The following is a 123,199-nucleotide window of genomic DNA, read 5'->3' on the forward strand; positions in this document are numbered from 1 at the left end:
TATACTTTAGTCGCTATCGACCTCACAGCACAGAGAGATCCTAAATTTCCCCTATAGTCTCTAATGATATTTCCGCCAGACGTCTGGGGAAAAACACAGAAGGAGACACAGCAATCTTTAGCCCTCAAACATGAAATTCAAACCAGTTGCTCATTGAAGTCTTGGGATTCATAAAGTGAAGTTATTTCTGTCATAACTATAACTGTTTTGCTGAAATAAGCCTATTTATCAGCGTTGAAAGTCTGCTTTCACAGAGCAGATTGAGCCTGATTTTTCCACCTTTTGTCTCCATGACAACATCAACTAAAACAGTTTAATTGACAGGTCAAGCTCTTGATACACAGTGTGTTTTCTATGTTCTTTTGCTTTGATTTCTTACCTGTTTCTTTATCAGATTTGTCTTTTTTCCGCTTAGTCAGAGTTTTTGTGATCCTTAACAATGTCTCTTGATAAATCTTTTTCAACTTTTTAATCTTTGTCAACTTCTCAATGTTGTTCAATTTTTCAATGTTGGTCAACTTTTTATTGTTGGTAAATTTTTTAACGTTGGTCAACTTTTTATTGTTGGTCAACTATTTAACGTTAGTCAACTTTTCAATGTTGGTCAACTTTGTTGACTTTTTTATCTTTTTAACCTTTGTCATCGTTTTGTTGTAGTCAACGTTTTGACGTGAGTAGCTTATCAGCGTTTTGAGCTGTAAGGAATTACTTTTTCTAGTTTCTTCATATGAGCATTAAATATTTAAGGTCCATGCACATGCTTTTTTTCCATGCCAAATAATGCTAAAGAATTGGACCTAGATGTCTTAATAGTGTTTGTAACTTTTCATGCCAAAAGACTGTAGATTGTCCACACGAGCCGTCTGAAAATGTGTGTTTTAAGCTCTCGTCCACAACGATATGTTTTATAGTTGTGTCGCAAGCCAAGTTGACCGCCACACCTCTTTGAGGAAGCGCATAGCCGTGACTCTCTGCGGGAATCAAAAGTCATGGTCACTGAATATATTGTACCAGTGAAAAAAGCTATCTCGTCTGGAGTTTAATCTTATTTTTGATCCAGAATCTGACCCTGTTGAATTAGGTATGTTTCAATGGCAATGTCAAATTTCATTCAATTTATTGATTTATATGATATGTATTTAGATTTTTAGTGGCTGCTAACACTAATAGTAATGGTTGCAAATAGCCTATGCAGTCTGAATTACAGACAGATAACATTAACAGAACATTTATAACACGACTATAGCTTGTTTTGGAGCATAGCGCGATAAACTAATATAAACTTATTTTTACACATTTTTTCTCCTATTCCTGCTGCTGCTGTGTCAAAAATAATTTCTCCATAATGGGTTCTTCAGCTGCAGCTTATTTTTTACATATTTGTCTGTAATTATGTGCAAATGTGGGAACTGTGAATGCCTCCTGATGCATGGTCTGACAACTGTTGCTGTCTAGATGTTTAATACTGTTGTGGAAATCTTTTTACAAAGGAGTTAACCAGAGATCATCAGTGTGATAAACCATCTCAAAGTTTACCCACAATACATTTATTAATATGACATGGTATTTTATAATAAAATTCAGATAAACCTTATCACAAGCCTGAACCAGTTGCCAAACCTACTGTCATGTATGGTTGACGATCCAGGACTGGAGCCAGCCAGTATGTCTGAATGTGTGTTTATTACAGAACGTAATTAATATGCAGTATATAAGGCAAGTTATGGACAATTACACATGCATGGATTAATCAGTATTTCAGAATTTCATAAACAATTTTAGAACATTTTACTATTAACAGATTAATCACTGCATAACCTAACTGGGAACACTGGTTTACAAACCTAGCTTTGGTTCTAAATACATATTGACCCAACATATTTTTATTTGCTTTTAGTAATTGGTATAATATATCAAGTGCTAATATATAATAGAAATGTAGTTTTTTTTCGTCATAAATTTGACAGTACTATGTCTGTGTGTGTGTCAAATCGTTGCAGGTATCTAGTCTAGAGAAGTCTTGTCAGCTGCTGCTGGGGACTTCTAGGGCGAAGAGTCCAAGTTGTCATCCCATCTTCCCTGGTCTTGTGGATCAGGGCAGTGTTTTCTGAGGGACAAAGCTCTTATGTTGGAACTAGACCACCTGTGAAATAACTACAGTAAATTACTGTTTTCATTGCAATATCTGAATAAAAGTTAAAATATTATAATACATTTTTCCTCAGAAAAAAAAATTCATTGAAACAGCAATAGTCAAAGCCAACCTTATTGTCTACCAATGCACTACACTGTATTGCTGGCTAAGTTACCTTCACAGTTCGATGTGCAGACCACGGAATGAATCGGTAGGATTCATAGTTATGTTGAAAGCATAGTTTCTGAAGTGGAACAGGTACAGTCATGGGCAGTTGGCTGGGGAGATGTGAGGATTTTTTTGTCTTCTTTGTCTTCTAGTAGATTAATGAAATGTCCAGTATATCCTATGTAGGTCACAACCTTCATAAATGTAAACAATATGTAGAGGTAGTCGAAACAGTTATGGTGTTTGGAGCAAACACTTTTTCAACTTAGCTTTTATAGTGCTGTTTTTTTTAAATCTTGGCATGGCATTAATGACTTCCTTTTGTCTCGCTGCTAAAATTCTGCTCAGGTGGGACAGGGATGTTTACAAGGTCCTTCATAAAACGACCTGTGTCCAGCAGAGCTTTATCATTTCCACGAATGCTTCTAGCATTCACTGTTATGAGTTTTTCCGCACCTAACTACTCCCGCATCCTTTAAGCTACAGAAACCATTCCAATATTAAAATGTTCAGCTTTATAAGGAGAAGTGTTCTATTACTTTTCTCATTCATATGTTTCATATTTTTCAAGTTATTAAGCTTTTTTCAACTTTTTTTCCCCATTGAAATGAATGGAAGAAGGATTTCAAATCCTCTTCAGCTTTGTCTGCTTTCAGCTTTAACTACTTCAACACACTTTAAGCTACAGACACCATTTAAACTACAAAACAATCTTCAACTATTCAACTATTAATGTCTTGTTTAGCATTTTGATATCTTTAACAGGTTTTGAGTTATAGCAGTTTAAGCATAGGGTGGTTTTTTAGGAATTCTCAGCTTTTCCATTGTGTGTGTTGTGTCTAATTGAGTGGGAGATTTCACAGCTAGAGTGTAGAGAGACGCTTTCTTACGCCAGAACTTTTCTCGTCACTACAACCACAGTTTTCACTCCATCAACGTATTTTCTTCACTCGTTTGTAGTCATACTTGTCTTCTTACCAATGATGTGCCTGGCTAAGCCATCAAAACTACACTTTAGTCTGTATCTGCCTCAAAGCACAGAGAGTTCCAGAAATCCTCCCATTCACTCCAATGGAAAATACTCTCTTGCTTCTGGGTAAATCACAGAGGGACAGGCATTTTTAAATCGCGACTGCGGCCACAATTTTCAATCCTCAAGCATAAAACTCAGACCAGTTGCTCATTGAAGCCTTGTAATTCATAAAGTGAAACTATTTTTGTGATAACTTTTATGGTTTTTGTGTAACAAGCCTGTTAAGATGGCGTGGAAATCAGCCTCACTCCAGCTCTTTGTTCTGATCAGTGGAGGTTCCTGCCTGTTCCATGGCAACAGCGCAGCTGCAGCAGATAAGGGATTGAGCACATTAGCACTTTGACTTACAAGTCAAACTCCTAATGCTCACAGCAGCTCTATGCATATTATTGATAAATTCATTGCATTGTTGATTCCCCATAAAAGCAGGTGTAGATTAAGCTTTTTTTAAACTACCTGGTCTTTCTAATAGTTGAGGGGGTGTTTTCAAGGAGTTAATTCAACATTACAGCATTCAACAATGTATGCAAATTTATAGCACAATGCATTGTGGGTGATGCACCATGACAGAAAGTAGTGACCCTTGCAATGTATAATGAACAATTTTTGGATTAGGATTTATGTCTAATTACAATGTTTTTTTTTATTAATTTTACTTTTTTAATTGTTTTTTAATCACAGAATGTTCTTCAGCTTTGTCCTTTTGCTTACACAGTAGAAAAGTCAATAATGCATTTTTTTCTATTATACTATGCACATTTGGCTCAGGTAACACTTTCTAGACTACTGCAACATTCCACAAAATAATGAGTCCCTCTTGACAAGCAAGAAGCAGAGCCAATTAACTGACTGTTCAGTTAATTCTGCATTTATCTACAGGTGAAATTATTCATGTCTTAGTTGCTGAGATTAGACTGTGCAGGCAAAGAGACACACAACACTAGCACCTCTTGGTGAGCTCCCTTAATAGGAAAGAAATCTCACTTGTTTTTCACACACCCAACAAATCACTGCTCATTGATGGTCACTCCCACACACAATCCCCTCACCCACGGTGTACCACACAAAAAAGAACAAGAACAAAAAGAACACATTACAACCATAAATGAACAAGATGCTAAATTATTTCACCAAAGTTATAAAATTTTTTGAATCCAAAATTTAACTATAAGACTTTAACACAAGAAAGGTTGTTTTACCCATAAGCCTTAGCAGCTCAGGGCAGGACTTACTGCTGTGAGCCACTACAATATGTTAAAATTGAAATTGCAATGATTGATGCATGATTTTGTTTTAAAACTCAAAAAAACTCTCATTTGCTTTAGGTTTAGCGTTTTGAAACTGCTGCAACATTCATCCATCCATCCATCCATCCATCCATCCATCCATCCATCCATCCATCCATCCATCCATTTTCATCCGCTTATCCGGGGCTGGGTCGCGGGGGCAGCAGTCTAAGCAGAGAGTTCCAGACTTCCCTCTCCCCAGACACTTCCTCCAGCTCTTCCGGTGGGACCCCAAGATGTTCCCAGGCCAGCCGAGAGACGTAGTCTCTCCAGCGAGTCCTAGGTCTTCCTCGGGGCCTCCAACCGGTGGGACATGCCCGGAACACCTCCCCAGGGAGGCGTCCAGGAGGCATCCAAACTAGATGCCCGAGCCACCTCAGCTGGCTCCTCTCGATGTGGAGGAGCAGCGACTCTACTCCGAGCTCCTCTCGGGTGACAGAGCTCCTCACCTTATCTCTAAGGGAGCGCCCTGCCACCCTGCGGAGGAAGCTCATTTCAGCCGCTTGTATCCGTGACCTTGCCCTTTCGGTCATGACCCAAAGCTCATGACCATAGGTGAGGGTAGGAACGTAGATTGACCGGTAAATTGAGAGCTTTGCCTTTCGGCTCAGCTCCCTCTTCACCACGACGGACCGATACACCGACCGCATTACTGCAGCCGCCGCACCGATCCGTCTGTCAAACTCACGCTCCTTCTTTCCCTCACTCGTGAACAAGACCCCAAGATACTTAAACTCCTCCACTTGAGGCAGGAACTCTTCTCCAACCTGGATAGAGCAAACCACCTTTTTCCGGTCGAGAACCATGGCCTCAGATTTGGAGGAACTGATTCTCATCCCAGCCGCTTCACACTCAGCTGCAAACTGCACCAGCGCACGCTGGAGGTCCTGGCCCGATGAAGCCAACAGGACAACATCATCTGCAAAAAGCAGAGATGCTATCCTGTGGTCCCCAAACCAGACCCCCTCCGGCCCCTGGCTGCGCCTAGAAATTCTGTCCATAAAAATAATGAACAGAACCGGTGACAAAGGGCAGCCCTGACGAAGTCCAACATGCACCGGGGAGGCTGAGAAGTGTGATCCCCCTATAGTTGGAACACACTCTCCTGTCCCCCTTTTTGTAGAGAGGGACAACCACCCCGGTTGTCCAGTCCAGAGGAACTGTCCCCCTCCTCCACGCGATGTTGCAGAGGCGTGTCACCCAAGACAGCCCCACAACATCCAGAGACTTGAGGTGCTCAGGACGGATCTCATCCACCCCAGCTGCTCTGCCACCGAGGAGCTTACTAACTACCTCGGTGACCTCAGCCTGGGTGATGGGCGAGTCCGCCTCTGAGTCCCCTGCCTCTGCTTCCTCAGCAGAAGGCATGTCGAAGGGGTTGAGGAGATCCTCAAAGTACTCCTTCCACCGTCCGATAACATCCCCAGTTGAGGTCAACAGCTCCCCACCTCCACTGAAAACAGAGTTGGTAAAGAACTGCTTCCCCCTCCTGAGGCGCCAGACGGTTTGCCAGAATCTCTTTGAGGCCGAGCGATAGTCCTCCTCCATGGCCTCCCCGAACTCCTCCAAAGCCCGAGTTTTTGCCTCCGCAACGGCACGGGCTGCAGCACGCTTGGCCTGCCGGTACCCATCAGCTGCCTCAGGAGTCCTACAGGTCAACCATACCTGGTAGGACTCCTTCTTCAGCTTGATGGCGTCCCTTACCTCCGGCGTCTACCACCGGGTTCGGGGATTACCACCACGACAGGCACCGGAGACCCTGCGTCCACAGCTCCGAACGGCCGCGTTGACAATGGAGACGGAGAACATGGTCCACTCAGACTCTATGTCTCCCACCTCCCTCGGAATCTAGTCGAAGCTCTCCCGGAGGTGTGAGTTAAAGGTCCGTCTGACAGAGGGTTCAGCCAGGCGTTCCCAACAGACCCTCACAATACGTTTGGGCCTGCCAAGTCGTTCCAGCCTCCTTCTCTGCCAGCGGATTCTACTCACCACCAGGTGGTGATCAGTTGACAGCTCAGCCCCTCTCTTCACCCGAGTGTCTAAAACATATGGCCGAAGGTCAGGTGAAACTACAAAGTCTATCATCGACCTCCGGCCTAGGGTGTCCTGGTGCCATGTGCACCGATGGACACCCTTATGTTCGAACATGGTGTTTGTTATGGCCAAACTGTGCCTAGCACAGAAGTCCAATAACATAACACCATTCGGTTTCAGATCAGGGAGGCCGTTCCTCCCAGTCATGCCTCTCCAAGTATCACTGTCGTTACCTACGTGGGCATTGAAATCTCCCAGAAGAACGATGGGGTCCCCAGTTGGAGCGCTTTCCAACACTCACTCATAAGCACAAATGACGGTGAGTGACCTATCCCCCACCCGTGGGCCCCGGCCACCAGGCGCTCGCATACAAGCCCCAACCCTGGGCCTGGCTCCAGGGTGGGGCCCCGGCTGCGCCATACCGGGCGACGTCTCTGGCCTTGGTGGTTTGTCTTTCATAGGGGGGTTGTGAACCGCTCTTAGTCTGGCCCGTCGCCCAGGACCTGTTTGCCTTGGGAGACCCTACCAGGGGCATTTAGCCCCCGACAACATAGCTCCCGGGGTCATTCGGGCACACAAACTCCTCCACCACGGTAAGGCGGCGGTTCAGGGAGGAGATTGCAACATTCTAGTCTTTGTTTAATAAAATAAACATGTCAAAATGACTAAGAATTTCTTTTATATCTGGAGGAAACTCTTCAGCCAAGTGATCTTGCAGTTGTTGTGTCCTGTAGCTCAATGGTTTAAGTCCTTGACTCTGGACTGGGGGATCTGGGTTTGATTCCTGTCTGAGGCATCTTAATGATATCACATTATTATATAAATATTTGTATTTCCCAAATAAAGTGAGTTATACAGATGGAGCGGTTCATTTTCGCTGATTTCAGTCGACTGTCAGTCACCTTTCTGACGCTGATCACACACTTATCACACCCTCATCAGCCGACTGTCAGCAGCCCCCCTCCTTGGTCTGTCTGGGGAAGGTGTTAAAAATGTTAATGAGGCCACCCCCATTTTAGCACCAAAGACGCAATTACAGGGTAAAACCAAAAGGTGGAGCTTTAGTATCTTACCCGTAGAGTTAGGGTCAAACAGCAAGTATAGGCACAGTTCTGAGAACAGGACATAGATCTGATAATGTCAGTTCTACACTGTTTGCTAGGGCATACAGACAAACAGACAGAAAGACAATAGTCTGACTAAACAGTGAACTAAAAAGTTGAGAAAACTTGAAAAGTTGACTTCATTTCAGAATTGAATGTTGTACTAACTTTTATTTAATCATAGATAAGCACCGGCCGCTCACGCTACCACAGCTGCCAAACTACCTTCTGGAGGTTTATCAGTTACTGACTGTATTAGGTTGAGTTGGACTTCACAAATGAAATTATTAAATTCTCATACTATATATTATTCTTATTCACTTGAATGTAGTGTGTGTCAGTCTGCCTGCTTCAGGAGCTGTTTTAAATTAAAAAAAGAACATTTCAATGTTCTAATCAAGCTTAGATGAACATAACAATAGAGAGCCTCTTTTCAGCCAGAACCACCATCCACAGCACCAGTTAGACTGGTTTCACACCACCCCCTTCTCCCCAAAGCACCAGAGTCCTGCAGTGCTGTTACCTGATGTAACCAGATACATTTGTGAAATACTTCATCCATCCATCACTTATAAGAGCCTAGTGGTTAAAGCACACAACTTCTCACCCACAGTTTTTAATTAAACTGTTTTTGTTAGTTGGTGGTTTAAAATAAGAAACTTTTATATCCTGAAGCCTTAGACTTAACACTTTCTTTTTAACAAGTTTTATTTACAGATTTTATAAACGTCCAGTTCATTTGACCTTTTTCTAAACCAAGTTGTCTGAAAGTTGGGTCACTACATTCTTTTAGAGCAGAAATGTTTCTCAAGGAGCTTCTACGTTATGTCCTTCATGGGGGACATGGTCTTCACACCTTCTCACAGTTCTTTGTTCAACTGATGAGCCAGTTCTTTACAGGTGTGAAGTGAAGCCTATTGTAAATAGAGGATAGTGCCTAACTTTACTCAGACTGAAGGTTCCTGCACTTTTGGTAATGTTTCTGCTTTAAGAAAAGTCTGTAAGTTAACTTGAAAATTATTGAGCAGTCACAATCAGCCGATTGCAGTGACATTTGGCAGTAAAAGGTGACTGAAATGACACGGAACTGAAAGAATATCAGCTGGCATAACTCATAACACATATGTATGCAGATCTCTGTATTTTGTGTCACTTGAATTTGTGTGGTAAACGAAAGACACCAGAGGCAAGTTTACACCAGGAGTCTCTAGCTGGGAGCTTCTGTGCCTTAACCACTAGGCTGTTGGTCCTCTGAGGGAGACCTACTGTATGGACAGTAACTAAATTCCTTCATACAGCATTATGTTAACAGAGCCTTGATTTGAGTGGAACCTTTAAAGTTATGGATCCACGAAGAATTTTCTTGTTAAGCAGTTAACAAATATATCTGGTTTTCATGGCTCAGGTGAAGTTGTGTGGAAGTTGAGTCATGTCAACTCTTTCAGTCTGGTGTGCTTCTTGGGGGAGTGTTCATCACACCTACTCACTTTTGTGTCTTTTGTTCATGTAACGAGCCAGTTCTTTGCAAGTGTGAAGTGAAGCCAAACTGGAGGATGATATGGAACTTCCCTCAGACTGAGGAAGCTTTTGGTCTTTGTCAGTTGTAAGAAAATGCCAGTAAATTTAGAGCTAAACATTACAATACAGTAATACATACAATACAGTATAATTAAAACAAATAAAATATTCATGTGGATGTTGACTGAATGTTTGACTAAAGGGCATTGTATTCATAACAGCTGTAATTTTCTACTTCTTGCTTAGACATAAATAACTTTAAGTTCAGTTGTAAACGCTCATTTCTGTTTTCTCTCTCTCTCTCTCTGTCTCTCTCTCTCTCTCTCTCTCTCATATATATATATATATATATATATATATATATATATATAGTACACAAACCCCATGCACTTCCAATCTGCCTGTGGGCCTGGATTACACATCACTGCTCCACCTGGTGCATGAATGTGCATGAATGTGCAATTGCAGGTAATTTCTTAAAAAAGGTTTAGGGGGCGTTAACAAGGCAGCCACGCATTAAGTATATCACAGTGGGGGGTCATGACTGGTGTAGGGGGGCTTGGTGGAATGATACCTAAGTCATGCTAATGTCATGACAAGATCAGTGTGAAATCCTGCAGCAACGAGGCAACGAAAATTTGCCGCTCCATCTGTATGCTTAATGTATCACTATATTAGTAATCTATATCATGAATGAAGAACTTTTAGAAAGTTTTAGTTTTTCAAGTAGGTTTTATATAGCTCCTCTGAGCAGTGATTTAAGCAGCTAGTTTAGCCCAGTGACAAGAAAGCATAACTCTAATGTAGGAATTCCTAGTTCAAAACCTGACTGGAGCAAGTCTTTAAACAATATTCAGAAGAATGATTTACAGAACTGTTGTCATGTGTGAAACACTTTACAGTTTTCAGTGACTCCACAAGACTGAAACTATAACCAACAGTCCTTAGTTGATTCACTATTTTTGATTGAATTAATTAAATTCGACTCCAGGTTGTTTTCTTTTTTGTGGTAGTTTAAGTAGCGCTGCCACTTTGAAATGCTTTGGAAAATTCAACCAGCTGGACGAATGACCTCAAGCCGAACTTCAGCAACACGATGAACCGTGACCCAGAACCCTGGTCCTGGATCAAGGCGAAACTGCCAACTCATCCAAACCGGTAATGGGAGACACTGTACAGTGGCCTACAGCTCTGAATTAAGGCAAGACAAGCATTTCTAATCTTCTGAGAATTCTTGTGTTTCTCAAAGCGCTAAAATTGAATATTCTAAATTCATAAGTTATCCTTTACTGGTTTTATAAGTTAGAAACAATTACTCTATTCTCTTGATCAAAGCTATCACACACTTATAGATTGACTGCTGTGTTTTGTATGATTGTGTTTCTCATACGAATGCTTCTCAATGTTATTTGCAATTAACATTATCTGTCATATAAGCTTTCAACACACCCAAACACATACACCCTCATTCACCAACATCTGTTCCCTGTTCATGCATTGCTGATCATTTGAGATCATTTGATGCTTATTGTTTGCTCATTTCTTGTTCTTCTATTTTTTTATTTCATTCATTGTTGTTAATCATAATTAGTAACTCATTAAATTGACATCTGGCGTTTGAAAGCGTGATTTCAGCTTTAAAACAAACCTGGTGTCACCATTAAGGTGACATATATCATGTCACCTTACTATTACTGCTGTAAACTTACCTTACTCCATACTGCCTTGTTTAGATCTAATCGGTTGAGTCTGACTCAATCAAAGACATGCACCTTTGATGTCTAAATGATTCAGTTTGTGTTATGTCTGTTTATTTGATTTACTCAGTTTGTGCAGTTGTGCACTTCATAGCTCAAATCAAAATGTGATTCACTGCAGAAGAAACAATAAATCACACATCTGTGTATCTTCTTTAATCCTTTGCTCTGACATTATCTGACAGCCCTTTGATGCTTTAAAGATAAGAGATTAGTATAACAATGTAATACAGTGTCCTGATTTTGTCCACACTGACAGCAGAGTCAGCCATTAATCACCCAGACATGAGAAAGCAAAGAGATAAAGGCAGAAAAAGATGAACAGATGGACCATTCAGGACACTTTTGTGCCCTTTAGCTCTGGGAGATTCTTGCATTGAAGCTTTACTACAGGAGACGGCAGGAAAGGATTTTTATAGTGCATTGCCAATCTAAGGTGAGTCACAAAATTATTATGTGATATTAACAGGAATGCTTTAGATTACTGCTCAAGTGTAAGAATGTTGGGATTTACTGAGCATCTACTTCTAACACCGATTTATCTGCTATATACTGTACATAGGAATGTGATAATACTATATGATAAAAAGGGTAAAAAGCTGAGGTGTTGAAACTTATCTACACATATTTTATAAATACAAGGTTGTTCATTTGTACCAAGACAGGTGTAATATAACAAAAGAAGCTTTTAAGAATATAATTTAGCTTTAAAACGCACCATGCACCTTTGTCTGCGCTGTTATATCCTTCAGTTAAATAAAAAATTCTCATTTGTTTTAGAGAAACATTGAATTGAGAGGAGCTGTTGAATTCTCCACATGGTTCTATTGGTTAATTGGTTTCTATAATAAAGCAAATATAAAATATAAATTACATCTAATTACATCAGTGATGCTCTGGTATGACAAACTTACAGTAAAATGAACATGAAGACACCTGTTGGTAGGTGCATGTCTCACTGTTGTCACGGAACGGCAGATAAAGGACCCACATGCACAGCACAGAGGCAGGATAATGATCAAACACAGGTTTATTGCTATAAGCGGAGTCAGACGGTCCAGGTCATACACAAAAGGCTCAGCAAAAGGTACAAAGGGGGGCAGGCGATCTCGAGTCCAGTACGTAGGCGAGGTTCGATACACGGGAGGTCACGGCAAAAGTACAGGCAGGGATAAAGCAAAACTCACGGTCAGATAGTAGTCCAGGGTCAGGCAGGAAACGACGGTGAAAGCAAACGGGAACAAAACACGAGGAACACGGAACACGAAACTCATGAAACTCGACAATCTGGCAAAGGACTATGGGAACAGGTGGTGGCTAAATACACAGAGTGATTACGTAATTACTGACAGGTGTGGATACTGGGAACAGGTAAGTGACAGCTGACAGAAAACAGGAAGTTTAACAAAATAAAACAGGGCATGGCGTGACAACAGGAAACAACTAGAACAAAAACCCAGATCATGACAGTACCCCCCCCCCTATGGCGCCTTCCACGGCGCCCACGGAAGCCCCCCCCCCCCCCAAACCAGGGCGGGCGGAGGGTGGTCCCAGGAGGGGGGACCGAATCCCTACCCCTCACGGGGAATGAGCAGGGTCTGGTGGAGGGAGGACCGGAGGAGGGCCAAACAAGAGTCCACATAACAAAATCCACGAACGGGGAAGACACGAAGTCCAGGGATTCCCTCACGGGGGGTGAAGGCGTGGCGAGATCCTGCTCAGCCGCCGCTGAGCCCGGGTGGCCCTCTTAGTGCCCTTGAGCTGGGCCGACGTCCCCGGGGACCACCCCGAATGGCAGCGCCATCCACGCAGCAGGAGGCGCCGAGGGCGAGGCCACCCGTCCGGCAGCCGAGACAAGGACGAGGCAGGAACCGGAGACGTCCTCCTTGGACCTCCGCGACGAAAAACAGGAACCAGCGGCGTCTTCCTTGGACCACCGCGACGAAAAACAGGAACCAGCGGCGTCCTCCTTGGACCACCGCGACGAGAAACAGGAACCAGCGGCGTCCTCCTTGGACCACCGCAACGAAAAACAGGAACCAGCGGCGTCCTCCTTGGACCACCGCGACGAGAAACAGGTGCTGATGCGGCCGGAGCCGGGCCGCCAGGCACCGATGCTGATGCGGCCGGAGCCGGGCCGCCAGGGACCGATGCTGATGCGGCCGGAGCCGGGCCGCCAGGGACCGATGCTGATGCGGCCGGAGCCGGGCCGCCAGGAACCGATGCAGGTGCAGGGACTGCGTCGGGCGCGACCCCCTCCTGGAGGTCCGCTGGGACTGCGTCGGGCGCGACCCCCTCCTGGAGGTCCGCCGGGACTGCGACGGGCGGGACCCCCTCCTGGAGGTCCGCCGAGACTGCGACGGGCGCGACCCCCTCCTGGAGGTCCGCCGGGACTGCGAATGGCGCGACCCCCTCCTGGAGGTCCGCCGGGACTGCAGCTGGCGCGACCTCCTCCTGGAGGTGCGCAGGGACTGCAGCTGGCGCGACCTCCTCCTGGAGGTGCGCAGGGACTGCAGCTGGCGCGACCTCCTCCTGGAGGTGCGCAGGGACTGCAGCTGGCGCGACCTCCTCCTGGAGGTCCGCGGGCGCTGCAGCTGGCGCGGCCTCCTCCTGGAGGTCCGCGGGCGCTGCAGCAGGCGCCGCCTCCTCCTGGAGGTCCGCGGGCGCTGCAGCAGGCGCCGCCTCCTCCTGGAGGTCCGCGGGCGCTGCAGCAGGCGCCGCCTCCTCCTGGAGGCCGGCGGGCGCTGCGGCTCCGAGGGTGACAGGGACTGGAACGACCTCTCTCGGGCCGACAGGAACGGGGACTGGAACGACCGCTACTTGGCCGACAGGAACTACGGAACCGACAGGGACAGGAACGACCGCTACTTGGCCGACAGGAACTACGGAACCGACAGGTACAGGAACGACCTCAACATGGCCGACAGGGGCGGGAACGGCCTCAACATGGCCGATAGGGGCGGGAACGGCCTCAACATGGCCGACAGGAACAGGAACGACCTCAACATGGCCGACAGGGACTGGAACGGCCCCAACATGGCCGACAACAACAGGAACGGCCTCAACATGGCCGACAGGAACAGGAACGGCCGCAACATGGCCGACAGGAACAGGAACGGCCGCAACATGGCCGACAGGAACAGGAACGGCCTCAACATGGCCGACAGGAACAGGAACGGCGTCCTTACTAGAGCCGACGGGGACAGGAACGACCCCTAACGGGTCGACAGGAACTGGGACGGCGTCCCCCCCCGGAGCCAGCATGACTGCTTACAGCTGCCGAGCTCGACGGAGGAGACGTCGGGCCTGATTGGGTGGAACTAACAGTCGTCAGACGGACGGTGCCCTCTGACTGGGACAAGGACTGAGCGTGACTGGACTGGACTGGGACGTGACTCGACTGGACTGGAACATGGGCTAGCCTCGACTGGACCTGAGCGTGACCGGACTGAACGGGGCCCTGGACTGGGCTCGACTGGACTGGGATCTGGACTGGGCTCGACTGGACCGGGCTCGACTGGACCGGGCTCGACTGGAGCGGGGCTAGAGCCCGGACTGGGCTCAACTGGGCTGGAACCCGAACTGGGCTCGACTGGACTGGGCTCGACTGGACTGGGCTCGACTGGACTGAGACCTGGACTGGGCTCGACTGGACTGGGCTCGACTGGGCTGAGACCTGGACTGGGCTCGACTGGGCTGAAACCTGGACTGGGCTCGACTGGGCTGAAACCTGGACTGGGCTCGACTGGACTGGGGCTGGAACCTGAGCGTGACAGGGCTGCACTAGAGCATGAGCGTGGCGAGGCTGAACGGCGACTGGAGCCTGAGCGGAGCATGGCTGAACTGGGGACTGGGCAAAACACGACTGAGCTGGAGACTGGGCAAAACACGACTGAGCTGGAGACTGAGCAAAACATGACTGAGCTGGAGACCAGGCAAAACACAACTGAGCTGGAGACTGAACAGCTCGCGTCTTGACCGGAGACTGAGCAGCTCGCGGCTGGGCTGGAGACTGAACAGCGCGCGGCTGGGCTGGAGACTGAACAGCTCGCGGCTGGGCTGGAGACTGAACAGCGCGCGGCTGGGCTGGAGACTGAACAGCTCGCGTCTTGACAGGAGACTGAGCAGCTCGCGGCTGGGCTGGAGACTGAACAGCTCGCGGCTGGGCTGGAGACTGAACAGCGCGCGGCTGGGCTGGAGACGGGGGACCGCATGAGTGCAGGAAGTCCTCCCAGCGGAACAAACATGGAGCTGGGCAGGTTGGTGCAGACACGACGGTGCGACGGGGCTGGGAGGAGGAAACCGGGGCCATCGGCGGTGCGTCCGGGGCTGGCGTGGTGCGGAGCGCGTCGCTTAGCTCTTCGAACCTTGCGCACAACCGCTCATAGAGGCGACGAACACTGGAGTGCTCTAACACGCTGTCCTCGTCCTCCAGAGTCAGTATCACCACCTCCACGGCGCTGCGCTGGTTTTCCGGGTTAACCGCCCGTCGGTAATCCTCCGCGAGGATCTTAAAATAAACTTGTAGTTCGCTAGGTAGCTCGGCGCAGGTAAACTGCATGCTCCCTCGGGTGAATAATACTCATCGTTTAAAAAAAAAGAAGCGAGAAAAACAGTCACTGACCTGACCGGAGGCTGAGTGCTGGTTGGGTCCAAGTCTGGCCAGATTGTTCTGTCACGGAACGGCAGATAAAGGACCCACATGCACAGCACAGAGGCAGGATAATGATCAAACACAGGTTTATTGCTATAAGCGGAGTCAGACAGTCCAGGTCATACACAAAAGGCTCAGCAAAAGGTACAAAGGGGGGCAGGCGATCTCGAGTCCAGTACGTAGGCGAGGTTCGATACACGGGAGGTCACGGCAAAAGTACAGGCAGGGATAAAGCAAAACTCACGGTCAGATAGTAGTCCAGGGTCAGGCAGGAAACGACGGTGAAAGCAAACGGGAACAAAACACGAGGAACACGGAACACGAAACTCATGAAACTCGACAATCTGGCAAAGGACTATGGGAACAGGTGGTGGCTAAATACACAGAGTGATTACGTAATTACTGACAGGTGTGGATACTGGGAACAGGTAAGTGACAGCTGACAGAAAACAGGAAGTTTAACAAAATAAAACAGGACATGGCGTGACAACAGGAAACAACTAGAACAAAAACCCAGATCATGACAGTACCCCCCCCCCCCTATGGCGCCTTCCACGGCGCCCACGGAAGCCCCCCCCCCCCCCAACCAGGGCGGGCGGAGGGTGGTCCCAGGAGGGGGGACCGAATCCCTACCCCTCACGGGGAATGAGCAGGGTGGGTGGAGGGAGGACCGGAGGAGGGCCAAACAAGAGTCCAGTGACAGCTGACAGAGAACAGGAAGTTTAACAAAATAAAACAGGACATGGCGTGACAACAGGAAACAACTAGAACAAAAACCCAGATCATGACAACTGTTCAATTACCAATGGCAGATAATATGAACTTTAAACAACATCACTAACAAAAAATTATTATTGATTCACAGCAGATGAGATAAGTTTACTGCCCAGCTTTACTTTGTTTCAATTTAGATTTCAATTTCGGGACTCCATTGTTTATTTTTTATATTGTTTGTTAATTACAAAAGGAAACACTGTTTTGGCCCGTACAATTTGGCCAACACGGACTCAGCTGATTGGGGAAATGCCAGGAGGGTGAGGAACATCCAGACCCATAAAAAGACCATTGTAGAAGTTTATTGGAAAGGTGATCAAATTGCCTGTAAACTTTGCAACAGAATTTAAAGTAGCTCTCTTTAAAGTTTCTATGTGAGGGCTATATGGCTCGGGAGTAAAGAGTCCGCTCAGTGGGATTTGTTGATTTTAGTGCAGCACCTTCTCTCACCACATGGCAGCAGCTGCATAAGCTCAGTCAGCAGGACAGCACACAGAAATGAATCGTTCATGTCACTACAACAGCCTTTCCTGTGTGCTTTCCTGTTTTATTTTGCCTGTTTCCGGTTCTTTGGTTCCACACATGTGTCATCAGCTGCATTCAATCTGTAATCAGTTTAGTGTTTAGGCTTCAGTGCTCACCTCACTTCCCTGCCAGATTGTTGCGTGTTGTTGTTGAGTTCCGTACCTTGCCGGCAGAAGCCGGTTGGGATGCTAGGGGATGTGTCATCCGGGGTCTCTCCCGGTGCATTAAGGACTGTCTGGCGGCTCGTGACCTACCAAGTGAACTGAATGTGCTAATTGCTTTGGCTATTCAAATCGACTGCAGATTGTGGAACAGTCACCGGAAGCACCTTGAAGAGGACCGAGCAGGGGACTTGCGTTGGCCGCAGCACGGGGACTCCACGGGGGGGGCGAGGCGCAATGGGCAGCGTTGCAGACCTGGAATTGTGTGGAGGATCCAGCGCTTCCGCCTCCCGAGCCACAGGGAGCCTTGTGCCCACCATGGAGCCGAACCATGTTTTCTCATGCCTCCACCTGCTCCTTACCCACTGTCACCTTGTCATCTAGGGCCCACTCTATCCAGCAGGCGATGCTAATTGACTACCACTCGCCACACTACCACTCGCTTCATCGGTGGAGACGGCAGCATTGGATGGTTGTCGACTCTGGAAAGTAACTCACTACACAGAACCCATATCCATGTTTTTTTTCTTACCTTCCTTGTCGTGGAAGCTTGCTACCACACAGTGGTCCTGGGACATACCTGGATGCAATAACACAATCCTTGGTTGGACTGGAAGAGTGGCGATGTAAGCAGATGGAGCCCCGACTGTTCCAGTTCCTGTTTTCTGTCTGAGGCCAATACCAGACCTCAAGCCACCGTGGTGCCGGCGTCTCCTGACCAGGTGAACTCTGATTTAACAGGGGTGCCTGCCTGATCCATGATCTCTGCGCCGTGTTTAGTAAAGACCATGTCACTGCCTCCTCAACGGAACCACGACTGTGCCATAAACTGAAGATCAGGTTTGACCCCTCCGAAGGTAAGACTTTAACAGCTATCCCCGAAGAATTTAATTCAATTAAACTTTATTTATATAGCGCCAAATCACAACAAATTTATCTCAAGGCATTTTACAAAGTTAGGTTTAAGACCTTACACAACTAAACCCAACAGATCCCACATACAGCCAGTCTTTAATTTGACAGCAACAGTGGAGAGGAAATACTCCCTCTCTAACGAGGAAGAAACCTTCAGCAGAACCAGGTTGGATGTGGGAGGCCATCTTCCTTGACCAGTTGGGTGGAGGGGATAGAGAGAGAGAGAAAAGCAACAACAAGCAACAACAGAGCACAGGCAGGATGGTTGGACCAGGGACTGGATACAGGCAGGTTGGTAAGTAAGTAAGTAAGTAAGTTCCCCAGCAGTCCATGTCTATTGCAGAGATGGTTCCTGTGACTAACAACCATTGCCAGTGACTTGAACCATCTACTATATACTGTGGCCCTAAAGTGCAAGTCACAAACAAACAAAAAGATGAAACACAACGCCATTAACAAGAAACTTACCAACATTAACCGAAAACACACCGACATTAACAGAAAACACAACGACATTAACAGAAAACACACCATTCAACATTACAGAAAGGGTAGGGACCAGGTCTTGTTTCTGATTAGGCTAAGTCAGTCAAACTTTCACTTCCTGTTTTTACCTGTGAGCTAAAAACGGGGCTATGCTGCACTAATTAAAAAATTAAGGGCTATTTAAGGAAGGGTTTTATTGTTGACGGGTCTTATAGAAACGTTGCTGCCATTTACAGCTGCTTGGAGACTGAATAACGTGGTTGGTACTTGGATAGAAACCTGAAACAAAACTGTGTTTAAATGTTTGGTGAACTGAATCCGCAAGGATCTCTAATTCACGGATTGTTTGGTAGACAAACTATTTAATGAGGCCAAACTAAGTACTGTACTGTATGGCGCAGCTTATATACTGAGCTGAAACTTGTGCCTTGTTTGGTAGCCAAACAGCTGTCCTAAAAACATCGCTTTTCCCTCATCTTATTAAAGAGTAGACTGTGTATGAGTCTACATACCCACATACCCATATGTGCGTTAACATACCTATCTGGCATTAACTAAAAAAACAATTTAGAAAGGTGTCTATGCCAAACTACCCTGCATTTGGTTGCAGAACACTATTTTACTGGAAACAAGTATATACAGTGGTAGAGGTTCAAAGTGACTAGTGTTTTTACTGCATTACCGACGCGTCGCCACGGCGCAGCGAGTGCATCGCTAACTAAAGATTTTTAATCCTGCAGTCGGCTGAAAAAAATCAGGACGCTAGTCTCGTTTTAACCACCAGGTGGCGCAGCGTTGATTAGAAGCCTCCAAAGCACTACAGCGTAACTGAGGTCCGACTGTTCATTTCTACCTGTAACACACACATATTACACCAGACCTATTTTACTATTAGGTTTTTACTATTAAGTATCTGTTGTGTGCTAAAACATGGGGAGTATGAAGAGCAACAACTTGATGGCTTAGTTATTTTCTGTTCACTGCAAAGTTATAATTGTTCTGTGTGGTTTAAAACAGGCAGCGCCACAGCAGCAACACATTCTTGTTTTCATTCTCCTCAGCTTTTTCGTGTCTTTAAATAGAAGGCGTCTCTTAAAAATATGTACACACCCACTGCTCTAACATCTGATACAACATTTTGGCTTTACATAATTCTGTGATTATGGGTCGCGGTTTAATTAATATAATTTGAATGCGCAAGTAAAGACGTAGAGCGCAGTCCATCTGCGACTACAGCCGTTTAGTTAGGTTTTAAACTTCCACAACTTGTTAATGAATGTTTTCCAATAGTCGTAGATTTTACGCAAATAACCGTAATAATCATAGGAATTTGTTTTACAGCAGTTGTCGATCGTAATTTTGACAGGATGCCAGAAAACAGCAGATCTACAGCGACGCATTACAGCAACATGTTTGTTCCTACGCGTTTACTCTGTGTCTGTAGAACTGCAGTTTGACTTGTTTTGACTGTGCGTGTCATTGTAACTGAGTGGCTGAGATCACTTATTCGACCCGTGTACATTTCAACACTTTCATTTCCCATCCGTCCATCCAGCCACTTTCACCGGCGTTTTTGTTTCTCTTTCAATGAGCGGCAAATGGATTTTAATCAAAGCACCGCCTTACAAACCAATAAACCAGGCAAAAATATTTATTTTTTACAAAAAGACATGGAATTGGAGTCAATGTTTTTATTGTTTAGAGAAAAACAGAAAACACGGAAAAGTCCTTCTCTCTTTACCTCTGCTTATAATTTGGTCGAGACATCAAACACGTGACGTGTGACTGAAACGGGAGAATGGGGCACTAGATGTAGCGAGAATTTGTTTGTCTCACTGTAACTGAATGAGTGGCTGATGTGACTTATTCGGCCCGTGTGCGTTTCAAAACTTTGATTTCCCGTTCGCTCATCCATCCACCTTCACCGGCTTCTCCTTTCTCTTGCTATGGGCGGCAAACAGAAAAACGTAAAACAAAAAACCTCTGCTTTTAATTTTTAATCGAAGCTCATCCGTGGATGGGTCGCTGGGCAGCAGTCTTAGCAGAGAGCTCCAGACTGCTGCTCGAATGAAACACGAGATCGAATGATATGTGATGTGTTTCGTACTCAGATGAGTTGGATCTGAATTCGACCAAGCTTTTGTTTGTCTCATGTTTACTCCCAGTCGCAGAGGCAAAATTCACATCCTTCCCCCTCCTCCATAGAGGCACATAGACATGCTAATGTGTTGCTACCACTCGATCAGCAGGTGAGAAATGCCTCAGGACAAAGCTCCGTAGGAGACTGGGCAGCATAAGGCGGCGTGATCAACTGCAGGTCTAAGACTCATTAATGCAGCAAGTAGTTTGTTCTACATGTTTACTCTGCAAAAATAAACGTATGTATTTATCGTAGCTTTCTGATCTAATTTTTTGGAGCACTTCGACATTCGTTTAAAATATGCAGTGCATTTTAAAATGAAAATACTATTATTATTTATTACCCTTATTGTAAACACAGTATTAATTGCACAATTTGGACTGGCGATGATCTGCGCTTCTTCCGTAATAATCATGGATGATCAAAGAAGAAACTGCAGTTCATAGATGTTATTCAGGGACGGTTTGTAAAGATTCAGTGTGTTTTTCAACTGAACTGTCAGCCAAGGTACGAGCATTATCAAATGAATGCGCCTGTCAGCGGGGAAGACATCAACTCTATTCAGTCGCTCTTCAGTCACTGCTGCTGTCTCCTCTCCAGTTCACACACCTAAAGCGTCTGAACCAATAAATGCGTTTCCAGGTTGACTGGTGATGCCGCACGGGTTGCTCTCAGTTACAGCAGCTGTTTGAAGCAGGGAAAAGCGAGTTAGCTGTCCTTGTCGATGGACAAGGACAGCTAAATCCATCCATCCATCCATCCATCCATTTTCATCCGCTTATCCGGGGCCGGGTCGCGGGGGCAGCAGTCTGAGCAGAGAGTTCCAGACTTCCCTCTCCCCGGACACTTCCTCCAGCTCTTCCGGTGGGACCCCAAGACGTTCCCAGGCCAGCTGAGAGACATAGCCTCTCCAGCGTGTCCTGGGTCTGCCTCGGGGCCTCCTACCTCCTCACCCTATCTCTAAGGGAGCGCCCAGCCACCCTGCGGAGGAAGCTCGTTTCAGCCGCTTGTATCCGTGACCTTGCCCTTTTGGTCATGACCCAAAGCTCATGACCATAGGTGAGGGTAGGAACGTAGATTGACTGGTAAATTGAGAGCTTTGCCTTTTGGCTCAGCTCCCTCTTCACCACGACGGACCGATACACCGACCGCATTACTGCAGGCGCCACACCGATCCCTCTGTCAAACTCACGCTCCTTCCTTCCCTCACTCATGAACAAGACCCCAAGATACTTAAACTCCTCCACTTGGGGCAGGAACTCTTCTCCAACCTGGAGAGAGCAAACCACCTTTTTGCGGTCGAGAACCATGGCCTCAGATTTGGAGGAACTGATTCTCATCCCAGCCGCTTCACACTCAGCTGCAAACCGCACCAGTGCACGCTGGAGGTCCTGGCCGAAAACCACATTGTTCCTCCTGTATCCGAGGTTTGACTATCGGCCGAATTCTCCTCTCCAGTACCCTGGCATAGACTTTCCCAGGGAGGCTGAGAAGTGTGATCCCCCTATAGTTGGAACACACTCTCCTGTCCCCGTTTTTGTGAAGAGGGACAACCACCCCGGTTGTGGTCTGGTCGAAGCTCTCCCGGAGGTGTGAGTTAAAGGTCCGTCTGACAGAGGGTTCAGCCGGGCGTTCCCAACAGACCCTCACAATACGTTTGGGCCTGCCAAGTCGTTCCAGCCTCCTTCCCTGCCAGCGGATCCTACTCATCACCAGGTGGTGATCAGTTGACAGCTCAACCCCTCTCTTCACCCGAGTGTCCAAAACATATGGCCGAAGGTCAGGTGAAACGACTACAAAGTCTATCATCGACCTCCGGCCTAAGGTGTCCTGGTGCCATGTGCACTGATGGATACCCTTATGTTTGAAAATGGTGTTTGTTATGGCCAAACTGTGCCTAGCACAGAAGTCCAATAACATAACACCATTCGGGTTCAGATCAGGGAGGCCGTTCCTCCCAATCACGCCTCTCCAGGTATCACTGTCGTTACCTACGTAGGCATTGAAGTCTCCCAGAAGAACGATGGGGTCCCCAGTTGGAGCACTTTCCAACACTCCCTCCAGGGACCCCAGGAAGGCCGGGTACTCCACACTGCCATTCGGCCCGTAAGCACAAATGACGGTGAGTGACCTATCCCCCACCCGAAGGCGCAGGGAAGCGACCCTCTCGTCCACCGGGGAAAACTCCAACACATGGCGACTAAGCTGGGGAGCTATGAGCAGGCCCACACCAGCCCGCCGCCTCTCACCGCAGGCAACTCCAGAGTAGAAAAGGGTCCAGCCCCTCTCAAGGAGTTGGGTTCCAGAGCCCAGGCTGTGTGTGGAGGTGAGCCCGACTATTTCTAGCCGGTACCGCTCGACCTCCTGCACAAGCTCAGGCTCCTTTCCCCCCAGTGGCGTGACATTCCATGTCCCAATAGCCAGATTGGTTATCCAGGGATTGGGTCGCCTAGGCTCCCGCCTTCGACTGCTGCCCAATCCACTCTGCACCGGCCCCCTACGGTTCCTCCTGCGGATGGTGGGTCCACTTGAGGACGGCCCCACGTCGCTCTTTCGGGCTGTGCCCGGCCGGGCCCCGTGGGAATAGGCCCGGCCACCAGGCGCTCGCATACGAGCCCCAACCCGGGCCTGGCTCCAGGATGGGGCCCCGGCTGCGCCATACCGGGTGACGTCTGTGGCCTTGGTGGTTTGCCTTTCATAGGGGGTAACAATGTTATATCGTCTGTAAACGATCTGAACAGTTTTTATAGTTTTACAAGGCGCAATATGATGCTTACGTTCGATCGTTGCTCGTATTCCATATAAAAGAGAACGAAAACTGAATAGGTATGCTGTTATTATGCTGCTATTTATAATATTGCCGCCCTCTGCGTCTCCCAGGTTTTGTTTTTTTCATTGAAAACGTAGGTGTTACCGGTGGCCGACCTCTGGTCTAGATCATCCTTATTCACTTTTTTAAATTCTAGTAGTGTAACCTTAGTTAGTATTCCTTTTTATTTTCTTTATTTTATGTTTGGGAAACGTGGCATTTCAGCTACTGTGATTTTATTTGTAATTAACATTAGTTCCTACCTGCCCTTGTTGACAGGGGACAGGAAAAGCCCGTACCAACAGCGAGAAATCAGGGTTAGAGCAGCTTGTCTGCCACAAATCAAACGCTGCATGCAGGAGGGAGCACCATTCAGCTTATTTTCAGTTTTAAACTACCATAATTTGCCATAACTTACTTACTTTCATAACTATTCTAAATACTATAACGCGACCAGCGGTTCATGGTCTTGGCTATCCATGCACTAGTAATACAATGTTGTCATCTCGAGATCACATGATGATGATGAGACGCTGTTTTTCCAATTAAAAAACTGCTTACACTCAGCCTCGAACCCCGGACAAAATGTTTTGCAGCCATGCATCTTAACCACTAGGCCACCAAAGACCTGATCATTGGTAGTTCTACAAGAGGCTATATGACATAATAAACTACGATGTTTTAGGACCAAAAATGGTAGTAAATCACCACCTACAGGCCAAAAGGACGTAACACACTCTTCCCGCAGTGCAAACTGGACACTCCGGCAGATTTGAGGCCAAATTACGGTGGGGGTAGACACGTTTAACGGCTGCCTCTGTAGACTGACAAAATAGGAACATGATAGTTCAGAGGTCAGCTCTGTCCTGGGCTGTGCTCTGGATGCAGTACAGGAGGTGGATGACAGAAGGGTCCTGGCAAAGCCGACATCTATCCTGGAACTTGACTTTCACCCACTGCAGGACACACCGTCTGATCTGGGGAGCAGCTTTAGTGACAGACTGATCCACCCTTGCTGTGGGAAGGAGATCTTTGCTCTTTGCTGCAATTAGACTGTTCAATAAGCACCTACCTGTACATCACACACACACTTACTAGAATCAGTTGTAAAACTAGCCATTATAACCAGCTTTCTTTATTATTACTACTAATAAATTTATTATTTTAATTATTTTTTAATTATTTTTTTAATTATTATTTTAATTTATTATTACTACTTAATAAAAGTCATGACATACAACACAACAATTTCCATATTCACACATTATTGATATTGGTAGTGAGAAGTATCAGTAATACTTACAGTTGGGTTTGGAAAGCCTGTTTATCAGCTCAGGTGTTGAGTGTCCCACTACAAGGTTAGTAAAGCTGTAGCTTAACATTGTTCACCCAAAGGGTGAGGCAGACGTTGGTGCATGAACAATGCCACTTGTGGAAGCAAGGATGATGTGAGGAGCTCGGCCACTACACCCATCCAACAAGCAAAGGAAAGAATCCTAGCAGCCAGGGAGCCCACGCACCTTCAGTTCCAAGAGGGCAGGTGTTGCGACCCAAGTTAGTAGGATCTTTTGTTACTCAGTGAGTTGTATGTGTTAGTTTGCATTCATATTTCTGCCCTAGCCTGCATACGCAGTGTCCTTAGTTTGTATTGTCCTTTCTGTATGTTTTGATTATTAAACCATTTATTGTCAGTCCTGTCTGTGGGTCGTTGCATTTGGGTCTTCCCTCCCAGTACGGTTTGTAGGCCTTTGTAGCCTGTTTCCCACTCATAGTGAGTGTGTTTTAGAAAATAGTTCCAGTTCAGTTTGAGCCTCGCGTGTAACAACGTACCCCGGGCGGAAAACCGGACCCCCCACACTCCAACCGCACCACACGCATACAAAATCACACAAACACAGACGCACACACCCACCTACACGTACATCAACACACATACACCATAAACTCTCTCACAACAAACTAGTCAATCATACGTGAACCAATGCACTCTCAGATACATTCTCGCACCGACACCATTCGCTTGATCTCATTCGTGGGGAGGGTAGGTCTCCGGCCTGCCGCCCATTTTGCCCCAGGCAGGGACCGCAGCTCCTCCTGAGCCCCGCCCAACTCCCCCAACCCGGGAGAAGCAGAGGGCAGTGGAAAAGGCACCCCAGAACCCTGCAACCCAGCTTGGACGTGAGTGCTCTGAAGGTGGGTGACACCTCCAGGAGCACGACCGAGGCTGACAGTGCCCCCCCCCAAATGTCTTTTTGCAGTTAAAACTGGGTGGTGATCTCTCCACCAGGGCCAGTGGGCGAGGCCACAACTGGTCCTGGCCCCAGTGAAAGAGCCCACCCCCGGCCCTAAATGTATGTGTATGTGGCTAAGTATGGTAGTAAGTAAGTATACTTTGGGAGATCGCCAATTCTCAGATGGGTCCAGCAGACAGAGCCATCAATGTGAAGGCTATGTCCACTGGCCCCCCCAGAAGGGGCGCCCAGATTCCTGGACGAGTGTGTATGACTAATGCAATTAAAACTGCAGAGCATCCCACTTGGGAGGGACGGAACCACTTCCCGGTAGCCCCGGTCCCTCCATCAGCAGGATGCCCCTTGCATACCTAAGTGGATGAATGTGGAGAAATGTAGTTGGGAAGCAGAGCACCAGGGTCCGCTGAGCCAGATTCTCGACTGGCTCTGCTACCCAACCCACTGCCCCCCACAACCCCCAGCAAGGAAGAGACAGAGACTGCGATTGTGCATTGAGTGCCAACCTCCACCCAAGGCCCAATGAAGGTTGCAGCCCGAGTAGTCCGCAACCCCCCCCCCCAATAGGCCCGAGCAGTTACCAGAGGACATCGGACCGCTAGGGCAGGCAGTGCTCCAGGGGAGAGACACCCCTCCGGGCACAGGCAGGCACCCCCGGAGAGGCTCCCTCGGACACAGGTCACCCAGGTCTCCACCCCCAGGTCCGCCCCCCGCACACCGTCAGGGAGGCCCGCCTTTGCTCCCCGGAGACAGGCACACGCCAACCCTCAGAAAGGCCCTACTCCGGCACAGGACCGCCGGTCTCAGCAGCCACCACACCCCCGCCGCAGGGGACCCATGCGGCCAGGCCAGAGTCCACCAGTCCTGTTGTCCTGGTTCCTTAGGTAGGCAAGCACCCCCAACCACCAGTCACCCCCCCACCACTGTGCCAGACACGACGCAGTACCCGAGCCCCACGCATCCTTACCTGGAAATGGAATCAATCAGGAGTATAGTTTTGGTCATTGATTTGATGAAGCAGACACTGTGTCTAAGGTGGTGTAATCTAACAAGCTGTTCAGGTACTGAGTAATGCTTAATTTCTTTTTTAGTTTTCCAGTTCATAAGGATGATTTTCTTTGCGACACAGAGGGCAGAAAGAAGTGTGTGTGATGAGTTTGTCTCTAGAACAAGCCCACTTAGATCTCCTAGAAGACAAAGTGCAGGGGCCGCTGGGATTGGACAGCTTAAAGGAGTTGACAGGTGTTCAAATACTCTTTGCCAAAATTGCTGCACAGGTGAACATGACCAGAATGCATGTAGAAATCTATCTGCTGTGTTATCTGTACAGTGAGGGCAAATATTTGAGTTTGTGAGACCCATTTGGAACATCCTTTGTCCTGTATAGTGAGTTCTATGAAGAATTTTATATTGTATTAGTTGTAAATTTGTATATTTTGTCATTCTGCATAAATTAGAACATATATTATTCCAGAATGTGTAATTAGTGGTGATGTTGAGATCAGCTTCCCATTTAGAAATCGGAAGGCACACTGTCTGATCTACATTGGAAATTGAGATATAGATTTTGAATACTGTCCTTTTCCCTGATATATCAATAAATCACAATTACTGGTGGTGGTTGCATGTGGATAGGAGTATTCTTACTTTTTGCATTAAGTATTGACTTTAGTTGTTGGTATTTTAAGAAATTGGCACTAGTGATTTTATAGTGGGTCACTAATTCTTCAAAAGAGGTAAACTTGTCTCTTGTGAAAACATGTTTCAGATGTGTTAGATTAGAATAGAATAGAATAGAATAGGCCCCAGTTGTCGTCAGATTGGTAGGAAGTTCTCCCTGCAAATCCTGAACCACCACCCCCACAATGATCCCGAACCAAAACTGGACTTCCGCCATTTCCCCCCTCTCACTAACTGTGAACAGACGAGCACGGCAGCGCCCAAGTCCTCCCATAGAAATAGTTCGATTCTTGGGTGTTTTAACCCAACGCCAAAGTCTATTCACTTTACCAAGGGATCAACAAGTGACGACTTTGTGGGTCACTTTTATTTTTAACAGATCGGTGCCAGAAACACTGCCTCAGGATTTATACGTATGTCCATTTTAAACGAGCGTGCGTACAATGCTGGATTTGTTTCACGGCTACTGTTGGAAAAACAACAGTAGCCCAGGTTGCCCTGCGGTGGACTGGCGACCCGTCCAGGGTGTACCCTGCCTCTCGCCCATAGCCGGCTGGGTTAGGCTCCAGCACCCCCGTGACCCCGCATTAGGGAATAAGCGGTTTAGAAAATGGATGGATGGATGGATGGATGTTGGAAAAACAGGATCTATTCATACAGTTCCTCATTCACTCACTGAAGTAAGTACATGCTTGATACTTATAATGTTTTTAAATGTTAGTTTGTCTGTTGTCTGGCCTTTTCTGTAATTGCATACACCTGGGGGGAACAGCTGATAGCGCCCAGCTTTTGAGCGGCTACAGGCAGGGAGTGTGGGTCTAGCTTGCTGTAGTAAGTACGTGCTTCATACTTAATACTTAATCTGTTTTAAGTATTTTATGCAGAAAATCATAGTATTGAAATTACATGCTTTTCTCTTCCTAATATGATAAGCTATAAAGGTGAACGGGCCATAAATAAAAAGCATAAATTATATAAAAATAAAAATTTCTTAATGAGTATTGCACTCACAAAAAACACATTTTTACTCAAATGGTAAAGGAGTTATTCCACAGGTGGTATACATCCATCATAATGAGAGTTTTAGTGTTTTATCCATCAGGAAACACTGCCTTCATCTACAACCCAGCATAAAGAGATGGCAACTGAGACTCTTCAACCCAGGAATCCCCAGCACCAGCTCACTAGCCTCCGTAGACTAGATACCTGTAAAAACTTCAGATACAGAGACATATTACTGTCAGATTTATCAAGAATGATCAAAAAACATAATTAAAAGCAGTAAAAATACATCAGGTCTATATATAATTTGAACCAATGCTTTTTGTTCCCAGGTAGGTGTAGTAAATTTACAGCTGCCAGATTGAAATGGACAAACTCAAACCATCACTACATTAACGTTTCAACAGATACATCTCAGATTTATTATAAGTGGTGACATAATATTATCAACAAGTAAGAAAGGACAGAGCAGCGGTGAGAAGTCGCCTGGTCTCCTGCAGGAGCGTGAAGCCCGAGAACCCCGAAGTCCATGACAGCAAGTCGTCCATCGGTCCGTGGGGCTCTGCCCCTCTAAGGCTGAGGCACAAACTTATAGACCCTGATCCTACGTCAGCTAGACATCTGGTTTCGTTCTAACTTCTGGCCTGATGCCACTGGCCAAAACTAAGTGTTTACTCAAAAGTAAATGTCTGTCAACAGTCACTGCACCTTTAACATGACCAGAACAGATTTGTTGACTACCTATATAATAATATATATGATACCTGATAATATAAAATATACTACATAGATCATGCAGTGATTGCTCTAAATATTAATGCACATTTTTTAAATTAAATTATGTCAGAGCAGCAGCCCAAGTAAGACAAAAACAGTGAAATGTGTAAATGTAAAATGTATTTATATTATTTCAGCTATGCTCTCAATTTTTATTTATTTGTATAATGTAAGCTAAAGTAGTGTTTTCCATTAGCAAGAGTTTTTCCAGGTAAGTTGTGTTGTGAATATTCAAGCTGCACAGGCCATTTAGCATACGCATTAGCAACCGCTAGTCGATTTGCAAATTACATAAATCGATTAAATTGAACTAAATGCGACATTACCAATGAGACACATATTGCATCAGCCGAAATGTGGTGACTTCAACAGCCTCCTCTTCAGCTTCAAGGTCAGATTCGGGATCCTAGACATATGGTTCTACTACGCTACCAGACCAGCTTGCTATTGTCGTGCAGTCTTGTAGTGGGTCTTCTTCTGTGGAGGATTGCGGTGGATTGCATTCACCTATAGTATCCTAACCGTGCGGTGGCTGGAATCTATGAAGCCAATTAAAAAAAAAAAAAAAAAAAAGGTATGCTCTTCCGCACAGAGGTGTGGCGAGCAGCTTTGCTTGCAACACGCCCAGAAAACACAGCGTTTGCTGATGGGGAGTGAAACCACGTATTGACAGGGGAAGTGTGGACGATCTACGGGGTTTTATGAAGTGATAATTTACAGAGACCTTACTGAGACAAAAAAGTCCAATATTCTTTAGAGTGAAAAGCTGAATGATCAGGGAGCTTTAAGGTTAACTGGTAGCACTGTAGATTTGGTCCAGTTAATAGAGTATTCTGAAAGTCCTGAGAATTCATCTATGAGTCTGATAGTTGTAGGAAGAGACATCTGTGGCTTCAGGAGAAACAGTAACACATCATCAGCATATAAACTTATTTTATGATTTACTGATTTGGTCGATATTCCAGTAATTCCTTCATGCTGTCTTATTGCTGCAGCTAGAGGTTCAATACATATTGCAAATAGTGAAAGTGGGCAGCCCTGTCTTGTCCCTCTATGCAGATTAAACCTTGGTGAGATCTGGTTGTTTGTTCTGACTGCGGCGTTTGCTGAGTTGTATTATATTTGGATCCAGTCTATAAACAATTTCCCAATGCTGAATTTGTGCAGAGTGGCTAAAAGAAACTTCCAATTTACTCTGTCAAAAGCTTTTTCTGCATCTAAGGAGACGACGGCTGACTCTAGTTTATGGGTGGTGACATAATCAATTAAGTTTATTAATCTCTTCATATTGTTTGTTGACTGTCTACCTTTAATGAAGCCTGTTTGAGAGTGAATTATATATGGAGTGATTTTTTCTAATCTTCTAGCAAGTGCTTTACACACTATTTTTAGATCTACATATATTAGTGAAATTGGTCTATAACTTGATGGGAGTGTAGTGTCTTTTCCTGGTTTTTGGAGGAGGCTTATGAAGGCAGAATTCATATTTGTGGGTAATGAATGCTGTTGTTTAAATTCAACTACCATTTTGTAAAAGCTGGGTGGCAGCATGGACCAGAACTCCTTAAAAATTGCAGTTGGTAATCCATCTGGTCCTGGAGCTTTTTTATTGGGCATGTCCTGCAGAGCTTCATGTAGTTCTGCCAAAGATAACAATGAGTCTAGAGTTCAGGATTGTTCTTCCTTTAGCTTTGGCAGTTTTAGTTTATTCAGAAACTCCTCTATGGCTGAGGTGGATGGATCTATTTGGGAAGTATATAACTCTTGGTAAAAGTTTTTAAACGTATAATTTGTTTCATTGGGATCATGAGTAATATTCCCTTTCTTATTAGTTATTGAATGGATAATTTGTTTCTTTTTATTATTTTTAATTGGTTAGCTAAAGATTAACCACATATGTAGCATGGTCAATGTTCTCCCAGCGTAATTGATCTATCTGAAACTGAGTTTTGAAATCAAATATATTATTTAATTTCAGCTTTAGATTCCTTTGGTCTTCTAGGATTCTATCATTGGTTGGACAGGCAGCATAGTTAATATCTAGAGATTTTATTTTTGGCTCTAATTCAAGTAGCATTTCCTTTTTTTTTTCTAGTGTGATGAATATGAAATAATTCTACTACGCATAACTGCCTTCCCAGTCTCCCAAAGAACACAGGGTGAGATTTCCGGTGGCCTATTCTCTCCTGACATAACTGATGAAGTCTTGATCATTGAGTAATGATGTAGGATGATGATGTAATGAACCTCCAATTCCTGGTTGATGGCGTGACTGTCTTAATCAACGAATTGGACATTGGTGCATGATCACTGATTGTGATAGAATGAATATTGGTGTCAGAGACATCTTGTAAGACTGAGTTATTTAATAAAATATAATCTATACGGGAGTGAGAGTGGTGAACTGGCGAGAAAAAGGTATATTCCCTGGATGTAGGATGAAGAGAACGCCATGTGTCACAGAGACCGAAGTCATCCATGTACTGTTTTAAGGTCTGTACTGATTGCCAGTTCCTGTTAGAATTGTAACCGGCTAAGTAAGCATGTGGGAACTCTGATGATGCCAGAGTGTAATCTATAGTTTTGGGAATATGAGTTTCCTGTAGTAATGAAATGTCTGCTTGCAGGGTTTTCACATGATTAAATATTTTAAATCGTTTTTCCTTCTTATTGATTCCACGTACATTCCAAGTGACAATCTTCAGTGGTGTCATATCTTACCTGACTGCTGTGAATCACTAGTCTTTTGTGTATGTAGTGTGACAGACTTTAGGTGTGTGGCTAACCTTAAGTACCTGTGTATTCTGAGTTGTGTGTTATCTATGTATGTGCACGTGTTTCCCCTGTGCAGTAGATGTTTGTGTGTGGCTGCTGGAGGGCTACATAGCTGGCTGACTACGTAGGAGAAGAATAGAGAAAGATGTACATAGTGTGGAGTGAAAGTAGGTGAAGGAAAAAGAGTGTTTAAAATTGTTTTTTTAATGCCAGATAGGTATGTTAACGCACACATTTTCCAGTTTATCTGCCATAACAGTGTATGTTAATAGAAGATCATAAATTTGAGGGCTATTCATAAAAGTTTTTCATTGGCTGAAAGCCTTGATATGCTGTCAACATATTCTAACATTAAATATTCGGACACCCTAACCGAAACTGAAAGAAGCAGGACTCCGTGGGATGGAGTCTGCTGTCGTGTATTTTCGTTGCTTCAACCACGGCAGAGATTTCACACGGACTCAACTTCGAAGTTTAGCATACCCGTTTATTATATATGACAATTAAAACAATCAGATAATGATTACAAAAGCATAATAGCAAGAGAGGCAGAGACCGAATTCACCTGCTTGTTCCTCTGCAGAGAGAACTGAAAGGTCGGAAAAAGTCAGCTGTGTGCTACCAGCGGACCCTCTGCGAAGCGCTCTGAAAACCACAGCCTGTAAAGGCCTGCTTTTAACCACCACCTAACATCTCTCCACATGTCCAACTAAGGACGTGTAGATGCTTCTCTCAGCTACTCGGAAAGTCCTGTCGCTGGGCAGTGTTATTTCAGCTCAGATAAGGCAATAGGCAACACCAGACTCTGCGAACCCAGTTTTAGCAAGCTCTTCAACCCCAGTCACTGAGGACACACATGAACCCATCTACTCTCTGTATTTCTCTCATAAGCAATGATCAACTTTACTGCTAAAAGTAAATGTAAATGTCTGTTTCCTGGAGTCTATCCCAGACACTCCCCACACAACGACCCTGCCAAACTACAAGGGTTGCGGAACAGTCACTGCACCTTAACATGACCAGAACAGATTGTTCACTACCTATATAATAATATATGATATGACACAAATATACTACACTACTCTTTAATAAGATGAGGAAAGAGCGATCTTTTTAGGACTTTGCGGAACTAAATAGCTGTTTGGCTACGGAACAAGGCACTTGGACAAGTTTCAGCTCAGTATATAAGCTGCGCCATACAGTACAGTACTTAGTTTGGCCTCATTAAATAGTAAGTCTGTCTACCAAACGATCAGTGAGTTAGAGATCCTTGCGGATTCAGTTCACCAAACATTTAAACACAGCTTTGTTTTAGGCTTCTATCCAGGCACCAACCACGTTATTTGGTCTCCAAGCAGCTGTACATGGCAGCAACGTTTCTATGAAACCCGCCTCTGATAAAACCCTTCCTTAAATAGCCCTTAATATTTTAATTAGTGCAGCATAGCCCCATTTTTAGCTCGCAGGTAAAAACAGGAATTAAAAGTTTGACTGACTTAGTTTGTGACCAATCTGAAACCTGGTCCCTACCCTTTCTGTAATGTTGAAATGTTGGTGTTGTTTCTGTTAATGTTGGTGTGTTTTCTGTTAATGTTGTCGTGTTTCCTGTTAATGTTGTTGTGCTTTCTGTTAATGTTGTTGTGCTTCCTGTTAATGCTGTCGTGTTTTCTGTTAATGTTGGTGTGTTTTCTGTTAATGTTGTCGTTTTTTTGTTGTTAATGTTGTTGTGTTTTTTGTTTATGGCGTTATGTTTCCTTTTAATGTTGGTGCGTTTTCTGTTCTGTCGTTGTGTTTCCTGTTAATGTTGGTGTGTTTCTTGTTAATGGTGTTGCTTTTCATCTTTTTGTTTGTTTGTGACTTGCACTTCTATTATCAACTATAAACTTGCTCAAAAAGAAAGGTTTTAAGCCTGATCTTCAAGGTGGAGAGTGTGTCAGCTTCTCGAACCTGAAGAGGGAGCTGGTTCCACAGGAAAGAAACTTGGTAGCTAAAAGCTCTGCCTCCTGTTCTACATTTACAGACTCTAGGAACCACAAGTAGCCCAGTGCTCTGAGAAGTGTTCTGCTGGGAGCATAAGGAACTATAAGGTCTTTAAGCCATAAGAAGGAACTTTATCACTGAGCACTTTGTAAGTGAGTAGGAGAATTTTAAATTCTATCCTACATTTTCCAGGCAGCCAGTGCAGAGAAGCTAATGTAGGAGAAATGCGATCTCTCTTTCTAAGTCCTGTCAGGACTCTGGCTGCAGCATTTTGAATTAGCTGTAGGCTTTTTAAGGGGCTGTTAGGACATCCTATGAGTAAGGAGTTACAGTAGTCCAGCCTAGAGGTAACAAATGCATGGATCAGTTTCTCTGCATCGCTCTGAGAGAGGATGCTTCTGATAGTTAGCTGTATTTCTAAGATGAAAGATGGAGATTTATTCAATGTATTATGTAAAAGAGAGATCCTGGTCAAAGATGACACCAAGGTTCCTTACAGCAGAATCTGAAGCTAATGTTATGCTATCTAGGGTGTCTATCTGACTCAATAGTGTGGGAGACACTGATTTTTAGGCCCAACAATAAAAATTTCAGTTTTATTTATTTAGTTGAAGGCAGTTTTGGAACATCCAGGTTTTGATGTGTTTTAATCAACTACCAAGCACAGAACCCTGTGGTACTCCATAGCTAATACTTGTGCATGTGGAGAATTTGTCATTAACATGAACATACTGGAATTTGTTCAACAAATAGGATTTAAACCATCCCACTGCTGTTCCTTTAATTACGATTCTATGTTCTAGTGTCTGTAATAGAATGTTATGATCAATTGTATCAAATGCAGCACTAAGATCTAACAGGACAAGGACAGAAACTAGGCCATTGTCCGAAGCTAATAGAAGATCATTAGTGACTCTAACCAGAGCTGTTTCGGTGCTATGATGTTTTCTGAATCCTGAATGAAAATCTTTGTACAGTTTATTCCCACTCAGGTGGTCAGATAATTGTTGTTATGGAGCTGATTAAAGGTAGAACTTCTTTGAGTAATCTGGTTGGGATTGGATCTAAAAGACAAGTGGACGACTTGGAAAAGTTGATTATTGCGGTTAACTCCATATGAGTTATGGGGAAGAAGCTGTCTAGGTAAGACAGAGGACTTGATAAATTTAACGTTGATTGATCTAGACAGTCATTTCTGTCATTTGGAGGAAGTCGCTGCTGAATGTCTCTAATGGTGATAATTTTGTTAGTAAAGTAGTTCATAAACTCATTACTGCTGAGATTTAGGGAAATAGTAGGCTCAACACAGCTATGACTCTTAGTCAGCCTGGCTACAGTGCTGAAAAGAAGCCTGGGGTTGTTGTTGTTTTACTCAATTAAGGAGGAATAATGTGTTTTTCTAGCAGCACAAAGTGCTTTTTATATATTATTGGACTGTCCTTCCATGCAATGCAGTTTACATTTATTTTGTTGGAACGCCACTGTCTTTCTAGTTGTCTGGTCCTGTGCTTTAGGCTGTGGATCTCTGAGTTATATCACGGAGCTAACCTCCTCTGATTCACTGCCTTCTAAAGAAGTGCCACTGTGGGTAATATTGTATGTAGAGAAGCTGCAGCATCATCTACAAGACAGTCAACCTGTTGGACCAGGATCAAGGTGACTGTTCTCCTCTGTTATATGCTATAGTAAGTTTTCTTTCCAGCTGCTGTAAGGTCAAAGGAAGGAGGAGAGATAGGCCATGAAGGAGTACCTCGACACAGCGTTAGCCCCCGGCCTTATCTGTCCCTAATCGTCCCCAGCTAGAGCCGGCTTTTTTTTCTTGGATAAGAAGGACAGCTCCCTCTGACCATGTATTGAATATCGGGGTCCCAACGACATCACCATTCGGCACTCCTATACTCTTCCCCTGCTGTCATCTGCATTTGAGCTGCTATCTGGGGCCAAGTGGTTCACTAAACTAGACCTCCGCAACGCATATCATCTGGTACGGATTAGAGAGGGAGATGAGTGGAAAACTGCCTTTAACTCGCCATATAGACACTGAGTATTTCGTCATGCCTTTCGGTTTATCCAATGCCCCAGCTGTTTTTCTGTCCTTTGATAATGACATCTTGGGTCCCATGGTCAACATTTTTGTGTTTATCTGGATGACATCTTGTCTTTTCTCGCACAGAAAAGCAGCATCGCTTGCATGTCCGACAAATCCCAAAGCGTCTACTAGAGCATAAGTTGTATGTCAAGGCAGAGAAGTGTGAGTTTCACGTGCCCTCAGCGTCTTTCCTAGGGTTGTCTCGCCGGGACAAGTCAAGACACGGGCAGTGGAGGAGTGGCTGGTGCCACAATGCCGACGGGACGTGCAATAGTTCGTGGGTTTTACCAACTTCTATCGGCCCTTCATCCGCAGGTTCAGTAGTATCGCTTCACCTCTCCATGCACTTAGCTCACCCAGGTCACAATTTTTCTGGTCTCCAGAGGTGGACCCTGCCTATATACTTCGTCTCCGCGCCCATCCCGTGCATGTCTGACCCGTCCGACCAGTTTATTGTGGAAGTTGACACATCCAATTCTGGAGTGTGCATGGTGCTCTCACAAAGGGATCCCTTCCGAAGGTGGCCTTTATGTCATCGCCCGAAAAGATCTACGAGATTGGCAACCACAAATTGCTTGCTGTGAAAGTGGCCCTAGAGGAATGGCGGCATTGGCTGGAGGGAGCGGAACAACCGTTTCTGGTCTACACAAACCATAAAAATTTGGAATACATTAAGACTACCAAGAGGCTGAATTCCCTCCAGGCTCGCTGGGCTCTGTTTTTCAGCCGGTTTAATTTCCACCTGTCTTATCGCCCAGGGTCCAAAAACATCAAACCGGCAGAACCTGAGAGCGTCCTGCTTGCTGGCTGCCTGGTTGGAGCTCTGTCCTGGCCTGTGGAGCAACGCGTCAAAGATGCCATCCAGGGGCTGCCGGTACCTTCTGCGGGCCCGCCTAACCGTCTGTTCATTCCTCCAGATCTCCGTGGAGAGGGTATCCACTGGGCCTACACCGCCTCCGTCAGTTGCCATCCCGGGGCTCCTTGGACAACGTTCGTTATGGGCAGTTTTTCTGGTGGCCGTTCATGAGGACAGACGTTGCCGGCTGTCACACTTGTTCCATGCACAAGACCTCCTGTTAACGTCCAGCTGGTTTCCTTCGCCCACCGACCGTGGTCACAGTTAGAGGGCGAAGGAAAGGGAGGTCACTTCGTGACCGGCCTGCCACCTTCCTACGGTAATACAGTCAGCCTGACAGTGGTGGACCAGTTCTACAGGCTAACTCATTTCATTCCCCTGTCCAAGCGTCCTTCGGCTAAACAAACAGCTCAGATCATGTTGGACCATCTGTTTCGACTGCGTGGTTTCCCTGTGACATTGTCTTTGACCGAGGTCAAACAGGTCCACAATTCATGTCTCGCTTTTAGCGCGAATTCTGTTCCCTACTGGGCGCTGAGGTCAGTCTCTCCTCAGGCTACCATCCCGAATTTAATCGGCAAGCGGAGAGACCCAACCAACAGTTGGAGGTCGGGCCGGCGTCTCCTCGCATCCAAAGACCCTACCTCCTGGTCCCTGCCTATGGTTTTGAGCCTCCCTTGTTCCCTTTGTTGGAGAAAGAGATCCATGTTCCTTCAGCGCATGCCCTGTTGCAGTGCTGCTGCCGCACCTGGCTTCAGGCCCGGAGGGGGGGACTTCCATCGTACTCATCCGGAGGCTGTGGGGCCATCTGGGTCCTGAAGTGGCCTTACCCCATGAATTGATGTATTGATCTGTGTTATTTTGTGTTTGAATATTAGTGCTGTACGTGTATGCAAGGAAAAATAATGGCGGGCAGAGAAGTTTTGCATCAGCAGGCTGGCTCTGTCCCCCCTCTAAAGTACAGAGAAAACCAGGAAGGACTAGTTGTAGTGGGTGAGCCCATGGCAAACAATCTGCCACCGTGTCTTGGCAGAGGAATGAATGAGAATTTTTCTGTATAAAAATATGGAGTAATCTGAGTGTTCATTCTTTAATACTACCCGAGATTGTTTTGGTCAACTCCCATTGGAAATTGTTGCAGTTTTCTTTTAATTAAGGAAAAAAAAATGAATAACATTTTAAACAAAGATGAAATTCCCCTAATTGATTTTTATATAGTAGTTGAGTTGAATTGAGTTGAATTTACTGAGTAAACAAGTGGTTTTCTCTATGGACATTATGACTTGCTTTATTTTATTGCAGCAATTCAAAACAAAACGAATCTTAAGGACTTTACAGAATTCAAACAACAACAAATACAACATACAATGAATGCCAAAAAATAGAACAAAAGTACTTGTTTCAGGTTAAAATTTAATTACTGTTGAAATTCTATTCTAACAATTGTGTTATTAATATTATTGTTGTTGTTGTTGTTGTTGTTGTTGTTGTTGTTACAATTAACAAACTAGCCAACCAACAAACTCCTCAGCAGAGCACATTTGTTATTAATTGTTTTTCTCTTTACTGTCATCTGTGCTTCTGTTTTAGTAACAATTCTGTCACCACTGTTTCTATGATTGTTACTTTTTAAGTAGAAACTGTTTTCTGTCTCATTAATATCATAGAACCAAAAAACAGTATCTTTCAATTAAATTTTTTGTGATTTCCTGCCTCTATGGAGAAACAACTTATAATTTTGAATTTTATAAAAATGTTTTGATTCTTGATTTTACAGCAGGTCCACTGTAATCGACAATGGAACGGATTTACCGTAAAATAATGATTCTTGGATGTCAAAATACATAATCTTATGTATGTATCAATCTATTTATCTATTCATCTGTCATAAGATGACAGTTTTCCTGTTCATTGTGTCAGTTTTCTGATCTGATGTGCCTCCTGCCTCATTCTCTGAGCTTTCTCTTCTCCAGCAGAAGAAACCTAAATTTTCTCATCTGACAATTTCAGATCTGAAACTTCCTCAACAATTCGGTACTTTCTGCCTCAGTTCTGCCTGTTTTGCCTGTTAAATGGCAAAACGTTTAACTGACCTTTTACTCCAATTTATATGACATGTTCATGAACAAGGAAATATGTGATTATTATAGTAAAATAACAATATCTTAACAATATTTGACTTACCTTTTCTCTTTTCCCAGTAAATGCATTCTGTCTCAGCATAAAAACAAACAACAAAGTTCCCCTGATCCCACCCAAACACATGAGATATCATTGGAAAGACCAGGATGACCTCTACAGTATAGACCACACCAGGACTTAGTAGGGTAGCTCAAATGAGTCAAAATGTATAGCTCAAAAATCAATGTCCACCACAGAGGACATAAATGTAAAGGCTGGGTCTCAGGAGGATAGGTAATAACAATATTAATAATAATAATATTTTATATGTGGAAGACCTGCAGACCTGTTGATGTTATTGGTGTAGGTATAGAATCATATTAAGTAAATAGCAATTGTAAATAGTAAGAGAAACAGAGGAGCTTCAATTTTAAAAAAGTCATCTGCAAAGTAACAGCAGTGGATACTGAAATGAAGGAAAACTTTGCAGAAGCAGACCAAGGCTAAGGCCTAACATGTTTTACATAAATATTTGCATCATTATCTGTATGAAAAAGCATATTTTTGGAGCTCTTCATATTATTATTGGACCAATGTGCATTAGTATGTACAATTTTGTAATAAAATAAACAAGTAGAAGTTGTATGAACCAATGTTTTCTATTATTTCAGAGGATTTGTCACCATGGCCATTATCGGTGCTGGATTTGATGACCTTTCCTTTAGTACTGAAGACAGCTACAACCATGTCTTCATTGACACGGGGACCAATACAGTCAAAGGCATGTATTTCCATCGTGCTCGACAGATCCCTAAAGCAGAAGCATTTTATTGTGACCATGATGCTTCACAGCAGACCCTCATCAATGTAGGAGGCATCCGATTTGTGTTTCCCCAGAGCACTCTGGAAGATTTTCCCAATAGCCGCCTGAAACGTCTGTGCTCCTGCACTACCCTCAGGGAGATAACAGAGGTTTGTGATGACTATGACACAATAAGACACGAATTCTTCTTTGACCGTGACCCATTAGCCTTTCGAGCCATCTTCAGTTTCCTGGCAAAGGGTAAGCTACGTCTGCTTCAGGAGGTCTGCAATGTGGCTTTACACACTGAACTCATGTACTGGGAAATTGATGTGGAACAGATGGAACCCTGCTGCCACCACCGCATGATGTCTTCTGTGGAGGATCTGGTTGAGCAGAAGCGCAAAGAAGATGAGTGGCGGGAGAAGAGAATGGCACTGAGAGCTCTTGGGACAGAGGGCAGCCTGTTCCATATGCTGGGAGAAGCAGTTGAGAACCCTCACTCAGGCTTAGCAGGAAAGGTTTTTGCCTTACTGTCTGTCATCATGGTCGCAGTCACCGTGGTTAGTCTGTGCATCAGCACTATGTCAGATCAGGAAGACACCAAGGTATGTGCAAGATAATTTTCAGTTATTTGGATTTGTTGCTGTTACGTCTAGTTTAGTCTTCACTCTCACCGAATAAACAATTTTTTAAACAATATCGGGTTATATCTGGTAGCGACTGCTGAGAGTCGCAAAGCAAGCTTGCTACTCAAGCTTTTTTTCTTCTTCCGTCTGGGTCCTGAAGTGGCCTCACCCCATTGACTCATGTGTTGATCGGTGTTATTTTGTGTTTGAATTTTAGTGCTGTACAAGTACTGTATGCAAGGAAAAATAATGGCGGGCAGAGAAGTTTTGCATCAGCAGGCTGGCTCTGCCCCCCTCTCAGGGGGCCGTTGACGGGCAAGCAAGCTTGTAATACTCGTCCTGATAATCTTCAAAGTTATCTAGTGTTATCTCTGCTAGCTTAGCACCTAGCTTATCTTCCTGCTAAAGCTTCCTTCTCTCCCTCTGTTCAGTGCTTGATGTGTGTAATGTTTAGCTTATCCTCTGCCTCTTTTAGTGATAATGGTATCTGCTTCAAAACAGGCCAGTTAGCCAGGGCCCTTTAGCCGGTGCGGAGCCTCCTAGTTTAGCTGCTGGCAGTCCCTTGCTCCTTTCTTCCTCCTGTAATTTCTGGAGGAGTCAAGTATTATACTGCCAAACTTAGAGAGATCAGCGTGGTTTGCGTGGTGCCAGGTCTGCTCTTGCGTACCAGCTTTAGGGACGAGGCAAAGTATAAATCCAAGTGAAAAAACAGACCAAAACCTCTCTCGAACAACATCAGAGAGGGTGCACCTTAAATACTAAGGCTAATTAAAGAAAATGGTATGGTATGATAGAGTGATGGAAGTGTGCTGCAGCAGGGCATTCTTGTGCTGCAGCATAACTTTATGTATTATGTAGGTCACAACGTTTACAAAAACAGATAAACATTGTAACAATTCAAAATATAAAATCTACCAATTAAAATCTTCTATTGCTTAAGAAATTATCTTACTGTTGGTAAATGTACATACCTCTTTGCATGTTGGTAACTGGGATGAGCCCTCCTATATAGAAAAAGACAATGTTACCTTTGTCACAGTCTGGACTCACTTCCTGCTTTATTTTCTTATACTTCCGGTTTTGTCTTGTCACTTTTGTTTTAGCTTTACTTTGCAGTCACGTGATATCACCAGCTGTATTCTATCAATCATTACTCACCTGTGTTCTCATTAGTATTTAAGCACCACCTCTAAGCCCAGCACTTTGCCAGATTGTCTTTGTGTTGTGTTATTGCCAGCAATCCAGCGTTACTTCATCCCTTGTTTTGTTACCGATCCTGTTTTTCCTGACCTTGCCATCCGCCTCACCTGTGATACCGCCTTGCCGTAAGTCCGACCTAAGCCTGCCTTCTGACCACCGACTGCCTAATCCCTGTCTGTACTGTAACCACCGCCTTTGTGTACCGACCCTTGCCTGCCTGACCACGAGCTCGAATAAACCCTTGTTGTTTACTGAGCCTTGTCTCCGCTGTGCGTGTGGGTCCGCTACCTAGAGCGCCGTGACAGTACAATCTGGCCAGACTTGGACCCAGCCGGCGTCTTGCATCTGTTTAAGGTCTGCAAGGGTTTTTTGTTTTGTGTACTTGGACAACGCAGAGTCGCGATGGTGTTTACCTGCTCGAGGCTGCCGGAGGACCTCCGCTGGTGCTTCGAGGAGCTTGCGAAGAATTTCGCGGAAGCCCCCAGTCTGAAGGTGCGGCTCCGCGTCATAAAACAGGCTATTGCTATCCTGGAGGAGGAATTCTGGTGGCTTGACTACCCGGGAGTGCAGACGCTTTTCGAGAGGCTCCAGGCAGTGCGGAGGGATTTGGCACGCGCTCTGCGCGCGTCGCCCGCCAGCGTCTCATCAGCTGTTCCTGCTTCACTGGAGAGAGAGCCTGTCGTCGCTCAGTCAAGCCAAGCTCACGTTCCCGTCGCTGCTCAGTCGAGTCAAGCTCACGTTCCTGTCGCCGCTCAGTCGAGCCGAGCTCACGTTCCTGTCGCCGCTCAGTCGAGTCAAGCTCACGTTCCTGTCGCCGCTCAGTCGAGCCAAGCTCACTCTCCTGTTGCCACTCAGGCAGATCCAGTCCCTGCTCCAGACGCCGCTCAGGCAGACCCAGCTCCCGTTCCAGACACCAGCTCATCGGCCCAAGTCCATGCCCACGCTACCGCCATAGTTCCCCAGTCCAATTCCGTCCGTACCGTGGCCCCAGCTCCTGCTTCAGCCCTGGCGGTTGAGGAGGTGAAGCCCACAGCTAGTCGTCGGAGGTCCAGACGGCGTCGACGACAGACGGATTCTCCTGTCCAGGCTCCAGAAGACTCGGTCACTGGAATCAAGCGGCCCTCTCCGCCAGCAGTGGCCGTTCATTCGTCTAAGCCTGCACCCGTTCCTGCGTCTAAGCCGGCACCCGTTCCTGCGTCTAAGCCTGCATCGCTGGCCCCAGCGTCTCTGGCTGCATCACTGGTCCCAGCGTCTCTGGCTGCAGCGTCTCCTGCGTCTCTGGCTGCAGCAACTCCCGCCCTAGCCTCACCTCAGCCATGCCAAGCTCAAGCTCCAGCTCATGCCCCAGCACAGCCACGTCAAGCTCAAGCCTCAGCTCAGTCACGTCAGGCTCAAGCCTCAGCTCAGCCTGCAGCAGCTCAAGCCTCAGCTCAGCCACGTCAAGCTCAAGTCTCAGCTCAGCCACGTCAAGCTCGAGCCTCAGCTCAGCCTGCAGCAGCGCAAGCCTCAGCTCAGCCACGTCAAGCTCAGGCCTCAGCTCAGCCACGTCAGGCTCAAGCTCCAGCTCCGGCTCAAGCTCACGCCTCGACCCCGCCGCGCCAAGCTCAGGCTCCATCTTTGCGCCAGCTAGTGGACACCCCTGGCCAGCCACACCAGGCCTCAGTTCCTGTTCCCGTCGGCCAAGTAGAGGCCGTTCCAGTCCCTGTTCCCGTCGGCCAAGTAGCGGCCGTTCTAGTTCCTGTCGGCTCCTCGGAGGAGGACGCCGTTCTAGTTCCTGTCGGGTCCTCGGAGGAGGACGCCGTTCTAGTTCCTGTCGGCTCCTCGAAGGAGGACGCCGTTCCAGTTCCTGTCGGCTCCTTGGAGGAGGACGCCGTTTTAGTTCCTGTCGGCTCCTCGGAGGAGGACGCCGTTCTAGTTCCTGTCGGCTCCTCGGAGGAGGACGCCGTTCTAGTTCCTGCCGCTGTCGGCTCCTCGAAGGAGGACGCCGTTCTAGTTCCTGCCGCTATCGGCTCCTCGGAGGAGGACGCCGCTCTAGTTCCTGTCGGCTCCTCGGAGGAGGACGCCGTTCTAGTTCCTGTCGGCTCCTCAGAGGAGGCCGCAGTGCTAGTTCCTGCCACTGTCGGCTCCTCGGAGGCCGCAGTTCTAGTTCCTGCCACTGTCGGCTCCTCGGAGGCCGCAGTTCCTGACCAGGTGGGGGTCGCTCCCGCCGCAGCGCCTGTTGCAGCCCCTGCCGACCGACCTCCTGCCGACCTCCCGAAGGAGGTCGGTCCAGCTCTGTCTCCTGTCGACCTCCCGGAGAAGGTGGTCGGTCCGCTCCTGGTCCCTGTGTTTTTTGAGCCAATGTGTGCAGGTGAAGTTCCTGGTGGTCCGGTCCCGGCCACGCTCGTCTCAGCTCCTGGTGGTCCGGTCCCGGCCACGCTCGTCTCAGCTCCTGGTGGTCCGGTCCCGGCCACGCTCGTCTCTGCTCCTGGTGGTCCGATCCCGGTCACGCTCGTCTCTGCTCCTGGTGGTCCGGTCCCGGACACGCTCGTCTCAGCTCCCGGTGGTCCGGTCCCGGTCACGCTCGTCTCTGCTCCTGGTGGTCCGGTCCAGGTCACGCTCGTCTCTGCTCCTGGTGGTCCGGTCCCGGACACGCTCGTCTCAGCTCCCGGTGGTCCGGTCCCGGACACGCTCGTCTCTGCTCATGGGGGTCCGGTCCCGGCCACGCCTGTCTCCGCTCCCGGTGGCCCGGCGCCGGCCACGTCAGCATCGGCTCCTGGTGGCCCGGCTCCGGCCATGTCTCCACGTCTGTCCTCGTCTCTGGTCCCAGCCTCGTCTCCACGTCTGTCCTCGTCTCTGGTCCCAGCCTCGCCGCCACATCTGTCCTCGCCTCTGGTCCCAGCCTTGTCTCCACGTCTGCCCCTGGTTCCGGTTTTGTCTCCACACCTGTCTCCGTCGCTGTTCCCGGCTTCCGCCGGCTCCTGCCTCACCTGCCTGACAGAGGGCCAGGTCCTTGGCGAATCCTGTGGCAGGGATGGCGCTGCCTCCTGCGTCGTCGGCCACCTCGGCTGGCCGGTTCCGGAGGCGACCACCTACCTGGAGGTCGCTGTTTCCTGCCTCGACGATGGCGCAGGCTCCGCCATTGCCGACCGCCAGCCTGGCGGCTGCACGACCGAGACTTTCCTCGCATACACCCTCCTTGAGGAGGTTTCTGGACTTTGTATTTCCCCCGTCATGGACTCATTATTCATGGACTTCACTCTCATGGACTCGGTTCTGTTTTCTGTTATTCATGCCTTGTGTTTTGTTTTGGCCCGCCTCCTGTCCTCCCTCCACCCACCCTGCTAGTCTGCCTTGCGCGTTTTGGGGCGCCTGGGAATTCGCCCGTGAGGGGGGAGTTCTGTCACAGTCTGGACTCACTTCCTGCTTTATTTTCTTATACTTCCGGTTTTGTCTTGTCACTTATGTTTTAGCTTTACTTTGCAGTCACGTGATATCACCAGCTGTATTCTATCAATCATTACTCACCTGTGTTTTCATTAGTATTTAAGCACCACCTCTAAGCCCAGCACTTTGCCAGATTGTCTTTGTGTGTTATTGCCAGCAATCCAGCGTTACTTCATCCCTTGTTTTGTTACCGATCCTGTTTTTCCTGACCTTGCCATCCGCCTCACCTGTGATACCGCCTTGCCGTAAGTCCGACCTAAGCCTGCCTTCTGACCACCGACTGCCTAATCCCTGTCTGTACTGTAACCACCGCCTTTGTGTACCGACCCTTGCCTGCCTGACCACGAGCTCGAATAAACCCTTGTTGTTCACTGAGCCTTGTCTCCGCTGTGCGTGTGGGTCCGCTACCTAGAGCGCCGTGACAACCTTTGTTGTAAATTGTATTATTGTAATAGTCCTACAAAGATAATGGCTATATTACACAAGCTATATGTAACTAGAAAAAGTAATTTATCGAGAAATCACGTGGGAGAGCTGATCTGCTGCCGCAATGATGACAAACGCTGATTAAGCTGCTGACGTCAAAAAAGTTGACTACGTCCAAAAGTTGACTACGGCAAAGCCATGAAAACGAGAAAACGTTGACAAAGAATAAAACAATGACAAAAGATGGCGATTAAAAAGATGATGATTATAAAGATGACCAATGTCATACTAAGACAAGATTAAAATATGACAATGATTCAAAAGTTGACCAAGGTAAAAAATATATCAAAGATTAAAAAGTTGACCAGAGTGCATTGTTGACAATCATAAATAAGCTGACTAGCTTTTTAATTTGAAGAAAGTATTTGTAAATAAAAACCTGTGTAATGGTTTAATAACTAGTAAAATTTACCAGTCAGAAACAAAAATCTTGCCATTTAAGATAATAAATTACATTGGTGCTTTTATTTTGAAAGGATTTAGAGGTTGTGTGTGGGCGATTACTAAACTATAAAATAGTCATTAGATAGTCATAATTTATCATTCAATAGCAAACATAGCCCTATTAAAGCAAAAGATTTAGATTTAGCCCTTTCAGAATAAAAGCACCCTAATAAGTTTGAGTGGCTATTTACTGAACTCTAAAGTAGCCTCTTTAACGATTGGCAAGTATTCAGAACCACAAATTTTCTAATCAATCTTGCCATTAAAGGTAATAAATTGTAATTGGTGCTTTTATTTTGAAAGGATTTAGAGGAAATGTGTGGGGGTAATAGCGTAACTGTCAATTAGTCTTTAAATAATCACAATTACCCATTCAAAGGCAAAAACAGTGCAGTTAAAGCTAATAATTGGCATTGATGCTTTTATTTTGAAAGGATTTAGAGGAAGTGTGTGCTTAATTACTACACAATCCAATAGTGCAGTTGAGTAATCAGTAATAAGCATGGAACTGCTGTCTACACTGAGCATCAGGAGTTTGACCTGTCAGTCAAATCTGCAGCTGCTCCGTCGCCATGGAGACGAAAGGCGGGAAAATCAGGCTCACTCTGCTCTGTAAAAGCAGAATTTCACCCTGTATAAACAGGCTTGTTCCAGCTAAACCATATTAGTTATCACAAAAATTATTTCATTTTACGAGTCCCAAGGCTTAAATGAGCAAATGGTGTGAATTTTATGTTTAAGGACAAAAGCTTGTAGCCACAGTGGCAATTTCAAAATATCGTCTCCTCTGTTTTTCTCCCCAGACGTCTGCCGAAAATTATCATTAGAGTCTATGGGAGAATTTCAGGGATCTCTCTGCCTTTGAGGTTCGATAGCGACTAAAGTATAGGTTCTGAGGGTATAGCCAGACACATCATTAGAAAGAAGACCAAGTATGACTTACGATTTAGTGATAGTAATTAGTTGATAGAGTAAAAAATTGTGGCTGTAGTGACGAGTAGAGACCGAAGTTCTGTCTTAAAAAGCGCACCTTTCTCACTGTAGCTTGTGACATCACGCACTCTAGCAAGACGCAATACACACTAATGGAAAAGCTGAAAATTTAACAAAAAAAACCCACACGATATTTAAACGCTCACAAGTCGAAAACGTATAAAGATACGAGGACGCTGATTTACACGGAGAACGTTGAGAAAGAGATGAGACGCTTTGACTTTGAAATGACGTTTCTACGCCAAAGTATGACGATGATAGACGCTGATGAAAAGAGGGAAGTTGACAAAAGTTTGAACGATGACTTCCCATAGACGACCATTATAAAAAAACGCCGAAAAAGTGCATAACGTAAAAGTTGAAAAGCTGAAAACCGTGAAAAGTAATAGCCCACATCTCCTAAAGATGACACACGTTTAGAAAGTTGAACGCGATTCTACGATAAAGCGTTGAGAAGTAGATAGCGGCCGAAAAACAGGGCGAAATAATAATAATAAAGAGCGAAGATCTCAATAGTGTGAGAGCTGTTCAGCTCTCCCACTAATAACTAGAAAAAGTAATTTCTTGAGAAATTACGTGAGAGAGCTGATCTGCTGCCGCAACGATGACAAACGCTGATTAAGCTGCTGACGTCAAAAAGTTGACTACATCCAAAAGGTAACTACGGCAAAACGATGAAAACGAGAAAACGATGACAAAGATTAAAACGATGACAAAAGATGGCGATTAAAAAGATGATGATTAAAAAGATGACCAAGGTCATACTAAGACAAGATTAAAATATGACAATGACTCAAAAGTTGACCAAGGTAAAAAGATGTCAAAGATTAAAAAGTTGACCAGAGTGCATTGTTGACAATCATAAATAAGCTCACTATCTTTTTGATTTGAAGAAAGTATTTGTAAATGATTACGTAACTGTGTAATAGTTTAATAACTAGTAGAAATTTACCAGTCAGAAACGAAAATCTCGCCATTTAAGGTAATAAATTACATTGGTGCTTTTATTTTGAAAGGATTTAGAGGTTGTGTGTGGGCAATTACTAAACTATAAAATAGTCATTAGATAGTCATAATTTATCATTCAATAGCAAGAATAGCCCTATTAAAGCAAAAGATTTAGATTTAGCCCTTTCAGAATAAAGCACCCTAATAAGTTTGAGTGGCTATTACTGAACTCTAAAGTAGTCTCATTAACGATTGGTTAGTATTCAGAACCACAAACTTTCTAATCAATCTTGCCATTAAAGGTAATAAATTGTAATTGGTGCTTTTATTTTGAAAGGATTTAGAGGAAATGTGTGGGGGTAATAGCGTAACTGTCAATTAGTCTTTAAATAATCATAATTACCCATTCAAAGGCAAAAACAGTGCAGTTAAAGCTAATAATTGGCATTGGTGCTTTTATTTTGAAAGGATGTAGAGGAAGCATGTGTGGGTAATTACTAAACTGTTAATCTATCTTTAAATAGTCATAATTACCTATCTAAAAGTAGAAATATTGCTATTAAAGCTAATTATTTGGCTTGGTGCTTTTATTTTGAAAGGATTAAGAGGAAGTGTGTGCTTAATTACTACAAAAATCCAATAGTGTAGTTGAGTAATCAATAATAAGCATGGAACTGCTCTGTCTACACTGAGCATCAGGAGTTTGGACCTGTCAGTGAAATCTGCAGCTGCGCCGTCGCCATGGAGACGAAAGGCGGGGAAAATCAGGCTCACTCTGCTCTGTAAAAGCAGAGTTTCACCCTGTATAAACAGGCTTGTTCCAGCTAAACCATGATAGTTATCACAAAAATTATTTCATTTTACGAGTCCCAAGGCTTCAATGAGCAAATGGTGTGAATTTTATGTTTGAGGACAAAAGCTTGTAGCCACAGTGGCAATTTCAAAATATGTCTCCTCTGTTTTTCTCCTCCAGACGTCTCCAAAATTATCATTAGAGTCTATGGGAGAATTTCAGGATCTCTCTGTGCTTTGAGGTTGATAGCGACTAAAGTATAGTCTAAGGGTAAAGCCAGACAACATCATTAGAAAGAAGACAAGTATGACTACCATTTAGTGAAGTAATTACGTTGATAGAGTAAAATTGTGGCTGTAGTGACGATGTTAGAGACAGAAGTTCTGTCTTAAAAAAGCGCACCTTCTCACTGTAGCTGTGACATCATGCACTCTAGCAGACGCAATACACACTAATGAAAAGCTGAAATTTAACAAATAGCCACACGATATTTAAACGCTCACAAGTCGAAAACTATAAAAGATACGAGGACGCTGATTTACACGGAGAACGTTGAAAGATTGATAGACGCTTTTGACCTTGAAAATGACGTTTTCTACGCCAAAGTATGACGATGATAGACGCTGATGAAAAGAGGCAAGTTGACAAAAAGTTGAACGATGATTCCCATAGACGACCATTATAAAAAAACGACGAAAAACGATGAATAACGCTAAAGTTGAAAAGCTGAAAACGTGAAAAGTAATAGCCTGCATCGTCTAACGATGACGCACGTTTAGAACGTTGAACGATGATTCTGCGATGAAGCGTTGAGAAGTAGATAGCGACCGAAAAACGGGGCAAAATAAGAATAACTAGAAAAAGTAATTTCTCGAGAAATTACGTGGGAGAGCTGATCTGCTGCCGCAACGATGACAAACGCTGATTAAGCTGCTGACGTCAAAAAGTTGACTACGTTCAAAAGTTGACTACGGCAAAACGATGAAAACGATGAAAACAAGAAAACGTTGACAAAGATTAAAACGATGACAAAAGATGGCGATTAAAAAGATGATGATTAAAATGACCATGGTCATACTATGACAATATTAAAGAGATGACAATGATTCAACAGTTGACCAATGTTAAAAGATGTCAAAGATTAAAAAGTAGACCAAGGTGCATTGTTGACAATTATAAATAAGCTGACTATCTTTTTGATTTGAAGAAAGTATTTGTAAAGCATTACCTAACTGTGTAATAGTTTAATAACAAGTAGAAAATTACCAGTCAGAAACAAAAATCTTGCCATTTAAGGTAATGAAATTACATTAGTGCTTTTATTTTGAAAGGATTTAGAGGTTGTGTGTGGGCAATTACTAAACTATAAAATAGTCATTAGATAGTCATAATTTATCATTCAATAGCAAGAATAGCCCTATTAAGCAAAAGATTTTAGATTTAGCCCTTTCAGAATAAAAGCACCCTAATTAAGTTTGAGTGGCTATTTACTGAACTCTAAAGTAGTCTCATTAACGATTGGTAAGTATTCAGAACCACAAACTTTCTAATCAATCTTGCCATTAAAGGTAATAAATTGTAATTGGTGCTTTTATTTTGAAAGGATTTAGAGGAAATGTGTGGGGGTAATAGCGTAACTGTCAATTAGTCTTTAAATAATCATAATTACCCATTCAAAGGCAAAAACAGTGCAGTTAAAGCTAATAATTGGCATTGGTGCTTTATTTTGAAAGGATGTAGAGGAAGCATGTGTGGGTAATTACTAAACTGTTAATCTATCTTTAAATAGTCATAATTACCCATCTAAAAGCTAGAAATATTGCTATTAAAGCTAATTATTTGGCTTGGTGCTTTTATTTTGAAAGGATTTAGAGGAAGTGTGTGCTTAATTACTACACAATCCAATAGTGTAGTTGAAGTAATCAGTAATAAGCATGGAACTGCTGTCTACACTGAGCATCAGGAGTTTGACCTGTCAGTGAAATCTGCAGCTGCGCCGTCGCCATGGAGACGAAAGGCGGGAAAATCAGGCTCACTCTGCTCTGTAAAAGCAGAGTTTCACCCTGTATAAACAGGCTTGTTCCAGCTAAACCATGATAGTTATCACAAAATTATTTCATTTTACGAGTCCCAAGGCTTCAATGAGCAAATGGTGTGAATTTATGTTTGAGGACAAAAGCTTGTAGCCACAGTGGCAATTTCAAAATATGTCTCCTCTGTTTTTCTCCCCAGACGTCTGCCGAAAATTATCATTAGAGTCTATGGGAGAATTTCAGGGATCTCTCTGCACTTTGAGTCCTATAGCGACTAAAGTATAGGTCTGAGGGTATATCCAGACACATCATTAGAAAGAAGACAAGTATGATACGATTTAGTGAAGTAATTACTGGTTGATAGAGTAAAATTGGGCTGTAGTGACGAGTTAGAGACAGAAGTCTGTCTTCAAAAAGCGCACCTTCTCACTGTAGCTGTGACATCACGCACTCTAACATACCCAATACACACTAATGGAAAAGCTGAAAAATTTAACAAAAACACACCATATTTAAACGCTCACAAGTTGTAACAACTACAAAAGATTACGAGGACGCTGATTTACACGGAGAAACGATGAAAGATGATAGATGCTTTGTGACGTTAAAATGACGTTTCTACGCCAAAGTATGGACGATGATAGACGCTGATGAAAAGAGGGAAGTTGACAGAAGTTGAACGATGATTCCCATAGACGAACATTATAAAAAAACGACGAAAAACGTTGAATAACGTTTAAAAGTTTAAAAGCTGAAAACGTGAAAAGTAATAGCCTGCATCGTCTAACGATGACGCACGTTTAGAACGTTGAACGATGATTTCTACGATGAAGCGTTGAGAGTAGAGTAGCGACCGAAAAACGGGGGCGAAATAATAGAATAATAATATACTAGAAAAAGTAATTTCTCGAGAAATTACGTGGGAGAGGCTGATCTGCTGCCGCAACGATGACAAGCGCTGATTAAGCTGCTGACGTCAAAAAGTTGACTACATCCAGAAGTTTGACTACTGCAAAACGATGAAAAAGCGAGGAAACGGATGACAAAGATTAAAACGATGACAAAAGATGGCGATTAAAAACATGATGATTAAAAAGATGACCAAGGTCATACTAAGACAGATTAAAATATGACAATGACTCAAAAGTTGACCAAGGTAAAAAGATGTCAAAGATTAAAAGTTGACCAGAGTGCATTGTTGACAATCATTAAATAAGCTCACTATCTTTTTGATTTGAAGAAAGTATTTGTAAATAATTACCTAACTGTGTAATAGTTTTATAACTATTAAAAATTTACCAGTCAGAAACAAAAATCTTGCCATTTAAGATAATAAATTACATTGGTGCTTTTATTTTGAAAGGATTTAGAGGTTGTGTGTGAGTGATTACTAAATTATAAAAATAGTCATTAGATAGTCATAATTTATCATTCAATAGAAACAATAGCCCTATTAAAGCAAAAGATTTAGATTTAGCCCTTTCAGAATAAAAGCACCCTAATAAGTTTGAGTGGCTATTTACTGAACTCTAAAGTAGTCTCATTAACGATTGGTTAGTATTCAGAACCACAAACTTTCTAATCAATCTTGCCATTAAAAGTAAAAAATTGTAATTGGTGCTTTTATTTGAAAGGATTAGAGGAAATGTGTGTGGGGGTAATAGCGTAACTGTCAACTAGTCTTTAAATAATCATAATTACCCATTCAAAGGCAAAAACAGTGCAGTTAAAGCTAATAATTGGCATTGGTGCTTTTATTTTGAAAGGATGTAGAGGAAGCATGTGTGGGTCATTACTAAACTGTTAATCTATATTTTAAACAGTCATAATTACCCATCTAAAAGCAGAAATATTGCCTATTAAAGCTAATTATTTGGCTTGGTGCTTTTATTTTGAAAGGATTTAGAGGAAGTGTGTGCTTAATTACTACACAATCCAATAGTGCAGTTGAGTAATCAGTAACAAGCATGGAACTGCTGTCTACACTGAGCATCAGAAGTTTGACCTGTCAGTGAATGAAATCTGCAGCTGCGCTGTCGCCATGGAGACGAAAGGCGGGAAAATCAGGCTCACTCTGCTCTGTAAAAAGCAGAGTTTCACCCTGTATAAACAGGCTTGTTTCAGCTAAACCATGATAGTTATCACAAAATTATTTCATTTTACGAGTCCCAAGGCTTCAATGAGCAAATGGTGTGAATTTTATGTTTAAGGACAAAAGCTTGTAGCCACAGTGGCAATTTCAAAATATGTCTCCTCTGTTTTTCTCCTCAGACGTCTGCCAAAAATTATCATTAGAGTCAATGGGAGAATTTCAGGATCTCTCTGCACTTTGAGGTCGATAGCGACTAAAGTATAGGTCTGAGGGTATATCCAGACACATCATTAGAAAGAAGACAAGTATGACTACGATTTAGTGAAGTAATTACGTTGATAGAGTAAAAATTGTGGCTGTAGTGACGAGTTAGAGACAGAAGTTCTGTCTTAAAAAAGCGCAACCTTCTCACTGTAGCTGTGACATCACGCACTCTAGCAGAGCCAATACACACTAATGGAAAAGCTGAAAATTTAACAAAAACCACACGATATTAAACGCTCACAGTTTGAAAACTATAAAAGATACGAGGACGCTGATTTACACGGAGAACGATGAAAGATGATAGATGATTTTGACGTTGAATGACGTTTCTACGCCAAAGTATGACGATGATAGACGCTGATGAAAAGAGGTGAAGTTGACAGAAAGTTGAACGATGATTCCCATAGACGACCATTATAAAAAACGACGAAAACACGTTGAATAACGTTAAAAGTTTAAAAAGCTGAAAACGTGAAAAGTAATAGCCTGCATCGTCTAACGATGAACGCACGTTTAGACGTTGAACGATGATTCTACGATGAAGCGTTGAGAAGTAGATAGCGACGAAAACGGGGCGAAATAATAAGAATAATAATAATAATAATAAAGAGCGAAGATCTCAATAGTGTGAGAGCTGTTCAGCTCTCCCACTAATAATAATAAAGAGCGAAGATCTCAATAGTGTGAGAGCTGTTCAGCTCTCCCACTAATAACTAGAAAAAGCATTTCCATAAGAAAATGCACAGTGAATGCTTCCAAGCTGAAAATATTCCTGAAGAGTTGCTGGAAACATTTAAAACAGATGAAATAGCTCAATCATGTAAATCATAGTTGAATGTATCTAAGGAGAAATAGGAATTGATTAAACAGTGCTGAATATTTGCAGAAGAAGCTGAAGTAGTTCAATTTCATATGGAGGAAACACAAAAAAGTTTTGCTGAATTAACAAACTGCTGAAACAATTAATTAATTTGTTGAAAATATAGCTAAACGTTTTGAAAATATTGAATACGGCTTAAATTTGCTTCAGAACAAGTATTTGGATTTGAATTGATAAAAGTTGAAGCTTTGAAGGAAGTGTGTGCAGATAATTGCTGAACAGTAAATAGTTTCATTAACTGGTTATAATAACTAGTCAAATTCACAAAAGCGACATTTAGGCTAAATAATTAGATTGGTGCTTTTATTTTGAAAGTAATTTGAGGAAGTGTGTGTCCTAACTTGGTAAACTGGAAAAAGCGCTCATTAAGTTGTCCTAAATAACAAAAAAGCAGTCAAAAGCAGAAATCAAAAAGGTTTAGAGCTTAGTTAGTTGCACTAAAAGTTTAGTATTCTTATTTTGAAATGACTTACAGGAAGCTTGTGTGAGTAATTGTTAAATTGTTTCATTAAATAGTAATAATAAACCAGTAATTACTGGTATAGACTCATTGCTGAATTTGAATTGACCATTCAAAAGCAGAATTTATTCTATTAAAGCAAAAAAAAATGGTTTAATGCTTTTTTTTTAAAACGATTTAGAGATGTGTGTGTTTATAGCTAAACTTTAAAATAGTCTCATTACTTGTCACAATTAACCATTCAAAAACAGAGTTTATGCTATTAAAGCTAAAATTTGGATTGGTACTTTTATTTTGAAAGGATATTGAGGACACCTGAGCAGGCAATTCTAAACATGAAGATTGTCTTATCATCTAGTAACAATACACCAGCTGAACGCAGAAATATTGCCCTTTTAGCTAAAGATCTGGGATGGGGCTTTTATTTTGAAAGGATTTGGAGAAAACTGTGTGTGCAGTATTTTAGTCTAAATAATAGTCATGATAAACCTGTTGAAAGCAAAATATTGCTATCTTTAGCTAAAAATATCGGGATTTGGGCTTTTATTTGAAGGAGTGCGGAGAAGCTGTGTGTGGCTTAATAGCTAAACTGTAAAACAGTCAACAATAACCAGTCACGATTACCCATTCAAAAGTATAATAGTCCTATTAAAGCTAAAAATTCGGATTTGGTGCTTTTATTTAAGAAAGATATGGAAAAGGCCTGTGCAGGTATTTGCTTAAACAGTATATTAGTCTAAATAACTAGTCATAATACACCTTTGAAAGCAGAGAACTATTGTTATCTTTAGCTAAAATCAGGATTGGGGCTTTTATTTTGAAAGGATGTAGAGGGGCTGTGTGTGCTTAATAGCTAAACTGTAAAACAGTCACACTAACCAGTCATGATTACCCATTCAAAAGCACAAATAGGGCTATTAAAGCTAAAAATCGGATTGGTGCTTTTATTTTGAAAGGATTTAGAGGTTGTGTGTGAGTAATTACTAAACTATAAAATAGTCATTAGACAGTCATAATATGTCATTCAATAGCAAGAATTGCCCTATTAAAGAAAAAAATTAGGTTAAGCTCCTTTCAGAATGAAAATCACCCTAATAAGGTGTGAGTGGTTATTTTGCTGAACTCAAAGTGTCTCATTAACGTTGGTAAGTATTCAGAACCAGAAATGTTCTAATCAATCTTGCCATTAAAGAATAATTGTAATTGGTGCTTTTATTTTGAAAGGATTTAGAGGAAACGTTGTTGGGGTAATAGCATAACTGTCCATTAGTCTTAAATAATCATAATTAAACCATTCAAAGGCAAAAACGGTGCAGTTAAAGCTAATAAATTGCATTGGTGCTTTTATTTGAAAGGACATAGAGGTAGCATGTGTGGGTAATTACTAAACTGTTAATCTATCTTTAAATAATCATAATTACCCATATAAAGGCAGACATGTTGGTATTAAAGCTAATTATTTGGCTTGGTGCTTTTATTTTGAAAGGATTAAGAGGAAGTGTGTGGCTTAATTACTACACAATCCAATAGTGTAGTTGAGTAATCAGTAATAAGCATGGAACTGCTGTCTACACTGAGCATCAGGAGTTTGACCTGTCAGTGAAATCTGCAGCTGCGCCGTTGCCATGGAGATGAAAGGCGGGAAAATCAGGCTCACTCTGCTCTGTAAAAGCAGAGTTTCACCCTGTATAAACAGGATTGTTTCCAGCTAAAACCATAATAGTTATCACAAAAATTATTCATTTTACGAGTCCCAAGTCTTCAATGAGCAAATGGTGTGAATTTTATGTTTGAGGGACAAATGTTTGTAGCTGCAGTAGTCGCAATTCAAAATACTTCTCCTCTTGTTTTTCTACCCAGACGTCTGCCGAAAATTATCATTAGAGTTAATGGGAGAAATCCAGGATCTCTCTGCGCTTTGAGGTTGATAGCGACTAAAGTATAGGTCTGAGAGTAAAGCCAGACACATCATTAGAAAGAAGACAAGTATGACTACGATTTACTGAAATAATTACGTTGATAGAGGGAAAATTGTGTCCGTAGTGACGAGTTTAAAGACAGAAGTTCTATCTTAAAAAAACGTCCCCCTCGCACTCTGGCTGTGACAATCACGCACTCTAAATAACGCAATACACACTAATGGAAAAGATGAAAATTGACCAAAACCACCCATATTTAAACTGCTATAAATCAGAAACTATTAAAGATATTTAAACGATTTCCGGAAGATTAATAGTTGAATAGTTGAAGATTATTTTGTAGTTTAAATGGTGTCTGTAGCTTAAAGTATGCGGAAGTAGTTAAAGCTGAAAGTAGACAAAGCTGAAGAGAATTTGAAAAGTTGTTCCCATTCATTTCAATGGGAAAAAAAAGTTAAAAAAAAAAGCTTAATAACTTGAAAATATGAAACATATGAATGAGAAAAGTAATAGCACACTTCTCCTTAAAAAGCTGAACATTTTGATATTGGAATCGTTTCTGTAGCTGAAAGTATGCGGGACTAGTTAGATGCAGAAAAACGGGGGGAAGAAAAATAATAATAACTAGAAAAAGTAATTTCTCGAGAAATTACGTGGGAGAGCTGATCTGCTGCCGCAACGATGACAAATGCTGATTAAGCTGCTGACGTCAAAAAGTTGACTACGGCAAAACGATGAAAACGATGAAAACAAGAAAACGTTGACAAAGATTAAAACGATGACAAAAGATGGCGATTAAAAAGATGATGATTAGACAGATGACCAAGGTCATACTATGACAATATTAAAGAGATTACAATGATTCAAAAGTTGATCAAGGTTAAAAGATGTCAAAGATTAAAAAGTTGACCAAGGTGCATTGTTGACAATCATAAATAAGCTGACTATCTTTTTGATTTGAAAAAAGTATTTGTAAAGCATTACCTAACTGTGTAATAGTTTAATAAGTAGTAGAAATTTACCAGTCAGAAACAAAAATCTTGCCATTTAAGGTAATGAATTACATTGGTGCTTTTATTTTGAAAGGATGTAGAGGAAGCATGTGTGGGTAATTACTAAACTGTTAATCTATCTTTAAATAGTCATAATTACCCATCTAAACGCAGAAATATTGCTATTAAAGCTAATTATTTGGCTTGGTGCTTTTATTTTGAAAGGATTTAGACGAAGTGTGTGCTTAATTACTACACAATCCAATATTGTAGTTGAGTAATCAGTAATAAGCATGGAACTGCTCTGTACACAGAGCATCAGCAGTTTTGACCTGTCAGTCAAATCTGCAGCTGCGCCGTCGCCATGGAGACGAAAGGCGGGAAAATCAGGCTCACTCTGCTCTGTAAAAGCAGAGTTTCACCCTGTATAAACAGGATTGTTCCAGCTAAACCATAATAGTTATCACAAAAATTATTTCATTTTACGAGTCCCAAGTCTTCAATGAGCAAATGGTGTGAATTTTATGTTTGAGGACAAATGTTTGTAGCCGCAGTCGCAATTTCAAAATACTTCTCCTCTTGTTTTTCTACCCAGACGTCTGCCGAAAATTATCATTAGAGTGTATGGGAGAATTTCAGGATCTCTCTGCACTTTGAGGTCGATAGCGACTAAAGTATAGGTCTGAGGGTATAGCCAGACACATAATTAGAAAGAAGACAAGTATGACTACGGTTTTGTGAAATAGTTACGTTGATAGAGTGAAAATTGTGGCTGTAGTGACGAGTTAAAGACAGAAGTTCTGTCTTTAAAAAGCGCACCCTCGCACTCTGGCTGTGACATCACGCACTCTAACTGACCCAATACACACTAATGGAAAAGCAGAAAATTTAACAAAAAACACCCAATGTTTAAACGCTTAAAAGTTGAAAAGTATAGAAGACACAAGGACGCTGATTTACACAGAGAACGTTGAGAGATGATTGACGCTTTTAAAGTTGAAATGACGTTTCTACGTCAAAGTATGACGATGATAGACGCTGACGAAAAGAGGCAAGTTGACAAAAAGTTGAACGATGATTCCCATAGACCACCATTATAAAAAAACGCCGAAAAACGTTGAATAACGTTAAAAGTTGATAAGCTGAAAACGTGAAAAGTAATAGCCCCCATCTCCTAAAGACGACACACGTTTAGAAAGTTGAACGGCGATTCTACAACGAAGCGTTGAGACGATGAAAGCGACCGAAAAACGGGGCGAAATAATAATAAGAAGAAAAATAAAGAGCGAAGATATCAATAGTGTGAGAGCTGTTCAGCTCTCCCACTAATAAACAGCGAAGATCTCAATAGTGTGAGAGCTGTTCAGCTCTCCCACTAATAAAGAGCGAAGATATCAATAGTGTGAGAGCTGTTCAGCTCTCCCACTAACTAAGCAAATAAGCAGCACTTATTGTACACTGAAAAAAAGGGATATGGTGTCAGGCTTGGGCAGAGATCGGACCCACATGCACAGCGTGAATACACAAGGTAGGTGGTAAAAAAAATCAAGGTTTAATCCAGCAATCGTTATCACAGACAGTACAGGTTGTCATGTTTCACGCTATCTGTCACATCCTGTTTTATTTTGTTAAACTTCCTGTTCACCCAGTCGTCACTCTCCGGTTCCCAGTATCCACACCTGTTACCAATCAGTAATCAGTACCAGTATATAGTCTCACCACTCACAGACTCCAGTTGCCAGATTGTTAGTTTCCGTACTCTTTCCAGCATCTCATGTTTAGCTACTCGTGTTTTGACCCTGATCGCCTTGACCATTGCTTCCTGCTTGAACCTCGTGTATACCGCTGCCTGTGAGAGAATCGTGCCTGATTATCTGACCGTGAGTTTGTCTTATCCCTGCCTGTACTTTTGCCGAGCCTACTTGTGTAACGAACCCTGCCTGGACATTGGATTAGAGATTGCCTGCTCCCTTGTGTGCTACTTCATTGAACGCTTTTGTGCATGACCTGGACCGCCTGACCCTGCCTTATCTAATAAACCTGTGCTTAATCCTCATCATGCTTCTGTACCGTGCATGTGGGTCCGACACCTGCCCAAGTCTGACAGAACAATCTGGCCAGAAATGGACTCCGCCGGTGCAGAGAGCTTCCGAGCACAGCTCATGGCTCAGGAGCAACGAGCAGCAGAACAGGAGGAGAAAACCAACGCCGCTCTCCAGAGATTGGCCGAGTGTGTCCTCCGACAGGAGACGGCGATGGCAGGATTAACTGAGGCGATGAATCGCCTGACTCAGAGCTCGAAGGGAGAGACGAGGCTGACTCCGAGCGCCGCTGCCGCGACCGCACCCTTGGCCGCAGCGGTTCCCTTGGCCATCGCTCCGGACGCCAGGCTGGGCGCCCCGATACGGTTCTCGGGTGAGTCAGGAGACTGTCGAGCATTTCTCACGCAGTGTGAGATTCATTTTGAGTTACATTCACCCGCGTTCCCATCGGAACGGGCTCGAGTGGCATACGCCATCTCACATCTGACGGGGGACGCGGAAGCGTGGGCGACAGCGGAGTGGCAAAACGGCTCCGCCTGCGTGTGCACATTCGCTGCTTTTGCTACAGCGCTAAAACAGATCTTCCAGGAAGTCACCCCGGGACGCGAGGCGGCTCAACGGCTGGTGAACATCCGTCAGGGCGGGAGACCGACGGCGAAATACGCGATCGAATTCCGCACGCTAGCGGCAGAGGCTGGCTGGGACGCCACCGCATTGGGCGACGTATTCATCCACGGACTCTCTCGTCGGGTCAAGGACTGCTTAGCGGCGAGGGATCTGCCCAGCGATTTGGACGCTCTGATCGCCCTGGCGATCCAAATTGACCGCAGGCTGGGGAGCACCGAACGGGAGCACCATCGAGAGGAGAGGCTGCGGGAGGATCGTCGACACCGCACTTCGAGCCCCAGGAGGGGGTATCGTGAGCCCGGCGGCCAGACCGTCCCCCGGAACCCGGAAGTTGGACCGACGCCAGAGGAGCCGATGCAGATCGGACGCGCTCGGCTTACGGAGGAGGAGAAACGGCGTCGACGCTCCCAGAAACTGTGCATGTATTGCGGCCAGGCTGGGCATTTCGCCTTGCACTGCCCGCTAAAAGACCTGGCTCATCGCTAGCACGGAGGGTAGCGGTGAGCCGAATGGTTTTAGGTAGCGCCTCCGCTCGCTCACTACCAACCGTGACCTTAGTTTCCAGCACCTGGTCCGTCCAGCAGGCGGTTCTCATTGATTCCGGAGCCGATGCTAGCCTGATGGACGCGGGACTCGCGGAACGGCTGGGCATCGCAGCGCTTCCCTTGGCTTCTCCCGTGGAGACGGCAGCGCTGGACGGACGTCGGCTCTGGAGAGTCACCCACCGCACAGAGCCGGTAATAATGACATTTGCTGACACTCACACCGAGAGAATCACATTTTTGGTTGTGGAGTCGTGCTACCACCCGGTGGTACTGGGCCACACATGGTTAAGGCTGCACAATCCCACGCTTGATTGGCGCAAGGGGGAGGTGAGCCGATGGGACCCAGATTGTCTGAACACGTGCTTTCAGGCCTCAGTTTCCCAACAGGCACCTGCGGATGCAGCGGCGACAGCCAGTGAGGAGATCGAGCAGGCCGATCTAACTGGAGTTCCTGATTGCGACCATGACCTTCGCACGGTGTTCAGCAAGGCTCGAGCGACCTCTCTACCCCCCCATCGGAAACACGACTGCGCGATCAACCTGCGTCCAGGGACCACACCACCCAAGGGGAGGTTGTATCAGCTCTCCCCCAAGGAGAACCGGGCTATGAGGGAGTATCTGGACTCTGCGTTGGCCTCAGGTATTATTCGTCCTTCATCCTCGCCTGCGGGCGCAGGGTTCTTCTTCGTAGGGAAGAAGGACGGCTCACTACGTCCCTGCATTGACTACCGGGGCCTCAATGACATTACCATTAGAGACTCCTACCCTCTTCCATTACTTTCCTCCGCCTTTGAGTTGCTAGCAGGAGCCACTCATTTCACAAAATTGGATCTCCGTAACGCCTACCATCTGGTACGGATCCGAGAGGGGGACGAATGGAAGACGGCCTTCAATACCCCGAATGGACACTACGAGTACCTCGTCATGCCCTTTGGCCTTACCAACGCGCCAGCCGTCTTCCAGGCCTTCGTGAACGAGGTACTAGGCCCCATGATTAATGACTTTGTTTTCGTGTACCTTGATGATATCCTGGTCTTTTCTCGCTCCAAGGAGGAGCACATAGCACATGTCCGCCAGGTCCTCAGGAAGTTACTAGAACACCGGTTGTACGTAAAGGCAGAGAAGTGTGAATTTCACGCAGACCAGGTCTCCTTCCTAGGGTTCATTGTCAGCAGGGACAGGATCGAGATGGATCCGGCCAAGACCCAGGCAGTCCAGGAGTGGCCGGTCCCACAGAGCCGCAGGGAGGTGCAACGCTTTTTAGGATTCGCCAACTTTTACCGGAAGTTCATTAGGAGGTTCAGCGGTATTGCCGCCCCACTGCATGCACTAACCTCGTGTAAGACTGCTTTTCAGTGGACGGCTGAAGCATAGGGGGCGTTTCAGCGTCTGAAACGCAGTTTTAATCACCGCACCCGTGTTACGGATGCCCGACCCGCAGCGGCAGTTCATGGTGGAGGTCGACGCGTCCAACTCGGGAGTGGGGGCGGTGCTGTCCCAGAGGGATCCCACAGACGGTACGATCCACCCCTGCGCGTTCATGTCCCGCAAGCTATCCCCGGCTGAACGTAATTACGACATTGGAGACCGAGAATTGCTCGCTGTCAAAGTGGCACTGGAGGAATGGAGGCACTGGCTGGAGGGGGCAGACCAGCCCTTCCTAGTGTACACGGACCATAAAAACCTCGAGTACCTCAGAACGGCGAAGAGGCTGAATTCACGCCAGGCCCGATGGGCACTGTTCTTCAGTCGTTTTAATTTTCATTTGTCATATCGCCCTGGGTCTAAAAATGTGAAACCTGACGTTCTGTCTCGCCTGCATGACGCGCAGCAGGATCCAGCGGAACCAGAGCCCATCCTACCACCTGGATGCCTGGTGGGGGCACAGGCCATGCGCTCCACACGCATGGCCTGTGGAGCGTCGAGTACGGGAGGCCACCCGTGACCGTCCGGCTCCACGCGGCGTCCCGCCCAACCGGCTGTTCATGCCACCCGACCTCAGGGGGGAGGTGATCCAGTGGGCTCACGCCTCACTGGTAAGTGGGCATCCAGGGGTATCTAGCACCCTGTTTAGGTTGGGAGAACGGTTCTGGTGGCCGACTGTGAAGAGGGACGTCCAGGAATACGTCGCAGCATGTCCCACGTACGCCATGGGCAAGGCGTCGCACCAGCGACCGGCCGGCCTGCTGCATCCCCTGCCGGTACCGCACCGCCCATGGTCGCACATAGCCCTAGACTTTGTCACCGGTTTACCACCCTCCCAGGGGAAGACAGTCGTTATGACGGTGGTAGATCGCTTCTCCAGGTTAGCTCATTTTATCTCGTTACCCAAGTTGCCGTCAGCCAAGGCTACGGCCCAAGCCATGCTGGAACATGTGTTTAGGCTCCATGGCTTTCCTACAGATATCGTATCAGACCGAGGGCCCCAATTTGTTTCGCGATTTTGGCGAGAGTTCTGTACTCTCCTAGGGGCAGAGGCCAGTTTATCGTCGGGGTACCACCCCGAGTCCAATGGACAGGCCGAACGGGCCAATCAGCAGCTGGAGGTGGGACTGCGGCTCCTCGCCTCCAGAAACCCGGGGTCATGGGCCGGCAAACTCGTATGGGTAGAGTTTGCCCATAACACATTGCCCTGCGCCTCTACCGGACTAACCCCGTTTCAGTGCGCTTATGGGTTCCAGCCACCGTTGTTTCCGGCCTTGGAGGAGGAGGTCCACGTCCCGTCGGCACACGCCTCACGTGGTTGCAGGCACGGCGCACCATGCTGCAGGCGCGGGACCGATACAAGCAGGCGGCCGATCGTAAGCGGACACCGGGTCCGGAGTACAAGGTGGGCGACCAGGTCTGGTTATCCACCAGGGACCTCAGATTACAGGCCCAGACCCGTAAGTTAACTCCAAAATTCATTGGTCCATACACAATCTCACGCATCATCAACCCTGTTTCTGTGAGGCTCTCATTGCCCAGGACGATGAAGATACACTCCACCTTTCACATCAGCCGTCTCAAGCCCTATAGATCATGTCCCATGATCCCTCCTCACCAACCGCCTCCCCCTCCTCGGGTCGTGGACGGAGGTCCTGTCTACACGGTCCGGGATCTCCGCGACTGCAGACGCCGGGGCCGGGGCTTCCAGTACCTGGTTGACTGGGAGGGCTACGGGCCGGATGAACGCTCTTGGGTACCGGCCCGGGACATATTGGACAAAGCCCTCATCAGAGACTTCCATGCAGCACATCCTGAGGCCCCGTCCCCGGACGGGATGGGGCAACGCGACCGAGGCTCAGCAGACGAGGAGGACTCCGGCGCTGGCCCCTCCTCCTGAGGTCCTCCCTCCGCCCACCCTGCTTCGAGATCCGGCCGAAGGGGGGGATTCGGGCCCTCCTCCTACGACCTCCCTCCACCCGCCCTGGGCGGAGGGGGGAGGGGCTCGTTGGCGCCGTGGAAGACGCCATAGGGGGGGGTACTGTCATGTTTCACGCTATCTGTCACATCCTGTTTTATTTTGTTAAACTTCCTGTTCACCCAGTCGTCACTCTCCGGTTCCCAGTATCCACACCTGTTACCAATCAGTAATCAGTACCAGTATATAGTCTCACCACTCACAGACTCCAGTTGCCAGATTGTTAGTTTCCGTACTCTTTCCAGCATCTCATGTTTAGCTACTCGTGTTTTGACCCTGATCGCCTTGACCATTGCTTCCTGCTTGAACCTCGTGTATACCGCTGCCTGTGAGAGAATCGTGCCTGATTATCTGACCGTGAGTTTGTCTTATCCCTGCCTGTACTTTTGCCGAGCCTACTTGTGTAACGAACCCTGCCTGGACATTGGATTAGAGATTGCCTGCTCCCTTGTGTGCTACTTCATTGAACGCTTTTGTGCATGACCTGGACCGCCTGACCCTGCCTTATCTAATAAACCTGTGCTTAATCCTCATCGTGCTTCTGTACCGTGCATGTGGGTCCGACACCTGCCCAAGTCTGACACAGGTCATACCAAGTAAGGCTCAGGTACAAAAGGAGCAGGCGTAATCGGTCCAGAGACAGGCAAGGTTCAACACAATGAGGCTCAGATTTCCGTACAAAAGTAGCAGGCGTAATCAAATCCAGAGACAGGCAAGGTTCAGCAACAGAATAAACACGGCTACAGTACCATTCAGGGTTAAGCAGGAGTCGGCGGTCAGAAGTACGGAACAGGACTTGACTGGTGGTGGTTAAGTACCCCGGTGAGTGATGACTAATTCAAGACAGGTGTGTGTAATGATAAACAAAAGTGAGGCCAGAGCTAACAGGGTGAGACTAGAAACCGGAAATGCTACACAATAAAACAGGACCTCAAAACCTGACATACGGGGGGTTGTATACTTTACAATTATGCTTCTTATATATGATACACAATATATAAATTGTTTTCCTCTCTAAACAGGTATCAATCTTAATAATATTAAATCAAGGCAGATGTAAAACTAACAAATATCAATCATGTTAGCAAGACTAAAGATAGTTGTTTTGTATTGAAACCCCGCCCTCTCGTCTGAACGTTGGCGGGAAAGTTACACCTGTCGATTGTCGCAGTCCACCATCTTTTCACTCACATTGGGAAGTCAAAGGCTCTCCAAGTTGGTCATGGAAGGTGCCTCGTCACCCCTTGGAGTTCCAGTGCTTCTTCCTGGACTCCTTCATAATCGCTCAGCCCCCTGGTTGGATGGTGTGTAATGGTCCTGTCGCCTCTTTTCACCTGTTGGTAAATCTGAATTGTGGGGAAAAAGTGTTTGGGCGGCACGGCTGCCATCAGGCCCAAACCAGACTCCATGGCTACAGGTGGAACCATTCATCTGCCAGAGCCTGCATTCCTGTGAGGTAGAAAATGGTTTAAGCACAGGGAGAGATAAGGAAGGTGAGGAAATGAGGATCAGGAGAGGGAACAAGGAGGAGGAGAGCAAAAGAGGTTGCCAGGCAGTGACCTTCACAGCAGCGTCTGCAGCTGCATGTTGGCAGAAACAAAGTCGTCACTGATGGTATGAGTCGGACAGTTACAAACAGCATTAGCTGTAGGCAGCAGAATATTGTCCAGCAAAGCAGCAAACTTATCATGATGTGAGATAGGTTTGCAATCACGGACGGTCATGGGTGGCCTCCCGTACTCGACGCTCCACAGGCCATGCGTGTGGAGCGCATGGCCTGTGGAGGTGGATTACCACGGCGTACAGGCGCTTTTCGAGCGGCTCAAGTCAGTGTGGAGAGTTCTGGTACGTGCTCTGCACGCGGCACCCATCGATGTCTCCCTAGCGGCTCCCACTACCAACTCATCGGCTCAAGTTCCCGTTCCTGTTGTCGCTCGGTCAGATCAAGCTCAGGTGTTAACTTCAGCTCAGCTGTACTCATCATTGGCTGCTGAGGGGGGGCTGTAACTGAGGCCCTCATGCAGGCTGCATCACAGCTTGTTTCCCCATGTGATACGACCTCTAGTGATGCATCTGACCTGTCCTGTACAGCACATGTGTCTTCTGGTCCTGATGAGAAGTTTGAAGAATTATGATTTTACACACACACTGACAAACTGACCTTAACTTCCCTCTTTTGGGATGAACACAGGTATGCACTTGCAATTTCTTTTACTAACGAACAAAAAGATTTTTATTCTAGTTCCACACGTCTGATCCACACGTCCACAGAGCACCAAAGTGTGACAAGCATCCGTGCAGTCTTTGTAGATGGTAACAGACTCTCCTTCTGCTAATTTACTAGCTTCAGTCAATGCGGTCAACTCTGCAGCCTGAGCAGAGTAGTGTCTTAGCAAAGCGGCAGACTTCAAGACGGCCTCTTGACAGTAATGTTCAGCATGTTGAGCAAGGTGGTGTTGCATCGAAGCCATCGAGCTGTAGAAAGATGGGATGTTTTCTGTTCCAAAAGGATCAAAGACAAATGAGGAACCAACAAGGTGACGTCAGAGTAGCTAACAATGTCACATGATGCCAGAACGGCTTTCTCTGCCGCAACCACTACTTGTAGAAACCGTGGACGTTCAGCAGCAGCTGGTTGAAGGAGGAAAATAGGCAACAGGACAAAAGAACAGAAGTCTTACAACCTGATTTCTCATCCACTGTCTGAGTGAAAGGTTGCGTAGGGAAAGATCAGGAAGACCAAAAGTAGGAGCAGACTGAAAAGTCGGCTTGAGGTCAGTGACCGTTGTTCAGTCTCAGATGTCCATGTGAGATAAGAAGTGGATGATGAATCTGTCTGCATCAGAACCCTGAGTGGGGCCTCAAAGACAGTAAAGGTAGGAATGAAGGTCCTACAATAAGAACAAAGACCTAGAAAAGACATTAGCTGTTTATATGTGCACGTTTTAGGTAGGTTTCAAATTGCTTCAACTCTGTTGGGTGAGATGGATTTGCCATCAGCTGTAATTACAATGACCCAGACAATAACCTTAGTCTGAACAAACTGTAATTTAGACAGGCTCAAACAGGATCAAACCATCACATCATATCTGTGTGTGAGCCACAGGGAAGCAGGGCTTTCTGTAAGGCTGAGTGTTGGGTCAGAGCGTCCTCTGAAAAAAGAAAAAAAAAAGTGTAATGTGTCTCATTAGAATGCGGAGGTACCAAGTTCACTGTTTGTTGGGCATGACAGGCAGAATAATAAAACGTTTTCTAAAAGCATGTAATGTGGGTAAATACGTCACATGGGATCAGAAGTCGTTCACCAGTCTCCACCCCGTTGACATCTGTTCACGAAAGGACCCACGTCCTGTCATCTGTCGCCATCATGGTTTCACAGAGGGACGTGTGGAACTAGAATAAAAATCTTTTTGTTCGTTAGTAAAAGAAATTGCAAGCGCATACCTGTGTTCATCCCAAAAGAGGGAAGTTAAGGTCAGTTTGTCAGTGTGTGTGTGTGAAATCATAATTCTTCAAACTTCTCATCAGGACCAGAAGACACATGTGCTGTACAGGACAGGTCAGATGCATCACTAGAGGTCGTATCACATGGGGAAACAAGCTGTGATGCAGCCTGCATGAGGGCCTCAGTTACAGCCCCCCCTCAGCAGCCAATGATGAGTACAGCTGAGCTGAAGTTAACACCTGAGCTTGATCTGACCGAGCGACAACAGGAACGGGAGCTTGAGCCGATGAGTTGGTAGTGGGAGCCGCTAGGGAGACATCGATGGGTGCCGCGCGCAGAGCACGTACCAGAACTCTCCACACTGACTTGAGCCGCTCGAAAAGCGCCTGTACGCCGTGGTAATCATGCCACCAGAACTCCTCCTCCAGGATACAGATCGCCGTCTTTACGGTGCGGAGCCGAACCCCTGGACTGGATGCCTCCGCATACTGCTTGGCGAGCTCCCCGAAGCACCAGCGGAGGTTCCCTGACAGGCCAGGGCAGGAAAATGCCATTGCCTTCGCGCTTGTCCACGCACACAAAACAAAATCCCTGGCAGAAAGCAGGGCGCCGGCTGGGTCCAAATTTGGGCAGATTGTTCTGTCATAAAACACACGGTGGAGAAAGGACCCAAATGCACAGCGTGGCTTTGATTAAGAATGGTATTTAATAAGTTCAGGCAGGCAATAATACCAAACTGGGTCAAGCACAAAAGCTGGATACATGTAAATGCTGGCATGTGGGTCATGAGAACAACAACAATCTGGCAAGGTGCTATGGCATGAGGTGGTGCTTAAATGCAGGTGAGTAGATTACTAACAGGACACAGGTGAGTTAACTAGAAACGGAAGTCAAACTGGATCTGCTGGTGTCGTTGATGAGACAGGAAGTAGTTACAAAATAAAACCGGAAATGAATGGAAACAGTGACGAAAGTCATGCAGCAGTTGCCATCCTTTTAAAATCACTCTGTGGAATGTTTTGAGCAAAAAGCGAGTCTTCATTGCGAGCAGATAAGCATGAACATGAATTTGGATCAGTCGAGCGTGTATCAGCTGTAAGCGTGTTGCTTCATTGCGTGCATGAATGTGTGTGTGTATGTTTGCGGTACCGTCTTTCTACGTCACGTGAAAAGGAACCGTCACCTTCCTCCTTCCCAAACAATCAGTCTGATGTGAGCGCCAGTGGGTGAAGCCTGACGTAGATGGGACAGTTGTTCCTCAATGACAGACCTTTCCTGGATCCTCGCATGCAGCTCTATTGGGCCAATCACGTCTGAAGCCTCTCCTGTTGTTTGAACCAGTGTCTGTGTCAGAGCACGTCTTCTCAGATGGAGCTCACTGTGCTGTTTCTCTTTCCTTGTTTTCCTTTGCTGATTGTCATACGCAGGTGTCTGTGTCAGACACACACGCTTGTAGGACAGTTTCACGGCCTCTGAAGCTTCAGACACAGTCTTTTCATGCTGGTGCAGGGCTTGTAGTAGCTGGGGAGTCTGATGAGCCCAGAACGTGATGGCTGCAGACGTTGTGGGAGTCGGAGTTCTTTGTGTTACTCTCATCTCTCTTTTGTTTCTTTTAGGGGTTTAGTTTCAATGGTTTTGCTTTTTTAAACCTTTTCTTTTGTCTCATTCTTCTTTTAAGGTGCATATGTCGCACAACCAGTTTCCCACTCATGAAAACATGAAACACACCAATAACCATATTTACTTCTCATTAATTTTGTACGGTTGTTGTCTGGTGGTGAAGACTCAGATTGCAAGCGCTCTATCTTTCAGAAGCCGTCTTTTATACCCAGTCCCTCACATGTGGACCACGCACAGATCAAAAAAAGAAAATGTCTGTACCCTTAGTACTGACAAAAACTCGGTTCCACGAGCCAACCCTTAGCAGCCAGCGTCTCACCACCCACTTTTTATTTTAATCAAATCAATTTTCCTAATCAAATATAGTGTTTCAACCAAATAGGTTGATAATAAGATTTTTTCCAACCAATTAAAATGTTTCAGCCAAATTAAAAATAAGAGTTGTCTTCTGTGAGATTTATTATAAAAATAAAAAGGAAAATAAAAATGATGGGGAAAGCAAATTAAAAACATGGGTGTTGATCGTGCACATCAACAAACCAAAAAGCTAGCTATCAGAGAGGAAGGAGCACTGAGTCTCAACAGACAGAGAGACACAACTCCCCGGCCTTGGGTTTGGGGGCTAGAGTTTAGTCTATCAGGCGGAGACAACAACTGAACAATCTAGGTGAAATGTCAAATACATAAAACAAAAGTAAGACAAAACATAAGATATTAATCGCAGGGCATAAGTCATAAATCATATACCTGCATAGAATAAGGAAGAAACAATTTTTCCCATAACACATAACATAATTTATTCTATTTCATATAGATGAAAGACCTTATTATATAATAAAATGATGTATATTTAGCAAATAAAATTAATGAGAAAATGATGTAGGTTTAACATAAAATTTTATAATTTACCTAAAATAAAAGCCTCACATTTACATAAATAAGCCATGTGTGTTTAACATAAAATTACAGTACTTCTAACATAATGTGTCACGTGCAAACAATGTCCACATTTTTCTTTATGTAAATCCAACAGAATTTTTTTTCTCAGTACACAGACATGACTAATTAGCAACTAAGCTTTGCACACAACACAATAACCGTACATGTTAGAATTTGATAGAACAATGACATAACCACAAATTATAAGTTGTCTGTATAGCTGATAATGGCAAGCTAATGGTGCGCTAAACAGCAGCACATTTTAACAGGACAACAGCTCAATCCACGCTCCCCGCCTGTAGCCACTTGAAGACCGATAGCTATTGGTCAACTGGCTGTAGCCGTTAGCATAGCTAGCTATTAGCTTGCCTCAAACGTAGGTCACTACATTTTAAACAGACAAAAAACTAACAAACAAACTAACATTAGATGACAGACTGCAGGAACAGTTCCTTTCTTCAACTGGAGCTTTGAAGCAAACCCAGCATTGTAGCACCCCCGTTCTCAAAGCAGTTCGAGGTGAAATGAAGTCCACATACATACAAATGCTGGGGCTGTCACGGATCAGGGTGAAGGACTAAAATGCACAGCATACACTTCTCAGTTGAGGATGGTGATTCTTGGTCAGACAGGCAGAGGTTGGTACACGGAGTAGCAGGATGAAGGCAACGGTACAGACAGGAATTAGGCAGTGGCAGTCAGTCTCCAAGCAAGGTTAAATCACAAGGCTGATTCCAAAACAGTACAGACAGGGAGCAGGATTACAGATTGACCACAGCTGATGAACTGTACTGAAGAGTGAAACCGGAGGAAACCAGAGCAGACCAGGAACTAAACAGGAAGTTGACGGCTGACTGACGGTAAGCGTATCGCGTCACTTCCGGTTACTGAGGTTTGCTGCCGCTGTGTGTGTACAGCGTTACTCTCCGCTCTTTTCTAAATATTATCGTTTTATATCCGATAGCGACTGCTAAAAGTTTCAAAACAAGCTTGTAACACTCAAGCATCTTTTCCTTTCATTAAACGTCCTGCTAATTTACACTGTTATCTAAGTGTTTTCTCCGCTAGCGTAGCTCCTAGCTTACTTTCCTGCTATGGCTTCCCCCTTTTCCTCTCCCTCTCGCTCTGTTCGGTGCTCGGTGTGTCTTATGTTTAGCTTATCCTCCGCCTCCTTTAGTGATGGTAATGGTATCTGTAATAGGTGTACGCTAGTTGCAGGGTTGGAGGCGAGGTTGTTAGACTTAGAGTCTCGGCTTCGCACTTTAGAAAACAGGCCAGCTAGCCAGGTCCCTTTAGCCGGTGCGGAGCCTCCTAGCTTAGCTGCTACCAGTCCGCCGGCAGGTCCCAGGCAGCTGGGCAACGACTGGGTCACGGCTCGTAAGAAACGTAGCTTTAGGCAGGCACCCACGGTGCACCACCAACCGCTTCACGTTTCAAACAGATTTTCCCCACTCAGCGACACACCCGCTGAGAAACCCACTCTGATCATTGGTGACTCCATAGTCCGAAACGTGAAGTTAGAGAATCCAGCGGTCATAGTTAGGTGTTTGCCTGGGGCCAGAGCGGGCGACATTGAGTCTTATCTTAAGCTCCTGTCTAAGGATAAACGTAAGTACGCTAAGATCGTAATACACGCAGGAGCTAATGACGCCCGGTTACGCCAATCGGAAGTCACTAAAACTAACATTGAGTCGGTGTGTTCGTTCGCCAAAACAATGTCGGACTCCGTAGTTTTCTCTGGACCCCTCCCCAATGTGACCAGCGATGACATGTATAGCCGGCTGTCATCGCTCCACCGCTGGTTGTCTAGGTGGTGTCCTGCAAACGATGTGGGCTTTGTGGCTAATTGGAGCACTTTTTGGGGAAAACCTGGGCTGATTAGAAGAGACGGCGTCCATCCCACGTTGAACGGAGCCTCTCTGCTCTCTAGTAACATGGCCATGTTGCTTAGTCCCCCCACTCCGTGACAACTCAGAGTGGAGCCCAGGACGCAGAGTCGCAGTCTTACACGCCTCTCTGCATGTTCTCTACAGCCGCGACCCACTCTTAGTCTTAGTTATCGCATAGAGACTGTGTCTGCTTCTCGACCACCTAAACTATACAAGTCACAAACAAATCAAAGAGGAGTGACTTACCAGAATTTAATAAACATCAAAACAGTTCCTCTTACGGAACAAAGTAATAGTAAGCTAATGAAGTGTGGTTTATTAAATATCAGATCTCTCTCATCTAAATCCTTTTTAATAAATGACTTGATAAGTGACCATCACATAGATCTGTTCTGTCTCACTGAAACCTGGCTGCAGCAGGATGAATATGTTACTTTAAATGAGTCGACTCCAATGAGTCACATCAACTATCATGTTCCAAGAAGTACAGGTAGAGGTGGAGGAGTAGCAGCAGTTTATAAATCAGATTTATTAATTACTCCTAAACCTAAACATAGTTATAACTCATTTGAGAGCCTCACTCTGAGCCTTTCTCACCCAGACTCTAAAACTCAGAAACCAGTTGTGTTTTGTATTGTTTACCGTCCTCCTGCTCCATATTCAGAGTTCTTAACTGAATTCTCTGAATTCTTATCTGACTTAGTTCTTAGCACAGATAAAGTCATTGTAGTGGGAGACTTTAACATTCATGTAGATGTTGACAGCAACTGTCTCAGCACTGCTTTTAACTCCTTAATAGACACTATTGGTTTTACACAGCAGGTAAATCAACCCACTCATCGTTTTAAACCACACTCTAGATCTTGTCCTGACATATGGAGTTGAAATTGATAATTTAATAGTTCTTCCCCAAAACCCTCTGTTATCTGACCATTTCTTATTAACTTTTGAATTTAGCACAACTGACCCTATAACAGCTGGAAAGAAATGTTACTATAGCAGATGTTTATCTGACAATGCTGTTGCCAGATTCAAGCAGATGATTCCATCATCTTTTGCCTCAATGTCTTGCAGATACACAGAGAACAGTCACCTTAATCCTTATGAACAGGTTGACTGTCTTGTAGATGATGCTGCAGCTTCTCTACGTACAATGTTAGACACAGTGGCTCCTCTGAAGAAGAAGACAGTGAATCAGAGGAGGTTAGCTCCGTGGTATAACTCAGACATCCGCAGTCTAAAGCAAAGGACTAGACAACTAGAAAGACAGTGGCGTTCCAACAAAATAAATGTAAACTGCCTTGCATGGAAGGACAGTCTAATGAAATATAAAAAAGCACTTTGTGCTGCTAGAAAAACATATTATTCCTCCCTAATTGAGGAAAACAAAAACAACCCCAGGTTTCTTTTCAGCACTGTAGCCAGGCTGACAAAGAGTCATAGCTGTATTGAGTCTACTATCCCCTTAAATCTCAGCAGCAATGACTTTATGAACTACTTTACTAATAAAATTATTATCATTAGAAAAAACATTCAGCAGCGACTTCTTCCAAATGACAGAAAGCACTGTCTAGATCCATTAACTTTAAATTTATTAAATCCTCTGTCTTACCTAGACAGCTTCTCCCCCATAACTCATATGGAGTTAACCTCAATAATCAACTCTTCCAAGTCGTCCACTTGTCTTTTAGATCCAATCCCAACCAGATTACTCAAAGAAGTTCTACCTTTAATCAGCTCATCCATATTAAATCAAATCAACCAATCTTTACAACTAGGCTATGTACCACAGGCTTTTAAGGTGGCTGTGGTCAAACCTCTATTGAAAAAACCAACCCTTGACCCTGGACAACTAGCCAACTATAGGCCCATTTCAAATTTACCCTTTATTTCCAAGATTCTGGAAAAAATCGTGGCTAAACAATTATCTGACCACCTTAGTGGGAATAACCTGTATGAAGATTTTCAGTCAGGATTTAGAAAACATCATAGCACAGAAACAGCTCTGGTTAGAGTCACTAATGATCTTCTATTAGCTTCGGACAATGGTCTAGTTTCTGTCCTTGTCCTGTTAGATCTTAGTGCTGCATTTGATACAATTGATCATCACATTCTATTACAGACACTAGAACATAGAATCGGGATTAATGGAACAGCATTGGGATGGTTTAAATCCTATTTGTTGAACAGATTCCAGTTTGTTCATGTTAATGATAAATTCTCCACACGCACAAGGATTAGCTATGGAGTTCCACAGGGTTCTGTGCTGGGTCCAATTCTGTTTAGCTTATACATGTCTCCTCTAGGTGAGATTATTAAAAAGCATTCTATTAATTTTCATTTTTACGCAGATGATACTCAGCTATACATGTCCTTGGAACCAAATGAAACAGATCAACTAGTCAAAATTCAGGGTTGTTTAAAAGACATCAAATCCTGGATGTCCCAAAACTTCCTTCAACTAAACTCAGATAAAACCGAGATTCTTATTGTTGGGCCTAAAAATCTGAGAGAGACACTATTGAGTCAGATAGCCACCCTGGATGGCATAACATTAGCTTCAGATTCTACTGTGAGGAACCTTGGTGTCATGTTTGACCAGGATCTCTCTTTACATCATACATTAAACAAATCTCCAGAACCGCCTACTTCCACCTTAGAAATATAGTTAAAATCAGAAGCATCCTCTCTCAGAGCGATGCAGAGAAACTGATCCATGCATTTGTTACCTCTAGGCTGGACTACTGTAACTCCTTACTCATAGGATGTCCTAACAGCTCCTTAAAAAACCTACAGCTCATTCAAAATGCTGCAGCCAGAGTTCTGACAGGACTTAGAAAGAGAGATCACATTTCTCCTACATTAGCTTCTCTGCACTGGCTGCCTGTAAAATGTAGGATAGAATTTAAAATTCTCCTACTCACATACAAAGTACTCAATGATAAAGCTCCTTCTTATCTTAAAGACCTTATAGTTCCTTATGCTCCCAGCAGAACACTTCGTTCTCAGAGCGCTGGGCTACTTGCGGTTCCTAGAGTGTTTAAATGTAGAACAGGGGGCAGAGCTTTTAGCTACCAAGCTCCTCTCCTCTGGAACCAGCTCCCTCTTCAGGTTCGAGAAGCTGACACACTCTCCACCTTTAAGATTAGGCTTAAAACCTTCCTTTTTGATAAAGCTTATAGTTAGAGATGGTTCAGGTCACTGGCAATTATTGTTAGTCACAGGAACCATCTCTTAGTTAAGCTGCAATAGACATAGACTGCTGGGGGACTTAATTTATACACTGAGCTCCTCTGTTTCCTTCTACCTCCTCTGTCCCATAACCTCCCATCATTGTCCCATGTTTAACTAACCTTGTCTGCTTCTCGACCACCTAAACTATACAAGTCACAAACAAATCAAAGAGGAGTGACTTACCAGAATTTAATAAACATCAAAACAGTTCCTCTTACGGAACAAAGTAATAGTAAGCTAATGAAGTGTGGTTTATTAAATATCAGATCTCTCTCATCTAAATCCTTTTTAATAAATGACTTGATAAGTGACCATCACATAGATCTGTTCTGTCTCACTGAAACCTGGCTGCAGCAGGATGAATATGTTACTTTAAATGAGTCGACTCCAATGAGTCACATCAACTATCATGTTCCAAGAAGTACAGGTAGAGGTGGAGGACTAGCAGCAGTTTATAAATCAGATTTATTAATTACTCCTAAACCTAAACATAGTTATAACTCATTTGAGAGCCTCACTCTGAGCCTTTCTCACCCAGACTCTAAAACTCAGAAACCAGTTGTGTTTTGTATTGTTTACCGTCCTCCTGCTCCATATTCAGAGTTCTTAACTGAATTCTCTGAATTCTTATCTGACTTAGTTCTTAGCACAGATAAAGTCATTGTAGTGGGAGACTTTAACATTCATGTAGATGTTGACAGCAACTGTCTCAGCACTGCTTTTAACTCCTTAATAGACACTATTGGTTTTACACAGCAGGTAAATCAACCCACTCATCGTTTTAACCACACTCTAGATCTTGTCCTGACATATGGAGTTGAAATTGATAATTTAATAGTTCTTCCCCAAAACCCTCTGTTATCTGACCATTTCTTATTAACTTTTGAATTTAGCACAACTGACCCTATAACAGCTGGAAAGAAATGTTACTATAGCAGATGTTTATCTGACAATGCTGTTGCCAGATTCAAGCAGATGATTCCATCATCTTTTGCCTCAATGTCTTGCAGATACACAGGGAACAGTCACCTTAATCCTTATGAACAGGTTGACTGTCTTGTAGATGATGCTGCAGCTTCTCTACGTACAATGTTAGACACAGTGGCTCCTCTGAAGAAGAAGACAGTGAATCAGAGGAGGTTAGCTCCGTGGTATAACTCAGACATCCGCAGTCTAAAGCAAAGGACTAGACAACTAGAAAGACAGTGGCGTTCCAACAAAATAAATGTAAACTGCCTTGCATGGAAGGACAGTCTAATGAAATATAAAAAAGCACTTTGTGCTGCTAGAAAAACATATTATTCCTCCCTAATTGAGGAAAACAAAAACAACCCCAGGTTTCTTTTCAGCACTGTAGCCAGGCTGACAAAGAGTCATAGCTGTATTGAGTCTACTATCCCCTTAAATCTCAGCAGCAATGACTTTATGAACTACTTTACTAATAAAATTATTATCATTAGAAAAAACATTCAGCAGCGACTTCTTCCAAATGACAGAAAGCACTGTCTAGATCCATTAACTTTAAATTTATTAAATCCTCTGTCTTACCTAGACAGCTTCTCCCCCATAACTCATATGGAGTTAACCTCAATAATCAACTCTTCCAAGTCGTCCACTTGTCTTTTAGATCCAATCCCAACCAGATTACTCAAAGAAGTTCTACCTTTAATCAGCTCATCCATATTAAATCAAATCAACCAATCTTTACAACTAGGCTATGTACCACAGGCTTTTAAGGTGGCTGTGGTCAAACCTCTATTGAAAAAACCAACCCTTGACCCTGGACAACTAGCCAACTATAGGCCCATTTCAAATTTACCCTATATTTCCAAGATTCTGGAAAAAATCGTGGCTAAACAATTATCTGACCACCTTAGTGGGAATAACCTGTATGAAGATTTTCAGTCAGGATTTAGAAAACATCATAGCACAGAAACAGCTCTGGTTAGAGTCACTAATGATCTTCTATTAGCTTCGGACAATGGTCTAGTTTCTGTCCTTGTCCTGTTAGATCTTAGTGCTGCATTTGATACAATTGATCATCACATTCTATTACAGACACTAGAACATAGAATCGGGATTAATGGAACAGCATTGGGATGGTTTAAATCCTATTTGTTGAACAGATTCCAGTTTGTTCATGTTAATGATAAATTCTCCACACGCACAAGGATTAGCTATGGAGTTCCACAGGGTTCTGTGCTGGGTCCAATTCTGTTTAGCTTATACATGTCTCCTCTAGGTGAGATTATTAAAAAGCATTCTATTAATTTTCATTTTTACGCAGATGATACTCAGCTATACATGTCCTTGGAACCAAATGAAACAGATCAACTAGTCAAAATTCAGGGTTGTTTAAAAGACATCAAATCCTGGATGTCCCAAAACTTCCTTCAACTAAACTCAGATAAAACCGAGATTCTTATTGTTGGGCCTAAAAATCTGAGAGAGACACTATTGAGTCAGATAGCCACCCTGGATGGCATAACATTAGCTTCAGATTCTACTGTGAGGAACCTTGGTGTCATGTTTGACCAGGATCTCTCTTTTACATCATACATTAAACAAATCTCCAGAACCGCCTACTTCCACCTTAGAAATATAGTTAAAATCAGAAGCATCCTCTCTCAGAGCGATGCAGAGAAACTGATCCATGCATTTGTTACCTCTAGGCTGGACTACTGTAACTCCTTACTCATAGGATGTCCTAACAGCTCCTTAAAAAACCTACAGCTCATTCAAAATGCTGCAGCCAGAGTTCTGACAGGACTTAGAAAGAGAGATCACATTTCTCCTACATTAGCTTCTCTGCACTGGCTGCCTGTAAAATGTAGGATAGAATTTAAAATTCTCCTACTCACATACAAAGTACTCAATGATAAAGCTCCTTCTTATCTTAAAGACCTTATAGTTCCTTATGCTCCCAGCAGAACACTTCGTTCTCAGAGCGCTGGGCTACTTGCGGTTCCTAGAGTGTTTAAATGTAGAACAGGGGGCAGAGCTTTTAGCTACCAAGCTCCTCTCCTCTGGAACCAGCTCCCTCTTCAGGTTCGAGAAGCTGACACACTCTCCACCTTTAAGATTAGGCTTAAAACCTTCCTTTTTGATAAAGCTTATAGTTAGAGATGGTTCAGGTCACTGGCAATTATTGTTAGTCACAGGAACCATCTCTTAGTTAAGCTGCAATAGACATAGACTGCTGGGGGACTTAATTTATACACTGAGCTCCTCTGTTTCCTTCTACCTCCTCTGTCCCATAACCTCCCATCATTGTCCCATGTTTAACTAACCTTGTCTCTTTCTGTCCAGTAGTTGTGCTTCTCTCCTCTCTCCCCCCCCCCACCCCCACTCTTTCTCCCTCTCTGTCCTCACCCACAGGTATCATTGGACTCAAAGTTTGGTGTCTGTGATGGGCAGCTGCGGATCCAACCATCCTGCCTGCATCCAGTCCCTGGTCCTACCATCCTGCCTGTGCTCTGTTGTTGCTTGTTGTTGCTTGTTGCTGTTGCTGTGCTTTTCTATCTCTCTATCCTCTCACCCCAACCGGTCGAGGCAGATGGCCGCCCACATCCAGTCTGGTTCTGCTGGAGGTTTCTTCCTCGTTAGAGAGGGAGTTTTTCCTCTCCACTGTTGCTGTCAAATTAAATGCTTGCTGTATGTGGGATTTGTTGGGTTTAGTTGTGTGAGGTTTTAAACCTTACTTTGTAAAGTGCCTTGAAATAACTTTGTTGTGATTTGGCGCTATATAAATAAAATTGAATTGAATTGAATTGAAGTAGACAAATTAAAACAGTTAAACAGACAACGATGCTGAGACTGTGACAGAGGCAATGTTGCCGTCGCAGGTCCGTTTAAAATAAAAGTAAAGCACAAAATACCAAAGTCCTCAATTGTTGATCTGTTGGTAGGTTGAATAGGTTTTGGTGTGTATGAAAACACCCAACAACGGAACAGTTTCTATGAGAGGACACTGCCATGTTCGTCTGTTCACGGTGAGTGAGAGGGGGAAGGTGGTAGTCCTGTTTTGGTTTGGTATCGGTGGTGGTGGTCCAGGTTTTGCTGGGAGGAGCCCCTCGCCTCATGACATTTTAAGGCGAGGAGGTTTTAGAACCAGACTTGCTTTAAACCCATTGGAGAATGTGGTGGAAAATCTTGGAATAAAGGCAGATGAGAGTTGTCCCTTTTGTGCGATTTATTGAAATAACAAAGAAAATGAAAAATAATGAGGAAAGCAAATCAAAAGTCAGCTGGGGAGATCATAACATACACCACAGAGGTATAATGCAAAGATCACCCCATCCTCAAGTTGTCTTCGGCTTTTAACCCCTAGAGTGGAATGTCTGTCTAACCCAATCAAATTACATTCACCATCTCTTCCCTGTTGCTGTGATTGTGCGAAGATGTTTACATTCCCACATCTGCATCACTGGCGTCTGACTATCAGAGAGGAAGGAGCTCTAAGCCTCAACATACAGAGAGACACAACTCCCCGGCCTTGGGTTTGGAAGCTAGAGTCCAGAGTATATCAGGCAGAGACAACCATTGAACAATCTAGGTGAAATATCAAATACATACAACAGAAGTAAGACAAAATATAAGATATTAATTGCAGAACAAAAGTTATAAATCATATAACTGCATAGAATAAGGAAAAAACTATTTACCCCATAACACTCCCCCTTTTGATTACACATTAATCAAACAGTAAGAATAAAAATTGTCAAACATTTAATTTTGTATTAATCAAAGACCTTTGCAAATGAAACAATAAGTGTTTTAACTCATCAACATTCAAAAATACACCTTCATATAAAATGCAAGTAACTTAGGGATAAAAGGTTGGGAGCTGTTTTTGTGGGTAGTTATACAAGAATAACATCTGTATGAGCATGTGAAGAAAATAAGCCATTATTCATATTTGTATCAGATTATATTTCGTGATTAGATAGCAAACAGCAAAGGAAAGTGTCACGATCCGCCACGCAATATGGCGGATCGAGGCTATGAAAGTCAGTCTGGGCCGAGTCAGAGTAGCGTGAGGGCCAGAAATTCATGAAAACCAGTTTATTTTACGCAAAACGAAAACACTCCTTTAACTAAACAAAATGCACCAGGCAGCCAAACATGATACAACAAAACAAAAATTAAGTTGTGGAGCTCAGGAAAAACTCCTCACGTGGCTAAATCTTGGCCACCTGGGCCTGAACAGACCAAGCAAGCAACATGGCAAACTTACAGGGCTGGCAACATGGCATACATAGCAGCTAGTAACATGGCAAGTTACAGGGCTAGCACATGGCATACCTAACGAACTAGCAACATGGCATCTTAGCGAGCTAGCAACATGGCAACTTACAGGGCCAGCACATGGCATACGTACTGTAACGAACTAGCAACATGGCAACTTAGTGAGCTAGTAACATGGCAACTTAGCGAGCTAACAACATGGCATATGTGAACAGCTAGCAACTAGACACCTAACAGAAAATATTCACACCATGGTTAGGACAGGGGACTAATACATAGCATGGACATGAAATGAATGCAGGCTAAACAAAAACATGGCATGAACAATGAACTAAGGCTACACATGGCATGGACACGAGGATACTACATGGCAAAACTAACCTGGCATGAACAGTGTGGTGCGAAGGTGATACAAGACAGGGTGGTAATATGACAATGACCCAGCACAGAGTGCTGTGCTGCAGGAGTCTTTGAAGGCCGGCAGAGGGGAAGTGCAGGTGTGGCAAGTTGAGCTGAATGCTAGGTGTCTATAGAGGGAGGAGAGGGAATGGGCATGGTCCAGAGCTGAGGCGTGGCATAGGTGGTGGTGAGGGAGAAGGTGTGGTCCAGGGTGTAAAAAACCCCAACAGGATGTCTGGCAGAGCCAGCCCAGGATCCTGACAGATAGGGTAAAATCATCAAACTCATTAAGTGAATTAGTGTTGGGGTTTCTGAACATAATGCATTGTGTCATTTCATACAAGAGGGCTGCTGAGGTCCCACGCATGATGAGACCTCTAACCAGTGGGATAATGCATCAACCAAGCAAGAGAACCACAGCCATCATAATGATAAAGGAAACAGCTGCAGACATGAGAACAGATTTCGATTTTCCAGACATTTCGTCTAGCCAATTCCAAGGGGAAGAATCTATACCAGAGTTAGCGGCCCATTCGACCCTAAGACTCTGAAGGCCGTGGAGTGCCGTCGTTACAGTACCATTAGAATCAGGGTCCAAAGTTCTGCCAGGAGCCATTCGCTAAAACCTGTTAATGCGCAAATGATTTTGGTGCAGAGGGCAAGAGATGTATTCCCCCTGTAATGAACATCACCTATGTGCAGGTGCCAGTCTAGTTAGATGATATATTAGGCCTGGGACGGTCCCTGCAAAACCACCACACATCAGACAAAGCCTTTTTCTGTCAGGCTAAGGAGGTGGAGGGCAGAGCAACATGAGAGGCATTACCTAAATAATATGTGTAAGAAGGTAGTGGCACAGCATCAAAATCAGTTGGAACAGCAAACTGGTGGAAAATTATATTCTCGGGGTTAAGCCCATGTGCATTCGAGATGTCCCATGTTAGATGACAACTGGGAAAATGACCTACATCTATTCCTCCACTGAGGCTATAAGTGAAACACTCAACAGGCACGTAGCACATACGGTGTAGTACAAGGGAGCGTCGGGCTCCTTCTCCATCACCTTGACGCCGGCCACCTCAATCCTCTCATGTGTTATCAGATTGTACATCTCCATCCCACTGCCTGTGTATGGCTCGCATGTGACAAGTTAGATTGCATCTTGGAACACAAGGGTCTGCAGTATACCTACAATCAGTGTCTCGATTCTTCAACTGTCGTTCATTGCAACATTCACTGCTTTTGAAAGGAATGGGCACAGCTATAAGATCGGGTCTAGCGACTGCACATGCTATGTATGAGTGGTTTATGAGGGACTTAGAGTTGTACCTGATGTATGCCCAGCCATAGGTTTCCTGTAGGGTTCTGCTTCATGTAATCTTGGGCAAGCTGCCATGCCTTTGAATCCCTAATTTCACTTTTAGATCTGTATCGAAGTGAAGTATAGTGGGCTGACTAAAATACCAGTGTGACAACACACATTGCTGCTTTGGCTGATGACTTCCATGTCTGTCAGTGAAAGGTTAAGAATAACTGCGGCTGTAGAGTAAAGTAATTACAGTTGTAGCACTTCAAAGCGACCACCTTTTTTACTGCAGTACATGCGCGTTGCCAGCGCGCAATGGGTGCGTCCCCGACTAAGGATTTTTAATCCTGCAACAAGCTGAAAAAAAACAGGGTGCTAGTCTCGTTTTAACCACCAGGTGGCGCAAAGATGTGAGGTCCGACTGTTCATTTCTATCTGTGTCTGCACATTAAGCACAAAAAACGATGTCATGGTATTGTATCATTAAATGTAGAGTAGTTAATTTTTAAATATTATAGATTATTATGCGTCTTTGCTCGCTAGTGTTTGTTGTCAATCGCTGAAGCTACTGATGTGTTCACACAGTTACCAGGCCAGCTGAGAGACACAGTCCCTCCTCCAGCCAATCCAATAGAATAATATAAGTATAATAACATAAAATAGGAATCTATATTTATTCATCAATCTGTGTTATAAATGTATTTTATATGTATATCTGTATTCTTCTGGTTTGTTGATCATGAGGAAAAAATACAAAACAAACTGGATTTTTTTTGTTTTGTCCTCTCTTGATATGAGCGACAAACGGAATTCAAGTGTTGTTGTTTTTTCGACACAAGGCACGGAGTTGGATTTAAAGCTGATTTTTCATTTTGAGAAAAAAGCAGAGAACGAAAAACTAAGTTGTTGTCTTGTTATAGCAGCTTTTAAGTTTAACCAAACTCTTAAAATTTACTCAGACCGCAATGACCTATAGTTTGCTCTGATTCTGAATGAAACATAAGAGCCCGAATGACAAATGATGTGTCCAGACAGAGCTTAACCAGAAATGTATGCATGTGATAATGCAGGCAAGGAGAGGATCGGGGAAGTGGCGTCACCGTCTGAAGCAGACAGTGATGTGACGTTCCAACGATGGTGCTGAGGAGCCACTTATTCATAGGCAGATGACTTGGATCAAGTTGTCAATGCGCGCTAGTGTTTGTTGTTAATTGCTCATGTCGCTGCTGTCTTTATACAGTATGTCCTCGTGTTTAACTGTCGGGTCCGTTTACGTTTTAACGGTTTGATTTCCCCCTCCAAAGTAAAAGCTGGGAAGACGAGAAAACAAGTCGTTTTAGAACATTTTAGAACCGGAGGACTTGTTAATGTGTCTGGACACCCCGGTAACACAGCACGTGGTTGTTTGGATTGGCTGTCATGTAGTCAAGAAGTCAGGACCACAGCTCCCAGTAAGTCCAGTAACTTTGTAATGTAACGAGAAACCCCCACCCCACTACCACACACGCTGTAAGGTTTGCTCTGATGGTACGCATGTTAGACGCCAGACACGTGGTGTAGGAAAGTGAGACTCTTTTGAACCTTTGAAACACAGTACAACGACGACAGGAAGCCGGTGCTCAAGCGCAACTTAAATAATAGATTTATATTTCCCTTTCCAGACAACATCGACTGAAATCAAGCCGTTTTCTAGTTAAATTGTCCCGAAGATAAAATACAAAGAACATCCGCTTTCTCGTTTCTCTCGAAAAACGGAATTTAATCGCAGCACTGTGTTAAAACAAACAATCGAGTTGGAAACAGTTTTTTCAAAACTAGACCCGGAACTGGATTTGAAGCCGTTTCCCGTTTTCTCGTTTTGAGGAAAAAAAACAGAAAACGAGAAAACGTTTTCTTGTTTTCCCAGCTTTTATTCTGAGAGAGAAATCAAACAGTTGGAACATACGCGGACCGTTTTTTCCATTTCTCGTTTAAAAAAGGAAAGACTGCATTTATTCAAAGCAGTGTGTTAAAAACGGAAGCTTCAACATTTTGCTTTACTGTACTGACATTTATCACAATATCTGCAGAAAAACAAACTATTATTACTACTATTATTATTACACAGGCAACACAGTGGATTTGGAACTTGCTCTGCATCGTAAACACGGTGTCTGATGTTGGTTCAGTTGCAAAAGCAAATTTCACATCCCTTCCCCCTACTCTGTATTGGCACAGAGACATTAACATATTGTCTCCACTTGGTCAATAGGTGTAAAATACTTTAGCTCTGAGACAAAGAAAAAGCTTCATGGGAGATCGGGCAGCACGATCACTGCACCTAATGTACCTAGGCTGTGGAACGCCAAAACCTTTCATTTGACTTTTTTAAATGATCTTCTTATGGTATTTAACACAAGTCTGGCACTGCTAACTTGTAGAGAATATTATATAATAAAAATAAAATAATTGTAATAACGACGCACTCTAGGTGGTGGGTCATATGGGCTCGCTGACCCTGCTCCTGCCTGCAAGGCTGAACAGTTCCTATGAGTCTATGAGTGGCATCCACTGTTACAATGTTCCACAAAAGATGACAGTACAGTTTTTAGTGCACAAATGTGCACTAAAAAATATAAACAGAAAACGCTTGAAAGCGTTTTCATTTTATATTCCGTTTATTTCGTTATTACTCCACATTAACATTTTTAACACCTTCCCCAGACAGACAAAGGGGGGGGGGCTGCTGACAATCGGCTCATGAGTGTGTGATCAGCGCCGGAAAGGGCACTGACAGTTGACTGAAATTGTTACAAGCATGGGTCAAACTGGACTAGAAATGTATTCTAAAACACGCTCACTATGTGCGGGAAACAGGCTACAATGGCAAACATACAAACTGGACTGGAGGGAAGACCCAAACGCAATGATCCATACACACAAGCCATGCAACAAGAATGTTATTTAATTAAATGACAATACATAAGCATGTACAAAAACATAATAACTAACTGAAATTCACGGCAATACATGTACAAAGACATACAAGATCTCTAGAGGCTCAATAAACTAACATAGGAAGTGATTTGATGACTTACAACCCCCAACCAATAAGAAAACACAGGACAGCACAAACCTTTACAAAGACAGGCACAGGACGCCTGCAAAAAGTAACAGTTATGCAACGTGCTATGAATAACTTTAATGGGACAACAAAGCACAAACATAGGCCACGGGGAAAAGAAGTCAAAGGTAACTGAAAAATCACTGCCATGCAGGAGAACTAAATAACCACTTCTCACAAAAACATGCAACAAACACAAGGACAACATAGAGACTAGACAAACCTTGACCGGGGACAGGACTGGACCACAAGACAGAAACGACTTCTAACATCAACCCCAGTGTAAAATCAATAAGAACCGATAAAGACTGTACCAAAATCAGAAACTTAAATACTCACTAAAACAGGTGACACTAATCAAACTAATAACAGGACATGACATTACAGGAATTGAAAAAACAAAGAGTGCCCTCTGGCGGCATGGAAGCTGACTCGCAGCATAAATCAGCGAAAACGAACTGCTCCATCTGTATATTAATACAAATAAAGTGACAACAAGAGTAAGAAAAGATGAAGCCCAACACAACAGTGTCACAATCTGCTTCGTTCTGCCACTCCCGTGATGTGAAGAGTCTACACGTCGTCCAACGTCGGCACCTCAAGGCTGTGTGTGTGTGTTTTCCCAGGTGTATGGTCAGGGGCACAGCTTCAGGCAGCACTTGGCCCGCACCTTTAGCTGAACGGTCAACGCAGCCTTGCCTCAGTGCGTGTGTGTGTTCACAGCGACGGCCGTCCTTCTCAGTTCTTCTCACTACTAGCGGTCTCTCTGTGGGATGTGGATGGTGATCATCTGTCGGATCCGGGACCTTACTGCATTGGCTGAAGTGGATCCAAGTTGCTCTCTCTGCGAGCTTCACAGCCGGGTGGGTAATCAGGAGGACTTGGAAGGGACCTTGCCACCGTTTGGAGTTCCAGTGTCCCCTGTGAACCTCCTTAATGATTATCGCAGCTTCCGGTTGGATGACTTGCAGCAGTTCTGTTGCCTGGTTGGGCAGAGCTGCTTTCACCTGTTGGGAGATTTGAGAAAGAACAGAGGACAAGTTCTTACAGTACTGTAGCATTGCGTCTTCGCACATTTCAGTAGATGGTAAAATTCTAGTCTCAGTCTCAGGGTGGAGTCCCATCATAGGAGGTCTACCAAATAAGATCTCATACGGGCTGAGGTTTTGTTCTCACCCTTATTCTCATTCTTATGTATGAGAGCACGATGGGAAGAGCCTGATTTTACTTAAGACCAGTCTCTAAGCAGCATTTGGCCAGTTTGTTTTTAAAGTGCCGTTCTCTTCCTCTACCACTCTTCCACTCTGGGGGTGGTAAGAGCAATGCTGTCAAAAACTTTCCCACTTCCTCTAGGGCTTGGTTTGCAAAATGTGAGCAATTGTCACTGCTGATTCTGTCAACAGTGCTTTGGTAACTGGTAACTGCTAGCATATTTAGCTAGAAAGGCCTCCACCCATTTTGAGCACATATCAACAACTAAACAATACTTTTTACTTTCTGCTGGCGTTAGGTCGATAAGGTCCAACATTAAATGGTCAAATTCATGTTCTGGTGGTGGGTGAGCTGCCAGTGGTTTTGTAACACCAGTCTTCAAGACAGCATGAGAAGTGCGGACTGCATAACCAACCTAAGATTTCCCATTACCAGGGTCCCTGGAGCCATCAACAAAAAGAACGAGGTCACAGTTAGGAATTGGCACCTCCGACAGATCTGGGCGCGGAGTGCAGACCTGGTTAAAGACTGAATCGCAGTTCTGAGGCTTGCCATCGTCAGGGCCCGGCAACAAAGTGGCTGGGTTAAGCACATTGCACCTTTTGACAGTAATGTTCAGCATTTCAAGCAAGATAGTGTTGTATCTAAGCCATTGGGCTGTAGAGAGATATGATGTTTTCTGATCATAGACACAGCATGAGGAACTACCAAGGTTAGCCAACTATGCTAGCCATGCTAGCATCACGTGGGTAGCATCGTGGGAGCCCCGCAGCGACTGGGTCAAGCTTGGCAGAAAAGTAGGCTACAGGGCGTGAACGCCCTCCGTGATATTGTAGGAGAAACAAGGTCATACAATGTGATTTCTCATCCACTGTTTGGGTGAAAGGTCCCAAAGGCAGACCCAAAGTGGGAGCAGACAGGAGAGCAAGATTGAGGTCGGTGAACCCCTGTTCAGCCTCAGATGTCCACATGAGGCGAGTGGTGGATGCAGAAGATGTCTGCATCAGAGCTCTAAGCGGAGGTTCCAAGACGACGCAGTTAGGAATGAAAGTCCTGCAATGAGAGCACATGCCTAAAAGGGACATAAGCTGTTTATATGTGCACAGTTTAGGCAGCTTCGGAATAGCTTCAGCTCTTTTAGGTGAAATGGATTTCCCTTCAGCGGTAATGATGTGACCTAGGAAGGTAACCTTAGTCTGAACAAACTGTAATTCGGACAGACTTGCTTTGTGGCCTGCAGCATGCAGGTGTTTCAGCAACTTCATCGTGTCTGCTGTGCAAGTTTCCTGATCCTCACTGCAGATCATTAAGTTGTCAACGTACTGCAGCAGGGCGGTGCCTGGGGACAAGACAAGATCATCCAGGCTGTCTTTGAGTGCCATATTGTAGATTGTAGGGCTTTCTGAATACCCCTGACAAAGTCTGGTAAAGGTGTATGGCTTTCCGTTAAATTCATAAGCAAACCAGAATTGACTGTCTTTGTGGACGGTTACTACTGAAAAAACATGGATACTGTGTCAGAGCGTCCTCTGACAAAAACACGTGGTGTGGAGTATGTGTGGAGTGTTGAGGTACCAAGTGCACTGTGCGCTGCGCATGAAAGTTAGACTGAAGAAGTTTCTTGTAATCATGCAAAATAGTTCGAGTTGGGAGTCATTTGCCAGTCTCCTCCCCATTGACATCTGTCAAAAAGACCCAAGTCCTGCTATCTGAATTTGAATCAATTGAGCATGTATTATGTGTGAGCATGTGTGTGTGTGTGTGTCTGTGCGGCACCGTCTATGTCATCATGCAGAAGGAAACCTTCACTGGGCTCCTCCTCTAGTCAGTCTGATGAGAGGGTGAAGCCTGACGTAGCCGGGGGCAGTACCTCTTCCAGTGTCCCATCTTGCCGCAGATATGTCAAACATTTCCTGGATCTCCAAATGCGCCTCCTGCGTCTCTATTGGGCCAATTCCGGCTGAAGTCTCCTCCTCTTCCTCGCCAGTGAAATCTACCCACTCCTCTGTTGTTCTTATGGCTTGCAGAGAACATCTCCGAGGATGGCAGATGCAATGCGCTCTGTTGTTTTTCCCTCTTTGCCATCCTCTTCTGCTGGAGAGTCTCATAAGCATGGCGTGTGTGTCTTGCGAGATCAGACAGACGCGCTTGTTCTTTCCATCCAATGTATGACTGCCTCACAGCGTCAAACACTTCAGGAAGTAACCCTTTCATCACCAGCTCACACAGATGACTATGGTGAAAAAATTAGCCCCCCCCACTTCTTCTGGGGGAGGGTGGACTCCTCCATGTGTGTTGTATGCGGTAGTGAGGCAGTTAACAAAGTCATCAACTAATTCTTTAGGTGGTTGTTTGCATGCGATGACTTTTATAATACAGACTTTATCGGGGAACGCAGTTTCAAGGTGGGTGACAAGCATTCTCACTGCGGCAACGAATTCATCATTTAGGTTGTTTGTCCAATCTTTGTGTTTGAGAGCGAGTGTCAGATCAGGCAATTGTCCAGTCAGCTTTTGATATTCACAAGGTGAAAGATGCTTGGTCAGGATGCGACAAATCTCAGCTCCAGTGGGTCTGTGCTCCTGGCAGAAAGCCAGAAGGTTGGCACCGAATGTCTTTCCTGATACGGTGATGTCCGGAAGATTGTGGGCAAAGTTAGTTATGTCAGCACTAGTCCATGACCTATGAACTAACATGCTTCCTTCAGGGCCAGCAACTTTCACCATGGGCATGCTGGCGTCCACGGCGTTCAGTTTTGCGGTGTCCTTTCTGAGAATACGGCTGGTGGATGCAGGACGAAAACCCCCCTAGCACTGAGTGATCTGGAGGCAGAGCCTGAAGGGGCTAGCGATTGGTCTGTCCAGAGGTTAACAGGTGTAGTCATTCTGGGGATTGGTGAGGCTTCTCTGCTGTTCTGCTGTTCTCTCTAACTGTTCTGAGCCGGATGGTGCAGCTTCTGTTGACAGAGGTCGGTCAAGATGTTGATTGGGCAGCTGCAGTGGGTCGGGGTGTTGTCGTTGGTCAGGCTGTTGTTGTTGGTCAGGCGCTCCACCCTGCTTGGCTGACGCAGATGGAGTCCAGGTCACTCAGCTCTGCAAAAGGATACAAAGCAGAAACAGTGGGAGCGCTCTGTTTCTCATTGTGTTGTGTGTGTGTATGTGTGTATGGTGGCGGTGTGCAAGCTTCCACAGAGTTGTTATCTTTTCTGCCAGCTACGTCACCACTCTCATCCTTTCTCCCTCCTAGCTCTTTTTGGCATTTCAGTCTTTCCCTGCATTCTGATTCTTTAATCCAAATCTCCACACATCTGTTTTTTAATTAAATTTTAATTAAACTTTGATTGTTTTGTTTTTATGGAGCTGTTTTTTCTTTTTCTTCTAATTTTTCTTTTAAAGCGTGTATGTCCTTCACACTGAGTGAACCACCTTCTTGAAACCCAGAATATTTTGTCCAGTCGTGAAGACATGACACGCATTCATTACCATATTTACGTTTCATTAATTTCGTAATGCTGCTGTCCGGTGGTGGAGACTCAGATTGCCCCGAACCCATCTTCCAGAGCCCGACAGTTTCCTGCCTTAGATTTAATTGTGTTACGGCCTGAACGTTCCTTCTTACCTTCCTACCTTTTTATCGGACGTCTCCATAAAAAGGGAACCGCTCAGATCTAGCGACAGATTCTTCCCGGATGTAATCCCTCATCCCCTAAGCCGCATATTCCCTAATGCGGGGTCGTGGGAGTGCTGGAGCCTAACCCAGCTGGTTGTGGGCGAGAGACAGGGTACACCCTGGACGGGTCGCAGGTCCATCGCAGGGCAACACACAGACAGACAGACAACCATTCACACACACACTCACACCTAAGGGCAATGGAGAGAAGCCAATCAACCTAATGCACATCTTTGGACTGTGGGAGGAAGCCGGAGAACCCGGAGAGTTCTCGAACCCAGAACCTTCTTGCTGTGAGGCGACGATGCTACCCATCGCACCACCGTGCCGCCCCCAACCAGTGCCGCCCCCAACCAGTGCCGGCTTGACTAATTCATTTCAATTTAGTATTAAGATGAATTGTTATTCCTTATTATTATATTTTTCGATGTTTCAGCCAAATAGGAGACGGTTTAGAATTATTATTATCTGTAGTCCTAATAATATTTTCTTCTATGTTTTTAGCCTAATAGGGGGCATTTTAGAATTAATTGTTATTGCCTCACTTTCCTTAAACCAAATGATCAGAACCAAGTAAACCCAAATACCCGGAACCAAATTTTTCAGAATCTCTCTTACCGGGCCATGTAGAGGTTGGATTTTGAGTTTGTTGGATCTCGTCAGAGAGATAGGTCAGCAGGCCTCCCACTCAATACAGCTGTAGAGGTTTGGAGGTTGAGTGAACCTAGTCCTCAGGACTGTCGTCCCTGATCACGCCGTCTAGACGACCTGCAGCAGGATCCTGTTCGTGACGCCAAGAACGGTGGTGGAAAATTTTAGAATGAAGGCAGATGAGAGAGTTGTCATTTTGTGCGATTTATTGAAATAATAAAGAAAATGAAAATAATGAGGAAAGCAAATCAAAAGCCTGCTTGGGAGATCAGAACATACACCACGGAGGTATAATGCAAATGGTGGATGGCGATGGCAGGTTGTATTTAAGAATGAATAGACACTCAGATTCCACCATATTTTCTATGCAGAGAAATTATCATTTCTTCCTCTGCAAAATTCCACTGAAACATCTCAGGAGATTGATTGCCATGTGGTCACAGACTACAACTAGTGCTTCATGTTTTTTTCTGTACCTGCCCCAGCAATGGTCGGGCTGAGAGGGGCGGAGCTAACCGACAGGTAGGATATGACCATTTTTAGCCACAACACATATTACTTCCATTTTCCCTGTCTTCTCTGGACATAGACCCTCAATGTGAAATGTTGTTGCATTGTTTTGCTGATAAAATGTAAAATATTAATAACAAAACTTGCTTTTCAGTGATGAAGTATCAACTTTCACACACTGGAGCAGCTGAGGCTGGTTACACTTGCTAGGGAGGCTACTAAGGTCTAAACCCCTAGGTTCACCAGGTCAGCTCAAATTTGAACTGATCAGCTGATTTGAGCTGGTGATTAGAATCCCACATGGGGAAATACAAACTAAACTCTGGTCGGCTCTACTCAAGACACAAACCACAGAGGAGAGGACCCAAATGAACAACCAAACAGACAGACTGAGAATAATACTAAACAGAATTTAATTTGAACAAAAGAAAAAATATACACAGTGAACATTAAGGATAAATTAAAAATCACTGCTATGCAGGTAACTATACTATAATACACATTATTTCGATATGCAAAGTGAGAAACAGATTAACATACAGTCGTTGCACTTCAAAGCGACCACCTTTTTTACTGCAGTACGTGCACGCGCACGCCAGCGCCCCACGGGTGCGTCCCTGACTAAGGATTTTTAATCCTGCAGCAAGCTGAAAAAAATCAGGGTGCTAGTCTCATGTTAACCACCAGGTGGCGCAAAGATGTGAAGTCCGACTGTTCATTTCTATCTGTGTCACACAAACACAAAAAACAATGTCATGGTATTTTATCATTAAATTTAGAGTAGTTCATTTTTAAATATTATAGATAATTATGCGTCTTTGCTCACTAGTGCGCGCTAGTGTTCTTTGCCAATTGCCGAAGCTGCTGATGTTTTTACACAGTTTCCAGGCCAGCCGAGAGACACAGTCCCTCCTCCAGCCAATCCAATAGAATAATATAAGTATAATAACATAAAATAGGAATCTATATTTACTCATCAATATGTGTTATAAATGTATTTTATGTGTATATCTGTACTCGTCTTCTGGTTTGTTGATCATAAGGAAAAAGAGGATTTTCATTTCAATTCGTCCTCTCTTGATATAAGCGACAAACGGAATTCAAGTGTTGTTGTTTTTTCGACACAAGGCACGGAGTTGGATTTAAAGCTGATTTTTCTTTTGAGAAAAAAGCAGAGAACAAACGATGGTGCTGAGGAGCCACTTATTCATAGGCAGATGACTTGGATCAAGTTGTCAAGATGCGCTAGTGTTGGTTGTCAATTGCTGATGTCGCTGCTGTCTTTATACAGTATGTCCTCGTGTTTAAGTGTCGGGTCCGTGTACGTTTTAACAGTTTAATTTCCCCCTCTAGAATAAAAGCTGGGAAGATGAGAAAACACGTCGTTTTAGAACATTTTAAACCCGGAGGACCTGTTAATGTGTCTGGACACGCTCCCAGTAAGTCCAGTAACTTCGTATTGTAACGAGAAACCCCCACCGTCTGTTTTTGAAATCAGACAAATAAATGGATTCAAAGCTGTTTCCCGTTTTCTCGTTTTGGGGAAAAATGAGTCGACTGTGGCATTGGAGCATTTTGCCAGAATGAGCTTCGCAAAGAAAGGACACTTGGTTTCCATAAACCACAGAATAAACCACTTTGATCACTTTTAAGGTGGCCAAGTTAAACAGTTAAAACAGTAAGACATAGTCAATGTGCCCTTTAAACGGAAGCTGCATTATTATACTTTACCGTAATGACATTTACCACAATATCTGCAGAAAAACAAACTTTTATTACACAGGCAATACAGTGGATTTGGAACTCGCTCTGCGCCGTAAACTAAATTAACAAAATCTATGTTTGAAAAAAATGAAGAGTTCCTTGTCTACATGAAAGCGGGCAGAACAACTTCCGTCTATGACTCACTGCCGAAAGCGACTGGTGAAGCTCCTGGGAACGTGGCTGTAGCTCTGCACTGACTTATTATGTGGTACAGGTTGAAGGGGAAATAACGAAATAAACGGAATATAAAACCAAAATGCTTTCAAGCGTTTTTGGTTTATAATATATTTTTAATTGCACATTTGTTAAAATTAGATGGGTGTACTGTCATCGTTTCTGTAACTTTTGGTAACGTTACAGTGCAATAATGTGTGAACTTTATTTAGTTTTTTTGTAAATAAGCAAAGCAGAAAAACTGTCTTATTGTATTGTTGATGTTTTTTATTGCTTCCTTCGGTGAGACCGCAACAATGATACTCATACTTTCACGTTGTAAATCCAAGCACATACCGGTGGAACATTGTAGCAGTGGATGTCACTCATAGACTCATAGGAACATGAGTAGGAACCCTGCTCTGCCTTGCAGGCAGCAGCAGGGTCAGCGAGCCCATGCGTCCCACCCCACAGAGTGCTCGGGGATGGCCCTCTTTACGTACCAAAAGCGGCTCTTGGCAGGGTTCCAGCTGGAGCGTGGCGGACAAGTGAACACCCAGCCGTTGTTAGGGGTATATGTAAAGGTGTACGTCTTTTAGTAGTTCTAGTGTTAACATATGGTCTCCACTCGGCCAATAAGTGTAAAATACTTTAGGGGAAACACGCATCAACACGCAGGACAAAGATCTGCGTTTCTCTGCTGCTACAGCCTCGGCTGCGTTGGGTTGTTAGTCTCCCTTTCACCTGTACCACATGAAATGTGTTCCTACGAAGTTAATCAGCCGCTTTCAGAATCAGAATCGTTTTTTTATTCCCCAGGTTTGAACAGGGCAAACATTATTTCTTTCTCTCTACCCCCAACCGCCTCTTCAATCATTGATGATGATCTTCACTGTCACAGTCTGGGGTTTTGTATGCATGTTTTATTTTGGTAGTATTACCGGTTTCTGTTCTGTCGTGCCTTTTGCCTGCTTTGCCTTTTGTCACGTGATCTCCCAGCTGTGGTTAATTTGTCATTAGTTCAGTATACTGTATAGCCACCAGCACGTTCCTTTGTTCTCTGCCAGATTGTTTGTTCTAGCATTCTGTTGTTTAATCTTCTAGCAATCCCAGTAAGTCTGTCGTTTTTAGACTCGTGCCTGTATCTTGATCATGCCTTTGCCTTGTCCATGCCTGTACTAGAGATGGCAACTTGTCAAAATGTAGTTTTAGTCTTTAATTACATTTTGGACTTGTCATAAATACATTGCAGATATCTGTAATGTGAAACTTGTCTATCTTATAGATCATCTATCATCTTATAGATCATCTCCGGACCGCTTGCCACATTTATAAAGCTCTGACATATTGAAACAACCAGTCCGTTCAAACTGCAGATAAGCTGCTCGGCAGTCACGTGACGTATCGACACCTCTCGCTCTCCTTGGTCACGGGATTCGGAACGCGCTCGAGATTCTGCTTGACGACACTTCTGCTTCAAAAGATCGATGCCGAGTCGAGTGGGAGGTCTCGAGTTGGACATCTCTAGCCTGTACCTTTGCTGGATCTCTGAATTACTGGTTTTGATCACTGCCTGCTTGACCACGCTTTTGACTGCTGTTTGAGATTAATGATATTAATTCCTGCATGCTTCAAGTCCTGTCTCTCAAGCTGTGCGTTTGGGCCAATCTCTTCTCCTCACTCCTGGCGAGCAGTGACATTCACTTGCATTAGACTTTGAATGACACATACATGATTATCACAGTATGAATTCTGAGTCAGGTATATGCCTTCCAGCTCATTTTGGCTCTTTGCATTCTGGATCTTCACCTTTGGGTCATGACTTCATAAGTACCCATAATGATAGCTAAATGACCGAGTTTAGATCAATTGGTAAATCAATCAAACTTCCCCAGAACACACTGACAGGCCCTGTTAACAGAACAAATTATCCACAATATGCAGATATGAAATCCTCAAATGGCAGGGGCCCACTTTTTCAGTCACTGTTTACACAGTGTTGCAGAAGGGTGTCAACCAAGACAAAACCCCAAAGATTTAGAGAACTGAGGTATTCAGGATGTTTCTCTCGTGTGCCTTGCCACCAGGAGTTTACATCAGTATACCTTCACATCATTATTATATCCTTGTGCTGATTTTTAGATTGTTTCCATTCACAGTCAGCTTAATCTTACCACGAAAATACAGCTGACCAGCACAGTGAGGGAGGATGGTGTGGGTGAAGGTGTCCCTTGGGCTGTAAATAATAATAACAAAAGGACGTGTTGACAAAAACACACAAATAAAATCAACACAGAGCGTAGTTCTTCAACCGTCTATGAATTATTTACATCAGCTGCTTTACACATTATCCCCCAATGTGCCTGCCTGGGCTAGAAAGCCAACTAGTGGTTGCTGCTACTGTATATTATATTATAAATTCCTACATTCAGTTTACTTAGGGCTGGGTTATTGTAAACCCTGACCCTATAATATGTCAGCCCCTTTAATTCTGGCCTGAATGTGACCATCTCAATGTCAGCATATACCTGACACTGACAGTAGCTGCCCCCATATAAAAAACAGTTGTTGTGGTTTCTGGACTATTTAGAGGTGTTAATCCACTTTTACCATCCAGCCTGACTTTGTCAGATTTTTTTAATGTCACTCAGAGGCTACGAACATCACATTGACTACCACATATTGTGAAAAATTAAAACAGCAGGATGCTTCAAAAGCTCTTACTCAATTGTTTACTGTAGTGAAGTAAAATATAAATTAAAGATAGACAATTCTTAGTGAGATTAAAGGATAGTTCTCCCAGTTAAGGAAATAGTGTTAATGGTCTAGAATTGCTGGGGTGGAATGGGAGATAGATAAAGGCTAGATTAGTCTTGCGGTGTAGGGGAGGGGGTGTATCTGCATCAGTATAGTGAAGTGTTGTTTATAGATGTATGACTGAGGCCGACCAAGCCAGTCCAACAGTTGTCCTTAAAGGGAGACACAATAAAGGGAAAGTAGATAGAGGCACAGCTGGTGAGCTAGATTGGACCTGGGAAAGGAGGGGTGAGGGAGAAGGGACAGAATATTACACAGCTAATTCTAGTACATTTTAACAATCCATGACTAATTTGTCTAGATCAATAGTCCAATCGGTCAGAACTTAGGGAGTCATCGCCTCTTGTGGGACCATGGGTTACCGTTGACAAGGCTGTCACTAAATTCACCAAGTGTTCAGTCTGTCTGCAGATGTTATCCATCTGTCTCTTGTCCTCCTCCGTACGGGATCAGTCCCTCAAACCGGGTCATCCACTGATGCAAATTATCCGAACGAGCTGAGATGTTACTTGTCAATCCATCAATCCGGGCCATCGTCTGGTGTAATTCCGTCAGCCAAGTAACCATGGCCCCCACCGGTGTTAGTAACTTCTTGGCAGGTGGAATCTGCCACAGATTTTCCAATCTTCCGTTAAAGCAGGGCACCACCAAAGCCAATTATAATTAGCCCAAAGTCCAAAGTATGAATAGATCCTCTGCATTCTTGATGGACAGTGGCTCCAGACACACAGGGCACCAGGAATTCCAAGCGTCTCGCCCGTAACCAGAGGCAAGAGTCCCAGAGGGGCAGAGTGGCGCTCCCAGAGATTGTTTTCTTTGTGAGAAAAATTTATCCGATGTGCTGAGTGTCCAGTTGATTAGCTCCATGTTTAAAAAAATAGTTATTCCAGAATAGCAGAACAGGGTGCACAGAAGAGACAGGAGAAGGACACTGCAAGCAAAGTAGAACGGGAGCAGAGAGAAAACACCTCAAGAGGCTTTGCCTTTGCCTTTGCTTTTCAACACTTTCAACACACTATCTCAGTGTTGTGCCTTTTGTTTGTCTCCACAGGGTGAATGCTCACAAAAGTGCCGTAACATGTTCATCGTGGAGTCCGTGTGTGTCGCTTGGTTTACTTTAGAAGTCCTGATACGTTTTTTTCATGCACAAAGTAAGCTGGAATTCCTTCGTGGCCCACTCAACATCATTGATGCTGCTGCCATCCTACCCTACTATGTTTCCCTGCTTCTGGAGCTCAAAGATGAATCTGTGCAGGACATTGTGGCTGGAGCAGGAAGGAGCACCTTAGATAAACTAGGTCTGACCCTACGTGTCATGAGGGCCCTGCGGATCCTCTATGTGATGCGCCTGGCCCGTCACTCTGTGGGTCTGCAGACTTTGGGCCTGACCATTCAGCGAAGCATGAAAGACTTTGGCCTGCTGATGCTCTTTGTGTGTGTGGCAGTGACGCTTTTTTCCCCATTGGTGCATCTTGCTGAAAGTGAACTCTCTCCAAATGCACAGCTCAGCTTTAGCAGCATTCCAGCATCCTACTGGTGGTCCATCATCTCTGTGACAACAGTGGGGTATGGCGATATGGTGCCACGAAGCATACCAGGCCAATTGGTGGCACTCATCTCTATTTTGGCTGGAATTCTCATTCTGTCTTTTCCTTCTACATCAATCTTTCACACATTTTACCGCACCTACACCGAGCTCAAGGAAGAGCACAAAAGGCTGTGGAGGGAGGAGAGAGGGGCTGAGCTGGCTACTGAGGAAAGCGTGAAAGTAAAAGAACCATGGATGAATGAGTGGGGAGAACCAGACTTCTTACTTGGTTTGGACAACCATTATTTTCTTTTCTCTAAAGATATCACAATGCTGGCTCAGAGCAACAGCGATCAGCCTCTTCCTTCTCCTCAAACAGGATGAGTTCACAGAAATGTACTAAAGACATTATACAGCCAAAAGTATTTTTAACCTCTGCAGCTTCAGGTTCATAGTGTAGTTTAATGTGTTTCCTGATATTATATTGATCTAATGTTTAGCTTTGATCACCATTATTTATTTAAACACAAATTATTGGGGATACAAAATCTTTAACTTAAAATTCAAATAATTCTATCTGTACGTAGCCACCCGCTAAACGACCTGCCTTTATCAAGTTGCATTTGTGATTTTTAGTGCTGATAATGTTTTGGTTGTCAGAGTATCAGAATTTGTTGATGTTTAGGGAAATATGCAGTTTAGCTTCAGACAGTTTTTTTCTCCAGCCTGTGGAAGCGTGAAACACTTTTAGCCTTTGTCACAACCAACATTGTTACACCTGGTCTAGACGTTAAATAGGGGAACTAACACTTTACTGCTTTGTTGATGGATATTATGTTTGTTGTTTTATTTTGGTTTCACTTTATATTCTAGGTTGTTGCTTGTTTGTTACTACATTTACACGTTTTTTGTCTAGTTTGTTTAAACGTGCTACATGTGTACAGTGTGTATTTGTCTTTCTGTGTTTGATTCACCCACATATGATTCTGTATCTTGTCTGTCCTGCTCAGCAGTGATTTTGAGTTTTGGCAATTGTCTCATGGCCCAGAAAAACATACACTGATGGTAAATAACAACAAAAGCAAGACGAGATGAGGGATGAGGAAGAGCCCCCTCAAGGCAGTTTGAGAATTTTGGCAATCACGCTTTGTGACTTTACTTATGTTTTGTCAAATAAAACTCACTGATCACTTTAATCAAGCATGCGTAAGGCATTTTAGAGGCCAAAGTAGACATGAGAGCGGCTGGTTTGTCTGGTTCCACAGGAGATTATTATTAGAGTGAGACACTGTAGTCTGCATCAGTATGGAGGATTCAAACGAAGGAACAGAGGATCAGCCAACAAAGGTATACTTTTGAAGAGGAGGAGAAAATATCCACGGAGCATGTTACTCCAACAAAGACCTGTGAATAGAATTATAGAAACAATAGCTCTGAGGCACCGATGAAGGGCTCCGGACCCTGCATAAATTCACCATGGTTTTGCGTGTTAGCAGTTAGGTCAGCAGCTTGGTGGCAGGAGAAACAAAACACAAGCAGAGAACACAGGAACTGAGGCAGTGGCATAGGAAGCATGACAAGTTATCAACCCAGCAGGCACACAACCAACCTTCAACATTTCAGTTATTGTTATGACGTTGATGTAACATTAAAATGTTAACTCCAATGGTTGTAAAAAGGTAAAAAATGCTTATATGTTACGTTAAAATTGGTTGAAATAATGTAAGTTGTTCTTGTGACAATGTAATGTTATAATAAAGTTTAATACTAATGGTAGTAAAATTGTTAAATAAATACTTAAACATGTACATTGACATATGAATAAAATATTGTCAGTTGTTTTGGTCCCTATGCTGTCATCATGACCAACAAGACAGAAACCAAATAAATGGAGACCAGATGTACAAAGGACAGATCCAGGACATTTTACTCCCTGGTGCCAGAGAAGGTGTCTTTAGACAAATGCAGTCACAATAAAGGTGGAGGTGATTTTCTACAGGCACTCACATTATCTATTAGTCTAGATCAGATGGTCAGGATAGCCGGCTCAATCTTGTTGATGCCATGGTGTCACAGTCTCTGGTCCTGCTCCTTGTTTTATTTTGAGTTCCTTACTTTCGGTAGTGTCTGGTTCTATTCTCGGGTTTTATTTTGAAGGACTTCCTGCCACTCACTCCACAGCTGTGTTTACTGTCACGTCTTGGGTTTACTTCTGCCATTACTTTGAAAGGACTTCCTGTTTACGTCATGTCACTGCTGTTCCCTGCTTCTACCGGTCATTATCCACACCTGCACTTCATCAATAATCAGTCACCTAGCATTTACTGTAAGCACCAGCTCTCATACCAGTGCCTTGCCAGATTGTTAGTTCGTGTTTGCGTGCATTCATCATCATCCAGCGTTTTTGTTCTTGTCCCGACCCGTGTTTCCGATCTTGTTTTGCCTACCGTTACCGAGCCTTGCCTGATCCCTGCCTGCATCGTCTGCTGAACCTGTCTGGTAATTACCCTGCCTGTTTTATGACTACGATTCTGCCTCGTCCTGAACGGTACTGCTATCTCTACCAACACGTTTAACGAACCCTGTCTGTCCACGGAACTGAGCCTGCCTGAACCTTTCTGGTTACTTGTGTATGACCCTGCCTGACTCTGACTCTGCATTTCCGGAAAAAATCCCTTTTTGTAACGTTCAAAACTTGTTTGAGCCGTGCATGTGGGGCCGCCATCTATCATGTCCTGACACATGGTACAGTCAAACTGTAATCCTAATCCCTGTATGATGCATCGTTATCTCTGAGCTGGTCTGTCATTAACAGACTACATCCCTACTAGTTTTTTGTGTGTTTTTAAATGGTTTTGTAGAAGAATTGCTTTTATTTTGGGCCTTCTATTATGAACATTAATATTTGTCTCATAGAGGGACCCAAACGCACAGCTCAGACAAGGATTGAGTTTAGTAGATTTAATTAGGATTGTCGTCAGGCAGGCAATGGTTGGTACACAGTAGACACAGGTAACAGTGCAGACAATGAAAATAAAACAGGAAATGGCAAAGCTGAAAATACAGGACATGGTCCAAACCACAGAAAACAAGACCACAACTAAGCATCATGAACATCCACAAGGTAGAATAAGTCCATGGGGTAGCTACACAAAGTCCAAACACTCCAAACACTTACCAATGAAGGTGGAGGCGAGGAGAGTGTCTGCCCAGCAGCCGCTGGGCCAGAACAAAGAGTCAATGAAATGTTATAGGAGGCCGGCTTCTGAACAAGACGCGTTCAGGAGCCCACAGGGCGCAGCAACGTCCACCAGGATGAGGACGGTCCAAAAGACTGGAAAATCGAGGTGGCCGGTGATGAAGGAAGCAGTGCCACCTTTGTTGCTGAAAGTGACGAAGATGGAGCCACCAGTCCAGTAGCAATGCAGGGGTAGAACATGACTGTAACTGCAGCTTGGGCCAAGCAACATGGCTGCTGCACAGGAGCTTGGGCCAGGCAAGGTGACTGATGCGCTGGAGCTTGAACGGGCGATGACCACTGCTCTAGAGCAGGGCATGAGGTTGCGGCGACAGACTGTAGAGCCATGACTGGAGCAACCTGCAATGCAGTAGCTGGAGCTGTCTGAAGAGTAGAGAGTGGTGCAAGTCTGGTGGCCGAGGCATGAGAGGTTGGCAGTAAGTCCGCAACAACGGCCTGTGGATCAGTAGCAGAGCCCGGTGTTCAATTGCAGAGAGACGCAGCGAAGCAGAGACAGGGACAGACAGTAAGACTGAGGCTGAGGCAGGAGCAGATGGCGGACTGGTAGTCAAGGTGACAGGTTGAGGTGAAGTGATGGGCCAGGATGCCGTTGCAGAGGAATGCCGCGGCTCTGTGGCTGGAAAAAAGGCTGGTTAATGTTGACGTCGGGGCATGAGCTGGAATCTGTTTTCGTGTCAGCGTTGTTACCGAAACTGGAGTAAGAGAAAAAAAACAGAGCCGTGGCATGATCTGGAGGCGGACAAACAGATGACGTCTTGGCAGGGGGGAGGGAAGAAGTAAAAGTACTGGCTGACTGGAAGCTTCCAGGTTTGGCCAGATTGTTCTGTCATGGAGGTGCAAGGTGAGAACCCGAACGCACAGCTCAGACATTTAGGATCGTCGTCGGGCAGGCAATGATCGGCACAACAAGCAGACAGGGCTCAGGCAAAAGGTGGTCAGGAACAGGCAATGGTCAAACTTACTCCATAACAAGGCACAGGATACAAGAGAAAAGCTAGACATGGTCAGGAAAAAAGCAAAGGTCATACACTGGCAAGGCTTACTAGAAGAGTGCTGGAATGAATATACAGACCCATCTGGCAACTTGACTGGGTGATTACTGGAGGTTAAATACAATGACTGGTTACTGATTGACTGCAGCTGGTGAATTATGCGACTGAAAGTAAACATGGCAGAACAAAATCGGAAGTGGCGTGAAAATAAAACAGGTAATGGTTAGCTGAAAGTCCAGGTTATGACAATTTGCAGATTTAAATAATTCTTTATTCTTTTCTGGTTCTCTTATTCTCTTAATAATTTTTACTTATACAAAATACAACCAACTAACTCTAACAGCTGGTGTACTATAGGCTAAGCCTCCTAGCTTAGCTGCTACCAGTCCCCCAGCAGGTCCCAGGCATCTGGGTAATGACTGGGTCACGGCTCGTAAGAAACGTAGCTTTAGGCAGGCGCCCACGGTTCACCACCAACCGCTTTACGTTTCAAACAGATTTTCCCCACTCAGCGACACACCCGCTGAGAAACCCACTCTGATCATTGGTGACTCCATAGTCCGAAACGTGAAGTTAGAGAATCCAGTGGTCATAGTTAGGTGTTTGCCTGGGGCCAGAGCGGGCGACATTGAGTCTTATCTTAAGCTCCTGTCTAAGGATAAACGTAAGTACGCTAAGATCGTAATACACGCAGGAGCTAATGACGCCCGGTTACACCAATCGGAAGTCACTAAAACTAACATTGAGTCGGTGTGTTCGTTCGCCAAAACAATGTCGGACTCCATAGTTTTCTCGGGACCCCTCCCCAATGTGACCAGCGATGACATGTATAGCCGGCTGTCATCGCTCCACCGCTGGTTGTCTAGGTGGTGTCCTGCAAACGGTGTGGGCTTTGTGGCTAATTGGAGCACTTTTTGGGGAAAACCTGGGCTGATTAGAAGAGACGGCGTCCATCCCACGTTGAACGGAGCCTCTCTGCTTTCTAGTAACATGGCCATGTTGCTTAGCCTCCCCACTCCGTGACAACTCAGATTGGAGCCCAGGACGCAGAGTCGCAGTCTTACACGCCTCTCTGCGTGTTCTCTACAGCCGCCACCCACTCTTAGTCTTAGTTATCGCATAGAGACTGTGTCTGCTTCTCGACCACCTAAACTATACAAGTCACAAACAAATCAAAGAGGAGTGACTTACCAGAATTTAATAAACATCAAAACAGTTCCTCTTACGGAACAAAATAACAGTAAGCTAATAAAGTGTGGTTTATTAAATATCAGATCTCTCTCATCTAAATCCTTTTTAACAAATGACTTGATAAGTGACCATCACATAGATCTGTTCTGTCTCACTGAAACCTGGCTGCAGCAGGATGAATATGTTACTTTAAATGAGTCGACTCCAATGAGTCACATCAACTATCATGTTCCAAGAAGTACAGGTAGAGGTGAAGGAGTAGCAGCAATTTATAAATCAGATTTATTAATTACTCCTAAACCTAAACCTTGTTATAACTCAATTGAGAGCCTCACTCTGAGCCTTTCTCACCCAGACTCTTAAACTCAGAAGCCAGTTGTGTTTTGTATTGTTTACCGTCCTCCTGCTCCATATTCGGAGTTCTTAACTGAATTCTCTGAATTCTTATCTGACTTAGTTCTTAGCACAGATAAAGTCATTGTAGTGGGAGACTTTAACATTCATGTAGATGTTGACAGCAACTGTCTCAGCACTGCTTTTAACTCCTTAATAGACACTATTGGTTTTACACAGCAGGTAAATGAACCCACTCATCGTTTTAAACCACACCCTTGATCTTGTCCTGACATATGGGGTTGAAATTGATAAATTAATAGTTCTTTCCCAGAACCCTCTGTTATCTGACCATTTCTTATTAACTTTTGAATTTAGCACAATTGACCCTACAATAGCTGGAAAGAAATGTTACTATAGCAGATGTTTATCTGACAACGCTGTTGCCAGATTCAAGCAGATGATTCCATCATCTTTTGCCTCAATGTCTTGTAGATACACAGAGAACAGTCACCTTAATCCTTATGAACAGGTTGACTGTCTTGTAGAATATGCTGCAGCTTCTCTACGTACAATGTTAGACACAGTGGCTCCTCCTCTGAAGAAGACAGAGAATCAGAGGAGGTTAGCTCCGTGGTATAACTCCTAATGCCTAAAGCAAAGGACCAGACAACTAGAGAGACAATGGCGTTCCAACAAAATAAATGTAAACTACATTGCATGGAAGGACAGCCTAATGAAATATAAAAAAGCACTTTGTGCTGTTAGAAAAACATATTATTCCTCCCTAATTGAGGAAAACAAAAACAACCCCAGGTTTCTTTTCAGCACTGTAGCCAGGCTGACAAAGAGTCAAAGCTGTATTGAGTCTACTATCCCCTTAAATCTCAGCAGCAATGACTTTATGAACTACTTTAGTAATAAAATTATCATCATTAGAAAAAACATTCAGCAGCGACTTCTTCCAAATGACAGAAAGGACTGTTGGGGATATGCGTGTCATGATTCATGTTACGTGTCACATCCTGTTTTATTTTGTTAACTTCCTGTCACGCTCCGGTTCTCATCATCCACACCTGTTGCTAATTAGTAATCAGCACCTGTACTTAACCTCCACCTCTCACCCACACCAGTCGCCAGATTGTTAGTTCATGTACTCTTTCCAGCATTCTATTGTAGCCATTCGTGTTTTGACCGTGACCGCCTCGACCTTTGATTCTTGCCTGAACCCTGTTGATCCCGCAACCTGTGAAAGACCTGTGCCTGATAATCTGACCGTGAGTTTTTGCCTGATCCTTGTCTGTACTGTCGCCAAGTCTGCTCGTGTACCGAACCCTGCCTGGACCTTGATTCTGAGATTGCCTGCTCCTTTGTATATTGCCTACTGGAACGTACTGTGTTTGACCTGGACTGCCTGACTCTGATTCACCGAATAAACCTGCACTTAATCACATCTGTGTTTCTGCGCCGTGCATGTGGGTCCGACACCTGCCCAAGCCTGACAGAACAATCTGGCCAGAAATGGACTCCGCCGGTGCAGAGAACCTCCGTGCTCAGCTCATGGCTCAGGAGCAGCGAGCAGCAGAGCAGGAGGAGAAAACCAACGCCGCTCTCCAGAGATTGGCCGAGTGTGTTTTGCGACAGGAGACGGCGATGGCAGGATTAACTGAGGCAATGAATCGCCTGACCCAGAGCTCGACGGGAGAGACGAGACCGACCCCGAGCGCCACTGCCGCGGCAGCGCCCCTGGCAGCAGCGGTTCCCATGGCCGTCGCTCCAGACGCCAGGCTAGGCGCCCCGCTACGGTTCTCTGGTGAGTCAGGAGACTGTCGAGCATTTCTCACACAGTGTGAGATTCATTTTGAACTGCATTCACCCGCGTTTCCCTCGGAGCGCGCTCGGGTGGCATACGCTATTTCGCACCTGACGGGGGACGCGGAAGCATGGGCGACAGCGGAGTGGCAAAACGGCTCTTCCTGCGTGTGCACCTTCGCCGCCTTCGCCACCGCATTGAAACAGATCTTCCAGGAAGTCACCCCGGGACGCGAAGCGGCTCAGCGGCTGGTTAATATTCGACAGGGCGGCAGACCGACGGCGAAGTACGCAATCGAGTTCCGCACGCTAGCCGCAGAAGCAGGCTGGGACGCCACCGCACTGGGTGATGTATTTATCCGCGGACTCTCTCGGCGAGTCAAGGACTGCTTGGCAGGCGAGGGATTTGCCCAGCAGTTTGGACGCTCTGATCGCCCTGGCGATACAAATTGACCGCAGGCTGGGGAGCAACGAACGGGAGCACCACCGAGAGGAAAGCCTGCGGGAGAAACCGTCGACTTCGCACCACGAGCCCCAGGAGGGGGCAGCGTGAGCCTGGCGGTCAGTCCGTTCCTCGGAACCCGGAAGTGGGACCGCAGCCAGAGGAACCGATGCAGATCGGCCGCGCACGGCTGTCAGAGGAGGAGAAGCGACGCCGACGCTCCCATGGACTGTGTTTGTATTGCGGTCAGGCCGGGCATCTTGCCCTGCGCTGTCCACTAAAAGACATGGCTCATCGCTAGCACGGAGGGTAGCGGTGAGCCGAACAATTTTAGGTAGCGCCTCCGCTCGCTCATTGCCTACGGTAACACTAGTCTCCAGTACCCGATCCGTCCAGCAGGCGGTCCTCATTGACTCCGGAGCTGATGCCAGTCTGATGGACGCCGGACTTGTGGAGCGACTGGGCATCGCGGCCATTCCCTTGGCTTCTCCCGTGGAGACGGCCGCGCTGGACGGACGACGGCTCTGGAGAGTCACGCATCGAACTGAAACCGGTAATAATGACCTTTTCTGACACGCACACCGAGAAAATCACGTTTTTGGTCGTGGAGTCGTGCTACCACCCGGTGGTACTGGGCCACACGTGGTTGAGGCTACACAACCCCACACTGGATTGGCGCAAGGGGGAGGTGAGCCGATGGGATTCAGACTGTATGAACACTTGCTTTCAGCCCGCAGTCTCCCAACAGGCACCTGCAGGGGCGACGGCGACAATCGGTGAGGAGATCGAGCAGGCCGATCTGACGGGAGTCCCCCGATTGCTACCACGACCTTCGCGCTGTGTTTAGCAAGGTCCATGCGACCTCCCTTCCGCCCCACCGAAAGCATGACTGCGCGATCAACCTGCGCCCAGGGACCACGCCTCCCAAGGGGAGGTTGTATCAGCTTTCTCCCAAGGAAACCCGGGCCATGAAGGAATATCTGGACTCCGCGCTGGCCTCGGGTATCATTCGTCCCTCATCCTCTCCTGCAGGCGCAGGTTTCTTCTTTGTGGGGAAGAAGGACGGTTCCCTGCGGCCCTGCATTGATTACCGGGGCCTCAATGACATCACTGTAAGAGACTCCTACCCTCTTCCCTTATTATCCTCCGCGTTCGAGTTGCTAGCAGGAGCTACTCACTTTACCAAGTTGGACCTCCGCAACGCCTACCACCTGGTTCGGATCCGAGAGGGGGACGAATGGAAGACGGCCTTCAATACCCCGAATGGACACTATGAGTACCTCGTCATGCCCTTTGGTCTGACCAACGCGCCAGCGGTCTTCCAGGCGTTTGTAAATGAGGTACTCGGGCCCCATGATAAATGACTTTGTCTTTGTATACCTTGATGATATCCTGGTCTTTTCCCGCTCCGAGGAGGAGCACATTGCTCATGTCCGCCAGGTCCTCAGGAAATTACTGGAACACCGATTATATGTTAAGGCAGAAAAGTGTGAGTTCCATGCAGACCAGGTCTCGTTTTTAGGATTTATCGTCAGCAGGGACAAGATCGAAATGGACCCAGCCAAGACCCAGGCAGTTCAGGAGTGGCCGGTCCCACAGAGCAGGAAGGAGGTGCAGCGCTTCCTAGGATTTGCCAACTTTTACAGAAAGTTCATCAGGAGGTTCAGCAGCATTGCCGCTCCATTGCACGCACTAACCTCATGTAAGACTGCTTTTCAGTGGACAGGCGAGGCAGAGGAGGCGTTTCAACGTTTGAAACGCAGTTTCGTCACGGCACCCGTGCTGCGGATGCCCGACCCACAGCGGCAGTTCGTGGTGGAGGTCGACGCGTCCAACTCCGGAGTCGGGGCCGTGCTGTCCCAGAGGGATCCCACGGACGGTAGGATCCACCCATGTGCCTTCATGTCCCGCAAGCTATCTCCCGCGGAGCGGAATTACGACATCGGGGACCGAGAACTGCTCGCGGTAAAGGTATCCCTAGAGGAGTGGAGACACTGGCTGGAGGGGGCAGACCAGCCTTTCCTAGTATATACAGATCATAAGAACCTTGAGTACCTGAGAACGGCGAAGCGGCTGAACTCACGCCAGGCCCGATGGGCACTGTTCTTCAGTCGCTTCAATTTTCACTTGTCGTACCGTCCTGGATCCAAGAATGTGAAACCTGACGTTCTGTCTCGTCTGCATGACGCGCAGCAGGAACCAGCAGAACCTGAGTCCATCCTACCGCCGGGATGTCTGGTGGGGGCAGTCACCTGGTCGGTGGAGCGTCGGGTACGGGAGGCCAACCGCGACCGTCCAGTCCCACGCGGCGCCCCGCCCAACCGGCTGTTCGTGCCACCCGACCTCAGGGGAGAGGTCATCCAGTGGGCTCACGCCTCACTAGTAAGTGGACACCCCGGGGTGGCTGGCACTCTGTTTAGGCTGGGGGAGAGGTTCTGGTGGCCGACGGTGAAGAAGGACGTCCAGGAATACGTCGCCGCATGCCCCACGTGTGCCATGGGCAAGGCGTCGCATCAGCGACCGGCCGGTCTGCTGCGTCCTCTGCCGGTGCCGCACCGCCCCTGGTCACACCTAGCCCTGGATTTCGTCACCGGCCTACCACCCTCCCAGGGGAAGACAGTCGTCATGACGGTGGTAGACCGCTTCTCCAGGTTAGCCCACTTTATATCCCTACCCAAGTTGCCGTCAGCCAAGGCTACGGCCCAAGCCATGCTCGAGCATGTTTTTAAACTCCACGGCTTCCCCTCAGACATTGTGTCGGACCGAGGGCCCCAGTTCGTCTCGCGGTTTTGGCGAGAGTTCTGTTCTCTCCTAGGGGCTGAAGTTAGCTTATCGTCAGGGTACCACCCCGAGTCCAATGGACAGGCCGAACGGGCCAATCAGCAGTTGGAGGTAGGATTGCGGCTCCTCGCCTCCAGAAACCCGGGGTCATGGGCCAGCAAACTCGTGTGGGTGGAGTTCGCCCACAACACGCTGCCCTGCGCCTCCACCGGACTGACCCCGTTTCAGTGCGCCTATGGGTTCCAGCCGCCATTATTTCCGGCTTCGGAGGAAGAGGTCCGCGTCCCGTCGGCGCACGCCCTGGTCCAGCGTTGCCGTCGCACATGGTTGCAGGCACGGCGCACCATGTTGCGGGCACGGGACCAGTACAAGCGGGCGGCCGACCGTAAGCGGATACCGGGCCCAGAATACAAGGTGGGCGATCAGGTCTGGTTGTCCACCAGAGACCTCAGGTTGCAGGCCCAGACCCGTAAGTTGACTCCGAAATTCATTGGTCCATATACGATATCGCAAATTATTAATCCTGTTTCTGTGAGGCTCTCATTGCCCAGGACAATGAAGATCCACCCCACATTCCACATCAGCCGCCTCAAGCCCTATCGATCGTGCCCCATGGTTCCTCCACATCAACCGCCTCCTCCTCCTCGGATCGTGGACGGAGGGCCTGTCTACACGGTTCGGGACCTCCGCGACTGCAGACGTCGGGGGCGGGGCTTCCAGTATCTGGTCGACTGGGAGGGCTACGGGCCGGACGAACGCTCTTGGGTGCCGGCCCGGGACATACTGGACAAGTCCCTTATCAGAGACTTTCATGCAACACATCCTGAGGCCCCGTCCCCGGACGGGATGGGGCAACACAGCCACGGCTCTGCGGACGAGGAGGATTCCGGCGCTGGACCCTCCTCCTGATGTCCTCCCTCCTCCCACCCTGCTTCATCGCCCGGGCGAGGGGGGGTGATTCGAGCCCTCCTCCTGTTTCCTCCCTCCACCCGCCCTGGGCGGAGGGGGGAGGGGCTCGTTGGCGCCGTGGAAGACGCCATAGGGGGGGGGGGGTACTGTCATGATTCATGTTACGTGTCACATCCTGTTTTATTTTGTTAACTTCCTGTCACGCTCCGGTTCTCATCATCCACACCTGTTGCTAATTAGTAATCAGCACCTGTACTTAACCTCCACCTCTCACCCACACCAGTCGCCAGATTGTTAGTTCATGTACTCTTTCCAGCATTCTATTGTAGCCATTCGTGTTTTGACCGTGACCGCCTCGACCTTTGATTCTTGCCTGAACCCTGTTGATCCCGCAACCTGTGAAAGACCTGTGCCTGATAATCTGACCGTGAGTTTTTGCCTGATCCTTGTCTGTACTGTCGCCAAGTCTGCTCGTGTACCGAACCCTGCCTGGACCTTGATTCTGAGATTGCCTGCTCCTTTGTATATTGCCTACTGGAACGTACTGTGTTTGACCTGGACTGCCTGACTCTGATTCACCGAATAAACCTGCACTTAATCACATCTGTGTTTCTGCGCCGTGCATGTGGGTCCGACACCTGCCCAAGCCTGACAATGCGAGGAGCACAAATTATAATAATTGGATTTATAGCTCCTGAGTGGAGATACCAATTATGTTTATAATTTAGATTCACAAATCTGGGTTATTAGCTTAAATATATATAACTATATGACAAATGTCTATAGTTTGGTAAGTGAAACACTTACTATTATTGATTTAATAATTATTAATTGAATTAACAATTACTTAATTTACGGGGCACCACCCTGTTACCAGGGACCAATTGTTACTGGCGAGGGTCAAACTAGACTGAACGGTTAAAACGAGCGTCGAACTGAACTGAGAGGTATTCTAAACCACGCTCCTTGAGCGGGGAGACAGACTACAATGACCTACAAACTGAACTGGTAGGACCCAAATGCACGACCCATAGACAGGACTGACAAATAATGATTTAATATATTAAACATGTAGACAGAGGACAACACGAACTAAGGACGCTGCGTATGCAGGATAAACCAGAAAACAAAACATGCAAACTAACACAAAACTCACAGGTAAACTAAAGGTCGCTGCAGAGCAGGAAACTAAATAACTATCCTAAAACACAAAACAACAGTATCTAACGTAATCAGCAAACAAACACACAAACCTGGACAGAGCACGATGGCACAGTAACGAGTAACAAGTAACAAGTAATGCACCAACAAAGACTGTGCACAAACTGAGACCTTAAATACCAGACAAGACAGGTGAACCCAATCAAACTAATACAGGAAACACAAGACAGGAAACAAGGACACAAAACCAAAAGGGTGAAACCAGGCTGCCCCTGGTGGCGTGGAAGCCGAGTCACAACACCAATAACCGATTTGGAATAGCCAATACAGTCTCATTTGTATTTAAGTTGGTTGAAGGATGAACTCCGTACCATAGCCGACTCAATTCACCAGTGCTGTAAAACCATATACAAATAACCACAGACAACGACCAATTAAATTATGAACGCTTTATTAAACAGTTAATATTAACTCTAGTGTCAACACTATCTTGAATAACTCAGCAAGTCACAACTTAATCTTATGCTGTGTTCGTCTGGCGTTCTGTATGTGTATGCGTGTTACCTGAGATAAGAGGGTTGTGTGTGTGTGTGTGTGTGTGTGTGTGTGTGTGTGTGTGTGTGTGTGTGTGTGTGTGTGTGTGTTTGTTTGCGTCTTCTACGTCACGTCAAAAGAAACCGTCACCTTCCTCCTTCCCCAACCATCAGTCTGATGTGAGCGCCAGTGGGTGGAGCCTGATGTAGCAAAGACAGTGGGCCGATCATGTCTGAAGCCTCTCCTGTTTTTTCAACCAGTTTCTGTGTCAGAGCACGTCTTCTCACTCTGCTGTTTCTCTTTCCTTGTTTTCCTTTGCTGATTGTCATAAACAGGTGTCTGTGTCAGACATACATGCTTGTAGGACAGTTTCACGGCCTCTGAAGCTTCAGACACAATCCTTTCATGCTGGTGCAGGGCTTGTAGTAGCTGGTGAGTCTGATGAGCCCAGAACGTGATGGCTGCAGATGTTGTGGGAGTCGCTGAGGCGTCCATGCTGTGATCTGTGTCCTCCAGCTGCTGTGGTATCACACCTTCCACTCGGCTTCTGGTTGTTGGTTGGCGCTTTTTCTCCTTCGGTTCAGGTGCGTATGTCCTTTACACTAAGCAATTCTCTTTTTTGAACCCATAACTAGTTTCCCACTCATGGAAACATGAAACACGCTAATAACCATATTTACTCCTCATTAATTTTGTCTGGTGGTGAAGACTCAGATTGCCCTCCTCAACGAAAGGCCCCTCTAAGACCTGGGTCCCTCGTATCTTGAAAATACTTCATTCTGCAAACACGCTTCATCTTTCAGAAGCCGTCTTTTATACTCAGTACACATGTGGACCACACACAGATCCCTCAATACTGACGAAAACTCCATGAGCGGTTCAACGTCTCACCAGTCAGAGACAAAATATCCATGTACTGTTTTAAGGTCTGTACTGCCAATGTTGTGGAATTTTCCCATAAAGATACAGATGAGAGAGTTGTCATTTGTGAGATTTATTATAAAAATAAAGAAAAAGAAAAATAATGGGGAAAGCAAATCAAAAACATGGATGTTGATCGTGCACATCAACAAACCAAAAACCAGCTGGGGAGATCAGTGCACGCACCCCGAAGGTGTGATGCAAGGAGCCCACGATCCTCAAGTTGCTTCTGCCTTTTAACCCCTCTGTCCGACTACGTTGGAATGTCTGCGTAGCTCAATTAGATTGCGTGCACCATCTCATCCCTGTCGCCGTGTGTGTAGAGATGTTTACATTCTCACACCTGCATATCTGATGTCTAGCTATCAGGGAGGAAAGACCACTAAGTCTCAACAGAGAGACACAATTCCCTGGCCTTGGGTTTGGGAGCTAGAGTCAAGAGTCTCAGGCAGAGACAACCATTGAACAATCTAGGTGAAATATCAAATACATACAACAGAAGTAAGACAAAACATAAGATATTAATTGCAGAACATAAGTCATAAATCATATAACAACTGCATAGAAGAAGAAACCATTTTTCCCATAACACTAGTTCCTGTTGCTCACAGCTTTGCTTAGCCTGTCCAACTCTGGGTTGAATACTAAATTAAAGTCCCCTCCTACTATAAGTTTGGAACCAGAGTGAGCAGACAGTGATTCGAAGAAGCTGTGAAAGAAAGAGGGGTCGTCAACATTAGGGCCATACACATTAGCTATGGAATATTCAATGTTTCCTATCAAGATATTAATGATTATATATCTCCCTTCTGGATCTACAATGGTATCATTATGAATAAAGTTCTTTTTATTTATCAGGATGGCCACCCCTCTTCTTTTAGAATTGTAACCGGCTAAGTAAGCATGTGGGAACTCTGTTGATGCCAGAGTGTAATCTATAGTTTTGGAAATATGAGTTTCCTGTAGTAAAGCAATGTCTGTTTGTTGGGTTTTCAAATGGTTAATTGCTTAAAATCGTTTCTTCTTCTTATTGATTCCATGTACACAGTGGAGTGAGTGACATTAGAATGACAAAAAACAGCCATGGAGTTGCTTCCCGGTCCCGGTAGAGCTCTGCGCCCTACAGCAGGGCCTTACAGATGAAATGCTTGATGGAAGTAGGGTAAACAGACCACGTCCTGGGTAGGGGGTACACTTGGTGTCATGTTTCACGCCATGTCTTGTTGTCACGCCATGTCTTGTTGTCACGCCACATCCTGTTTTATTTTGTAAACTTCCTGTTTCAGTCAGTCGTTTCACTAACCGGTTCTCAGTATCCACACCTGTCCGTAATTAGCAATCACTCATTAGTATATAACCTCCAGCTCTCACAGACTCAAGCCGCCAGATTGTCGTGTTTCTTCAGAGTTCCGAGTTTCGTTTGTGTTTCCTGAATATCCCGAGTTTCCTGAGTGTTCCGAGTTTCCCGTGTTTCCCGTGTTTCGTGTTCCTCGTGTTTTGCTCCTGTTTTGCCTTGTGTATCCTGCCTGACCCTGGACTAACTACTGACCGTGAGTTTGTCTTATCCCTGCCTGTACAGTGGCAGCGGTTCAAAGTGACTAGGGTTTTTACTGCAGTACCGCCGCGTCGCCACGGTGCAGCGAGTGCGTCGCTGACTAAAGATTTTTAATCCTGCAGCCGGCTGGAAAAAATCAGGACGCTAGTCTTGTTTTAACCACCAGGTGGCGCAGCGTTGATTAGAAGCCTCCAAAGCACTACAGCGTAACTGAGGTCCGACTGTTCATTTCTACCTGTAACACACATATATTACACCAGACCTATTTTACTATTAAGTTTTTACTATTAAGTATCTGTTGTGTGCTAAAACATGGGGAGTGTGAAGGGCAACAACTTGTTGATGGCTTAGTTATTTTCTGTTCACTGCAAAGTTATAATTGTTCTGTGTGGTTTAAAACAGGCAGCGCCACAGCAGCAACACGTTCTTGTTTTTATTCTCCTCAGCTTATTCGTGTCTTTAAATAGAAGGCATCTCTTAAAAATATGTACACACCCACCGCTCTAACATCCGATACAACATATTGACTTCACATAATACCATGATTATGCGTCGCAGTTTAATTAATATAATTTGAATGCGCAAGTAAAGACGTATAGCGCAGTCCATCTGCGACTACAGCCGCTTATTTAGGTTTTAAACTTCCACGACTTGTTAATGAATGTTTTCCAATAGTCGTAGATTTTACGTAAATAACCGTAATAATCACAGGAATTTGTTTTACAGCAGTTGTCGATCGTAATTTTGACAGGACGCCAGAAATCAGCAGATCTACCGCGACGCATTACAGCAACATGTTTGTTCCTACGTGTCTACTCTGTGTCTGCAGAACTGCAGTTTGACTTGTTTTGACTGTGCGTGTCATTGTAACTGAGTGGCTGAGATCACTTATTTGACCCGTGTACGTTTCAACATTTTCATTTCCCATCCGTCCATCCAGCCACTTTCACCTGCGTTTTTGTTTCTCTTTCGTTGAGCTGCAAACGGATTTTATTCAAAGCACCGCCTTACAAACCAATAAAACAGGCAACTATTTGTTTTTTACAAAAAGACACGGAATTGGAGGTAATATGTTTTTATTGTTTAGAGACAAACGGAAAACACAAAAAGTCGTTCTCTCGTTACCTCTGCTTATAATTTGGTGGAGACATCAATCTCTTACACAAACACGTGACGTGTTTCGGAGTCATGTGTCCAGACAGAGAGTGACCAATACACAAATGTATGGATGTGCAAATGCAAGCTACGAGAGGAACGGGGCAGTGGTGCACGAGATGTAGCGAGAATGTGTTTTGACTGTGCGTGTCATTGTAACTGAATGAGTGGCTGATGTGACTTATTCGGCCCGTGTATGTTTCAAAACTTTGATTTCACATCCGTCCATCTATCCTGAATAAAATCACCGCATTACAAACCAATAAACCGAACAAAAATATTTTTAACAAAAACACACGGACTTGAATTTAAAGCTGTTTTTTCGTTTAGAGAAAAACGAAAAACAAAAAACATCTGCTTTTAATTTTTAATCGAAGCTCATCCGTGGATGGGTCGCGGGGCAGCAGTCTTAGCAGAGAGCTCCAGACTGCCACTCAACGAAACACGAGATCGAATGATATGTGATGTGTTTCGTACTCAGATGACTTGAATCTGAGTTCGACCAAGCTTTTGCTTGTCTCATGTTTGCTCACAGTCGCAAAGGAAATCTACACACCCCTCCCCCCTCCTTCGTAGAGCCGCATAGACATGCTAATGTGTTGCTACTACTCGATCAGCAGGTGAGAAATACCTCAGCTCCAGACAAAGCTCCGTGGGAGACAGGGCAGCATCGGGCGGCGTGATCAGCTGCAGGTCTAGGACTCATTAATGCAGCAAGTAGTTTGTTCTACATACGTTTACTCTGCAAAAATAAACACATGTATTTATCGTAGCTTTTTGATCTAAGTTATTTGTAGCACTTCGACATTCGTCTAAAATATGCAGTGCATTTTAAAATGAAAATACTATTATTATTATTTATTACCTTTATTGTAAACACAGTATTAATTGCACAATTTGGACTGACGAAGATTTGCGCTTCTTTCATAATAATCATGGATAATCAAGGAAGAAACTGCAGTTCATAGATGTTATTCAGGGACGGTTTGTAAAGATTCAGTGTGGTTTTCAACTGAACTGTCAGCCAAGGTACGTGCATTATCAAATGAATGCGCCTGTCAGCGGGGAAGACATCAACTCTATTCAGTCGCTCTTCAGTCGCTGCTGCCGTCTCCTCCCCAGTTCACACAGCTTAACACTAGGACTACTGGGTTTTCTAAATATACCAGTTCCTACTACAAGGTGTTCCTACGAAGTTAACCAGCTGTTTATTTCGTTATTACTCCTTTCACCTGTACCACATTTAGTCATTGCAGAGCTACAGCCATGTTCCTACGAAGTTAACTAGCTGTTTATTTCGTTATTCCCTCTTTCATGTCCGTCTGGTGAATGAAAGTGGGCGTGGCCATCCACGTCCCAGAGCGGTGACACTGGGGGAAGGGGAACGCTCATCAACACGCAGGACAAAGATCTGCGTTTCTCTGCTGCTACAGCCTCGGCTGCGTTGGGTTGTTAGTCTCCCTTTCTCCTGTACCATATGAAATGTGTTCCTACGAAGTTGTTCAGCCGCTTTCAGAATCAGAATCTTTTTTATTCCCCATGCAGGTTTGAACAGGGCAAACATTATTTTTATTTACAAAAAAAAATTAATACGTTTCCAGATTGACCGGTGATGCCGCACGGGTTGCTCTCAGTTACAGCAGCTGTTTGAAGCAGGGAAAAGCGAGTTAGCTGTCCTTGTCAATGCCTTGACAATGTTTTATCATCGGTTAGATCTCTGAGCCCCGACTTTTATGTCTTCTTTGGATTAAAAAACAAATGTTGAATGTTCTCAAATAATATAATATTGCCGCCCTCCGCGGCTCCCAGTGTTTGTTTTTTTCATTTAAAACGTGGGTGTTACCGGTGGCAGACCTCTGGTCTAGATCATCCTTATTCACTTTTTTAAATTGTAGTAGTGTAACCTTAGTTAGTATTCCTTTTTTTTATTATTTTATGTTTGGGAAACGTGACATTTCAGCTACTGTGATTTTATTTGTCATCAACATTAGTTCCTACCTGTCCTTGTTGACGGGGGACAGGAAAAAGGTGACGCGCGTTGGATAAGCGCGGCGTAAAGACAAAAGTGTTGCTCCCCGTCTGTGTTTAAATCCGAGATTTTTTGTGTATGACCTGGACCTGGACCTTACTCCCCTTATTGCAATAAACCCGTGTTTAATCACTATCCTGCCTCCGTGCTGTGCATGTGGGTCCGCCGCCTGCCCGAGCCCTGACAGAACAATCTGGCCAAACTTGGACCCAGCCAGCACTCAGCCTCCGGTCAGGTCAGTGACTGCTTTTCCTTGCTTCTTTTTTGTTAACGGCGAGTATCATTCTCCCGAGGGAGTATGGAGTTCACCTGCGCCGAGCTACCCAGCGACCTACGTGTTTATTTTAAGATCCTCGCGGAGGATTACCGACGGGCGATTAACCCGGAGAACCAGCGCAGCGCCGTGGAGGTGGCGATATTGACGCTGGAGGACGATGACAGCGTGTTAGAGCGCCCCAGTGTTCGTCGCCTCTATGAGCGACTGTGCGCGAGGTTCGATGAGCTAAGCGACGCGCTCCGCACCACGCCAGCGCCGGTCGCACCGCCAATGGTTTCGGTTTCCTCCTCCCAGCCCCGTCGGACCGTCGTGTCTGCACCAACCTGCCCAGCTCCATGTTTGTTCCGCTGGGAGGATTTCCTGCACTCATGCGGTCCCCCGTCTCCAGTTCAGCCGCGCGCTGTTCAGTCTCCAGTTCAGCCGCGCGCTGTTCAGTCTCCAGTTCAGCCGCGCGCTGTTCAGTCTCCAGCTCAGTCTTGTTTTGCCCAGCCCCCAGCTCAGTCGTGTTTTGCCCAGTCCCCAGCTCAGTCGTGTTTTGCCCAGTCCCCAGTTCAGCCGTGTTTTGCCCAGTCCCCAGTTCAGCCTCGCCACGCTCAGGTTCCAGCCCCAGTCCAGTCGAGCCCAGCCCAGATCCCAGTCCAGTCGAGCCCAGTCCAGTCGAGCCCAGTCCAGTCGAGCCCAGCCCAGATCCCAGTCCAGTCGAGCCCAGTCCAGTCGAGCCTAGTTCAGAGCCCAGTCCAGTCCAGTCCAGTCCAGTCGAGTCCAGTCCGGTCGAGCCCAGTCCAGGCGAGCCCAGTCCGGGCTCTAGCCCCGCTCCAGGCGAGCCCAGTCCGGGTTTCAGCCCAGTCGAGCCCAGTCCAGGTTTCAGCCCAGTCGAGCCCAGTCCAGGTTTCAGCCCAGTCGAGCCCAGTCCAGGTCTCAGTCCAGTCGAGCCCAGTCCAGTTCTCAGTCCAGTCGAGCCCGCTCCAGTCGAGCCCAGTCCGGGCTCTAGCCCCGCTCCAGTCGAGCCCGCTCCAGTCGAGCCCGCTCCCGTCGAGCCCGCTCCAGTCGAGTCACGTCCAGTCCAGTCACGCTCAGTCCTTGTCCCAGTAAGAGGGCACAGTCCGTCTGACGACTGTTAGTTCCACCCAATCAGGCCCGACGTCTCCTCCGTCGAGCTCGGCAGCTGTAAGCAGTCATGCCGGCTCCGGAGGGGACGCCGTCCCCGTTCCTGTCGGCCATGTTGAGGCCGTTCCTGTCGGCCATGTTGAGGCCGTTCCAGTCCCTGTTCCTGTTCCTGTCGGCCATGTTGAGGCCGTTCCTGTCGGCCATGTTGCGGCCGTTCCAGTCCCCGTTCCTGTTCCTGTCGGCCAAGTAGAGGTCGTTCCTGTTCCTGTCGGCCAAGTAGAGGTCGTTCCTGTTCCTGTCGGCCAAGTAGAGGTCGTTCCTGTTCCTGTCGGCCAAATAGAGGTCGTTCCTGTTCCTGTCGGCCAAGTAGAGGTCGTTCCTGTTCCCGTCCCAGTCCCTGTCGGCCATGTTGCGGCCGTTCCAGTTCCTGTCCCAGTCCCTGTCGGCCATGTTGCGGCCGTTCCAGTTCCTGTCCCAGTCCCTGTCGGCCATGTTGCGGCCGTTCCAGTTCCTGTCCCAGTCCCTGTCGGCCATGTTGCGGCCGTTCCAGTTCCTGTCCCAGTCCCTGTCGGCCATGTTGCGGCCGTTCCAGTTCCTGTCCCAGTCCCTGTCGGCCATGTTGCGGCCGTTCCAGTTCCTGTCCCAGTCCCTGTCGGCCATGTTGCGGCCGTTCCAGTTCCTGTCACCCTCGGAGCCGCAGCGCTCGCCGGCCTCCAGGAGGAGGCCGCGCCTGCTGCAGCTCCTGCGCACCTCCAGGAGGAGGTTGCGCCAGCTGCAGCTCCTGCGCACCTCCAGGAGGGGGTCGCGCCAGCCGCAGTCCCGGCGCACCTCCAGGAGGGGGTCGCGCCCGTCGCAGTCCCGGCGGACCTCCAGGAGGGGGTCGCGCCCGTCGCAGTCCCGGCGGACCTCCAGGAGGGGGTCGCGCCCGTCGCAGTCCCGGCGGACCTCCAGGAGGGGGTCGCGCCCGCCGCAGTCCCGGCGGACCTCCAGGAGGGGGTCGCCGGCCGCACCTGCTTCAGTTCCTGGCGGCCCGGCTCCGGCCGCACCTGCATCGGTTCCTGGCGGCCCGGCTCCGGCCGCACCTGCATCGGTTCCTGGCGGCCCGGCTCCGGCCGCACCTGCACCTGTTTCTCGTTGCGGTGGTCCAAGGAGGACGCCGCTGGTTCCCGTGTCTCGTCGCGGTGGTCCAAGGAGGACGCCGCTGGTTCCCGTGTCTCGTCGCGGTGGTCCAAGGAGGACGCCGCTGGTTCCTGCCTCGTCCCTGTCTCGGCTGCCGGATTGGTGGCCTCGCCCTCGGCGCCTCCTGCTGCGTGGATGGCGCTGCCTCCTGCGGCGACGCCCGCCTCGACTCCTCAGTCTCTTGGATCAGCGTCCGCCTGGAGGACGTTGCCATGCGGGGTGGTCCCCGGGGACATCGGCCCAGCTCAAGGGCACTAAGAGTGCCACCCTGGCTCAGCGGCGGCTGAGCAGGATCTCGCCGCGCCTTCACCCTCCGTGAAGGAATCCCTGACTTCGTGTTTTTTCCCGTTCATGGACTTTGGTTTTGCCGTGTGGACTCGTGTTTTGGCCCTCCCCCGGTCCTCCCTCCACCCACCCTGCTCGTGTGCCTTGAGGGGTAGGGATTCGGTCCCTCCGCCTGGGACCACCCTCCGCCCGCCCTGGTTCGGGGGGGGGGCTTCCGTGGGCGCCGTGGAAGGCGCCATGGGGGGGGGTACTGTCATGTTTCACGCCATGTCTTGTTGTCACGCCATGTCTTGTTGTCACGCCACATACTGTTTTATTTTGTAAACTTCCTGTTTCAGTCAGTCGTTTCACTAACCGGTTCTCAGTATCCACACCTGTCCGTAATTAGCAATCACTCATTAGTATATAACCTCCAGCTCTCACAGACTCAAGCCGCCAGATTGTCGTGTTTCTTCAGAGTTCCGAGTTTCGTTTGTGTTTCCTGAATATCCCGAGTTTCCTGAGTGTTCCGAGTTTCCCGTGTTTCCCGTGTTTCGTGTTCCTCGTGTTTTGCTCCTGTTTTGCCTTGTGTATCCTGCCTGACCCTGGACTAACTACTGACCGTGAGTTTGTCTTATCCCTGCCTGTACTTTTGCTGAGCCTACTTGTGTAACGAACCCTGCCTGTCTACTGGACCTGAGATCGCTTGCTCCCCGTCTGTGTTTAAATCCGAGATTTTTTGTGTATGACCTGGACCTGGACCTTACTCCCCTTATTGCAATAAACCCGTGTTTAATCACTATCCTGCCTCCGTGCTGTGCATGTGGGTCCGCCGCCTGCCCGAGCCCTGACACTTGGTTAGGTTGGAGATTTGTTTCTGCAGCAGGACAGGTATAGTTGTAAACAGATGACTATGGAGATGTGGTGATCCTTGTTCTCATCACTATTTAGAAGACTGAGCGAAAGCAGTCCTCTACCAGATGGAAGCTGTGGCTGTCCTCACCATCACCTCATCAAAACAAAAGGTACTGCAATCAGAATTGGAGATTAGTGAAATATTCATTATTATGTAGGTCATAACCTTCTCTAATGTAAGAATACACAATACCAGACAAAAAATTAAACTAAACAAGAGGACAGGCCTGCCTGTGCTAAAACAACAGATAAACAGTTGTTACAATTCAAATATAAAATATAAACAGTATATACCAATTAAAATTAAAAAATCTTATTTTTGGTACATACAAACGTACATACCTTCACTCCTGAGCTGGGCAACAGATGTTTGTATACCAACAGTCTGCAGTGATTTCTGTTTGACAACCTCCTTGCATGTGGGTAACTGTGATGTATCCTCCTACAGTATAAAAAAAACAATGTTACATTTACTGTAAATTGTAATGGTCCTACAAAAATGGCTATGGTACACAAGCTATAGGTATCTGACCAGATAAGCAGCAGTTATTGTAGAGATGTGACTAATTAGTGTGGTATATTCTGTTCCTCATATGGAGTTATTTCTGTCCATTGCAACAAATGTCAAGTTGACCGTGGTGTCAGGTTGGCCACTAAAACAAATAAACTGCTGCAGCTGAGTAAATATGGACTTTCGATGGACACATAGGCACTCGCTGGTTGCATAAACAACACAGCTTTAAAAAGTGGGTTTTGGGAGATGTGTTCTTAGAGTGCTTCGCAGAGGGTCTGCTGCAGACACCTTTTTCGACCTTTCAGTTGTTTCTGCAGAAGAACCAGCGGTTTAATTCGGCCTCCACCTCTCTCATAATTATTCTGTGATTGTACTATTTCATTCTATGTAATAAATTCATGTGTTAATTTGTGCATAAAAGTTGAGTCCATGTGAAATCTCTAGCAAGGTCGGAACATGAAATACACGTCAGAATGGCGTCACGAAGGGCAGGCGAAAAAGAGCCGAGTCCAGAACCAACATTTGTCCGGACTGGTCCGGACGCACGACCATCGTCATCAGTGAAGGTAAATAGCGCTTAAAGCTTTTACATGACGATTCTCTGTGTTCGTGACAGTGTGAGCAAATGTTGGTAAGATTAGAGAAATCTGATCATTAAATTCTGATTTGGCTGCTTCTAGAAAAGTATCTGTGTGGGAGAGACAAAGAGAGGCGGTGGAGAATTTACCTGTGCTTATATTTCTGTAAATACCTGCTTTGCACAACCAACTGCTTTGTGTGTATGTGCTATCTTGTGCTATGGGCGTTTTAGTCTGCATTCGGATAAAATAAATTTAAGGCTGTGTAAGTTCTGTGTCGACGCTGGAAAATTTGACTCAGGTATTGAGCGGGGTCACTGAACCATATCTCGTTGAGCGGCTGACATACGGTACCGGTGTCGGTAGACGGTGCGGCCTCGGTGCAACGGGTTGTGAAATTAGGACAATTAGACTTGCTCGATAGAATCGAAATTTATTAGGCACTGTAGGCTTATGTAATGTATGGGGAATCTACATTAAGCTTGGGACGGATCAATCCAAGTGTAGAGTTACCCATGGTTTGTGAGGCCTGGTAACATAGGGATAAAAGCACTTTGTCACGATCTGGGTTTTGTTTCTTGTTGTTTCCTCGTCTTATTTTGGTTCCAGGTTCCATTTCCGGTTTTATTGTGGTAGCACTCCCGGTTTCTGTTTCGGTTTCTGCTTTACTTCCTGTTATCAGTTCTGTTCTCCCTAGCTCATTACCCACACCTGTCTGTAATCAGTTAATCACTCACCTGTGTATTTAGTCAGCTCCTGTGTCCTTAGTTCCCTGCCAGATCGTCGTTCGTGTTTCTTGTTCCTCGTGTTTTGTTCTGGTTTTGCCTTGTGTATCCTGCCTGACCCTGGACTAACTACTGACTGTGAGTTTTGCTTTATCCCTGCCTGTACTTTCGCTGAGCCTACTTGTGTACCGTACTCTGCCTGGACATTGTATCAGAGATTGCCTGCTCCCTTGTTTTCTGCTTACTGAACTCTTCCGTGTATGACCTGGACTGCCCGACCCTGCCTTGAGAAATAAACCTGCGTTTAATATTCATCTTGCCTCGGTGCTGTGCATGTGGGTCCTTTATCTGCCGTTCCGTGACACACTTTCTGTTTATTGTGTGTTGAACTGCAGTGTCGATGTGTCAGTATTGCGCAATTATAGTTAAGTTTAGGTGAGTATATGTTTTGGTATATGTTGATGCATTTAGGGATAGTGTGATAAGTGTTAACATCTTTGTTTCTCAGCTTAATCAGATGTATACAGCTGTGCATATAAACAGTAATAGTGTAATGTGCAGAACTATGATCATGAACAAGGTCTGTGACTGTTAGAACTGGAGGACCTGTTAATGTGTCTGAACACGCTGGTAACAACGCTGGTCATTTTCCCATGTAACCAACTCTTAATGTGGTGGGGAAATCAAACTGTTAAAATGTACACAGACCAAAATGTAAATTATTACACAATGTTTTGTCTTCTTCTTGCAATTAAAAAACACTCTGGTCACTGAAATGTGCACAGATTAATAAATGTCAGAATACCAACACTATTCTTTATTTGTATTGTTATCCTTCCCTTCTACAACTTTTGGCTGTTCCTATCACTAAATCATCGGCTCACCTAACTCTGTCCTGGGCATTTTCTACTCTGGCAATTCATGTCCTGCTGCCTTGAGTGAATTATTTTCTTGTTTTTGAGGAGCAAACCAGTAAAACTGATTAAAGCAGAATATAGAATTTAAAAACTTTACAAAAAATAAAACAAACACTGAAGCTCTAGGTGTTCTGTCTGGTGATGCTGTAGAAAAGAAAC

General features: G+C 45.3%; 1 protein-coding gene and 1 long non-coding RNA gene across 2 annotated transcripts in view; both read left to right on the forward strand.

Moving 5' to 3' along the window:
- Positions 1-2,214, forward strand: part of LOC121201684 (uncharacterized) — a 16,447-nt gene extending 14,233 nt beyond the window's left edge. Inside the window, exon 3 of the long non-coding RNA XR_005896731.2 lies at positions 2,001-2,214. This is a non-coding gene — a long non-coding RNA (uncharacterized LOC121201684). The remainder of the gene's footprint in view (positions 1-2,000) is intronic.
- Positions 2,215-9,668: 7,454 nt separating this feature from the next.
- Positions 9,669-101,427, forward strand: LOC121201736 (potassium voltage-gated channel subfamily G member 2-like). The gene is made up of 3 exons (XM_041067881.2): positions 9,669-11,469; positions 39,698-40,436; positions 97,014-101,427. The coding sequence occupies exons 2-3, from the start codon at positions 39,711-39,713 to the stop codon at positions 97,872-97,874; spliced, it is 1,587 nt and encodes a 528-aa protein (XP_040923815.2). The 5' UTR covers positions 9,669-11,469; positions 39,698-39,710; the 3' UTR covers positions 97,875-101,427.
- The last annotated feature ends 21,772 nt before the right edge of the window (positions 101,428-123,199 follow it).

This window comes from Betta splendens, chromosome 16 (genome assembly GCF_900634795.4).
Source record: "Betta splendens chromosome 16, fBetSpl5.4, whole genome shotgun sequence".
In the NCBI taxonomy this organism is placed as follows: domain Eukaryota; kingdom Metazoa; phylum Chordata; class Actinopteri; order Anabantiformes; family Osphronemidae; genus Betta; species Betta splendens.

Excerpts from the sequence above, each read along its gene's own strand:
- LOC121201736 (XM_041067881.2), top strand. The coding sequence starts at position 39,711 with ATGGCCATTATCGGTGCTGGATTTGATGACCTTTCCTTTAGTACTGAA. Across the intron at positions 40,437-97,013 it reads CAGATCAGGAAGACACCAAG|GGTGAATGCTCACAAAAGTG; the intron begins GTATGTGCAAGA and ends TTGTCTCCACAG.